This window comes from Dermacentor albipictus, chromosome 1, assembly GCF_038994185.2.
Source record: "Dermacentor albipictus isolate Rhodes 1998 colony chromosome 1, USDA_Dalb.pri_finalv2, whole genome shotgun sequence".
Classification (NCBI taxonomy): Eukaryota; Metazoa; Arthropoda; class Arachnida; order Ixodida; family Ixodidae; genus Dermacentor; species Dermacentor albipictus.
In genome coordinates this window covers 390,208,283-390,352,461 of record NC_091821.1, presented here as the reverse complement: position 1 = coordinate 390,352,461, position 144,179 = coordinate 390,208,283, and the positions used below count along the sequence as shown (strand labels likewise).

General features: G+C 45.0%; 1 protein-coding gene across 5 annotated transcripts; it reads left to right on the top strand.

The window, feature by feature from the left end:
* Positions 1 to 51,330: 51,330 nt before the first annotated feature.
* On the top strand, positions 51,331 to 138,496 carry SCAP (SREBP cleavage activating protein). Of its 5 annotated transcripts, none has more exons than XM_065446930.1 (28): positions 51,331 to 51,608; positions 57,205 to 57,355; positions 60,679 to 60,793; positions 71,048 to 71,205; positions 75,527 to 75,664; positions 84,808 to 84,884; positions 85,014 to 85,128; positions 86,582 to 86,769; positions 89,742 to 89,868; positions 90,958 to 91,106; positions 93,801 to 93,895; positions 96,775 to 96,873; positions 97,642 to 97,754; positions 99,211 to 99,364; positions 100,418 to 100,520; positions 100,739 to 100,952; positions 103,688 to 103,827; positions 104,589 to 104,830; positions 107,684 to 107,799; positions 108,799 to 109,032; positions 110,426 to 110,675; positions 112,442 to 112,527; positions 113,139 to 113,224; positions 114,373 to 114,503; positions 116,308 to 116,388; positions 119,934 to 120,146; positions 123,480 to 123,542; positions 130,071 to 138,496. In XM_065446930.1, exons 2-28 carry the CDS (start codon positions 57,207 to 57,209, stop codon positions 130,248 to 130,250), a joined length of 3,816 nt encoding a protein of 1,271 aa, XP_065303002.1. In that variant the 5' UTR covers positions 51,331 to 51,608; positions 57,205 to 57,206; the 3' UTR covers positions 130,251 to 138,496. The 5 variants fall into 5 exon arrangements, with proteins under 5 accessions (XP_065303002.1, XP_065303011.1, XP_065302999.1 ...); XM_065446939.1 differs by having other exon boundaries at positions 51,367 to 51,389; XM_065446927.1 differs by lacking the exon at positions 51,331 to 51,608 and adding an exon at positions 52,399 to 52,802.
* The last annotated feature ends 5,683 nt before the right edge of the window (positions 138,497 to 144,179 follow it).

Genomic DNA, 144,179 nt, shown 5'->3' with positions numbered 1-144,179 from the left:
GGTGATCAATGGGGAAATATCAGTTTTCCCGTTTACTAGAGTAGGCACAGATAGCAGACAAATTGTCCAGTAATGCCAATGCATTCAATAGAAATTGATTGTGTAAACCAAATTAACGACATTGGTTGAGATTCTATTCATAGCCACAGATCCCATGCAGCACTGTCTGCCACTGCAGTTAGTGCTGTAAACTCTCGTGAAGGCAACTCCTAACTACGACCGGCACAAAACCGAGGGCTCGCGTCGTTAGCCCGGTTGTATGGATGTCGGGTTCGCAACGAAGAAATTTAGTTCGCTGCAGTCTGGTGCGCCTTCTATTCAAATCGGCTAACGAGATCGTGAATGCTAGGCGATGAAGACCGCCTCGCAACGTGTGTCGGAGAAAGTGAAATCGCCGCACACGCAGTGGTCTTCTTCGCGCGGTGCTCGAGCAGCTTTGTTCGCTTCATTATTTCCAGGGACCCCTGAATGACCAGGCAATTAATCACTGCAATCTAATTGCTTTCTTACTTCCCCTATATAGAGGGTGAATGTCCGCGATTTACTTCAATTGATCGGGAGTGCTACGCGGGAGAAATGATAATACGCGCTGCAATGCCGTTTTTTTCAAGCTCAAAAGAGGACCCACATTCCCGGACTTCACATGTCGACGAAACGAAATGCGCCGTGGAGACGTCAGTTCTGCAGCTGTAAACGTTGTGACATGCGAACTCTTGAACCATTGTGCTATTGTTCTTTTCGGTGTAACCACCACACCGCCAGGAACTGGTCAGCCACAATGATCCGTAAAGTAATATGACATTATGCGCGGCGCTTACAGGGCATATGCACCTAAATCTTGGCCCGCCAGCGCTTGCTTACATGTCATGGCCGCCGAAATGCTGCCAAAGTAGTCCAGCATACATGGAGTCCACAACTTGCCCCCCGCATAGTAAACTTGCAAAGGCGCGTTACGCAGAGGACATATGCAAAGAAAGAGGCAAAACAAACACGTACGGCGTTGTGTTTGCTTTACCCGTTTCTTTGCCTACGTCCTGTCTGTATAACGCGCTTTTTCTGTAAGTTTACTGTGGATCCCCAACTCCCCAAAGTTCGCACCTTGTTGCACTCAGTATTCAAACGTCATAGCTTCTGGCAAATCGTATTGCGTGACTCTTAAATAATTGTGGAAGTGAGGGATGCAAATGTGATTCAAAATACTGTTTTTTTTTACAGTACATTACTCTGAAGTGGAATTTACAAGTCATGCACAGGCGCTCAATGCTGAGCCCACTCAGCTTTGACACCAAACGGTGATTAGTGTACGGGGATGGCACGTTAAAGAAGAGGGGGGGGGGGAGGGGGGTCAGCACACGTTGCTTCAAATGATCACACTGCTGAGTGGCTGAGCTGCATCTGTAGTGCCACATACTCACGAAAGCATAATGTGGCCAACGTAGAAAAATATATCACTTTTGAGCCTCTGGACATATTGCTTTCGCTGCTCCTCCGAAGGCGTTTTCCTGCTTTTGAGCTTAAGCCAGAACTACCCGTTCATCGAAATGCATATGACGCACGCGCTTCCCTCGTAGTGGTCGTAATTTATTCCTTCCGACTGCGCAACCCGGCTCCTGTGTGACGTAGGAGGAAGGCACCCGGACGCGCACCGGCTACTTTAATTCGTACCTATGGCGCGTCGGAACAGGAGTTTTACAGTCTGCCAAGTTAACAACGCGGCGACGCAGCTGCTGAACATGTGCGTCATCTTGCCGACCAGATCATTTGCAAGTGCCGGTTTCACACTGTTTAATGCGTAATTATGCGGACAGAAGTCCACATTCTGTGCTGCTGTGTTCGAATGCATATACACATTGTCCAAAGCCAAAGTTTTAAAAATGAAAGGCACTCCGGACGCGAGTTGAACCGAATGCATAATGTTGGAACTGCCCTAGAGTTACTCAGGTAGTTATTTTTATTTTCCCCTTAACTATAGCGGATTAGTTGCGTTTAATTAATCAACTTTTTAAGTATTGGCTGCAGACCCCAAGTGTGATACGCAAAGTTGTAGAGCACCTTGAGAAACCGCTCAATGAATTGTTTACAAGACGATATATCTCACGTGGTCCTTTTTCCCGTGTTCCAAAGAGATCCCGCTAAATATGAGAAAATACCACGTGACGGGGCGATCGCGCATGAACAAGGTCGGCTGCAGCGAGACTGGCCCGCGACAGGGCGTTATGTCTGCATGGTGTAGCTTTCTGGGCATGCGGCTCTTATCGCATGACGGCGCAAATGCGGACTGCTGGTCGAGCGGTGCCGAAGCGATAAAACGTCTAACGAGACGAAAGAGAACGAGAACATACCTTTATTTTTTTATGCTTGAAATGGACAAGAGCTGGCAGCCTGCCGACGGAGTATAATGGGGTTGCGTGAGGAGGCGGCGTTGGGGCCGAAATGATTTTCCAGTGACCTTCAATCCAAAAAGCACCCTTTGGTGCTCGAAGAGGCCACCATCTTCTGCAATGCACATTTGACATTTCATAGGCGCACTTTCCGAGGCTTCTTGATCATGGTATCAAGGATGGAGTTGCAGACTTTTCTTTCTTTTTTTCTTTTAGGCTCTCTGATGTTGTGGTTGGTGTCCGGTATACTTGATCCTTGAAGTAGCTCCAGAGAATGAAATCGAGCGGAGATAAATCTGGCGACAGTGCCGGCCAAGCAATGGGCCCATGGTCGTCGAATCCACTGTTGCGGGAATGCTTCATGCAGCCATTTGCAAGCTTTGCTGCTGCCCTGCGCGGGAGAACCACCATGCTCATACCGAATATCCTTGATCCTAGCCAATGTAAATTCGCAAAAAAAATCCTGAACCGCCCCATCAAGGATGTCGTTGACGTATCTTTCGCCTGTAAGCGTGTTATCAAAAAACACCAGGCCAATGCTAGTGCCACCCTAAATTGCACACCACACATTAACCGACCACTGATATTGTTGATGTGTCTTCAAAACCCAGTTAGGGTTTTCGTCGCTTCAATAGTGAGCGCTGTGGATGTTCACTTTGGCATTACATGAGAAAGTATCTTCATCGGTCCTCAGTATTTTGTTGACGAAGCCTGGGTCCTCTTCCCTCTTGATTGTAATCCAGTTTGCAAAGTCCTTTCGATTTTGGAAATCGCGAGGCTCCAACATCCGGTGCAGCTGCGCGCGGTACAGATGAAGTTGCCTCTTCTTAAGTACTCTCCACACTGAAGACTTTGACATTCCAGCTCCAGCACCCACCCTACGAACACTTACGTGTGGGTCTGAGGAAAACTTTGACAGAATATCTGTCTCCACGTTCAGCCCCAGGAGTGAAGACTCATGTCGTTTCTTCGTAGAAGTCCCAGTCTGTCTCAGCGTTTCATATGCACGCACAATCATCATTGAGCTCGGATGCGTACCTGGATGCAAGCGTTGAAATAGCTCAACTGCGCGCCTTCTATGTCCAGTTGACGCACCTAGAGCCAAAACCATATCCACCCTTTCCACAGTGGAGTAGGCCATATCTGCTGCTCAACGTTGGTCACAGCCAAATAGCGTTGCTGTGGAGAACACCCAGGGATACGGGCGCCTGAGGAGCACTGGATATATTGCAGTTCGCTGGGTTTGGTTCAAACGAGGTACATAAGGTATGATCTACACCCGCTAAACTGGAACAGCATGCGGGCCCACTCTCTCAGGAACTGACGCGCCGGTCACGGTGCACAAGGGTGAAGCCAAACGCGGCCACCCGATACTGCGACCACGAAGCGATGCGCACGTGCGGTGTGCGAGATCAAAAAAGACCGTCTGGCATACAGTAAGTGTGAGGAGAGCAGATGGGGCCAGTGCTAAAAGAGTCATCGTCAGAAGAAGACATGCGTAATATTCTTCGAATATAGCCAAGGTTTCCATTAGTTGATTTTGTCCCCGTGTTATTTATCCGCTGTTATTCGAGCCCTAAGGTTTAAAGTTGTAGCATCATCGTCGAGTTCAAAAACTACTACAAGCACATTTGTGTACAAAGCCAAAATTGTAGCAGCCGTCATCGCCTTCCATCGTCACCGCGCGCTTCGCCCTTTCCTTCTTTCAAGCAGAATCAAAATGCTGCTTTCGTCTTTTCTTTCTCGTGGCCTTAGACGCTTTATCGCTTCGGCAACGCTCGGCCAGCAGCATGCATTTGCGCCGTCATGCGATAAGAGCCGCATGCCCAGATACCTACACCAGGCATAACGCCCTGTCGCGGGCCAGACTCGCTGCAGCCGACCTTGTTCATCCATCGCACCCTTGAGAGGAGCACAATGACGATGCGCAAACGCCCCGTCACGTGGAACTTTTCTCATATTTCGCGGGCTTTGTTTGGAGCGCGGAAAAAAGGACCACGTGAGATATATCGTGTTGGAAACAATTTATTGAGGTCTTTCTCAAGGTGCTCTACAACTTTGCCTATCACACTTGGGGTCTGCAGCCAATACTTAAATAGTTCATTAATTAAACATAACTCATTCGTTAGCTAAGCGGAAAATAAAAAACGTAGCCCAGGTAACTGTAGGCCAGTTCGAACATTAGGCATTCGGATCAACTTGCGTCCGGAGTGCCTTTCATTTTTAAAACTTTGGCTCAAGTTATGGGGGACAACCTGTATATTTTGGGCGCGCTAATAAATGGAGACTGGTGGTGTACGCGTGGCGTTGCTTTGGGTCCATAACGTGAACTCCCGCCGCACGTAATATCGTTTCCGCATTAGTCGATAAATGCGCTTTTAGTCACCCTCCACCCTACCGTGAAATGTGCCACAACGTGACTCGGACGGACACCCTGATACAAACAACAATTCACAGACTTCGGATTGGCTCAGCTTATACCAAACGCTTCTTGTAAAAGATAGGGAAAAACCGACAGTGCTGTGTGCTCCTTTGAGGAGGCTGAAGTAGACATAGAGCATCGGCTACTGCACAGAAAAAATTAACAATTATTGCAAGAAGCATTTTTTTTTTAGCTAAGATACATGCTCCGGTTAGGAGGCCAATATCACTATAGATAGAATCCTGGCTGCACGGGCATCAGAACACATTTGCAACACAGTGCCGCACGCCCAATAATACAGTTCACTGAAGAATCCTGAATATCTAACAGATACTAAGTTGCAACTCTGATCATGCCGCTATATTCGTCGAAGTGATCCATTTTTCAACATTTTCATATAATCGGGTTTCCCGTATTCCCCCATATTATGGTGTTCCTGTGGTTCTTTTGTGTTTCCTTGTTAGCCCTTTGTTTTCAACCGTTGATTGCCGCCATGGGTGCATCAACGTGAGTGCTGGAACACTTGTGAACTGCTCGGAAACAATTGTTTTTGTTGCATTCTATTCTGTTCTCTGTATGGCACTTTCTTTCCCAAGCCCACCCATGAATTAAGAAAAGAGGAGTATCTGGCGCCGTCTAACCGGCACCAACATCTCCTTGCACACTTAATAATGAATGAATAGCAGAACATACCAGAATACGACAAAATATATAGTCTAAACATTTTAACACCCTTGTGGGTCTATACATGGTGATTTGTTATCTCCATATGCTTAACACTTTCACTCCAAAGGTGTAAGATCGAATAATTGATGAGGACAAATTAAGTAATCTTTCTTTTGCAAACTTCTTGTGGGGAATGAGCAGGATTGTAGTTGCGACAATAGACACGTATCACACCAATGTACCAAATATACTTTTCATAGTTTTCGCTGTCAAATTCTCCTGTCACTCATCTTACTGCGAATCAGGCGGTGAGTATTAAAGGGAAGCTGAAACGGTTTTCAATTTCCATGAATTGCTGGGATTGGGAAGAACAGACCTAATAATTTACGGTTCCGAAATTTTTTCTTCGTTTTGTTAATATAAGGGGCGGAAATGGCTTTCTAAATCACCCCCGCGGACACGCCCCCATCGCTTCCCGGAGCGCCGGGTGAGGTGGTTGCCAGAGGAGAGAACCGGCGAGAGTGACGTCATTCGCGGGGACCGAGCTGCCGGACCGGCGTGCGGGCATGTGCTGGCATGCGTCTTTCCGTCCTGCGCTTTACTGAACGACGCTACGAGAGATCTGCCGCCGCCGCCCCCGCTCACGTTTGTTTTCTTTTGCGATTTTCGTAAACTGTTCTTTCCTTCTGTGCTGCGTGAGTGCCTACAGCCAAGGGCGCCGAACATGCCCTCGTTCTGTGCAGAATTCGACTACGCGAACACAGGCGGGCGAGACGATGTGGTGTTTCACAGTTTCCCGAAGGACATGAAGCTTGCAGCGCAGTGGGTCCGTGCGGTGAGGAGAGATAAGTTCGTGCCGACGAAATCAGCTGTGCTGTGCTCGGACATTTCCACGATAGCCAGATAGCCTTACAACAAATGCGGAAACGCGTTGTTGCTAGCGTTGCTACACTCTGTTTCATACATCAGGTGCAACGCTGTGGAGGCTTGAGATACTTCTTGCAGTGGCCGCGTTCGCACTTAGAAAAAGTTTGGTGTTTCTTGAACCAAACTTTTTTCTACCAGATTTCTACCAGAATTTCTACCAGATCCGCTGTTAGCGGCAATTCAGCCGGAGCTAGGCCTCATATGGCTACGTCGCCTAGAACATTCGAGAACGGCAGTCGAGTCAAGAACAGGGTCGCCAGGGCATCCCGAATGCCATACTTGCCGAAAGATCACTTTAAAATCATACTCCGACCACGCGGCGGACTCAATATTAGCAAGATTGGCTCTACCAAGATAGGCAAAACCATCGTTGAAGCAGCTGGTCTAAGCTCGGACCACATTGCATCAGACATCATATGCCCGAACGTGAACCAAAACATAATTGTGGCGAGTACACCGCAACGAGAGAATGCTGAGAAATATGTGAGAATCAGGTCAATTAACCTGAATGGATGCAGCTTCGAGATCAACGCATATGAGGCTGCACCTCACAACACGTGCAAGGGAGTGATAAGTAACGTTGACTTAGCAGATGGCCCGACGGAGCTGGAGAAGAACATAGTCAACTCAAGAAACCCTTTGGCTCTCGCCGTTAAAAGAATCAAGAATACCGGTACGGTGATCATCGCCTTTGATGGACACAAGGTTCCGAATTTCGTCAGATATGGCCCGGTGCTTGTAAGGTGTTCACTATACAAGAAACAAGTCGATGTATGCTACGCTTGCGGTCGGCTCGGTCACAGAGCTGATGTGTGCCCGCCTCCGCAAGAGAGAATATGCCGAGGCTGTGGTGCAGTGAATCCGACTGACAAACATCAGTGCCAACCCAGGTGTGAACTGTGTGGTGGCCCACACCCAACTGCGGACAAAGTGTGTAAGCAGCGCTATACAACTCCATACGTGGTCAGAAAACGGAGAAACGAAAGAGCACTAGCAACCAACGTCAACAAGGACAATAACGACACGCAGCCAAGCTCAAGGTCCCGCGGCAGGTCCAGGTCCCGCAGTCGCTCACGCTCCAGGGGAAGAAGCGTGTCCAGATCCCGACCCAGATCCAGATCCCAATCCAGGACGCGATCCGGATCAAGAGATCGGAGCCAACAGGCTGCATCGAAACCCGGGGAAGGAATCAACGGATCCACATGGGCCGACAAAGTCAAGGGAACGGCCATAGCGGACAAGACGCCTCCTCACCGGGACAACAATAAAACAAGACTTATCTGGGCCGACGACGCGCGTACCGATCCGGTAAGTGCCATGCTTTGTGACCCACCCCCAGAGCAAAGTAAGGATCGTGAAATAGAAAGACTTAAGAAAGAGAATGCAGAACTAAGGGAAATGAATCAGAACATGATTAGAGAGATGACGGCAATAAGGAAACTCTTAAGCGAGGCTAAACAAGCAGAAAACAAAGATAGCACTAATACACGCAAAGAAGCCCCAGTCCCGGCGCCTGCTGGTGAAGGCCCAATGTCAGCCAAGCGTAGGGCTGTTGAAAGTAAACTCAAGAACACTGAAACACAGATGGAGGAAGTCAAACAAGCGCTGGCGTCTTTTAAAGACAACATGCAGATGCTTATGGACAGTGTCTCACAGTTGACAATGAATGTAGGCCATATACAGACGGCACTGAATGACCCTAAGGAGGGACTGAAGGCTTTTGGCGAAAGAATTAAAACCCTGGAAATGATGATTATGTCAATGGACGTAAGGGAACAATGCGGGTCGTCATTCCTCAGAGCTACACTAACTCCCCAGGCGGGGGAGATGAATATGCAATATGGCTCACAATAAGAGGGAATTTCGAATATGGCAGTGGAATTGCGGGGGGTACAATAACAAACGTTCCATCATCCAGCAATACCTTAGGTCACTTCAGTCTAAACCGGATATTATCGCACTTCAAGAGACAGGATATGGATATGTCACACTCACTGGATACAGAGCCATAGAGTGTCAAACGTTCGGTAGGGGCCTGTACGTGCTTGTAAATAAGCAGCTTACACACATCCCACATGAATTAGGCGTCATAGACAAAAACCTAGAGTACCTCATGGTTGAGGTTGTAGTACCAACTTCACACAAAAATCAAAGGAACAATAGCTTATTCGTACTCAACATTTACAGTAATCCGAAACACCAGAAACAACACTTCAAGAGATTATTCGAAAAGGCTACTAATTTAGCTGGAAGTAGACCTCTGATTATATTAGGAGACTTCAATGCAGCCCACGAGCTATGGGGCTACGTTAGGACGAATGCCAAGGGCAGGAATCTGTGGAATCACGCGGATGAGCTAGACCTTGTCTTAGTCACGGATAAGACACATCCTACAAGGCTTGGCAATTCTGTCTGCAGAGACACCACACCTGACCTTACGTTCATTAAGAACACAGAGCATGTTTCATGGACTAATACAAACATGAATTTTGGCAGCGATCATTACGTAATAGTAGTCACACTGGAAGTTGAGAAAGGCCGAACTCGAGAATTCGAGGTCGTAGATTGGGACCTTTTTCGTAAATTAAGAGCCCAAAGCGGAAAAGAAACCACCAAACTCAATCTCAGAGACTGGTGTGAGGGCATCAGAAGGGACATCAAAACAGCGTCCAAACGAATTGTTACAGATACTAATGTAGAGGCAATGGACTCGAAACTTGCCCACTTAATAGAAGCCAAGGAAGCCATAACCCGAAGGTGGCGGGCACAAAGGCTAAATCGTAGGCTCAGAAAAAGAATCGCAGAACTTAACAAACAAATCGAACAATACTGTAACACCCTCTGCCAGCAACAGTGGGACGAGTTTTGTGAGTCAATCGATGGGCAAATCAGGAACGGCAAGGCGTGGAAATTGATCAAGCATCTGCTGGATGAAAAAGGCACTAAAGCCAACCAAAGACACAGCCTTGCCCGAGCCATACACGTAGCCCTTAGGGATCAGCCCATCGAAACAGTTACCAAACAACTAATTGACAAATACCTACCAGTTAGAAATGAGCAGGACCAGCCACTTCCATCAGAATACAGGGGAGCCGCTCAACCGGAACTCGACCAACCCTTCACCATATCCGAAATCCGGAGGGTGTTAAGTGAACTAAATCGAAATTCAGCCCCCGGTCCTGATGGAGTAACAAACAGATCACTTAGAAATCTCGATGAGCCGTCCATTGAATCGCTGACAGACTTCATTAATGAAGCATGGATCTCAGGCGAAGTCCCAGAAGAATGGAAAACTTCACAGGTTATACTAATACCCAAACCGGGTAAACCTCCAAGCTTGGACAACTTAAGGCCAATATCACTTACATCATGCGTGGGGAAGGTCGCTGAACACGCAATCCTTAACAGGCTAAAAGACCACTTAGAAGACAATAATATATACACTCACAACATGCTGGGTTTTAGGTCTGCACTTTCCACGCAGGATGCCATGAAGCAAATTAAACACCACATACTCGACGGATATTCTAGAAATACTAAGGCCATATTGGGATTAGACTTGGAAAAAGCGTTCGACAGAATCAAGCATGAGTACATCCTCAGAACGATAGAAGACATTGGACTCGGGTTGAGGATGTTTAAATACATCAAATCCTTTCTCGAAGCACGCACGGCGAAGATAAAGGTCGGAGACACAAACTCGGAAGTGGTTCAGCTCGGAGATCGAGGAACCCCCCAAGGATCGGTGATCTCTCCCGTCCTTTTCAACCTGTGCATGACTGGTCTGTCCAGAAAGCTGGGCAAGATTAACGGCATTGACCATACCATATATGCTGATGATCTCACTGTATGGTGTGCTGGTGGCAGTGAAGGGCAGATACAGGACGCACTGACTGAAGCGATCAAGACGGTGGAAGAATACCTGAGGCCCACTGGACTCAGGTGCTCCCCCCACAAATCGGAGTTACTACTTTATAGACGTGAAAAAGGGGGCAGGCCTAAGGGCTGGAAACCTCTATCGGAAAGCAATATACACCTACATACAGAAAATGGTGCCAATATACCCAGAGTCAACGTGATCAGGGTACTAGGCTTTTTCATTGATGCAAACGGTGGAAACCATACCGAGGTGAAGAAAATCACCCTTAAAACGGATAACGCGTGCAGGATGATCAGGCGCCTGGCAGGAAGACACAAGGGCATGAAAGAAGATAACCTCATCAGGATAATCAACTCATTCGTACTCTGTCATATATCATACGCCGCTGCCATGTACAATTGGACGCAGTCTCAACTCAAAAAGCTTGACGCAGTGATCAAGAAGGTTGTTAAAAGCGCATTGGGGCTCCCAATTCGAACCAGCACTGCAAAACTGCTCAAATTAGGAATACACAACACGACCATGGAGATCGCGGAGGCTCAAGAAACATCACAAATAGCGAGACTATCTACAACCAGCACGGGAAGATCAATCCTGGACAAGATCATGATCAACCCCATTACGGATTCAGCACAGTACGTTAAAGTTAATCAAGAATTCGCAGACAACATAATTGTCGCACCCCTACCCAGGAATATGCACCCAAAACATAATATCAACAGGAGAGTCGCACGAGCCAGGGCGTTAATCGAGAAAATGGATAAAGGGGGCAGAGGAGCCTGCTTTGTCGATTCGGCTGCCTACAAAGATCTAACTAAGTTCGCGGCGGTGGTAGTAGATCACCAGGGCAATTGCACAAACTGCGCCACGGTCTACACTAACAAACCTGAAGACGCTGAACAAGTTGCCATTGCATTGGCACTAACAGACGATAGATTCATCGAAATATATAGCGACTCGAAAACGGCTATTAGAGCTTTCAATAGGGGAAAGATTGCCCCGCAGGCTGCGAGAATAATTAACAAAAGGCAAACAAATGTTACACGTTACATTTATTGGTTCCCGGCGCACCTTGGTTCACTTGATGGCAGTCCCGTCAATCCAAATGAATCGGCCAACAGCGTCGCCCGCGACCTTACAGACCGGGCCGCTTTTACATATGGTTTTGATTCTGCTGGATTGGAGAACTTACATAGAGATACGCTCATTACATACAATGAAATTACAAAACATTACTACATGGGAAGGAGGGAGTTTCCACCCCCTCACTATAGGCTAAACAGAGCACAAGCAGTTACACTTAGACAATTACAGACAGAGTCTTATTATTCACCTGCACAAATAAAGAAATGGTATAACATTGCAGACATGAATATTATATGCAAAGCATGCAAACAGGAGATATGCACGCTTGAACATCTGCTCTGGGAGTGTGGGTCGCTCGGCCCTGGCATTTCCCGGAATCGGTTTTTAGGAATGATCAGATCTCCTGATCATATCCCTCAAGTCCTGGCTGTCCAGTACGCCCGTGATAGGGCTAGGAGGCTTGACCTCCCGGTCCCAACATGGAACTAGCCAGGCAGGTGGCAACACCTTGTACAGGACCAGATTAAAGTTTTTCCTCCTCCCTCCTCCTCCTCCTGTTTCTTGAACCAATTTTTGAGAAAATTTTCATATATGAAATGAAAAAAAATGAAATGAATGAAAAATGAGTGAAATGAAAAATATGAATGAAATGAATATGAAATATATGAATATGAATGAAAAAAAAAGAATTTACTCATAGAAACAATCCGTGTACTTATACGGCTGCTAACGCGTTCTTTTAAATCAATTTTCTTTTCGGCATTTTTAATTGCAGCCCGTCGCGGCAGCTTCACGTGCAAGCTCGCGCGAGCAAACGCCGCTGGCACGCTGCGAAGCATAGAAGGAAACGCGGGCAGTAATAAATTTTGGTGACCGGACTTCGTGCGTAGCTTCCACAGCGTTGCACCTGAGGTATGAAATGGACTATAGGCTTGCCTAGTGACATTCGACGTACGGTTGCAGTTATCGTGTTTACCACACGGCGGTGCTAAAACTGCCTAATATCTTTATGTCAACACTAGCATGGAGCACGCATACCGATTCTTGATCGAGCCACAATCGCAATGTCGTCGAACAATAGTATGAATATTGCACATATAATACCTGTGGCCATCTCTAGATGTGTATTCCAATGCGGAAGGAGCAAGATTTGGTGAAAGCCTGTAATGCCTGCCTTTGCGAGGAGACGCTGGAACATGTTCTGTGCGACTGTCCTGACTATAACGTTCAGCGACAGTCCCTGGCATCTGTTCTAGCGCGCCTTGACAGTAGACCATTGTCGCTCGGCACGATTTTCACATGCCGCCGACAGAAGATATCGCAGGTGAAGGCGACAAAGGGACTACTTCGGTTTTTGAAAGAGACGGGATTGGACAAGCGGCTGTGAGAGTGACGTCGCGTACCATGCCAGAATGATGGACTCCAACGGACGATGTGTGTGTGCTGTGATATGTGCTCTCTCTCCCTCTCCCCCTTCCCCATCTTTAATCTCCCCCATCCCTCTCCCATGTGTAGGGTAGCAAACCGGTTAAGCCATACTGGTTAACCTCCCTACCTTTCCTTCTCCACTTTTTTCCTTCCTTCCTTCCTTCTAGATGTGTATGATAAGCAACTTCCATGACTTTACCTCGCAGCACTGCATGTGCGCGCTTTGAAACGCGGCACTTATGTTCGCGATCGTACATCAACACTCAAAAAACCACGGGACTTTAGACAAGCAGCGGCAAGGTGCTTGACATCGCGGAATTGCACCCGTGTTTACAATCTAATGAGAAGTTAGTGCTTCGGCATTCCTCCAGCAGCATGTTCCCAGTGACACTTTAGCGCATTTTTTCTCCCGTCATTGGAACGTGCAGCTACATGAAAAAAAAACAACAACATACGTACGAGTTAATATTTCCAACGCGCGAGAAGGTGCACACATTGCTCTCGCTGCTGGCACACTCAACATCGTCGTTGCCGCCGTTGCCGCCATCGTTTTCCGTATCGGCTGTCGGTTCGAACATGTACGGCAAAAATACAAGCTGTCCGAGACAGCGAGAACGTTCCATAATGCTTACAACTCAGCTATGAAGCCAGAACAGAACAGCGTGCTACGCTCTGAAACGGCGGCGCCGACCGGCGACTGCCGCGAATGACGTCACAGCGGCCCCGACCAATCACGGGCAACAGCGGCGTTCGCGCAATGCCCTGCAGCGCTGGTGCGCGTTTTCACGAAAAAACAGCCGCTTGCGTTTTTTCCGCCCTTTTTGAACCAGATATTCATGTTCAGGGGACTCAAAGCTGTAGAATGCCGCAGAGAACTCTTTTTTTTTAAGTGTTTCAGCTTCCCTTTAACACACAGTTTTCAACTATATACGGCTTCTATAATCGTAGGTGTAGTTTCAAGTAGATGTCGCGTACAATAAAATATTTTATAACCCTAAGGGTAAGAGTGCTGTCCGAGGGACAAAATAACACCCTTAAAGGTGTGAAATTGTTGCAGTGTAATACAGGATAAAAAATACAATTATCACTAAAGAAATGTGCGAAAAAAAAACGAGAACAAAATACAAGGACCCGCATTATACTCGGACGTCTGACCTTTCGTTCTTGTTTCTTTTGTTTTCGGATATCATAACAATGTTCCTGCTAAATAATAAATACGATTGTCAAAAACAAACAATTCAGACATACTAGAATGCGGGAAAAACTGTCGAACATGATGCATTAAGCGCCTCATGCCTTCACGACGTGAATACGGTAAAACAGGACCTAACCAAGTTTTTATTATAACCTTTAACAGGATAACTTTTAATATTTCAAAAGCCCGAGAAACCTACTTCTTCGAAGATGCCAGAAGGTTTTTTTTTTTTTCTCCGTCCGAGTATGACCGACTATAGTATACATCAAACGCGTTGCTCAGCAGTCGCCCTATATCCCTCCGTGCCATCCCGCACCCTGAGGACGTACATGGCTTGACTGCGAAGAAAGCTGATTTCCAGAAATCCCAAGTAAGAAAGCTTGAATACGAGAAAATCTGCGCTCCCTTCGGCAGCTGCACATCACAAAAAAAAAAGAGAACAGGTGCCAGTAACGCTTGATTTCAAAGACTTCGTTGTTTGTTTAGGCTCGTCTCGTGCAGTGAGGCGCTGCACGGCGGCAATTGATTGGCTGTTCCCTTAGTGAAATTGCGCAACTTACTCTGAAGAATCGGCCATGATTCGTGGCGAAAGAAGGCAAGGCCTATACCGCATTTCTTCTTAATTTTTATTTCATTAAACGAGCCACTCGAGCAGTGAAGGCGGGTAGTAAAAGAAGTATGCGGCAGTGCAGTACACTTCTTGTTCTTCCCTCGTGTATAATGCTTGGCTGTCGTGCCTTTCTAGAAAGCTCTCGATTCACATATACGCGAAGCGCGAAGCTGAGCGGCCGTATTCACCGGGCTCCTCTCGCTTGGCTCGCTCATAGTGCCTAGAATATACTGGCACTATAGCTCGCTGCAGGTCTGCTCGTTCCGCGGCTTTTCTTGGCTTGAAAGAGCGTAGGTTTGGGCACGTTGGTATTCCATAACTTTCACGTTTTTAGCGCACGAAAAGGGACGAGAGACAGAAGTACGACGCTTCTTGGGTTCCGGTTATCGGACGCGCGGTCACTCGAGTCCCGAGTGCGCACGTCGCTGCGGGAGAGACGTTGGCGCCTCGGCGGTCGTGACGAAAGCCATTTGGCTCTCGGTGGTAGTACACGCCCGAGGGCTTCTCCTTCACTTTCGTATTGCTCAAGAGATAACACAAAAAATTGCATTCAGGAGACCATACTGGATGAAGGCAGACGCCGCGCGTTAATGCGTTCAATTCCATCTAACGGAAGGCCCGGTTCTCGTCAGGCGTTCATATCACCTTTTAGTAGTCAGTGACATTGAAGTTGGGAAAATAGAAAATACAAGTGCAATACCGTAGCTGTCTCTCGCTTAGGAGGTCATCTCAAGAGTACTGCACGGTGATGGGGAAGAGGGAAAAAAGAGTGAAAAGAATGTATACGGAAGTAGGAAGTCGAGCGAAAAGCCGCGAAAAAGTAGAAAACGAAGCGAGAACGGTGTTTATAGCCGCGTGTAAAGGTTAGTGGATTCAAGAAACTCAATGAGAGCAGCAAAGGCTCGTTTGAGCAAACATGAAAAAACCACTTGGGAAAATAAAATCCTCAGGACGGGCTGTAGGGAGTCGTAGGCTTCGGTACGAGGCGATTAGTGTTTTTCAAGAGCTGAGCTGTAAGCAGCGCAGTCGAGCAGGATGTGAACGAGAGTTTCATCAACTACAGCACTACAATTCTGGAAGACGGAACTGACAGTGCCTGAACGGCGAGAGATCCGCTCCGCAGTTCTGACACAGCCAACGTGGAGGCGGAGCAATCTGACCGCTCTTAGACTAGGAGAGGTATTCTGTAAGAGTCTACCTAGTGGGCATGTCCATTTCGTCTGCTGTGGAAGTTCCGATTGGCTGGGCTGGGCTGCGCGTCCGCAGCAGCGAGTCGCGACAGCCAATCAGTACTTCAGGAGCAGACGAATTGGACATGTCCGCTAGGTGGACTCTTATAGAATACCTCACCTGTTCTACAAGAATGACGCGAGGGAAGACACAAAGAGAAATGCTCAACTGGAAAGCTACGTGTTGCGTATCAACATATCCGACTCGGATCAACACTTCACGAGTAAGCGCTGGTCGCAAACTGATTCGCTGTTCCCTTCGGCGTTGCTCACGAACATTATGCATAGCGCCAGTTCGCGACGCAGTTTACTGGAGTGTCAATTTACAGAGGGGGAGGTCTCAGGCACTATTCTGGTGCTTTCTTTCCTTCGAAATATTGTATTTCATTGTGACGACGTCCCGACAATATCGGGAATTTCACTTCCAGTTTGGACAGTTACAGACCAAAAAAAAAATTTATAACGTCCACGAGTGCCGCAAATTTCCACGAAAGTATCATATCCGACGCAGGCAAAAGTCAGTTTAAGTCGGAAGACGTAATTAACATTAAAACAAATTTCCGAGGGTTCCGATACCTACATGAACAGGTAAAGTTCGATCTGTCTGTATACGTGTTCACTGATGAATTGTGGGTATGGGGGAACGCGTGCCCTTGTCAGCAGGGCCCGCGGTCCTGCGTGAGTGTAGCTACGGCGTTCCCTCCGAGAGATTACTGTGGCTCGTTTTGGCTCTTCGAACGGGTCGTGTACCCCTCAGGCTAGCAGGCGCTCTGCACACGTCCCCTTAGGCAGTCCGACCTCAACACGAGCTAAATCAAATAACAGTAGCCCTCATACCCAAAAACATGCGCCCGGAACGCGATAAAGTAAGGCGTAAAGCACGCACACAACATTTTAGAACGATGTATATATGGAAGTAATCTCACGTACAACACAATATATACGGACGCGTATCCGAACGTACACACCCGAACGGCAGCTAAGCACAAAAGAACAAGAGGCACGCGGTGGCACTCGAAGACACGAAAGCCCAGCAACAATTTACGGCATCCGTCAGGGCAGGTACTCCGGCGGCTGCCGAAATTTTCGCCGTGGCAACAGCCCTCGCTCACGCGGAGCGCACGCAAAAGAGCGTCGCCATAATCGAAGACTCACAACAAGCATGTCGCATGTCTCTCAGGGGCCACGTGACCAAAGCAATTCGCTCAATGATACCGACAATTTGCTAGGGCACGTTGCCAGGCTAATTGGTTTGAGTGCGTAATAGACACGGAGAAGCGCAACCCGACGGGAACCAAGAATAAGAAGACACATAACAAACGTAACATGACACAGAAGCGCTGTGTATGCGTCTTCGTATTCTTGGTCCCTGTCGTGTTGTACTGCTCCGTCTCTGCTATGAATGCCGACAAAATACGCTCATCATCACCGGATCGTATGGTGCCCAGGCCACACAGGTCTTGAAGGGAACGAACTGGCCGATTCGATAACCCGAAGGATTATTAGCCGGGCGAGTTCGACTGGGACAGTCCCGGGAAGCCACAGCAATAACCCCAATTCAGCGAATGCCCGAGAGATTCAGCGTACAACAAGAAAAAAAAAATACCCACCGCCTCATCCACAATTCAGTGGAGAGGAAGCCGTCAGTTGGCGCAAAATTTAGACTATGGTATTCTCCTGCCCCAATTACAAAATGCCATATTCCGCACGCGCTACTGACCCCACTGTCTGTAGTGCCGCGGCATACTAACATTACAACATATTGAATGGGATTTTGAATCACACCCGTTTGATAAAACACGCCATGTAATGGAGCAATGGGAGGCACAGCTAACCAGCTCCGACCTGGCGTGACAACAATCCTTCATAAAACAGGTCAAGCGGGCGGCCGAGGCCAGTGGGGCCCTTGACTAAAGGGGCTCCGAACATTCCACGAAAAGCCTCTTAAACAGAGAAAGTTTCTCTCTCTGACATTATTATTATTATTATTATTATTATTATTATTATTATTATTATTATTATTTACAGTTTACTGCCACTTAAACAGAAGCCACCAATGGGTCCAGACTGAAATAGCTCACTGGAATAATGCCATTAAAAACAGGCTTCAATGACTCGGCCATTCCTCATCGTAATCGCCGTGCACTGTACAAATGACGTGACATACTTTAAGAGTACTTTTTTTTTTCAATGACCACCAGAACGATTCGGCGTCCGTCATAGCCACTCCGATGATGAACTTAAATTACCTTAAACGCGGAAAGTACTGCCGACCCAACGTAAATAGGCCTTGCTCAACACGACAAAAGATTTCGGAGCACGGAAATTGCAAAAAGGTTTGATTGTTCCTCCTTTTTTCTATTATTCGGCCTAGAACGTATGGGCGTAACTAGAAGATAGCATCTTCAGGCACTCGCTGCAACTTTAAATTCTACGGCGTTCGCGTTGTTTCCGACGAAATGTTATTTAACTGTTTTTGATTCCGTAGATACCGTACTCAGTTTTTTCTTTTTCTTTCTTTATTTGCTTCCTATGTTTTTTTGTGTGTGTGGCCAGCAATACGCAACACCTCCTCTTGTCAAACAGGATCGCTTTCACGAACTCGCATCTCTATTTCCCAATTGCTGACTTGCAGCTTCGTGTTCAACCTACTGATGAGCAAACGATGCCGCCGTAGTGGGTGAAACGAATTTACATACACTAAAACATGCATTTTTTTTGTCCCCGATACAGCGCACACAGGCAGAAGCGCATGCAGGCGACCGCGCTGGCGCGTTTTGACGACCGGCCGTTTTCGGAGCAGGCAGTCCTGGAACGGCGACCTATACGGTAGTCACACCACAGGACAGTGACGGCACTCTTGAAATTTTTACATTCGAGCGGCCTATTGTAGAATGTTACGATCGGCCTGCAGGGGTGCCGCAAGCCCGCTGCAGCTGCAGGGGTGGCGATCTAAGGAGAAGCCCCTTGGAACCCTACCCGATCCGCTGCGACGGCCTACTTTGTAAAGACAATGCGCCATGTCAACAGCCCGTCGGCGCCGGCATGTCTAGACGCGGTCGGCGGACCGAGCATTGTTAGTTGATTCGCCGCCGCCTTCACAGTTTGTTTGGAGCAAGAGAATTCCGGGAAAAGGATGTTTTGCGGTGCCTTCTCACGGGTCCCAGAAGTCGTCACAGTCAATGGACAGACGCGGTGGCCACTGACTGCGGTGTAAACTCTGGGATCAAGAGGTGCCTGCTCGGGACGAGACCCCTGTCTGCGAGAACCCTCTCACTTCGGCGTGTTCAGTGAAACCTGCGTGGAAGTGAGTGTGTAAATCCTACCCTTCAGAGGTGGGTCGGCTACGATGGCTTTGGACGCTCCCACTGGTCGAACGTTGAACGGCCGTTTTCCCTCACCTAGAGATCTAGGGAGGACAGAGTGTTTCTAAGCAGCCGTTGAGTGGCTGCTGAGTGTGCATTCTTTCAGTCATGCTAGATTGATGAACTGTAATGTTCTCCACCCTTCATGCAGATATTGTATATAAATCCCATATTTGTTCTCGATGAGAACAAGTCTCTCCCTTCGACAACGTCCTCAGCGTGGATGAGTTGGATTACGGCATGGGCCAGCTACCATCTATTTCATGCCCGACCCCAATCCTTACAAGAGACTGTAATTTTGGTGGACGTTCACGACCTTCCTTACATTTACTTTTCCGTTAGTTTGCTCTTTCTCTCAGCTGTTTTTCCCTCTTTCATTTCCCCCTTTCCCCAGTGCAGGGTAGCAAGCCAGAATCGCATCCGTTTAATCTCGCTGCCTTTCCCATCCCGTCTCTCTCTCTCTCTCTCTCATTTCCGATGGCGACAGCCGACAAGCCTGTCTGACACCACCAATACCACCGGTACCCCTGGTACCACTGGTAACGCAGTTACCGATGCCACGGAGAGCACCGGTGCCAGATCTATTTTCTTCATCGGCGCACATTTTTAGACCGCACTATCTCCAGGATCGGCCCATGAAACAGTCGGGGTAACTGGCCAAGAAAGAAATATATACAAGATAGGCTCATCTCAGCGTTACTAACGACGTGATCGCTGGTGTTTTCAACGCGCAGAAAGAGGCACTGCGAAAAACGAAGTGACAAACTCTTTTTTTTTTCGTTTACTACGAAATCGTTTCTATGTGCTGTATTCCTTTTGCGTTGCAATCGAACGGCAGGAATACACTGGGGACTGTCGCTACAGGTCAACGTAAGTTCTGTAGCTCACCCAGCTGTACGGACCTTGAGTGCTTGCGGATGTGTCGTTAAGTGCATGTCAATGCGTTTTGCTCCGTATAGCAGAGAAAGACGAACCATGAATTTAAAGGAAAGAAACTGATTAATGGGTCCTCTAAGGTGAGTCATATCTTTAACATATTCCAAGAAGACATTCCCGTACGTTGAATTCAAGAAAGTGATGACACCCTTGCTCCTATGATCAAGCTAATTCCTTTTGCATTTCCTCTTGCTTTTCTCGTGTGATGCTTTACGCTGTCTACTTAGTCACTGAGCCTCGTTATATTATCTGCTCTTGAATGACAATATGTCTGGACAAACGTGCGATAAGGGGCCATTAAGCACTCTAATACAATACGGAAAGAAGCAAGGTCGGGCCGGTGCAACAGGAGCTTGCTGCTTGATTAGGTCGGTCCGCGGACACAAGGCCTTTACACAACGAAGCGGCACCGTTTTCCCCGTGGATTATCCTAAATAGGTCAGAAGCTATTATCCTCACACACCCGCTTACAGACAGTGCGCTTAATCTCGACTCCACTCGCCAGATGTCTCCACAGACCGCGCACGTACAGCTACACTTGGCTGCCAACTTGATGGCGGGGCAGATATATATATATATATATATATATATATATATATATATATATATATATATATATATATATATATATATATATATATATATATATATATATATATATATATATATATATATATATATATATATGTGTGTGTGTGTGTGTGTGTGCAAATTATGGTCTATTGGTCTATTTCCTCTGAGAAATGCGCACTAGTGCCATTTACGCGCAAACCCATGACAAACTATATATAGCGTATTGATAAATGGCCAAATAATACCACATGTTCGATCGCACGAGTTTCTAGGCGTCATAATCGACAGGGACTTGTCGTGGAGCCCTCACGTATCATACGTGAAAAAGCGGTTGATAGGCATCTGCCACATGTTCAAGTTTTTCACTGGCAAGACTTCGGAAATGTCGACAAGTGCCATGTTACAACTGTACAGGATGCTTTTTCTAGGCTTTCTGCGATACAGCTTGCCAGCAATAACCAACACAGGAAAAACGAATCTACGCACAATACAAAGTGTTCAGGCACAAGCACTCCGGATCTGTCTAGGCCTGCTTCGGAGTGCATCAACAGTGGCTACGATAGCAATCGCTGGAGACCACCTTGTCAAGACTCACATTGATATTGAAGTGCTCAGCACCCATAGGCACCTAACCAGGACTCCTCGTATCCACTTAGCCTCTGTACCAGCGGACAGACCTCGCACATTTTTCAGCCAAACGATTACCGCACATGATGAATCACTGCCATCTTGTTCCACTCTCTCTGCGAGACCTTCGATTCCTCCATGGTGCCTCACTTAGCCAAAAATCAACTTCACAATACCTGGCATCACGAAAAATGCTGATCTATCATCACCAGCCTTTAAACAGCTCACACTACTATTTTTGTATGAGAGCTACCGTGACTCTGCACATATCTATACCGATGGATCTGTCTTACCAAACAGCTCCGCGGTGGCAATCGTGATAACAGCGACAGCCACAACAATCAAAGTTAACATGACTCACGCGACAACGTCGACGGCAGCACAGCTCACAGCACTCTTTACTGCCCTTCATTAGATTGGTAATGAACAGCCACACAAGTGGAGGGCATTCTGCGATTCGAAGGCGGCACTGCAGTCTCTACTGTCACCTTTACGACGCGGACCGCACGAGCAGCTAATAACTCACATTACAGAGACGTTACATCATATAAGTGATGCAGGCCATGAAATAACCTTCCAATGGCTTCCAAGTCAGTGCGGGATCATTGGCAATGAACGGGCCGATCAAGCTGCCCGCTCAGCCCATATTGAAGAGCACCACTTACCAATTCAACTTTATAGAACAGACGCAGCACGGAAGCTCCGCCTGATCGCTCGGCAGTGCACGACGTCGCAATGGAATGAGCCACGTTTAAGAAATACTCGACTGTACTCCCTTGATCCGACGTTAAGTCTCCGAGCGCCATCACAGCTTCGCCGTGGAGACGCCACGCTTTTGTATCGACTGTGGTTGAGCGTTGCCTTTACCAAAGCCTATGCATTCCGCATAGGGATGACCGACACCGCAACCTGTGAACACTGCCACCATGAAGAATCAATTGAACATATTTTGTGCGCTTGCCCGCAGTACAGTCCACAGAGGGAATGCTTTCGCCATGAACTTGACCTACTGGACGACCAACCGCTATCGCTAAAAAGAATTCTTCCCCACCGAAGGGACCTAATTTCACAGAAGAAGGCCGTGCAAGCGCTATTGCGCTTTCTGCGATCTACTTTAACTGGAACGCCTTTTGCGTGTGTGTGTGTCCACGTGTGCGTGTTTTTTTTTGCGTTTTCCTTTCTGTCATCATTCTAACCACTATCTCCCATCCCCAGTGTAGGGTAGCAAACCGGAGATTGATATCTGGTTAACCACCCTGCCTTTCCTTTTCATATCTCTCTCTCTCTCTGGTCTATAGGTGATGATGACTATGATGTGGGGTTCTTTTCACTGCGCAAGGGCCAATGATCACCAAAGAGACCCAAGCATAGGTGTAATGTACTCTATAATGCTAATAATTACAAAGGGTAACGTGATTGACAATGACAGGTCGATATGTACCTTACGCTGAAGCTTGCAATAGTTTATAGACAGACACTAAAGCTTTCTATAGCTTATAGACAGGAACTCAATTATACCGGTGTCGCACGTACACATCGGATCGCAATTTATTGATCGCTATCAACAATGGTCGCTGCTACACGGCCCAACTATCCGGATCGAGTTATTATCGTCTGCAGATCGTCGACGACTCTCGGAAGTGCACAATGCTTTGACTACATATTAGTATCTGCAAAATATGGTTAAATTTGGACAATATTTCAGTTTTACGACTTTTTATATATCCGCTAAGAATGTTTTTACACATCTTTTTTTTATTTAGGTGCACTCCCTTCTTGTTTTTAGCATTTTCAGAATTGCATTTCAGAATAGTGCGTTAGAGAGCGCAGAGGTCGGCCTGCGATCGCGATCTAGAGGCCTGATCGCGATTCACGGATGGCAATTGTCCGGATCAGGATCTCGCAAGATCGCGATCGCCAACGACCGTGTAGCAACACTCGATCAGGATCTAACTCCATCCGGATCGGCCCCGATCGTGATCGGAAGTGTACGCGTGACAACGGTATAACAAATGGACTAGCGAGGGGTGGAAGCAAAATGGCAGGGACGCGATAAGCATTCGCCGTGACACCTCCGATCGCTCGTCGCAAGGCGAGAGTGCCTGAGATTGGAAAAATGAACAAGTGTGCATGCTATGCATATGTGAATGCACGCGACTGCGATCTAGATTGAAAGCGCGAACATTCGTGAGCTTGAGCACGGCAAAGCTCAGAGCGAAGCATTCAGACGAGCGACGGGCGCGCCATTTTGAATGGCGTCTCATTTTCTTCGCTTTCCTGTATAGCGGCCACGGTGTCGGCAACGCTGCAGGGGATAAATAAAAACGCCGTAGCGCCTCCTGGCCGATGCAAAGTGTCTCAAAAACTGAAGAGGAAGGGGCGCGAAGGTCGACCTCGTAATACGCTTGACGCTAGAGGAGTAGGTAGACAACAACGACGCCATAATTCGTGATGTTTTACATCCCAGTGCTGCGTAATCGGCTACGTCACAATAAACGTGCAAGAGGCCCCAAAACTTTGTTTAAAGCAATGTGCAGGAATGCGCTTAACTTGCTAGAATTAGTAGACACATACATGACATGGAAAATACGTTCGAATCACCCGATGCTCGAACTTAAAGAATGGTTTAACATGAGAACACATACATATATATAAGGGCACCTAAGCGTGTATTAGGCGGTTCAAATTGAGCGGTGCCGACTTAGTGGAAGTCGTCTGTACTGGAAATGCATCTTCTGCATCGATTTATTACGCGTCTGGAACTGTGACAGGTGCATTTTACAAAAAAAAAAAAAATGAGAAGAAAGGAGGAATAAAAAAAGACAGACTTGCCATGTCAGATTAACGGCGTAAAGTGAAATACCAGTGAGGATGCATGTCCTAATTCCCGAAATCGTCCTCGGTGACGTCCACAACACTCGAAGATTGTGAAATCGGCATCGACCCGTTGCGCGGTTAACTTTTCTCTAACTTTACTTACCTGGCAATTAATGCCATAAACCATTTCATAGGCGTATCCAGAGATTATAGACGCAAGCATAAAGTTGAGTTTATTATGTATGCAACACCCGCATTTTGTTTGCCACTGCTATTGAGGCTTGGCTGTGTGCTTCTCGGCACAGTCGACCTTGCTGAATGAAGAGCTCTGCATGCAGCGTAATTATCGCGCCCCCTTTACGGTTCTGAGAAGGTTTGGGTGTTAATGAATGATAATGTACTCGCTACCATGATCATTCCTGCTCATTGTGGCCCGATGCGTCCTGACCGACATCATCTGCGCTTTCCACGCATCGACGGCACGATTAATTGCCATTGCATCGTCTTGCTTTGTATTAAATTAAAACTTTTCTTTCCCCCTACTTTCATGGGCTTCGTGTGGGTGATGATGTCTACGTGTCCTGTCCGTTGCTTGGCTGGTCGTGATTATATATATATATATATATATATATATATATATATATATATATATATATTGTATGAGCGCCGAATGCAAGTGCCAGCAAACGGGCGTATAGAACCATTGGATGCTGACCGACAAAGGGGTGCCAAAGCAGTGCATCTCCTGTTCTGCGTAATAACAGAACAAATTGCTGCACAGAACCTGAACATTTATTGTCGGCTCATGCGTGCCTTTGAAGCACACCGACCTCTTAATGGAATTGCCCATTGTATTCAACGACTTCTTTGATTTACTTGATTGTTCTTGATTTAGCCTTTCGGTATGTGTCTCTGGGTGTGTGTCCATTCCTTGGCCAATCCTCCAGAATGGGCGCGTGTCACTGGAGGTACGGAATCCTTAAATTTTTTGCTTTACGCGTGTCGTACTTCTGTACTTTTCATGGCCACTCTGCCCTCAACAGGAATCGTCCATCGACCTCATCCACGTCACAGCTCTGCACACGCGCGTCTCACGCTGCGCATCCGCCTGATTCGGTGCTTGCATTTCGGCATAGCTTGTCAGCGGCGAAACGCGTAAACACGAAAATTGCCTGAGAGTGACGTTTGACCTTTCGGACGAATAAACATAAGCACTACATGAAATTGCACGTAGCATAGGATCAAAGTGAACAGAATTGTACGCATCGCCGCTATAGTTGTATAGGGTTTCGTAACAGACAGCTTGCCTAAGTCTTCGCTTGACATAGATTCAACCTCGTGCTTCGGATCTGCGTCTCTCTCTCTCTCTCTCTTTTGCAAACAGGGAGATGAGTTCGTTCTTCCTTGGTCTTCACTGTCGCAATCCTCGGTCTGCAGTCGGTGCAGCTGGCACTGCAAACAGTTGCCAAATACAGACGACCCGAAGCGTAGACATGGGGCACACAAAGGAAGGAAGTGCGAGAAGATGAACCGTACTTTTGTGTTTTCTGTCTCTTTATGCGCATTTTCCGGTCTGGAGTCCGCAGCTTAAACTCGTCCCAAGTAAAATTTGTAGTTTCATGCGACCTTTCCCATGGACGGCAACTTTTCCTTTCACGTTCTGAAACTAAAACTTTGCGCCCAAAAAGGTATACATGGGTGCCGACGACGTAACGCTTAGAGTTTTCAAGGTCGTTTCTAGAATCCAAGCGGAGCCCAAGTGCCACTTCAAATGGGCCGCACGGTACCGTTCACAGCGCAGACCATTAAATGAAAAGTAGACCTTTACGTGAATAAAAAGTGTCACAAAAGCCTAATACTTATTTGTTTGGCTGACATCAGATGAATGCCGCAATGCTGGAGGTGACGTTAACGATCACCTTGCTAGGCCTCTGGCACCATAGTATACATTTATTACACAACCGCAATGCAGAAGAAACGAAAAAACAATACAAAAGGGTTTGCAAACCACTTGTAGGCGCAATTTAATGTTCTCTGGTAACATATAAATGTTAAAAAATAGGATAAAGTAAACATTATGTGCAATACAATAATAATTACACAGTAAAACACCTGCGCAAAAGAGGATGAGCAAAACGTGAACAAGGTGAATGCAAGAGCCAACGCTTCGACAAGTGGACTTGTCTTCTTCAAGGCGACGTATGCTATCCTCGCCACAGTATATATAGGTGGGGAAATGCCCACAATGTTTCGCCCACCGCCGAGTAACAGCGCCGACAACTCTGCTAAGAACACGTGATACAGTCGCTCACGATCTCCGCGCGGACACCAGTCTCGTTCACCGCAAACACGTCGTCTTTCGTCCCCTGTGGCTTTTGGCCGCACCCTTTCGGAAAACTAAAAAATGCAGCCCTCGGAGGTGGTGCTGTATTGCCTACCACTGCAGCAAATCCTATGTCTGTGCCCACAAAGAGAAGTGTAATTGACGTTAAAATAGACGGCGTACCTTTCCAAGCACTCGTCGACACTGGAGCCCACGTATCTGTGATGAGTGCTAGCCTACGTAGACGTTTAAGGAAGGGCCTCACCCCAGCAGCTGCCCGAGTGCTTCGTGTTGCCGACGGTGGAGTGCTGGTTGTTCTTGGAATGTGTACTGCGCGTTTAGGTATAGCCGGCCACCCTACTTCTGTTCTATCCTTGGATTGGACTTTTTATCCAATCATTCCGCTCTCATCGACTGCGCAGCCGGCGTTCCTCAGTTGGAACAGCCTCAAGTCGCTGATGCTCCGAGCGCTGCTCCAGGAATTTTCATTTGTTGTCAACTATAAGTCTGGACGTCTGCACAAGGACGCTGACTGCCTCTCTCGCCACCCCGTGGATCCTCCCGATCCTGCTGCGCATGATTCGGAGACCTGCGTGATGGCTTTGACTGACATGACCGACATGCGCGCTGAACAACAACGCGACGCATCCTTACCGTCCATCATCATCGGAATACAATCTGGCAGCACCGATGGCATGTGCTGCATGTTCGTGCTGCACGACGGCATCCTCTACCGCCACAATATCAACCCTGACGGCCCTGAGTTGCTCCTTGTCCTCCCTCGTCATCTGCGATCCGTCGTTCTCGGACAAATTCACGATGCACCGATGGCGGGACACCATGGAGTTTTGCGTACATACGATCGCGTACGACGCCGGTTCTTCTGGCCGAGTCTCTACCACTCTGTGCGTCGTTATGTCGCAACTTTCGAATTGTGTCAGCGCCGGAAGAAACCTCCCCTGCCACCTGTCGGCTGACTTCATCCAATTGAAGTTCCATATGAACCGTTCTTTCGCGTAGGCCTTGACCTGCTTGGCCCTTTTCCGATGACGATTAGAGGGAATAAGTGGATCGCCGTCGCTACTGATTACGTGACACGCTACGCGATAACTAAGGCGTTGCCGACTAGTTGTGCAACAGATGTCACCGATTTTTTTCCTCCATGACGTCATTCTTCACCACGATGCACCTCGGCAGTTACTCACAGACCGCAGCCGCTCGTTCTTGTCTCGAGTTGTCGATCACCTCCTCCGCTCATGTGCCACTGAGCACAAGCTGTGCCCCACCTACTAGCCACAAACGAACGGTCTTACGGAACGTTTCAACCGAACAATCACAGAGATGCTGTCGATGTACGTCTCCAACGATCACCGCGACTGGGACGCCACGCTGGCCTACGTGACGTTCGCGTATAACTCGTCCTGACATGACACCGCAGGATATTTTATATCCTTTATATAAACCCCTTTTATATATTGTATGGTCACGACCCCACATTGCCGTTTGACACCATCCTCCCTTCTGTGCCACGTGTTGCAACTGAGTACGCTCGTTAAGTCATCGATCACACTCACATGGCACTTCAAGTCGCCCGATCTCGTTTATTAGCGCCGCAGCATATACAAAAATAGCGTTATGACCGGTGCAATCGCGATGTTAAGTTCGCCCCAGTTGCTTGGGTGCTCATTTGGTCACCATGTCGTCGGGGGGCCTGTCTCAGAAGCTTCTCTCTCGCTACACAGAGCCTTATGAAGTCCTACGTCAAGATAACGACGTAAATTGCGAGATTTCGCCTCTACATTTTGATGCATCCGCAACTCCGACGCCTGCTGACGCCGTGCACGTTTCGTGGCTGAAGCCATACTTCGCTCGCGACTCTTCGTCTACCATGCGCCGAGACGGCGCTTCGCCACCCGGCGGTCCCATTACGGAGGGATGAAAGAAGAGAAAGGACGAAGCAGATCAGAGACGCTGGCTGCCTTGTGCTGTTGGTGGTCAGCCATCTTAAATACTCTGACTCACCATATATATATATATATATATATATATATATATATATATATATATATATATATATATATATATATATATATATATATATATATATATATATATATATATATATATTGTAAATACCGTCTTTCTATACTTCTAACATCCCCGTAACATATATTAAAAAGAAAGCTAAGCATAAGAAAATTCATCTTCCATTGCTTTCTAAAGCTTAAAGTGGAGGCACATCGCTTTATTAAGCTCAGTAATTTCTAATCGGTATTTAAGAGCTGCGGAATTTGCAATTTTAATAACTGCTGTCCATAGTCTGTTCTATTTTTTTGGTTTCGTAAAGATCGACTATGTGAAGTCATAATTAAGACAAACGTTGTTATATCTGGCTAGAAATAAGTGACATTCAGCGGTGTATTCAGTAAATCTAAGTTCGGAAAGACCGCTGCTATACATTTCTCGAATACTAAGGATATCTTCCGATAATGAACAGGACGAAACGTGTTCATAGTATGGTAAGTCATGAATGAAACAAACAGCTTTTTCTTTTCCTTTTTTTGCATAAGCTGGAGCTTGTTCAGATTGGTTTGGGATGTAGCTCCTCAAACAAGAACACAGTGGTGTAGTCGAGAATGCACCAACAAAAAATAAAGCTAACAATTCAGGAATTTAGGTAATAAGATCCCATATACATACTTATTGATTTCCCTGTGTTGCTTATCGAGAACTGTGCAAGCGGCGTCCATCATAGATTTTCATGAAATTGTGCTCCTGATAACTTTTATTGAGATACACGCGCTAAGGACCCGAGACCTCTATGTAAGTGAAGCGAATGAAACAACCGGCTTATTAATAGCGTGAAATATTGTGAAATTAGTTTTGTTAACGTTTAAACCTAGCTGGTTGGCCATTCAACCATTCTGATTAGCACTGTGGCCACGCGTTAGCCGTAGGTATAAGGCGAGATAAGCTATAAGAGCGTAAAAGGAAACACTTCCGTCATCTGGGTAGAGGTCTATATCAGGGGTCTGGTGAACAAAAATAAGCGATATCGTTAATATAAAGAAGAAAAAAAATTAGCCGTAACATCTATAGCAGGACGCTGTCCTTGCGGACCATACACGAAGTTATGTACTGTGATCCAGAACATAACTTAAGTCCTCGCCGCGATTTCATCATACCGGCTAGATCTAGAAACAAACATTTGGTTTCTCGCTACTGTTAATAGTAATCGTTGCTCATCGCAGCACGCTTCCTCTTCATCGCAGGATTCTTTCTCCACCTCCTGGCGAGCCGTGGGCAATTCTCGAGCAGCAATAACTTTTCTAAGCACTCACAGATGCTGATGCACCCGAGGCTTCGACAGTACACAGCTTCCGCGGCGTTATCAAGAAGTCGAGGGTTCGGTTTCTATCTGGACCGGTGGCGTAAAACTTGCTTCTCCTTGAAACTGACAAGGAACGACAAGACCGCCTTTGGCGACTTCGGTGATAACGAGAGAACTCCGAGGAAACTGCGTAAACTGCAAAGAGCTCCGACAAGATCTTGGGTGATGCAAGCTACGAGTGCCTCGTGTTCTGAGAACACCGTATTAACGACTTTCGAGACTAAAGCTAAAGAAGTGCTGTTCGTTTTATACGTTCCTGTACTTTAATGTCCGCGGCCGCTTCGCTTTATAGAATCAGAATGATGTTAGGTAATAACAACGTATATGAAGCTTTGCGAAAGTGCACGAGGCTTATGGCAACCGCGAGAAGCACTGGAAGCTGGCGAAAGCAAAAATGAAATAAAGGAGGGGGGGGGGGGTAGTTTTGAATACGAATATGATTAGGCAGTGAGCACTATTTTATTCGTACACGAAAAATGCAATATTCGGTATTTTCTAGTATTCATAACTAACCAAATATTTCGCAACAATCGACTTTTTAGGTCTGGCAAATATTCTCAGTCTGCTAAACAAAGCATCGCTAATTATCAAAAGACTTACAAGGACTAAAGCTTTCGAAACATTGCCGAAACAAAGCGAATATTGCAAGCTTTGTTTTCGGTTTCGCGGCAATAGCCTACATGGCAGCCTGTGATTTTCTGTTGTAATCTGTCACACGTGGTTTAGGCAGTGTAGCTCTGTCATGGTTTTATCGTTTACGCTACAACAATGGGATGTTTTCCTTACAACTAACCATTTTGCATCTCCTTGTTGTTGTTGTAGCCTCAGTGTCCATAGGGTACCTAAGTCACTCAGCAATTTTTCTCTTCTTCTTCTTTTATCTAATTCTGGTCTTTTCGCCAGCCATTTATTTAGTGCTCCTGGAAACCTAGTCACACATCAGCCATTCATTCTTGGAGAGCTCCTTTTCAGCCAGGCTCTAATGTTCCTGAGACGCTATTCAAGCAGTTTTTCTAAAGAAAATTGGGGATCTTGTCTTTAAAACTCATCAACTGTCGCCGACGCTGGCTTTCTTGCGCTACGCTAGGAAAAATTGCAATGGAGAAATTTTAATGGCTTCATCTTATTGGATCACGAAACAATAGACCTGATACACTGGTGTAACTGATAGCCCGTGTTGGCCTGTTCGATTATAAGTAGGACTGATACACCGATAAACTAGATAGCCGGTATTCGTCTATGAAACAATACAACTGATAAACGGATAGCCTACATCGCTCTATTAAGTGTATTGGTGTAGATAGGAGGAACGAGTACCAAAGCGGTCCGTTCTACAACGATGCATAAATTATTCATCTTTAAGCGAAGCTTTCTTTGCAAGCCCTCCAGGCCATTGCTGACCGTGGCGGCTGCTGCTGCTATCTCACCAAATAGCACCCACACAGGATGGCATACATATGACGTGTCATGGCCTCTATATATACTATAGGGTTTTTGTTAGCAGCATCAAATTAATAAATATCGCTTGTGGCAGGAAACGCGTCCAACTTTTGTTCAATGACTAAATTAGCTGAATTACTCGATGAGGCGGCAGTTACTTCCGCGAAAAATCGATATGCCTAATCGAATATTTCACATAATTACGCTAGTTATATCTTTAATTAATTACGTTACGGCCCATATTTCAATCCAAGAATTGTAGCTAGTGAGTTTGATAGGCGCATCCCCTTGTAACGAATATTAAGGATGGCAGCGGTATCAATATGCGCGCCCACCAAACTTGCGGTAAAAAATGCACAGTTGCTCCAATTACGTTAAGAAAACGCCGTTTCGTGCATTGAAGCACGCATGTAACTGGAACGCCAGTGCATTTCATCGGACACTCTGAAAGTTAGCGTCTCGAAACCGATACCGTCCTGAGAATTCGTTCCAAGTGGATACGCCTTGCGAACTCACTTGTTGAACTTCGTACCTTGCAATATTTGCCGTTAATTATTTAGCTAAAAATTCAATTAGTGTAATTGTGTTATATTCAATTAGGCATTGTGATTTATCGCAGCAGTAATAGCCTCCTCATCGAGTAATTTATCTCGAGGGCTAGAATAGTGCGATCTTCCAGAGGAAATTTGTTTAAAATTTTATTTCAGCTAAAACAAGACACCGGATATGGTCGCGTATTCACTGCCCTTACAGATGTGGTAGCAGCCCGCTCTGTTCTCTACGAAATTACGCAGTGCAACAAAATACTGTACATAAATATCCTCAGTGCAACAAATGTACAGCTTGGAACGCATAATTCCTCTATTAAAGCAAAGCCTTCTGTCTCTTCATTCTGGAGGTTCGGTGTGTTTACTCAGTCGGCTTCTGGCCGAACAGTACTACCAATACAAGTTTATATCATGATCACTACTTCTATTGCATCTATTGGTACTTATAAAGCACTTTATTTTTCCAGAACAAGTTTCTATTGCTTCAATTGGAACTCATAAACCATTTTATCTCTTATATAAAATTGTATTGCCATGATAAAAGAAGCTACAGGACTAACCGAAGTAACCATGGGACCTGTACGTTTCGCTGTCGGACCTATAATTCTTCTATAGCACCAATATAAACCTTTATTGGAATTTTTCCTAGGGTAATCAGTATAGGCGTGAGGCCAAATTGACGAAATAGATATTCCTGCCGTAAAATATATGCGTCTTCGTTTGACTATTCGATATTCGATTCTATATTCAATACTTACTCTTCGTATTCGATTCGTATTCAATTTGTATCGAAAAAGTTGGTATTCGCCCACCTCTAAAAATAATACGTAGCAGGCACTGAATCACAGCATCCAGATGCATTGAAACGTAACGTCTCACATATCAGCTATCAGCTCACGGTACTCTTGCTGGATCGACGTAAGATTGGAAAAATATTTTTTTTTGGTATTGTCATTTCTCATTGGGGAACGAGTGCCCAAGGATAAGTGAACGCGCGCTTTGATTACACCTGATAAAGCAGTCAGTTTTTTTTCTTTCGTGCCTAGTGGACATTTGCTATGACAAAAATGCATGACCTAGCAAGCAACCCACTTCGATAAATGATACGGACTGATCGATCGGAGACGGAGGAAACGCCGATACCACACATTCAGAAAGATATGATCTTGTAGTCAATATAAATGACTGAATTGTGGAGTTTTACGTGCCAAAACCCCGACTTGATTATGAGGCACGCCGTAGTGAGGGACTCCGGATTGATTATGACCACTAGGGGATCTTTAACGTGCCCCCAATGCGCGGGACATCGGCGTTCTTGTATTTTGCCCCCCATCGAAATGCGGCCGCCGCGACCGCGATTTGCTCCCGCGACCACATGCTCAGCAGCGCAACACCATAGCTCCTAAGTCACCACAGCGGGTTCGATATAAATACAGGGAGTAACTTTTAAACTCAGCTTACCAATACGCTAAAACTTACAGATACTGGGAAGCTCTACGCCACCTCACATCGTCACAATACGGTACTCTCAGTTATGTGTGCACAGAGATAAATACGATTAGAACTGTATCGTAACTGATTTCTCCAGGATACTGGAAAAAAAACAGCAAAATAAATAGTTTGCTTTTGTTTGCTTTTTGTGGCATCGCATCCGAAAGGGTCAGTTTCCTGTTGTTTCGACCTTTTGCCTCTGCGCGCTTTGCTTTGTCGGGAAACAAGACAGACGATAATGTCGACAAGAAGAGTGATAAGACATGCACGACGTCGCGCAAGCGACTAGCTTTGATAAGAGTGTCGTTCTATCACTTGTTGGTGCCAGCTTAACAAACAAACAACTTCTTTCTCGAGCTTCACTCTATCGCGCCTACAGTGAACACCCCTCGGAAAAAAACTGAGCTTTCGCGTGTCAAGCTCACGGGATTCAGCCATGAATGCGGTCACTCAACGCTACCACAAGTTAAAATTTCGCAATGAAATACCAGAAAGAACTTACCTTCCGCTTTTCGAAATGCTAATAAATTACGGAGTTTCTGCTGCTGTTCTTGTCACTTTTTAATCGTCTATCAAAACTTATTCCATGACAAGTTGTTGGCTCGTGCCATGCCAAAGGACTCGTTTCTTTGTGCGTGCGTGTGTATGTGTGTGCGTGTTCGACCGTCGCAGGTTTCACTGGAAAAAATTAATATGTTTTGGCAGCTGCGCAGAAAGATATTTCTCACTTTATTTTGTCCATAAAAAATTACTGCTTTGAGCGGCGAGGCACATTTACCGTAAAAACGCATCTAAGGTGTACCGTCAGAAATGTTCTCTTAAAAGAATGTCAGATGCCTGATTTGGCCTATAGTGCTAGTTTTAAGAAGTAAATAAGTTGACCTGTTTATTGAAATGAAGTGCAGTTAAACATGTAAATATTCGAAGCCATTCTGGTGCGTCAAATTGGTACATGAGTCAGAAAGTTCGGGCTTATTTACTATCATTGTGTTAAGGCTAGCAGATCCAAATTGAATTAGGAAGGAACAGCGCCAACTAAGACGATCACAAGTGGGGAGAACGACACAGGACAAGCGCCAACTTCATCTATCTTTATTCACCGAAAAATCAGCTTCATTTGCGCTAGATGGTGCATACTTAGTGCATACCATAGATGGGCTAGGCTAGATGGTGCATACGAAAACACAGGGCCCTTTTTTATGTGACAGCCGAACCTGAACTAAGATCCAAATTAAGTGAGCCGGTAGACACCTAAGTGAAGTATATGTCAGACTTATTTAACCCACAAACGCAGAAAAGTCGCTGCGGGAGAAAAAATCATAAATGGGGAAACTTTTGCAATAACACCAGTTTTAAAGACCAAGGATATTCCCTTGGTCCAAGGAGATGGACATTAAAGAGAAAAAATAAATCAGTTCAGACTGACAAGGTATTTTTTTCAAGACTCTGCCTTTACTCTGCTGTAATAAGGCGATTATTAGAAGAGAGAATGAAGGTAAAAGTATCTTTACATTTGTTCTTGCTTTTTTTAAATTTCGTGTTGAAACTTTAGCGCCGGTCGGTACGCCAAAGTGGTGTCAAGGATTTCGGAGTAGTCTCTCATATTTGGGCTTTTGGTGTATTAGTAAAAGTTCTTGAAACAAGTCAAGTTCAGTCTTTGGCTCCTTGAGAAGAAAAAGCAGTCCATCATCGCTACCGATGAAACGTTAACAGGCTCGAGCAGACGCTGTCAAAATGCGTGACGTCACGACGAACTGGCGCGGGAATTTAAAGGCGGCGGTGCGCCATGCGTCTTTCGTTTATGCGTGTTCTCTAAACTACTATAAATGCTGAAATAAGGTTTAGTTTTCGCATAAAATTAACCAGGGGATATAGTCTCACGCGACCGCCAACACATAATGGCTTTCTTACTTTCTTTCTCTTTTCTTTTTTTTTTATCCGAAAGCGCTGGAGCCTTCACCATATTTATAAAAAGAGCCTTCTTGGGAACTTTCTCGATGTGCCTAAGGACACTATTATTAGAGCGAAAAATTAAATTTATATTTGGCTTCATAGCAAAACTATGTTAATTAAGCTTTAACTACTTGTTATGTTAATTCAGCTTTAGCGTAATATAGCCGGTGTCTCGCAAGGCGCATCCCCTTGGAACGAATTTTCAGGATGACATCAGTTTCGAGATATATACGAAAGTGTGTGATAAAAATACACTAGCGTTCCAGTTACGTACATTTTTCAATGCACAAAAACGGTTGTTTTCTTTTAAAAATAAATTTAAGGAACAGTAGAACAACAGTGCATTCTTGCAGCAGGTTTGACGGCACTATTATCCACCGAGTATGGTCCAAGTGTATGTGCCTTGCAAACTCGCCTGCTACAATTCGTAAATATGCCCCTCAAAGTAGTTAGTTAAAAGTTTAATGAGTGAAAATTGGCTATTGCTAAATAAATGCATTTTGATTTATTGTGCAAGTATACTGTCCACGTCTTCAAGCAATCTAGTTCGATGATTACAATTGCGAGATCTGCGACGAGAAATTTTTTTTTATTCTGTAATGTCTGAAACAAGAAAAACACGTCATGTAATGCCTAAGTTACACTTCTGGTACCTAAATAAATATTTCTGGGACACCAAGGAGGAACTTTGAGCTGTACGAGGTTGTTTCAATTATATGTGAAACACGTGACTGAAGACGCCGCCAAGACAGCAATGCAGCATTATCTTATTTTCGTGTGTGTGTGTGTGTGTGTGTGTGTGTGTGAGTGTGTGTGTGCGTGTGTGTGTGTGTGTGTGTGTGTGTGTGTGTGTGTGTGTGTGTGTGTGTGTGTGTGTGTGTGTGTGTGTGTGTGTGTGTGTGTGTGTGTGTGTGTGTGTGTGTGTGTGTGTGTGTGTTGTTTCATTCTTCCTGCACTTTAATCTTAATGCCATCGACTCTTCTGACGCCCTCGAGAGTTATACTTGTGTGCGTTTCCTCAACCATGGTTGGTACTCGCGATTACAGGCTCTGGGTTCTATAATGGAGCAGCATGTCGACGTCTGTCTCGTCCTTCCTAAAGAGGTCACGAACTCTCCATTTGATTTCGGCTCTGCTATCTGCGTCGCCCCTCATGTCTTATTTCAGATATCCTTTTCTCTCTTCCCTGTGTCTATGATAATGTTACTGGACGACCGCCCCAGTATAGCTCGGTGCTCGGTTAGCTGCCGAGCAGGAGGTTGTGAGTTTGAATACCGGTCGCGGCGGCCACGTTTCGATGCGGTCAGAACTCAAAGACGCTCGTCATGTGGTGCTCCCAGCACGCGCCGTAATTGGCAACAGTGAGCCTGCGACCCCAGGAAATTTCCAGCCTCGTGTCCCATCAGCTTATTATGCGTGCCGAAAATAAAAACGTGTATTAAGTTTAGTTCAATGTGCGAGGCACTATTTCTGTTTTCAAATAAAGCAAATACGGGACATGCCTTAGGCACATATATCTATATTTTACCGTGTAATATGTGGCGAAATCTATTTGTAAACTCGTGATTAGCTGCAAAGAAAAGAAATACACATTGAGAATCTGCATGCTTGTTTTGCGCAGAGCAGCGACCTTCTCCCCTCATACATACATACATACATACATACATACATACATACATACATACATACATACATACATACATACATACATACATACATACATACATACATACATACATACATACATACATACATACATACATACATACATACATACATACATACATACATACATACATACATACATACATACATACATACATACATACATACATACATACATACATACATACATACATACATACATACATACATACATACATACATACATACATATGCGGCGAGCTCTAAAGGTGGGAGCATTTTGGCCTACGAACATATAGCATCCGGAGCAAAATTTTGGAAACCACGAACGGAGCACACAAAGCTAATAGTTTCCTGTAGATGCGGCCATGGGTTCTACAATTTGGACATGTACCGCACTGGTCCAACATGCACGTGCGCGTTTGTGCGACTGGATTTGAGGTTGCATGTATAGAGTTTTAAATAATGAGGTTTTTTCCCGCTGTACCCATGTTCTAGAAACTTTTGCTCGCGATTCTATACACTTTGGGACTGGTGTATCGAATCTATTCCTACGCGCTTTCGACCTCAGAGAATGCGACCACCCGCCGCGGTTGCTTAGTGGCTATGGTGTTGGGCTGCTAAGCACGAGGTCACGGGATCGAATCCCGGCTACGGCGGCCGCATTTCGATGGGGGCGTAATGCGAGGACACCTATGTACTTAGAATTAGGTAAACGATAAACAACCCCAAGTGGTGCAAATGTCCGGAGTCCCCCACTGCGGCGTGCTTCGTATTCAGATCGTATAGTTGTGGTACGTAAAATGAGATCGTAGTTTTCTCACATAAAACCCCACAATTAAGTTTTTTAAATATGACCATTTTCTTTATTCAACCGCGTTTTGCGGTAATCGGAAGAATAGAATAAAGTTTCACGTCCTTCCGTAGGCCATCCTCCTTCTTATTGCCGCCCTTTTACTTCCTTCTTTCGTTGCACAACTCGTCTTTGTTTAACAAAACTTGCTGCAGATGCTAGTTGGCTCATGACTTAAAAACAAAGGTTACGGCGCTACGCAGATGAGGACCAAGCGAGACACATGGCGCCAGTTTGCGTCGTTTGTGTCTCGCTTTGTCCTCGTCGGTTTAGCGCTGTAACCTTTGTCTTCTTTTTTTTCTTCTGCTTTTTTTACTAAATTGCATGCCTTATCCTCCATTCATATACGATTGTTAAAGGGCGCACGTGATGACTACTCCACCAGATAACAACCTTACGTTTGACATAAACGTCTGCAATTTCTTATCTCCTTATTCTCAGGCTCGCACATGCATTCTCTGCCTCGAGGGTGGGTAAGTTATTGTCATGAGCCTGACAGTTAGGAGACTCAAAGTAGCGGTCTTTCACATCTCGTGGCTGCCGCAACTCCGCCCTAATTCTTGTAAATTTCCTGTCACCGAACTGCGAGTTCCTCCGACCTTTCCAAAGCTTTTGTTCTAACCTAACACCCTGAAACATGGGGGTCGCCAACTGTGAAATGCTAACGTGGCGTAGTAAGTTCTCAGTTTTCTTATTACACACAAATCTTATGCAGAAGGCACGCACATTCTGCATGGCCCCATAGCCAGAGGCTAGCACTGCAATCATTTTAAAAAATGTGAGCAACTGGCGATATTTAATACAACGAATATAGAAATTGCAATTAAATGCGAAGAGATACAAAAAGATGTCGCACAATATCAACAGCAAACAATATAGAAAAAGAAACGTTACAGACGTCAGAATGAGGCTCGTCAACGGACAAAATTAGTTGGACAATAACGAAATACAACACTTGACAAGAGCACTGTCTACAAGAACAAACATAATTACACAGGTACTAACAAAAATATAGATACAAAGACCCATCGATTGAGGAAGCAGAGAGCAAAAGTTCAAAATGATATTTTTTCTCGATTCTCCTAATGAGATTTGTGAGTTAAAAATTGAAGCGCTATGCTATCCCATACTTTTGTTCCAGCGAACTCTAGCAGTCGTTTTCCATAGACATTTTCTTTTATTGGCGGTAGATATAACTTAGCAAAAGTTCTGTTCCTAGTTAGACGTTGCGGAGTGTAGACGGTTATGACGTGATATCACTGCTAGGTGGGAGGTTTGAAAATAAAGGAATAAAGTTCGAACACGTGCAAACTTTCGGTAGTTTAGATTGTAGGTTCCAGGGAAATAAAAGAAATTCGCGCAGCACCCGATTCCCTCCTTTCACACGTTGTTGAATTCGCGTGACACATCATCCCCTCCCCCGCGCCTTCTCTTCTATTTCTTTTTTCAATTTGCTTTCATCATTATGTATTGTGGCACCTGGCATTGACGATCGCTCGTCACCGAATGCTGAGACATTGATCATATAAACGTGTCTAATTGTGGAGTATGGTTCCGAGTATTTCACGTGGCATTGTTTTTCTCCAGAACGCCCTAGACCCGCGTTGTCGTGAAAGACGAGGCTGGTTCAGCAGTTCGAGCATGAAAACAAATGATTATTATTGCTGCCTTATAACGGGGCAGGTTGACCGGGCAGAGCTTCTGTGTTTGGAGATAGAGGCTGGTACATGGAAAGACGCGGTCGATCTGTAAGGTGTTCTTAGTTCCCGCCTCGAGATATCATGGTAGACATTACATCCAAAGCCAGTTGCGTTAAGCGAATACTCTTATTTCACCACGCTCAGAGGGCACGCCAGCGCCACAATGGCAGTATGGTGTCATAGTCATCGCAGCTTTTCTTTTGTTTAATTATGGGGTTTTACTTGCCAAACCTCTTTATGATTATGAGGCACGCGGTAGTGAAGGACTCCGGAAATTTCGACCACCTGAGGTTCTGTAACGTGCACCTAAATCTAAGTACACGGGTGTTTTCGCATTTCGCCCCCATCGAATTGCGGCCGCCGTGGCCGGGATTCGATCCCGCTACCTCGTGCTCAGCAGCCCAACACCATAGCCGCTGAGCAACCACGGCGGGTACCCTCGCAGCCATTCCGCTCTATTTGGGTTTGAGGCAACATCGATGGGAATGCCGAGGAGTGCAGTTGTAGATAATTCCAAGGAATTTCAAGGATGAAGCGAGGGAATGCGTCTCCTCAACCCCACTTATACTGCAGAATCTTTTTTTTTTATTCTCAATCGCTTTCATGCCTCTGTATCTCGAGGGCTAAACATGTTCGCCACTGTACGAACGCGACAGGCCTTACCGTAGTTGCCCTGATGATCATTGAAATAACGGCATCCCACTTGAAACGGGGAGGCGACATATAGTCACCTACCTTGCGTGTGGTAATCAGGTTTTACCACATCTATTTCAGTCTAACGTTATGCTTATTTCTAGCAAATCTTTTCACTATTCGTTAACATCTTTATGCAGTTACTTATGTTACCTATACAATTACCCTATATGTTACCGAAACACTTACCTATGCCTGCAATGGCTCCGGTTTTATCAATCGCTTCCCTGTTTTTTGTTTGTTTGTTTGTTTGTTTGTTTACCAATACTCTAAATGTCTCTCGCTCATCTTGACCGCTGACCAGTGAATGCACCCATCAGCATTGATCCCCGAGACGTTCCCTGGTCCTGGCTGATTGAATATATTTGCGTTCTATTGCTACAGCCAGGCCGCTGAGGACCACCCCTACGGACATGATTTGCGGTAACCGCGACGTAGTAAAACCCGCCGTGAAATAGCTGTGTTACTTGAGTCTTATCGACTCAACCCTGCATTAAAGATCGGGACGCTGTATCGTTCTGCCGTATATTTTTCTACCATTTCTCTCTAACTTGTAGAAAATGACGTCATTCATGATGGTGTTTGCCAAACAGGTTGCGATGGCTGTTGCGCTCACCGACGACAATCTTCCCCATATCTACAGCGACTCCATAGCCGCTATCAGAGCTTCCCAAGAGGGCACGGTCTGCGCACAGGCTCTCAGAATTGTTTCAAAGAAAGAGATTAAGAACCACTTCATATACTGGTTCCCGGCACACTTAGGACCAAAGATCGGCGACGTCCCCAACCTTAACGAGGCGGCACACGAGGCTGCGCGCGCGCTTACAGACCGCGCGGCTTCACCCAACCACTCGGAGAATAAGGACGCGCCCACTACGTACAATGAAATCACTAAACACTACTACCTACAACGCAGACAGAATAGCACGCCACACCGCACGCTCACTCGAGCTCAAGCGGTTACACTCAGAATGCTATACAAACAGACACACACCCCACGCAAAACAGATTACACCATTACATGCCTGAGCTCTACGACAAGTCTTACTGCACCAATTGCAATACATCCCTTAACGTATATCATTTACTCTGGCCGTGCTCGCAAGCTCACATAAACTCCGAAACGGACAAGCGCAAGTTTGAAAAAGCAATCCGGAGCGAAGAACTCGCTCCCCAACTCTGGGCCGTCCAGCAGATCCACGACACCGCCAGGAAACTCAACCTCCCGGTTCCGTCGTGGGAGACGCCCACTCCATGAGAGCCCAAAGCTCTCGTGGCCTGCAGGACCTGAATAAAGTGGATTTGCTCCCTTCCTTTGTCACCTTTTCTCTGGCCGATGTCGTGCCTTCTCCCGTTCGTCCATTCAAGTCCACATGACGTCACGGATGATGTTTTGTTGTCCTAGTCACAGCTTTCACCACGCCGCTGGAGATAAGCGGATCGAGATAAAGCGCATTTTCCCACCGCGCTGACTGTACAACATGCCGGCCTCGATGATGCCAGTGGATATCCTTGTATACCTTGGGGCCTCCACACCAATGCTCTGACTGTGACAGCTGTTGAGGGTTTGGCGAAAAAGGAAGTGAATGCACTGTATACACTGAATTCTGCGCTGAATACTCTGAATTCTTCACAACCCTCGATTAGGCGAATCATCCACAAGCAATCGCGATTTCAGGAACAGAAGATGGTCTTTTTTTTTTGTTAGCAAAACGGACAGTTCTCTTAGCTGACCTTTCCAAAAGTCAGCAAATTTAGCCTCCTTAGCTCTCCGTAGCATTCAAGGGTATTATTATTATTATTAGTAGTAGTAGTAGTAGCAGCAGCAGTAGTAGTAGTAGTAGTAGTAGTAGTAGTAGTAGTAGTAGTAGTAGTAGTAGTAGTAGTAGTAGTAGTTTAGTACCCACCATGGTTGCTTAGGGGCTATGGTGTTGGGTTGCTAAGCACATTAGAGGTTGGATTGCGCAACGTTTTGACGAGACACACGGAAGAGGAACACACACCACATAGCGCTAATTGCAACTATCGTTTTATGCAGCAAAAATGATTACGTGACAAAGCCGGCTTGGCATTGGTGAATTGCCCTGTTTGTAAAGTTCTTTTTGTCGCTCTCCCCCCTTTGAATATCTTCCTGCATTTATTCCACTGACAAGGGAATAAAACGATAGTTGCAAGTAGCGCTCTGTGGTGTGGGTTTCTCTTCTGTGTGTTTAGTCAAAATGCTGCGCAATCCAACCTGTAATGTGCTATACCAACACGCCCAGTCTTCAACCCTGCTAAGCACGACGTCGCGGGATCGAATCCCGGCCACGGCGGCCGCATTTCGATGGCGGCGAAATGCGAAAACACCCGTGTTCTTATATTTAGGTGCACGTTAAAGATCCTCAGGTGGTCCAAATTATTTCGAAGCCCCCCAATAAAGCGTGCCTCATAATCAAAGCGCAGTTTTGGCAAGTGAAAACCCATAATCGAGTAGTAGCATTCAATACATGTTGGAGACGAAGGTGGGGTCATCGGGGACGCTAACTACTTTTTTCGCTATGAGTTTTCTTTTGGGTAGGCACCCACAATTTGTTTCTCTTTTTCCCTTCACTGCGTCATTCGACTACTCGGATTTGTTGCGCATATAACAATGAAAGTATATCAAATGGGCCAAAGAAAGTGTTGCTGAAGTACGCTATACTTAAGCGATCGTGTTTGTAAACGCTTTGATTAAGAAACCAGCCTGGATAGCGAAACACACATCCTTCCAGCCGTCCTTCTAACTCGTTCACGTATACGGGCTCCACGTCAGCCCAAACTGACTCGCGAGCCGCATGCCACGAAGCTTTAGAGGTGATAACGTCTTATCTCCCAGCCGGCCTAAATGAAACGAAGAGATATGACATGCTCAGCTGGCTCGCACGTGCTTCGACTTCGAGGAGAGACCACAGTTCAGACAGCTTGGCGCGCTCAACATGGCGTGATGACTGACAGCTTGAATAAAAGACAGTGTTTTACGTCCAGAAACTGAACAATGGACAATGAGGACGTCGCAGTGAAGGAATCCGGTTTATAGATGTGATGGCGCGGGAGATATTTTTTCACAAGAAAAAAAAAGGAAATAAAAGAATTTTAACGCCAGCGTTCCGCCACGATCAGCAGCCAAACCCGTGATCTCGTGCACAGCAACGTAAGCTGACAATATTGAATATGAGCTTATCAGATTACATCTATCTTTCTAATCTTGTTCAGTTTTTTTTTACTTTTTACGCGAGGAACCGGGTGCACCTCGGAGAACAATGGAGGCAGGGCTTATTCCGAAGCATTTATTCGCTCTTCCGTAGTGCAGTTTGGCTATACGTACAACGGAGCAACGCGCGTTGTCGTCAGCACTACTGTAGTACCTAGTGTAGGGGTTGAAGGACGGACTTCGGGATGAAAACAAAACTTGGGAGTATTTATTTTACATTATATACAGAGAGGTGAGAGACAAGTAACAGTCGTACAGTCATTACGGGCCGGCAGCAACTCGGACGCTGCGGCCCGCGGCAAGAAGTTCGAGAGAGGTCAATCAGGGAATCAGGGAATGCTCTGGTCTCTCTGGAATGCTTCTTTTAAACCCTTCGAGGACTGGAAGTCGCGTCATGTTCGGCCAATGAGAGATTCCGCTCAGATGACGCCATTTTCCGCCAATGGTTGGCGCCCGTATCACGTTGTCACACCCGGCGGCTCTCTGCGGTCTTGCCTCGCAGACTTGCAATGCGCTTCTTCTAAGGCGGAGAAGGGGGGGCGCTCATGCTCCATTGTCCGAGGGCCCACCTGCTCCCGGTGTTACGGCCCCGCAGCGGTAGCAAATGCCTTCTTCAAAGGCGAAGAAGGGTGACGATTGGGCTCCATTGTCCGAGGGCCCCTTCTAATCCCGGCGGCGTACGAACTTGTTGGCTCGTGCGCTCCTCTGGAATGTGCTGCGATTCGATGTGGTCCTGGGGAACTCGAAGTAGGCGCAGGAAACAGCTCCATATCTAACAGCTCGTCCTCGCCCCGGTTGTTCTGAATGGCCGGTGAACTCAATTCGCTGACCATGAGGAACGCTGAAAGAAGCTGCACGGTACTGGGGTCGAGCCTCGTTTGACGAACTTCGGGATCCTAGGCCCTGGAGAACATACGTCAAACAAACAAAACAACACAGCGCTGCACCACGTGTAAGCACAGGCTCTTCACCCCTGACTCGCCAGGCAATTACTGAGTCAAAATGAACCGTGATCTTTTATTTCCCAAATTTTGACAAAGCAGTTCCAACCACCCTTCCAAACAGCCATCCATTTCTCTTCGAATGCCGACAAGACCAGAGTACCATTGTTGTTGCAAAACAAAGTGTCGTTGACGATGCAAACAACAAATGAAAACAGCCGAACATAACTTAAGTGGCCTAACTACACGAACAGCATGTTTCCAATCTATCGCAGTGGCGTACTTATCGCACGTATTGGTGCCACTGAACAATCTGGTCAGCATCACAAGTACGTAATCACAAGCGCACTAGCCTTGTGGTCACTAAACAAAACGCGTACTTGCGTTGTAGGCAAACTTTTCATTTACGCTTACTCACGTTTCTTCCCTGAAAGCCCTACAGGACACGTGACATAAACGAACAATTAAACTTGCGGGACTTACACACTCCGCAGAAGCCTTACAATAATGCGTCTTTTAATAACTCGTTCCACGCATACTTATCAGAGAAGTCAGAATACGGCTGCCCTCAACACACACGAGCAACCTAGTCATATATCTGCTTCCTTCCGTCCACACAGGACATGCGCTAATGGAACTAAGATCGCTTCTCAGTGCAAATCATGCACTCACTGAAAATCTACGTGCTTAACCTTAGAAAATTCAAAAACACTTAAAAAGAAAGAAGGTTAAATAACACACACGCGCGTTATGATAGGCCTCTCAACGATAACCTTGACCTTCAGGTTACTCACACACACAAAAGAGCCTATATACTCATTAACTAACACTCGCGAGACTACATGATTACCTAAAACGCATCTTTCAAATCTCGAGCTTCTCGAACGAAAACACAAACAAAGCTCATACGTTTACATATTGAAAGAAATCCTAGTCTCAAATCGCGAAAACTTTCCGATGCTCAAAATAAAAAACAACACACTTCGTTTCTACGGAAGGGCTCTTGGCCTCCCTTTCCAAACGTTTTCGACTGACTCATACTTTCAGTCGGATTCGAGGTGGGCGCGGTTTGAAAGCTACTCTGGCTGCCGAGGAACTGCAAAAGGGCTGACTCACTATCAGCTCCCCCAAGACGTTACGGTCTCCTGCCAATTTGCGTCCTGGCGCCCCACTTTCCTCACAAACTCGATTGACCGCGTCGCTACTCCCCACCTGGTCTCGTCCTGCCACCTTGCGCTTCTTCGAACTGCACGCTGAGCTGTGAATAGAACTACGGAACGACGAGGAGTTTAACTGCCTCGTGCCCTTTGTCCGCGTCCGTGCAGAACATGCTTCGCGGTCCCCCTTTGACCGGTGGCTCGAACGTTCTGGATGCGTCAACATCGTCCTTGACGAGCGCACCTTTTTCCTCGCGCCCTGCCCTTTTGGGTTTCTCGCCATCTTTGGCGGCGCTACATTAGTTACCGTCTTTCGGTCTTTACCGCGCTTCTTTTTACTGCACTTTCTCTTTGCACTCGCTTTCATGTCACCTTCTCGTGCCTCGTGCTGGCCGGTACACATTTCGTCGGCCCGGATCGGTCTCTTTCCCGCACAGTCTGAGTGATTTACATTTAAATCTACTCTCACTTTGCCTCGACTGGCGGACAGCCCAACCGACTCTTGAACAATGCAGCAGGCTTTACTCGAGTTAGACAACTCGCACTCTTGCGAACTGCCCTCTACTACATTGCCCAGCTAACGCTGTGCATCGGCACACAGCCCGTCGGTATCGATCGCTGTCTCACGCGCACAGTCCGAATGATTAACAACGGAACCATCCCTATCTAGTAGGCTATTTAGACTGGCGGAGAGCCGCACCGATCCCTGAATGCAGTTGTTCCCTCGTGGACTACGGAGCTCGCCATCCCGAGAACTACTCTCAACTGCGTCGTCCAGTTCGCACTTCACTTCTGCACGCAGATCCGACCTGACATGGGTGCTCGCGTCTGTCGCGTCAACAGTACCCTTTTCTTCGCTAGCAACCTCGCTAACATTACCAGCGACGCACACGCGCGGTAACTGTGCCAATTTGTTCGCAGCTGGCCTAGCTGTCTCTACAGTCATCTGCTGGCACAGCACCTCGTCGCTCTCCTTGCGGCCTTTAACGGCCTCTGTTGCCACTAAGGCATCGTTAGCAGCTAGCCTTTTCCCTTCACTTATGAATCGGCAGCCAATCTCACAGGCACTACTCTGCTCGTCGGCTTTTGGCGAAAATCCGCTCGATGCTGCCTCATTCTTTCGCTCTGTACTACCTACAGAATTCTCAGACGGCCGTTGTCTCTGTGCCATTAACTGATCACAATACTGTATCTCTTTGATCAGTGCTGCCTTCTCTCTCTCATACTTTTGCTCACGCTTTCGTTCCTGATACTCACGTTCGTGACTCTCGCACCTAAGAGTAAGTTCTTGAAGCTCATGCTTCCGTTCATTCTCGCGTTCTTCACGCTTACTCTCACTCTTAAGTTCACGAAGCTCTCGCACACGTACACGACGCTCACGCTCTCGTGGTTCCTGTATCACCTCCCAAGCAAGCTCAATGCTTTTGCCATCATTGCCACTATCGTTAATCGCCTTTATGATAGCTGGCGTTTTCATCCGTTCGTCCGCCTCAACTCCCAAATCGTCGCACACCAACAAGTCCAGCCTCGTCAACCTTCTAAGATCCATGGCAGCTGCCCCGACAGGTGGTTAGAACTGTTTTCCTTAATTTGTGCAAACACACAATGCATCAAACTCCCGATTCCCAGAACTATCAAAATGAACACACAACATTTGAGTCTAGCGAATCAAAAGGAAAAAAACCACGCGCTCACTTACGGTTGCAGCACCCTGCCATCCGGTTCATTTGTCCGCTGTTCCCGGTTCCTCCGGACTCCCTGGGTCGAAGGCTCGCTCTTCTTCGCTACTCCCAGTTTCTTCGGACCTCTTTCGACGAAGGCTCTCTCTTCTTCGCTCTTCCCGGTTCCTTAGGGTCTCTCTCGACGAAGGTTTATCCATAGCGCTGCCACCCGCTGTTGCATTCGGAGGCGATCTCACCGCTGCCAACCAGATGTAGGGGTTGAAGGACGGACTTCGGGATGAAAACGAAACTTGGGAGTATTTATTTTACATTATATACAGAGAGGTGAGAGACAAGTAACAGTCGTACAGTCATTACGGGCCGGCAGCAACTCGGACGCTGCGGCCCGCGGCAAGAAGTTCGAGAGAGGTCAATCAGGGAATCAGGGAATGCTCTGGCCTCTCTGGAATGCTTCTTTTAAACCCTTCGAGGACTGGAAGTCGCGTCATGTTCGGCCAATGAGAGAGTCCGCTCAGATGACGCCATTTTCAGCCAATGGTTGGCGCCCGTATCGCGTTGTCACACCCGGCGGCTCTCTGCGGTCTTGCCTCGCAGACTTGCAATGCGCTTCTTCTAAGGCGGAGAAGGGGGGCGCTCATGCTCCATTGTCCGAGGGCCCACCTGCTCCCGGTGCTACGGCCCCGCAGCGGTAGCAAATGCCTTCTTCAAAGGCGAAGAAGGGTGACGATTGGGCTCCATTGTCCGAGGGCCCCTTCTAATCCCGGCGGCGTACGAACTTGTTGGCTCGTGCGCTCCTCTGGAATGTGCTGCGATTCGATGTGGTGCTGGGGAACTCGAAGTAGGCGCAGGAAACAGCTCCATATCTAACACTAGACAAAAGTGCATTTAGAAGCAAGATTCCCCAACAAAAGGCCCCGTGATTTCGCCGGCTGCGCGAAACTTCCTGCTAAGAACCGTTTCTCTTTTCAAGCGTTGCAATGTCCACGTCACTGCGCCAAGTGCGATTCTCATAAGCTTTTCTGTTGTGTTGCTTTTACTTTCCCAAGTTATCGATCGCTGGCGGCAGACATTTAGTAATCCAGTAGTTCGCTCTTTTTTGTGTAACAAATATGTAACGTCTAATTCCACTGGTCGGCACTGGATAACCTTTAGATCGCTCTCTGCAGCCCTTTTACCCGAACATCATAATGAGCCATCCCTATCCGAATAAACATATATTTGCTACATAGATAGGAAGTTCGACAAAATGTGGTACGCTGACTGGTTAATCAAGAGCGCCGTGCTCCATCTCAAAGAGCTCGGAGGTGTTCTCACCTTCAAGCTACAGAGCGCGATCGGGAACCTACAGAATATCGATCGTGCGGCTACTCCGATTGCTACTCCGAGTGATTGCCGAACTTCCTGCAGCTGAACGTTCGGCTGGGGGCAGGCTTTCTCGGCCTCCAAACTCAAGAGGACTCCGCATCGCTGCAAATAATACTGCAAACCGACTTGTAGAGCGGTAGGAGCCTGTCGAATGTACCAAAAGATTAGTGGCATAGGTAGATTAGTAGCAGATTGGTAGATTCAAGGAGCCAAGGATTTTGAACAAAACTGACGATTCAGAGACGCATTTTATCTGTGGATCAGAAAAAGGTTTCTTGTAATCCACTTGAAATCGACTAGTGCATAACAGCCAACAAACGCACCCGCAAAAGGCAATGTTAATTTACCGCTAATAACCTTTTCGTTTCAGTGCGATATGGACGCGTTGTTAAAACTTTTCTTTTACTAAAGATCGTTTTCAAGACCGCCTAGTTCTGCGCCAACACACTTGTTCTTAACAAATTACATGTGATTAATTACTTGCAATATATCACATTTTAATTTTGCAATTTAACGATTACATTTTCTGGTCGTTAACGCTCACTGCAATTCAGTTGCTTTCTTCAGGAATCAATTACATGTAATTTGTTGCTTTATTGGTGAGACAAGCTTTAACAGGTGAGTCAATTTTGGCAACAAGAATGTGACGGGAGCTACAGTGGAGCTACAGCAGTTAGTTCAGGCAGGCAAACTCTGGATACAATGTACTAGAATATATTTTAGTACACTATACCCTGGAGCTGAATATTTGTTCAGCTCCAGGGCATGAACTGTCCGCGCCAGCCAATATATCGCGAAATGAAAGCACGTATAGAGCTGCTCTCAAATTTCGCTTTAGGGAGTACCCGCCGTTGTCGCTTAGTGGCTTCATTTTGCACTAGGTAGCGGTGCCAAATCCCGGCCGCGACGGCCGCATTTCGATGGGGGTGAAATGTGAAAACGCCCATGTCATCCCGTGTTCCTAGCATTCGGGGTACGTTAAAGATTAATCCCGAGCCCCACACTACGGCGTGCCTCATTATGAAATTCTGGGTTTGGAACGTGAAACCACAGAATTAATTCGCATTAGGGAGTGTCGTCGGTGAATTTCTTTAAAAAGTAATTGTTAATGCAAATAAGCAATGCGTGAGGTGCTGCTGAAGTGCGCACTGAGTGTGCCAGGCCAGCTCTTTGCGTTTGCGGCATATCTGTGAAAGAACGCAAAAGCAATCGATTACGTTTGAATAATTTCTCAAATGCTTTCGTTGGGCAGTAATTGGTAACTGTAATCAAATAAGTAATAATAACCGGTACCTTTATTTTGTAATGTATACAAGTCTGTGCGCCGGCAATTTATGTAAAAACTTATGTAAATATTCTCGTGTTTTTATGGATGGATGGATGGATATTATGAGCGACCCCTTTGGAACGGGGCGGTGGGTTTCGCCGCCAAGCTCTTGCTACTATACTGCCTAATATCCTACCTAGGTTAAACAGTGGAAAAAGACAAAAAACACTATGAACTACCAAGCCCAAATTTTCTGATCCCCTATTGCGAACTGTGCTTTTGTACGTCTCCGTCTTTTGTCGTTTCCCTACTTTTCTTCCACCAATCCTCCAGTCGCCTCTTCATTGCGGACATGTTTGCTTTACCACTGCTCCCTCTGAACCCAAGGGCTTCAAGGAAGCCAGTGGTGCCTAAATCGACCGCTGTGTAGACGTCTTCACAATCTAATAAAACATGCTCCGTAGTTTCCCTAGCTTTACCACAGCAAGCACATGCTTCTCCTTCCTTCTTATATCTCGCTTTATAGGTGCGTGTCCTAAGGCATCCCGATCTCGCTTCGAAAAGTAATGAGTTTCCCTTTGAGTTATCATAAATGGTTTCTCTCCTGATTTCGTTTTTTCCTCTTAAGTAGTTACTCATGGCAGGTTTCTTTTCCATTGCCGCCACCCATAAGATTAATTCAGCCTCTCTGACTTTCCGCTTGACATTCTTTGTTGCTGTGTTGTCCACCCTACAGGCCGCATACTTGCTGGTAAGCTTCCTAGTTCTTTTCCTCCACTGCGAATCAATGTTTTTCCTGTACAGATACCTGAACACTCTCCCAGCCCATTTACTTTCTTCCATATTCCTCAGCCGTTCTTCATACTCAATTTTGCTGCGAGCTTCCCTCACTTCAAAACTAGTCCAGCCCATATCACACTGCACCGCTTCATTTGTAGTCTTCCCGTGAGCGCCCAATGCGAGGCGACTCACTGACCTTTGGTTCCCGTCGATTCCTGATTGTACCCCTGATTTATAGCAAGCAACTGCATTTCCAAAAGTAAGTCCTGGAACCATTACACCTTTCCACATACCTCGGAGCATAGAGTTTCTAAAAATACCCTGGTATACTAATAGAGTTTCTAATATCGCTGGTATACTAATATGAAACTCTATGCCTCGGAGGACCTCGTACCTATTGTATCCCCATAGCGCTCTGTGCTTCATTATGGCTGCATTTCTCTTCACCTTTACTGTTATGGTTTTTTCCTGTGTTTCCATATATCCGTTGCCTTCGTTTATCCATATACCAAGGTATTAATATTCTGTTACTCGAGGTATTTCTTGGCCCTGTATCTCCACTGTCTGTTCACTGTTTTCATTGAATACCATGAACTGTTTTCATTGAATGTCGCGAACGATTGCAGCGCTACAATACGCGTGACGGTAAACTTACACAACAATTTTCTCAGACGTTGCCCAAGGAAGAACGAACCACTATGTAATAATATTTCTAACTTTTGGCTTCTCTCGCCAGGAGGCGATTCTGAAAAAGCCGTGTGCGTTTCTGCGTGTCCGTCATGTTGTTGGTGTGTTGCTTTCTGCTAATATCGCTGGTAAATCGTTTCGACTTGTTTAGTCACACTAACGTGAACAGACACTGAAGAAGTGTTGACTCGCACTGTTGATTTGATGTGTGTTTCTAAACGGCGGCGTCCTGTGACTTCGAGTGTTGTGCCTTGCGGCGTACATACTCTTGGCGAAGTGAAGCCACGAGCGTCGAGGGAAATCCACACATCGTGAGCGAGGTAGTATGTGTGAAAGATCTTGACGGTGGTTTAGGTGAAGTCAACGTTTTCGCTACTTACGGCATCTGCTTTTTTGACGAGGCTTCACCTTCACCTTGGTCAATGCGCTTTATTATCAGTGGATCGCTTTACGTTTACGAGAACTCAGAACCCGAGGTTATCGCGAAGCTGCGCCCCGCGGCAACTAGTTACATCATTCAGCATAATATCATTATCCTGCGTGTGTTCATAGTATAACGCCTGGCGCCGTTGTCATTCTCGATATTCTCACTTGACTGCGGTAAACGGCCGCACTACGGTACGGACGCACACTCAGCGTGGCGTCTGATACGGAAATGACCTGGCTTTAGCGTGTTACTCGTGTCGTAATTTACATTAAATGTGTATGGTTGGAAAACGTTTAGCGAATGCGGCAAACACTGGTTCAAACAGCAGGGATCTGTGCACTAGTCTGCGCTGCATGAGTAGCTTGTCAGTAAACTGCGGCGGTCACAATTATATTTGGAAATTACCCCAGTGCCTTTGCTCCGGCATGCATATCGGTACAAAAGTCCACATGTGGTACTTTTTGCAGCGATTGAAAGTTGCGCTCATTGCACGGAAGTTTAAATTTAGCTTTAATTTTTTATGGGTGAATTGCTTATGATTTTGTGCGCCTTGTGCGGTTAATAGAGTTGGAGGCGGTAGCACAGTCCATCGGTATACCACGGTCGTTTCTACACGCGCGAAAAATGTTACGAGTGGAAATAATCCTAGCCTTGGTGAGTTACCGGTAGGTGCGACAAACCCTCAGAATCAAGTTGCACGGTTGCCTGGACGACAAGATCACCGCTCGCACTGTCGTTTTCGGCGGCGTTCACTTCAGCTTCTTTTTTTTTATTGTGCGAGCTACCGTGCAGACGACGCCGTTCCGTACTTTCGCGCGAGCCGGCAAGGATGTGCTGGTAACGCCGAGCCGTTGGACCATACCCTTTGTTCCCGCGCCAGCAAAACCGACAACCTTCTCAAATCTCACGACGCGATGCGAGACCTGTGTCGGCGCTGGCAGGACGCCTCTGCCGCCGGTCTAGCATCGTCGCACTGTCGGGTCTGCCTGTGCTGTCACCGTCGCCGTCGAGGTTTCGTTCACAGACAGCATGGGGAGAGACTTATTCCTGCACCTGAAGCCAAGATTACAACAGCAAGTCGGAAGCGGTATTTTTACTATTGGTGCGAACAAAGTGCCGCACTCAGTATTTTATGTACCTTTGCCTATTCGTTAAGTAATTAGCCTTTTGCCTGCTTGTGAGGACGTATTAGTTATAAGGAATTGCATGGATGCAGTCACATTATAATGCGCTTGTAGTTAACTCGAAATGTCTAATGCATGCCATGGATCAGCCCAATTTCTCCCGATGTACGTCTACAGGGGTCATGGCCTATTGCAGTGCAGAGGGTGATACAGTAGACAGAAGGAAGCCTGTGAGCACGGAAAATGATGTTTAATAGGTATATTGTCGAGTTGTAGATTCACAACTCAAGACTATGTTGAAAACTGCCGTAAGAATTTAATGGCTTAAACACTTTAGAAATGACTGCGACAAAGGTGCGCGCCAAGCAAATTAAGCACCTGGTTACATTTGCTGAACTTCTCTAAGTGGCACTATTACCTTCATTCCTCTCTCTTCATGAGCGACACTTTTGTGTCATTGCTGTCGCTTGTGATTGCTCGTGACTTCAGGGGCATCTGATTTGCTTATATACTCGCCTACCTCATTGTATGTTTCATGTCAATGACATGATATCTGGGACAGTTGCTTGCTTGTCAGCAGTAAGTACAGCTGCCATTCATTGCATGGCAGGCTGACTGCAGAGCTGCAAGCTGTGCCCCTTTTTAAAAGCTCGACTGTGGTCAAGGGCTATTTCACATCTGTTTTTTTCACTCGATTGTCTTCCGTAACCTCATTCAGCGTTGTACTCTGACATCAGAGGCAGACCATTTTGCCATTAGCTTTTCAAGGATATTACTGTCTGAGCATGCTCATTGCCAGTAGCAGTAGAAGTAAACACAAATTGTTGGTAGGTGGATCTACTATTAGTGTTAGTGGTCAGATCGCATACTTGTAAACTGCATTGACAAAATAGACATTAGCTTTCCATTATAATTATTGCGAACCACTGCAGTACATGTAGTGTTGCAAGAAGGGAAAAGTTACTCTAAGTTATTGGTTAGTAATATGACTTTGCAGCTCTAGATCTAGTGAACAAATACCTAAGAATGTGGACAAGAGGACAGGCGCCTTAGATCATGTCGAGCATTGTGTGCATTATGTGCAAGATGTGCGTTCTGCTCTCACCTGTGGCACGTTATCTATTCTTCCACTTTTTCCCTTTTCCTTACTATTTCTACTCTTCAACTGAAATCACACTTAATTTCCCCTGTACTTCTCTTGGCTTTGTTATTTGCTTCATGTGCTTGTCACTAACAAAACTCAGCCCCTTGGTTCCCCTTCTTGTTCGTTGGTCCTAAATGTGTTTTGAGAGACTTCAGTGCTGGTGAAATAGGTTTCCTTTATATTTTCCATAGCTTAGATTGGTGTGACTAGCATCTATTGTTGATAGTAATAGTAATATTCGAGGAGCAGGACTCTGCTTTTTTTTTCTTTTTTTGAAGTTCAATGTAGAAAAAGAAACTTGGTACCATGGTTGGGTTTTAGGAAATAGTAGTCCTTTACTCATGGATGAAGCTCTGCAAGCATTATCTCCTGAGGCACCATAACACGTTCATCTTTGGTTGTTTAATTGGCAAAGTAAATTACAGCAGAGATTATCTGTAGCCTTTGCAAAGTAGTAAATTGGAAGGCTGACTTGCAGCTTACTTTCATGGCACATTTCCAACCTCCTACTTTTTTAGGTAGGCAGCCCTGTATACATGTCTCACCAACATGAGACTAGCAGTAATGTATACATGAGTATTTTTGTTAGTACAGTGTTGGTGCTTGCATTAATTCATATGTCAGTTTAGATTTTTCACTAAGACCCTAACTGAAACTTTCACCCACACTTGTACCTTTTTAGTGTTTCCATATGGAAATGGCTTTGCTCTTCTGCACAGGTAATTCTGATAGCTTACAGAAAATTTGGTCCATGTGGCTTTCCAAATCATGTGCACTGTCAAATTAATTCTGGCCTGATAATCTTTTTTTTGCTGTTTGAGTGTCAGTTTATGCTGTGCAATATTTTTATTTCTCTTTGTCGCTTCTCTGTGCAACTTCCTCTGAAACAAGATGCTGACGTGGTGTGCGTACAGTGTTTGCCAAAGCTGATTTTCTTCGCCATGTTTATGAGCCTCTTCCATTCTCATTTGTTGAATTTCTGTCTCACCAATAACTTGCACTTCAAGTAATCTGGATACAGCTCTTGCACATACATGCTTGCATCTTGCATTGCTTGTATACTGTATAAGCTTTAAGAGTAGTGGTGGCTACAGTTATCAGGCATCCTACTGAGATTTTCACGCAAAGATCACGATTGTGTACGACATTAATCTCATAGATATCTAAAGGGCTTGCAGGTTTGAAATTTTCTTCAGTTATGTGAAAAAAATTTGCCGCTAACTGGCAAAAGACCAGCAAGGTATCTGCTCCTTGTACACTTCTGAAGTTCTTTTTTTTTGTTTTTAATAGGATACAGTAACTCTGCTCACAAGTGATATAGCTTTAAGATAGCTCATCCTTTTGTACTTCCTTGTTGTTCCCCTTTTCCCTATGAAATTTAACAGACCTCTTTATATTATATATTCTAGAGGAAACTATTTATGGGCATCTTAATGCACTACATAAATGTTGCTGCAACACCTTGTAGAAAACTTAATTTCTTGTCACTTCATGGCTACTGATGGTTGTGCAGCACAGGGAATGTGCATGCTGGCAAATTGTGTTGAAATTGGTTCAAACATCTGACGTGATGCAAAGATGTAAACGGAGAAAAAGAAAACTGCTACGCTTGCTACCTCCATCATTTCGTGAACTGTTGGCAATATATATATATATATATATATATATATATATATATATATATATATTTCATTTTTGTGTTACGTAGTGCATGGCTCATCTTCCATCTCAAATGCTCTGGAAGCTTACATCCAAATTGCCGTGCGTGAGCTTGAGCCTGTTAGTGCCATTGTGTCACCATTTTACCATGGCTTGGTCAATTTGTCATGAAAAGGTCGATTTTTTTGTTATCAGCGCTTTTTTGCTGCGAGGTGGCATCTGGTCATAGTAATTAATGCACTACAAAAAAAAAAAAAGAAGGAAACTGGCATATTCGTTTGCGCATGTCATACTGGCAGCCGTGCTCAGTTATTGGAACAGTCAAGTAGCTGCAATAATAAATAACACTATGTGTTCTGGAACGACAGAAAGCTGAGCTAGTTGGTAAGGATTCATCATGCTAAAAAGAGGTGAGGCGTGCAGACTATACTCTTGTGTCCTGTCTGCACGCCTCACCTCTTTTTTGCTCTATGTGTTCTGTTTTGTTTAGAGTCTGTTGCAGTATAACAGCAGTTTCATTTCTTTTCTGCTAGCATGTGCTCGCTAGATAAAACACAATGACGAGTTCACTTATTAAGCATGCACAGACGTTTATGCGATGACATGTTGGTGGAAATATTGGGGATCGAACTTATGCTTGGCTGAGTGCTGGATTATTGCAAGTTGAAAAATTAGTTGAAAATGTAAAATTGCAGTTTGATGCTCTTCTCCGCTTGCAGAATTCCTGAAATATGCGCGAGGGGTCTTGGGGACGAAAAGCTTACATATTGTGCTTACTTCAACCTTGTGATACTCAGGTGCAACAAGTGTTGTGGTATATGCTATGTTTATGCAAGCTGGCTGGAAGCTTAGTTTCGTACGATAGTTTGCTAGAGGAAACTCTGGCTCTCTAGTGTCTGTAGGAGCTGCAAGCAGAGCAGTTCAGCCAGCATGGGAGTGATGGTTAGTCTGGTTGATCTTTTTTTGCCCCTTTATTTATCTTTTTGTGTTAGTATAGACACTTTTATCCAGGACGACAAGAAAGAGACAGTGTGTTTCACAATCTGACAGATCCTCCTCCCATGCCCCCACCCCATCTTCAGCAGCCAAGCCTTGGCACTGACAGCAGTCAGCTCCTGTCAAGTGGTCACACTGGCTTTCTCGAGTCTCCTCTCCGTGTGACCCTGGAAGTCGCCTAGTATCAGCAGTAGCAGTAGTCTGCCGTCCCGCCTTCTGTTTCTGCTCTTTTAGACTTTGCTATCCTAAGAAAAGTAATGCAAAGCTTTGGATTACACCAGAGCATAAGTAACAATGTGATAAGGCAGATGCACGGTGGAGAGAAAGATTAGATTTACTACAATGGGTGGCCGGGCAGTTGAGCAGTGAGGGTTGGGGAGAGATTGGGGGAAGCCTGATGCTGCTGTGCCCTAAGTTTAGAAGACGCGGTGGCAGCCGCAAAAGGCGGACTGCGTGTGGGCAGTGCGCGTGGTGTGTAGGCAGCATGGCTCCCCTATCCTGTTTCTATGCTGTGAGAAATGGCCGGATCGGTCTTGTGACATGCCAACGGCGCATCTCCTTCCCAGCCATGCAGGGTGTCCAGGTGACATCGTCACCGGCCAAGTCGTACACCATCAAGGACAGGATTGCCCAGATCTACTATAAGCATGGCCTTTACTGCTCCAGCCACCCACTCACACTCATCATATTTGCGATCTTCACCTTCATGCTGGCCTGGTAAGGCTGAATTTCTTCCTCTTTTTTGTTTTCAAGCAGTGCTGCTGTAAATTGCATGTACATATTAAAGGAGAAAAAAAGCATTTTGTACATGGAGGTAAACCTTATTAAACTGTAATTTCAGCTGTTGACAAATGGTTGTGGCTGTTTCCTGCTGGTACATTCTGCAGTTGTCAGAGTGTTTTTGTTTGCTTCGATGCGGAGGCCTTCAATGTATGTGTACAACTCGTAAAAAAATCAGTGTAACTGAAAGTTTTGGTGGTTGAAGTGGCTTCTGAATGAGACCATTTGTCAATGAAGCCTCAGAAAGCCAATTCATCTGTGCTTTCCTAGACTTCATTAACTGTGCTTATTTGCTAGTTACAAGTGTAGCATACAAATGCACAGTTATTCATTCTGCCAGTAAGGATGAGGATGACAGGGATGGTGGTCCTTGTCATGTTGCCCTTGCAGGAAGGCTTACGGTCATTCTAAATTACAAGCTGCCTACAATAATTCCAGTTCCTATTGAAAGCATGTTTCATAATTTATCAGATGTTTGTATCACAGGAAACTAAATATGACTTGGGGCAAAAGTTTGATTTATTATGAGAGGTATCATGTAAAACTTCTTTTCTATGCCTCCCCCAACAGAACATATTAACTACAATTGGTTTCTGAGGCATCAGGGACCCTGGTTGATGTCAATTGGTAATTTAGGGCTCCCTTTGTTTGTTTGTTTTCTCTCAATTCGTGTCAACGACATGCCAATATCAATGTTGGGAAAGTGTATGGCACTGTAGCCAATTTGTCAGCCATGTTGCTGAACATTCTTTTGTTTCTAAAATGCCTGAAAAATCATTATACCCACAGCTGATATAGGTCTATATTTCTTATTGGTAAAGAATAGTAAGGTTGACAATGTGTAATACATTTAAAGAAATATTGCTTTAATTCTGCTGTTATGATTTAAGGAAACTCGCACTTAATTTTTGTGATGCTGGCAGCACACTGTGTCTTTTATAATGGAGGTCTAGCTGTGTGCTGTATGCTTTTCTGAAGTTATATTTGTTGTTTTCTGCATATAGAAAGAAGCTAGCAGTAATACGTCTCACAGCTCTTGCTAGTCACAACTCTGGGTTTGTATGGGGCACATGGTGGCACTTCTGCATGTTAACACTTATAATCTTAGTAAATGTTATAAGTGAGCTAATTTTACTTTGAAACAGAACTTTCTTGCCTCTTCAATAATGCTTATTCATGCACTAAGGGTGTAAACCACCTGCTGCAGGCATATTGAGGTCTCTGCATGCTTTATATGCAACCAAATTGCCTAAATTGCCATGCATCAAACAACATTTTTAACCCTTTAACCCCCTAAGTAATTCCTGAGAATTGTGCCAAATTTCCAATTTTTTTTTTATGTAACCATGAATTTTTCTATGCCATTCTGATTCTGAAAATATATTTCTTGATTCTTGATTATGTTTTTTCCGGACTTCTACTGCCCTCTAATGCTAAAAATATAACCCAAAGCCAATTACTGACCGTAACTAGTCTTTGGCAGTGGGAGCGACACAGCATCGGGATGAACAAATGTGACTTGTCATTGGCGATATTAGCACAAATTCACATGACAAGTACAGCTCGGGATCCAGTGGTGCAGGCAGAAATTTATTTCTGGGGGTCTCCTCCGCCAACATATTCCCCTCCTTCATCTCTCTCTCTCTCTCTCTCTCTCTCTCTCTCTCTCTATATATATATATATATATATATATATATATATATATGTGTGTGTGTGTGTGTGTGTGTGTGTGTGTGTGTGTGTGTGTGTACACACACACACACACACAAAAGAAAAACTGTTGTAAGAAAGGGCAAAACCATTCCAAGATTACAATTGGCTTTAGGTTCTGTGTGGGAGTTACTAAAAAATATTTTTCTAAAAATTCTAGGTACTTTGTTGAATGAACACAGCAGTTAAAGTTTCTCTTTATTCGTGCTCATTTCATTTTAATTCCTGGTTTTCTAAATATAGTTATATACTTCTTTAGCTATTTGTGCCTACTAGTGCCTGTTAAATTAAGAAAACTCAAGTGATGCCTACTCTAGGGATCAGCTGCTGTTGCACGTGCAATATTTTAAGTGCTTCTCTTAAGCTCCTCATAAGTCAATGGGATTTTCAGTGCCGTCTCATGCTTCTCTTGAATGACATTTGTTGTAACATATGCCTCAGTCGGAAAATTTCATGCATTGTGCTTTGAATTTGAAGTGCACGTGAAAAGAAAGAAAACGTTGATGATAGTGTTTATTATGTGATAGGAGGGTGACCACAATCATTGAAAACGTTTAATTTTCAGGGAATTTCTCAGTGCTTCAGGGAAAAAACACAGAAATTCAGTGGAAGAAAACATAGATTTCACCCTTGATGCTATGAATCAGAGAAACAAGGGCCTAAAGTGTTCATGGTGAAGGTAGTGGTATACCAAGAAAGGAAGCAAAGTTTTCAACTAAACCTAGGCGTTTCACAAATAGTTGTCTTTTCTGATTTTGTGAGTGTGAGAGTGGCCAAATGGTTAGAATATACTGAAACGCAGGACCCAGTCAAATCTGATATATTGCATTCTACCTGATTGATAGGGTAGTGGTAGTAGTAGCTTTTGAGAATTATGGACTGGCACAGCAACTTGGAAAGGTATAAACCAAATTTCTTTTTTCCTTGCACCTCCAGTATCATAGAGTGCCTGGGAATTTTCATTGAACAATCTAAACAGCTGGGGAAAAACATGGAAAAAGTTGGGGAACATGAAAGTGTCAATAAAGGGAACACCCTGGATTAATGCACAGTAATCAAAAGTAAGCAGGAACTTCACTTTTCGTTCTTTTCAGAATAAAGTGCCTTCTACAACCTTAAAATTTGTGCACATGGAACGCTTATACCCTCGGCCTACCTACGCATATTAGCACAGAACAAGTTGAAATCTGATGTCTCCTTTAATTCATTGTGCTTTTGGCAGTAAATGAATTTGTAGTTTTTTTTTTTCTAAACCAACATAACGGTTCAAAGTTAACTTTCTTAGCATACATTCGCACAGTTGGGAGGTTGAGTAATCATACCATGAATTAAAGCTCTGTGCATGGTGTGTTGTGTTTCATGCTAGAGAATGATAGCAGTTGTGGCAATAAAAGAGCCTATCTTCTTGCTGTCTTTTTCACTGCTCACGAACTCTGAGCATTGTGCAAAACCTTGCTCAACAGAGAGCCTCCTGTCCTTTTGCTTTGTGCCTGTGACACAACGCTCTTGCTTTCTTAGCTTGTCTTCTTTTTCTCTCTCTGTCTTTCAGCTACCCGTTGTTGCACATCCCGCTACTGGGCAGCTCTTCACAGCAGTTTGCCACTCCGATCTCAGTCTACAGCGCCGAGCTCGATGCTGATTCTCAGAGAATTGGCCCTCGTTGGGTGAGTCGATACAGGGGCAACCTGTCCCTTTGTGTGTCTGTGTGCATCTCTCTTTTCAAAAAGGATTAGCCATGGGAAAATGAAAGCAGCCGGACAAGGGCGATGACAGCGTCTTTGTGCGTAGCTGTATTGCAGCTGTATTTCATTTTAATACGTTTCTCTGACAGGCTTCTCTTCTTCGGAGTTTTTGATTGTGAATGGGCCATTCCTCTACGCTTTAGTGATTGCTGACAGCTTGAAGCTGTTATTGGAAGTTAAAAGGTCAAAGTCAAGTACAGAAGAGCTTCCGGCGTCAAGTGGCGGACATTTCATTTGTGTAACATACTGATTATTACAAAAGGCAGGTGAAAAGTTCTGTGCATTCTGGCTTTTGCTCATATATGTCAAGTTCTACATATTTGTTACAAGATAGCAGTGGAGAAGCATAATCACATCACATGCACAGGATTGATGCTAGGCTGTGACCTTGGATTGCACCTCTGGTTTGTGATATGTGAGCATGTAAAAGTATTGCAGGCTTATCTAATTTATTCACAAAGGTCAGCTATTTCATGTCACAGCCTGTAGTTGCATTTGAGTGAGATTACCGGTTTCTGAATATGGGCGAGTATTCAGAGTTCTGAAATGCAGTTGTGCCTCATTATATCTAATATTCGTTACACGCTAGTATCGGGGAGGCACACTTCATTATAAGCAACAAATTCTTACGTCCGGGTTTGTCATGTTGAGGTTCAACTCTAGTGAATCAGGCGACTGTGGTTTGATTGGGTCCTTTAATTGAATGGCTGCTATTTTAAATTATGAACACTTTCTCAGATTGTCTTTGACTAATCTGCAATGATGTGGAAGTGAATGATGTCAGCAGAAATTGAAAATAGAAGGGTGACCTCCATGGCTGAATTGTGCATTGCCATGCCAAAAATGTAAAGCCAGTCGGCTTAATTATTTAGTTGTCTGAAAGATCTGCATAATACTTTGGAACTATTTGATTCATATATAATTTAACACCATCACTTTTTGATTTGTATTCAATATTGTTTCATCATTTTCTTACTGTACATCCATTTTGGTTTCGAAAATGACTCACAGTTTCCTGTTTATTTAGGTGTCGTTTTAGCAGCCTGTGCCTGCTTGTGTGAAGCATTGGCTGACCGATTGGTACCTTCCAGGACTGCAAAATTAATTATTATAGTGGCTATGTTGCTCAGGTAATTGATCTTGAGTCTTAACAAAATTGAAAATGGTTATGTCACACAAGGTGCCAGTATATGCTGAATCTCCATTCATGGTCATTCTTGGGAGAACTATTTCACTGTTTCAGCCACAGTAACTTCAGAGGAACTCCTTTACTAAATTGTTATTAAGCTTATGTGAGCGTTTTAAGTTTACTCTTTTACCTGTCACATTAATATTGTTGTTGGCATTAAAAGGAGAATGCTGTGTTTTGGCTGTAACAATTTAAATGATATCTTGAAGAGATGTTCCTTGAACTATCTGCTGAATAATTCATAATGTAACGACATAACCATTAAATTATGAGCTGCAAGAAAACTATTTGCTTAAAATTTTTGGCTTGTGCTTGGTGTGAAATAGCATGGCTGTCAGTTACAGTGTTCTCTCTCCCTGCCGAGGGGTATCTTCATTTTTAACATTTTTATAGTTCTTTACTACTACTTCTGGTGTGTGTGTGTGTGTGTGTGCGTGTGTGTGTGTGTGTGTGTTATTACATACCATTGACAGATGCTGAAGCGACAGGCCTCCATGAGAAAAATGATGAAGCGTCTGGGCTGTTGGCATGAGCAAGTGTCTTGCTTGCAGTCAGCCTGCAGTGTAAATACCGTGTAAATAGTCTCTTTTGTCTGTGTTTTTCCACATGTAACATTTTGGTGGAGGTTCGTCCTCGCCACGGAGCTTAGCAGCAGTCGGTACATAGAGCTGGTCAAGCTGGTGAAGAGACCGCATCAGCAACGGCTGTGGTTCATGAGACTGCTTAAGTCATCACGGTTGTCCACCGTCATGATGCTGGTGTGTTCTCCGGCCTGGAGGGACAGAATGTTGACGAATGGATCAAGTTGTATGAATGTGTCAGTGCTAATAACAGGTGGGAACCAATGATTATGCTTGCTAATGTCATCTTTTATCTCAGTGGCACCCTACACATATAGCTTCAAACGTATGAAGACAAAGAAAAGCTACGTGAGCTGCTTGGCGATCCCTTTGGATGCAATGTTGCCGCAAGAAAAACTCTTGTGACTTGTGTTCAGACATCTACAGAGCTGTATGTTTCATACATCCAAGACGTCTTGGCTCTTTGCCGCAAAGCTGATGACAAGATGTCTGAAACAGATGAATTGGCTAACATACTAAAAGGAATCATGGATGACACTTTCAACTTGCTTGTTTTTGGCAACGTCTCGACAATCGATGCCATCATAAAGGAATGCTGTTGCCTCTAACAAGCTAAGACTTGCCGTATCACGCACCACATCACGTGGCTGCCCAATACTGCTCTTACTGTGAGGATCGACCACATCAGTCCAGCACCTCTGATGATGTAACTTGCATTTTTCGCCACAAGCGTGAGGCCGCATATTTGCCAGCCTTTTCCCTGATGCTGCCTGATCTGCCAGCAACCACGATTGCTATGGTTCAGGTTAGTCTCAGACAGGAATTTTAAAACATGAGTCTCAATGCCGTGTGTTCGTTGACACAGGCCAATGTTCCCCAGTTCTCTAGTGGCCCTCCTCGTCTCCGGCAGTCCTTTTGCACCACATATCACAACCCATTCTAATGGTGTACACCTGATGACAAGCCTATCTGCTTTCACTACTATTGCATCGTCCACATTGTTCATCACTGCCGAAACTGATTTATTGAGTGTCATTGTAGTTCACTACTTTCTACGAGGGTCATTCATGAAGCCTGTACTGCAAGGGACACGTGATAGGTTGTGACACAAATACAGAAACTTCTGGTTCCTGCGCAATAGAAGCATTGCATGCTGTACATAGAACCTTTCAGTCTAGTGCCATTGTCTCTTCCGCTGAGCAGCACTGACCCTTCATGTGCATTACTGTTCCTTGAACAGTAATGCGCATGAATACACATGACGGTGGCTTGGTAGTTAAGGTGATCAACTGCTGATTGCAAGGTCATGGGTTTGATTCCCATCTGCTGTGGCTGCATTTTGGTGGCGGTGAAGGGCAAAAATGCTCGTGTACTTCGATTTAGATGCATACTAGGGAACTCCATGGAGAGAGAGAGAGAGAATAAACATTTTTATTAGGTAACTGCAGCTTTGGAGAGGCGTCCTCATTCCGAATGCCTTGAACTCGGGCTGTGTCCTGGGCCCTCGCAATCAACTGTTGCTGATCCTCGAGGTCGGAGCTGGCCAAGGCTCTCTCCCAAAGCTCATTGGTGTGGTAAGGGTTCGGAGGATTTAATGGTGCCTCTCTGCAACCCCCTACTATGTGCCTGAGGGACCCGGGCTTTGTGCAGAAGCGGTATTGTGGAGATAATTGTGTAGGGGCTACGAGATGATTTTTGGTTGGGTGGGGGAATCTATTAACCTGTAGAGCTCGGAGGAATCGCTTTTGCTCTCTAGGTATGGACTTGTGTGGGGGTGCATATGTTTGGCGAGTTAGCTAGTGTTGTTTGATGTCTTGGTACGTGACTAAAGGGTGCATGCGCTCGGGTTCAGATTCCTCGGCGTCGGCTCGGTGGGTCATATCTCGTGCCACGTGGTTGGTGATCTCGTTGCCAGGAATTCCGTGATGTGCTGGCACCCAGATGATCATGTCTGATCTCGTTGGTGGCCTTTGATTAATGATCTTGAGCCTAGTGGTATGAATTCTGCTGCTAGCAAAGTTATGGCACGCCTGTTGGGAGTCGGTCACCGTGACTTCAACCTCTCTTTGGGAAAGCGCGAGGGCTATGGCCACTTCCTTGGCTTGGAGGGGTTTGTTTCGGGTGAGCGAAATGCTGCTCCAATGTTCTTTTTTGACGACTACGGTGGCTGCTGTGGCTGCATGTCTGGGGTAAGTCCCCGCATCCGTGTAGGCTGTAGAGGGTATTGTGGAGTATTGCTTGTGTATGGCCAGGGCCCGGGCCTTCCTCCTCTGTGCCTGGTGCACTGGGTGCATGTTGCGAGGTAGAGGACGTACGGTGATGTTGCTCCGGATGGCATGGGGTAAGCTCACAGCCTGAGGCAGTGGATGGCTGAGAGGGGCAGAGAGCCCCAGGCATAAGGGGATGGACCTCCCCGTTTCCGTAACCGCCAACGTTGTTTGCTGACTGGGTAAATGTGCCTTGATCAGCTCCCCGGCCGTGTTGTGCACTCCTAATCGTAGTAGGCGTTCTGTGGACGTACTGATCGGCAGGCCCATTGCCTACTTATGTGCCTTTCCAATCATTGCGTTGATTTTCTTGAATTCTGTCGTGTTGAGTAGTGCGTATAGAATAGTGTAAGTTATTCAAGACACGACGAAGGCTTGGACATGTTGAAGCATGTCCGCCTCCCCCATGCCTGTCGCCTTGGTTGTTATTCGCAGGATCATGTGGGTAGCTTGGACTGTGGTATTCTTAAGCTTGTGAATTAATATTGTGTTGGTGCAATTCGACTGGAGAACTATTCCCAATATCTTTATGCTCTGAGACGGAACGGTGGTGTGTCCCTCCAGTTGTATCTCGATAGTGGGCAAGTCGGATGCGTGCTTCTTTCGCAGTGCGACCAGGAGTAGCTCCGACTTTTGGGGGGGCGCAGCTGAGGCCGCATGACTTAGCATAGCTAACCACATCTGCTGCTTCCTGCAAGCGGCTCTACATTGCCCCGATGGACTTTGTGGATGACTAGATGGTAATGTTGTCGGCATATAGGCCATGTCGGATCCCCGGAATGTTATCGAGAAGTGGCGCAAAGCCTATTAGGGCGATATTGAAAAGGAAAGGGGATAACACTGCAGCCTGTGGTGTGCCGTGCTCGCCCAGTAGGAAGGGGTTTGTGACTTGGTCCCTGACCTGTGGGATGGCTTTTCTATCTGAGAGGAGATCTCTGATATAGGAATGCGTCCTGGCCCCACAGCCCAGCATGTTTAGCCTCTGTAAGATTGCTGTATGCTTGACGTTATCGAATGCCCCTTTAAGATTTAAGGCGAGGATAGCCGTGGGGGAGTTGCGTGTCGTTGGTACAATCACCTCCTCTTTCTGCTGAAGTAGGATGTCTTGAGTTGAGAGGTGTGGACGGAATCCTACCATCATTGTTGGAAGTTTCCCCGAGTTCTCCAGGAATGGTTGTAGCCGGTTGAGAACGATGTGCTGTAGGAGCTTTCCTACACACGAAGCGAGAGAGGTCGGTCATAGGTTCTCAATGGCTGGTGGTTTGCCTGGCTTCGGTATCAGATGAACCTCGGCCATTTTCCAGTTCTCGGGAAGGTTTCCTTCCCTACATACTTCGTTAAGATGAGCGGTAAGCTTTAGTAGCGAGGGGTTTTCAAAGATTGACAAGTGCTTTATGGGTGATTTGGTCCATTCCCGGGACTGTGTGGTGTCTCAAGCCCATTATCGCCGCTATTACTTCATTTAAATGAATGTCCTCATCTAGGAGATCGTTTGGGGTGCTGGTGTAAAGTGACAGAGGCTCCGATGGCTGTGTGGGGAAGTACTGGGCTTTGGGAGTCAAAAGGAGGTCCGCCTGGTTTCGTGGAAATCGGTGTATTACTTGGGGCGTATTGTGGTGGGATTCCATTTTGCTGCTGGCCGGGTTGATTAAATACCTCAATTACTTCCACGTCTTCGAAGTACTCAGTCTTCCTCTCAAGCTGTTGCAGAGGGATAGCCAATTTTCTCAACGTAGTGTGGTGGGATGTGTATTCTGCACCCTCTTGTGTGAGTAGTGCGATTCGCCTCTTGAGCTTGCGATTTAATCTTTGCCTTTTACAACGCTTCAGCAGGCTACACTTGGCTTCCCACATGTGGAAACCACATGGATTCTTTGCCATTACTTTTTGTTGCATGCTGGAGGAGCGCTTTTGTGATGTTTCTCATGGGATCAAGGGCTTAGTGTAGTAGCTACAAAAATATGTTATCTGACTGTGCTCAATGTATTGTTGCTTCTATGGAAACTAGTCTTAAGCGACCTTGTTGAGTTGGAAAATGTATTAACGAGGAAAACATAGGAGAAGCACTGTGTTCTCGTTGTATCCATGGTAGTGCTCCATATTTATTTGTCTAACCACGTCTATACAAGCAGTTTGCAACTATGTAGAAGGAACAAAGGCAAAATAAAATACTGTGGTCTCTTTTAATCAAGTTGTTCTAGTGTACTGAATTAGCACCTTACAATATATGACACTGCACTTATTACTCCTTGGTCTTTCCTGCTTTTTGACAGCCTTGCAAGTACTTTGTGGCGCATTTAATTCTGTGGCAGCTACTGCCAAGTTGAATTCTTTAAACCTTGCATTAAACATGCTGCAAAAGCTAGCACTTCATACATCTGCACCGGCATGTGTGAAAGCTTTCGCATTGGCCCAATCTGTCTCCATGGACAGGGAATGTGTAGTCAGCACCGTTTCTTTTTTTTCTTTTGTTTATTAAGTTCTTATCCATGAGCTGAAGTGGAAAGATTAGTGCTTAGTTTACCTTGTATTGCCTGTTCATTGTGTGCTGATAAGACATTTGTCTGACTTCTCCTGCCGTCTCTTCTGAGAAACGCCTGCTCTTCCCCCTGTTTGTGTCCCTGATAGTCAAGTGCTCGCTGTGGTACAATCACCTCTTGGGAATTTGAGCCCAATGCTTGTCATTCTCTTTGGTTTCGTTGCTCTTTGTACTTTTTTCCCCAGATGTCTTCATTATTCTGTATGCTGTTCCCTTGAAGTGCTTTGATTTCTTTGGTTTCTGTTTCTGTCTAGTTCAGTTCGGCTCTGTTTCAGTCCCATTGTCACAGCGAATTTTGTTTATTGTCAAAGAAACAAAAGCTGAGTCATATAACATGAATACAGGACCTACTTCAAGTCTGTAGCTTTAGTGTCATTTGATTAGCATTCTCTTTCTGTACCACTATGTCTGTGCTAGCTGTTACTGGAACAGATGACATGCTGGAGCAAGGAATTTCTTTTTTGTTCTGATTCCTATTGCCTAGGCCCATCTCTTACTCCTTTGTTTGCAATATGTTGCAATAGCACTGTCTGTGCACGCTGTGTTCGGAATAAAGATTTACAATCATGTCACAGGCAAGGGATACTGTGTGTCTGCTTGCAAGACCGCTGGATACAAAGAAAGGTGCGGCCAGCTGCATGCATTGAAAACTCTGTAATCTGTCACGGCGCCACCAGTCGGGGACCATTGTGCAATATCAGCATAGAAAATGCACAAGGAATGCGCTTGGAACGCCGTCGCCCATGGAATCCGATGCATCGAATCCCTGACAGCTAGTGCCGTTGAGACCAGCCATGTGGCCAAGAATGCAACTACGGCTGTCACATTTGCTCCCATTGCAGCCGGCCTGACTCTGCAGGCCACGCCTTTCTTTTTCATCCAGCAGCTGTGCCACTTGTAAACGAGGAATGGCGATAATGTGAATGGCCTGTATTGAACAGGGCTTTGCTCAATTTGGCGAGTGCCTTTAACCTTTCAAAAACGAGACATAAATAGCTGAAAAAAAAAATATTTTTATCCAAATGTACAAGAAACACCAAGAATAAGCATAACCAATCCAAAAAAATATATATCTTTCAGAAACATTTTCAGTCTTATAGGGGAAACGCCAGGCAGAAAACTGGAAATGGACTTTACCGCAAACCATCAATAGCTTCATTTGGTACCTACAGTTGTCATCATATGGGAACCATAGGTGTATATTTCATTTGCTTTACATGTGTGTGATGCCACTGCAGCCGGAGATCTTTTATCGGTCTATCCTCCCTGATCATGCTTTCAAAAGAATTTGAGTCGCATATCAAACATCTTCCTCATCCTGTGTTCCAATTCTAAACCAACGACTGATGCTTGCTGCCTGACATTTATCCAGAAACTTCTTATCAATATTGAAACTCGGCAAGAAAACAATTATTTTTCTGGTATGTTGCCTGTAGGCAATACTTGTCTTTAAAAGGGTTAAGCACTTGTTACACTTCAGTTTTATTGATCTGTTGTCTTCCCATTTCTGTCTGAAAAATTTTGTTTTGTTATTCCACCTATTGGTACATTTGAGTATCATTTACTTGTGTACGTGCCCAAAGTGTAATTTGGGCGGCTGTAGTATAGACGAAAGCACTTTCGTTTGGCCCAGTGAATGCCTTGGAAAGAGTCGTTGCGCAGCTGCTTTTGAGCTGGGGAGGAGGCTCACGGACCATGTAGTGGTTTTATGCCGGGTGTGTCTGTGCTGATGATTGGCACAGGTGGACGCAGATGATGTGGGACGAGTGACGCAATGGTTCAAATGGTGAGAGCTGTTGTGACTGAGTGCTTGAGGTGATGTGGTGAGCAAGGATGGCTGCTCACAAGTCCTTGTTGAAATCGGAGCCTGGAGCATTGTTGATATGCAAGTGGCTGTCCAGCTGGATGAACCAGATGTCCGGCATGTTAATATAGAATTTCCGGACCACCTACAACCGCGAAACATCTGCCTGACTGCATGAGGCCATGTCACTTTTGCCTTGGTAGAGTCTGTGCATTGACGCTGGCACGGCTGGGCTCAGTTGTCTGAATCACCAGTTTGTGGGAGGCTGTGCAAAGAGTTAGCCAATGTGCCACTGTTTATTTAGATTGGCCAGCCATGGTGCCGCGAGATCTCTGAAGCAGTCGATACCACAGCCACTCATGTTGAGCCCGCGAGTCTGTTCTATTCTTGCATTAAAGGCACATGAGCTGTCTTCTTCTTCACGGGCTCTTGAGGCAATAATCACACCACCACAGTGCTGATTACTAGATTGTCCGCACATGGTACCTAGTCCAAAGAAAGGAAATCTAATCTACTAAGTGGAAACTCTCCTGATATCAGCTGAGCTGTCAGAGCTGTAAGGTTCCATCATTACTGCATACCAAAAAGCTCTTCATTATCTTGCAACTTGCAACTTGGTTGTGCAAATATTAATTTTGAGACTAAATTAAGTAGTGCCAGAAGTGAATCAAATCAGAAAATTTGGAAAAGATGAACAGCCTTTTTAACCATTAATATAAAACGATGTTCACATCCTAGCATTCACAATGTTACCAAGTTTTTGTCATTACATTGGACACCATGAATCATGGTTTAGTAGATGCACAATTTCAGCATTAAGGAAAAATAAGCTCTTTGTTTGTGTAGTTGGGACTCTTCAGAGCATATGTGGGCATTCATTATGAAAATGAAGCTTTAAAAAGGTAGTTTGGGGTCTAGTTAGCACCTGCATGTACAGTGGCAACTATATCAGTAGTGGCTGTCATCTCTGGCACTGGTAGAGCGATAAAAGTTGACTTTACTTAGTTTTAAGAGTCATAGGCGATGGTGCTACTATTATAATAATGTTACAAAGAATCATATTCAGACAAAGAGAACACATAGGGGTAGTAGCAATCATTTGATAATACCAAACAGTACCAACTGGAAAAACAGAGTTCCATCTATGCTTTGCACCTCATTCCATTGAAAAGTCATGTTCACTTGCATGGTGCACTTTGGCCAGACCTAGCCCTTGTGCCATTAAACACCACATATTATCATGAACCCACTGGAAATTGCAATGTCCGAGTGTTTAAAAAAGAAGTGTGGCTGTACTACATAACTTCTTGTGTATACTACATCCACTATGTCCACCTTGACAAATTTTATTGCATTTTTGCTTTGGTTTTAGTTTGATTGGGTCTAGTTGACAATGTGAAGCATTCAAACAATATTCAAATTTGTGAATTGTGTGATTTTATTTGAGGATTGAATTAAATAGGACAGTATTTTATATGCTGTTTGAAAGTTTTGAATGTTCACACAATCCTGATTAGCAGCAGTTCACAGCCCAGCAAAGTTGCAAAAAATGCTACAGAACGGAAGATTCTGTGACAGTATGAATTTGCACTGGCTGTTACAGGATAATTGAGCTATTTAAAAGAAACAAAAGTTTTGTATAGTTGACACCTGCAGGTAGTCTACTGGGCATACAAGTTTCACATATAAACATGCATAGTCGAGGGACTGCAGTATAGAATGTGGGGTGGATTTGTCATGGGAAATCCGGCGTGGAATTGCCAATCGCTTGTTTGCTGAAATGCCCATGTTTACAGTTCCAGGGTCCACCCGTGGCATATGTGCAGCAGATAGTGGTGAAAGCAGCTGTGTCACCATGGCAACCAGATCTCCTGCTTATGGATGCCTTCCGCTCCCCACTCGCCGAATCTTTCCGCATCACGGAGATTGTGGGGAATCACCAGTTCATGGACAGGCAAGCAATTTTAAAGCAGAGACTCGTTGCAATAGCACAGTAGCTATGGCGTTCTGCTGCTGAGCTTGAGGTTGCGGGTCTGACTCCCGGCTGCGGCTGCTGCATTTCAGTGAACATGAAATGCAAAAATGCTCGTGTACTGGTGGATTTAGGCAGACGTGAAAGAGCCCCAGGTGGTCCAGAGACGGCTTCTCTCAAAGCCAATGAGTTGCTTTGGGACATTGAATCAAATCAAATCAATCAATCAATTGGTCAATTAATAAATCAACTTTAGCAGAGCACTGTTGAGTATCTATATAATTAGTCCTTTGTAATTCAGGGTGGTTGCATTGTCTTATGGCAACCCGATGGTGTAAAAGCTGCTTTTTAATTTTTCAACACTGTAATGAAATTTGGCAAATGTTTTTTTATCTTCACTTGAACAGTACAGTTAGCTTCATATTAGTAAGGTGGTTCTGAAAATAGTTAAAATTTAACACTTTTTTTGTTGATACAATCAACTCAAGCATTGTTATGCATGTGTGATAAGCTGGTACAATTGTGAAGGCCCATTTTCATGAAATGTGTTTCTCATAAATGCAATTCATGATTGGCCAAATCTGTGGCCATTGTCTCGCTATCATGTTATTCACGATTACGAGTGGCAGGCACCCGAATGTGACTGATCATCATCATCATTATCATCCTGTTTTATGTCCACTGCAGGACGAAGGCCTCTCCCTGCAATCTCCATTTACCCCTGTCCTGCGCCAACTGATTCCAACTAGTGCCCGCGAGTTTCCTAATTTCATTGCTCTACCTAGTCTTCTGTCGTCCTCGATTACGTTTCCCTTCTCTTGGTACCCATTCTGTAACCCTAATGGTCCAATAGTTATCGAACCTGTGCATTACATGACCTGCACAGCTCCACTTTTTTCTCTTGATATCAATTAGAATATCGTCTATACCTGTTTGCTCTCTTATCCAAACCTCTCTCTTTCGGTCTCTTAATGTTATGCCTCACAATCTTTGTTAGTTGCTCTTTGCACGGTCCTTGACTTGTTCTCAAGCTTCTTTGTCAGCCTCCAAGTCTCTGCCCCATATGTCAGCACTGATAAAATGCTTGTACACTTTCCTTTTCAATGATAATGGTAAGCTTCCAATCAGGAGCTGACAAAGTCTGCTGTATGCAATCCAACCCATTTTTATTCTTCTATGAATTTCCTTCTCATGATAAGGGTTCCTTGTGATTAATTGACCTAGGTAGACACACTCGTTCATAGACTCTAGAGGCTGACTGGCGATCATGAACTCTTGTTCCCTTGCCTGGCTATTCATCATTATCTTTGTCTTCTGCATATTAATCTTCAACCCCACTCTTACACTCTCTCTGTTAAAGTTATCGGTCATTTGTTATAACTCGTCAAACATGCAGAGAATAGCATTGGAAAGATTGTGTCTCCCTGTCTGACCCCTTTCTTTATAGGTATCTTCCTGCTTTTCTTGTGTAGAATTAAGGTGGCTGTGGAATCTCTGTAGATATTTTCCAGGATACTTATGTAAGCGGTCTGTACTTCTTGATTACATAATGCCTCTATGACTGCTGGTACATGTATCTCTACTGAATCAAATGCCTTTTCGTAATTTATGGAAGCCATATATGGAGGCTGATTGTACTTTGCGGATTTCTCGATTACCTGATTGATGACATGGATGTGATCCGTTGTAGAGTATCTCTTTCTGGAGCCTGCCTGTTCCCTTGGTTGACTAAAGTCCAGTGTTGCCCTTATTCTAGTGGAGATTATTTTGGTAAATATTAATATTAATATAAATATTAAGCTAATGGGCCTATAATTTTTCTATGCTTTAACGTTTCCCTCCTTGTGGATTAGTATATAGTTTGCATTCTTCCAGTTTTCTGGGACCCTTGCAGTCGATAGACACTTCGTATAAAGAGCCGACAGTTTCCCAAGCATTATGTCTCCTCCATCAATGATTAAATCGACTGTTATTCCATCTTCTTCTGCCGCTCTTCCTCATTTCATATCTTGCAAGGCCCTTCTAACCTCATCGCTAGTTATAGGAGGAGTTTCTGCATCCTGTTCATTACTGTTTCTAATGGAGGTATCCTGACTCCTCTGGGTACTGTACAGGTCAGTATAGAATTCTTTCGCTTCTTTTACTACATCTTCAAGATTGCTGATGATATTACCCTGCTTATCTTTGAGTGCATACATCTTGGTTTGTCCTATGCCAAGTTTGTTTCGCACTGACTTCAGGCTTCATCCATTTTTTACATCTTCTTCAGTCTTTCTCATGTTATAGTTTTGAATATTGCTTATTTTTGTCTTATTGATCAGTTTTGACAGTTCTGCAAATTCTACCTTATCTCTTTAGTTGGACAGTTTCATTCTTTGTTGTTTCTTTATTAGGTCCGTTGTGTACTTGAAAGAGCTTTCTTACTGGTTGCCTTGGTGCCTTGCCTCCTACTTAAATTGCTGCCTCTGAAGCCATCTTAGTTACGGTTTCATTCATTATCTCTATGTCATCTTCATCTCTCTTTTCTAAGGCTGCATATTTGTTTGCAAGTACCAGCCTGAATTTGTCTGCTTTTACCCTTACTGCCTCTAGGTTGACCTGTTTCTTCTTGACCAATTTTACTCTTTCTCTTTTCAAATTGAGGTGAATCCTAGCCCTCACTAATCTATGATCATTGCACTTTACCCTACCTATCACTTCTACATCCTGCACTATACTGGGATGAGCAGAGAATATGAAATCATTTTCATTTCTTGTTTCACCATTAAAGCTTTACCAGGTCCACTTTCTGTTGCTATGCTTCCTGAAAAAGGTGTTCATTATTCGAAGCTTATTCCTTTCTGAGGATTCTACCAGCATCTCTCCTCTAGCATTCCTAGAATTGACGCTGTAGTTGCCAATTGCTTGCTCACCAGCCTGCTTTTTCCTACTTTTGCATTGAAGTCGCCCATTACTACAGTATATGGAGTTTGTACTTTTCTCATCGCTAATTCAACATCTTCATAAAACTGTTCTACTTCATTATCATCGTGACTGGATGTTGGAGCGTAGGCTTGTGCTACCTTTAATATGCACCTCATATTAAGTTTGATTACGAACCTGAACAGGAATTGGCCTCCCTGGTGCAGTATTTGGCCACTACCTCCCAAATGATTCCTACAATTAACCCATGGCCCTCAGTCCCCAGCAGCTGCGGAGCACCTGACCAAGGCGACTCATCAGGAAAACACTCTTATTCAAGAAACATTTTTATACAGGCTGGGTCATTTATCTTTAGTTTTAATGCATGAAAGAGTTGAGAACTCCAACAATAACTGCTAAACGGTTACAAAAGTACCCTTTCAAACAAAGGTGAGGAGATGTTCAAGATCTAGAATATAAACTGAATAGTTCTTGCCAATTGATTTGTATTTGATTACATAGTTTGCTATTTAATGTTTGGGAACACTTTATTTAGTTCCTAGCGACACATTGCTTCAGGGGCATGAGTTAAATCACCACTGGCTATCATAGTTTATTCTTTCGTCGCCACATGGTGAAGGTGTAACTGAGGATGTGGAGGTGGCCTAACTATGCTGACACAGTAACAATGACAGCACAATGGTAGCGGCATGGTGAGGGCATCATAGCAGAAAGGAGAGATGGACATGGCAAGCCCAGTTTTGAGCTGTCAACTGCTGACACAATAATACAAGTTTGTACGGAAGCTAAAATGGCACGCAGTGTTGTGCACCTCATATCTAGGTCAAATGAATAATTATTGCTCCGTATAATGTGTGTTGAAATATCGCTGCCACTAATCTTTCTTTAGATCTGTTATGCTTGCTTCGGAAACCTAAAAAAAATGAGTAGGTGTGAAGTATATCCATAGAAACAAATTTTTGCGGTGTTTCAAATTTATGTTATATTTAATGAGAAACTGAAAGATCGGGATAGGGTTGATGAAGGTGTCGCGGGTAATGCTTTTAGAATCGCAGTTTCTTAAATATGTTTTGCGACTTGCCGTGGTGCCATAGGGGCTTTGGCATCGCGCTGCCAAGCCTGAAGACGAGGGATCAAATCCCGGCCACGGCAGCCACATTTCAATGGGCGGTGAAATGCAAAAACACCTGTGTAATACTGTGCGTTGTGTGCACGTAAAGAACCCAAGGTGGTCAAAATTAATCCAGAGTCCCCCACTATGGCGTATCTCATAATCATATCACGGTTTTGGTACTTAAGACCCCAGTATTGAATTTTAAGTGTTAATTATTATTATTAACAGTCTCGTGTTGCTCTTAATGCTCTTTTTGTTACTGTGCAGCAATGGAACAAAGCATGCCCTTCAGGACGTGTGCCTTCAGGTGTCCGAGTCTACGGACAAAGTGGCTGCAGCCTCGCTCCCTCAGTATGGCTGCCTTGTCCTGTCCCCTACGTATGTCTGGAAGCAGGACTTCAATATGTGAGTAGACTCGAAGGAAATTATTACAGTTGTAACAAACCTTTGGGAGTTGTGCCCATCCACTGTGCTTGTCAATAGATACGGCTGACTGCCATGGTCTTTAGGCAATGCTATGGTGGCACAGCAGTCTTTTCTGTTGGTTGATTGCTAGTTTGCTGAAAGCAGTGAGTGTAAAGATGCCTGCCATTGGTGATACGATAGTACCGGTCCAATATTTTTGTTGGCAAATATGGGAAGGGATCTGATAGTGTTTTGTTGGAGTCCACATCCTGACCAAACAGCTGTATGGTAGGTAACTAAGGCCACTTTACATTTTTTTCTCTGTTTTTCTTTTTTGCATGGCACCAGCTTACAGTTAAAGGGGCCCGAAACACTTTTTGAACATAGTAAGAAAACGTTGCTGATTTGTTGTAGAGGCTGCTATGAAAATGTGCACATGTGAACAGTGAAGATTACTGCGCTGTATGCAGCATGGAAATTACAATATCATGTCAAAAATAGCAGAAAATTGCCTGTTCTTGCTTTTGCAATGCTGTCATGCAGCATCATCAAAAGCAGCTGGCCCACCTGTGCTATTGGCTGATTTCGTGATTGCGAGAGCATTCTCAGTAATACATAATTGCTAATTTTGAGTTAGACAAATGAGAAATATGTACACCTATGATCTCAAAAAGACGCAAGAAATATTTCATCCTTGCTGTTGCATCTGTTGCATGTGTTCTCTGAGATGGCAGCGGTGTGCTGTGTAGCATTGTCTACCGCAGTCGGCGCAGGGTGCCGCGACGAGCTTTTTTGCTGCCACAACACTTTTTTGACAGGGGGTTTGCCCGCTTGGCTTCTCTGCTGTGTACCTTCCAGCGCACTAGCAGAGGCAAAAAGAGAAAGGCGGGCATCGGTGCGAAAACGCCACTTATAGTTCAAGGATTAGCAAAAGTTTTGCGGCATAATATTTGTGAGACGATGTCCTTCCTTTAATAGTGAGGCCATTCTATGATTAGTTAGAAAAGTGTTTCAGGGCCCTTTTAAGGTGTTCAGAAAAGCACTGTGTCTTTGTGCTGCCCACACCAAAACTATATTGGGTGCAGGTTCCGCAAAAAGGCTGGATGCTTGTGCCGTTTGTGCATTGGGACTGTTAGTATTACGCGTGTTTGAATGTGCATGTAATATGTACATGTTTGTAGATGTGCTCATCTGCAGGGAACCACATATATACAAGTTATATCTGATGTGTTTATTTGTAGTACTAAATGAAGCCAGCATTTCTCTGCACTTAGAGTTCTGCATTATACTCACTACTGTTGCCCGGTGGTGGCCCCCTGGCCTCACAACTTTCTTGCCAGGGTGGCCTTCAGCACTGTACTCTGTAGATGTTTCAAACAAACTTGACCTAATGAATAGTGTACTACTATATTGGTTGCATGTTCTAACGCTTTCTGCAACCCTGAATTCCAGGCGACATGCCTGATTTTCATTGAAATTCAGCTCTTATGAGGATCTCTCGCGGCCCAAATAGCTTAATTTGGTGCCGAGTGAATAGGTACCCTTTCTTTCTATCCTCTTCTTTGTCGTGCACCACTCTTTTTTTCACTCAGTGCATGTGAGGCAGAGCATGATAAAAATCATGCACGTCAGACGTGTCACTGCGTGCAACAAGTAAAAATGCTCAATGTGCAACACATTTCAGTCTTATCTCTGACTGTATCAGTCACTTCCATCTATCTGCCAGCAAAGAGAAGGATAACCTTCTCCACTCACTGCTCCATCTCCACTCAGTGATGTGCCTATGTAGCAGGATATGAGGGGAAAATTGTGCGCCCCAGGTTTGTTGTTGCATGCAATGAGTGGCAGTGCCGAATGTGTCAAAAATTTATGTCGTATATCTTAGTCTGTTAGTCACTTCTGTCTATCAGCCAATGAAGAGTAAACTTCTGCCTATCTTGTCTACCTATCTCCATATCTTCCCTTGTGCTCAGCAAAAACACAGCCTAACAAAGTCAGCATGAACACTGATAGGAAGTCCTTTATGGCACATGCCAGCACCATCTGCTGTTCCATTTCCTAGTGCTAGTACTACAGTAGAATATCTTGTTAAACGGAACAAGGAACCAGAGAAATATGTTACAATCAACAGGAGTTCCGTTTACTCAGAAAGATGTACAGAGGTGCAGCAGTATGTGTCATGCAGCCTCTTAACACTCTTACATATGTTAACCATAAAAAAGTGAATGTAGCAGCCAGTTGTTCACGTGGCTTAGTTGCAGTTGACGGCGATTGGCAAGGCGTAGATTATTTTAGTTTCAAGGATGCAACAGCGGCTCCCGTCGGTGGCAGAATAACACACGGTCACACAGGGGGAGTCCAAATTATCGAGCTGGGCACTGTCCAAAATATTGGTTCTCCTAAAGTGACACTAAAGGCAAACATTAAGTCAAGCTAAAGTGATAGAGATTAGTGCTTGGGAATCTCTAAGGCATCAATATTATCGCGAACAGGGCCTTCGTAATTGGGAAACTAAGGTAAATGCAGGGCATGATTAGAAACTCCTCTGAGACATTCAAGCACTTACATGATGACGAAAGCACTCCTCAGTTAAATTCTGTCACTAGGACTCAACCACTCGTTGCACAAAACATTCCTTGTATTGTATTATAAAACGAAATAAAATGCTACTTATCCAATTCTATTTCATCCTTAGAAAAGAGAGCTAATTGAAATTACCCTTGACAATGATGTGGGCGGTCAAAATGTTTTGTTTTCGCTCGACTCTGCGCCGCCCACACTTTCACGTTTCATTACTTTCCTGATTGCGTAGTGCTGTGCTGGTTTTGCTGGCTCGTAAAACTCGCACAAACTGCAAATAGCAGAGAATTCAACTCCTATATTATGCCGCGGGATGACCGAATGGTCTACGTCACTTGACCAAAAAGCAGCTGCAGCGGCGAATCCACCGCTTTGTCTTGGCTCGGTGCCGCCGTCTGTCGGGCGGCATTTTACTCACCGATGGCAGCAAAAGGCAGTGGAGGTATATGCAATGTCACCACTCCTCTGGTTGGGTGGCGGGAGATTTGAATTTCAAAAAAGGTACTCATACCCTTCAGATTTTCTCGTAAACTAACTCCTTTCTTGGCCCGAAACAAACATTGTGTGGCGATGAGCGACCACGTAGACCGGTAAAGTCGGGCTCTCGCAGGAGAGGAAAAACCAACACTCCGTCGCTTAGCGTAGCATTCTTTTTAATGATCTTCGGAACGCTAGCCCGCGCCGGAACGCGCCAGCCGCTCGAGCCTCGTGTAGACGCGAGCGTCTGCGTCAACTCTCGTGCGACGCCGATGCTGCTGCCGCTACAGAGGGCTCCCCCCCTAGAGAGGAGGAAAGTTCGACGAACGATGGAAAGTCCACGTGACGCGGCGTGTCTTCGCGGTGGTCTTGGGTGTCACGTGCGCAGGCGGCGACGAAGGATGCAGCAGGGTCGCGTCGCATACAGGTGGAGCTGATGGCGCGGGTGCTTCGATGTAGGCGGGTTTGAGACGTTCCAGGGCAATTGTGTCTGATCTTCGAGCGTTGACACGACAAACAGGAGCGAACCCAATCGCGAACTTGCGCGTTTAGCCGAGGCCAAACGAAACGACTGGAAAGAAGCTTCTGTGTCGCGCGTATGCCAGGGTGCGACAGGTTGTGCACGATTTCGAATAGGCGTCTGCGAAGGGATGCCGGAATGTATGGTCTAGGTGTGTCGTTAGAAGTGTCGCAGACGATGGACGTACCATCTGGGGTCACAACGACGTCTTCCAATTTCAGGGACGTTGACGAATTCCGGAGTGTGCGAAGTTCAGTGTCGTCACGCTGTTGACTGGCGAGTAAGTCGGCCTCGATGATGAAAGGTTCCGATGTCAACGTGGAAACGACATTGACACGACTCAGAACGTCAGCTGGAATGTTGTCGGCGCCCTTGATGTGGCGGAACGTTGTTGTAAACTCGGAGATGTAGGAAAGGTGTCGAATCTCGCGGGGCGAGTAACAGGACGCCGAACGATTCGTTGCGTGCACAAGGGGCTTGTGGTCAGTCAAGACAGTGAATGCACGGCCTTCGAGGAAATGGCGAAAATGCTTGATAGCCAGGTAAACAGCGAGTAATTCACGGCCGAAAACGCTGTAGTGGGACTGCGCAGGCTTCAGTTTCTTGGAGAAAAAAGCGAGTGGATGCCACTCATTGTCGATGAATTTCTGCAGAACGGCACCAACGGCGGTATTTGAAGCGTCGGTCATGATGGCAGTGGGTGCGTCTGGCTTTGGGTGTCTAAGCAGCGTGGCGTCGGCGAGGGCAGACTTGACTTTTGCGAAAGCGTCTGCGGCCTCTTCAGTCCACTGAAGCACTTGTTTGCGCTTGTTTACCAGGAGAGCGTCTAGCGGAGCCATAAGTCGTGCGCACTCGGGAATGAATCGGCGGTAGAAATTGACAAATCCGAGAAATTGGCGAAGCTTGGTGAGTGTGGTCGGTCGGGGAAAGTTTTCGATGACGCGAATCTTGGACGGCAGAGGTCGAATGCCGTTAGCGTCGACGATATGACCGAGGAACTCGAGTTCGGTTTGACCGAATTCACTCTTGGCGGCGTTGATGACAATTCCTTTACTGGCAAGGCGTGAAAACAACAACCGCAAGTGGTGAAGATGTTCTTCGGCCGAAGAGCTTGCCACGAGGAGGTCGTCAATGTATGCAAAAACGAAAGGCAGACCTCGGGTGACGGAATCGATGAAACGCTGAAAGGATTGGCCCGCGTTCCGTAAACCGAAAGGCATGCGGAGAAATTCGAAAAGACCGAAGGGCGTGGTGATGGCGGTCTTGGGAATGTCTTCTTCAGCGACCGGTAGTTGATGGTAGGCGCGAACGAGATCGATCTTAGAAAAGATCGTCGCACCGTGCAACGCTACCGTGAAGTCCTGAACGTTCGGTAGAGGGTAGCGATCAGGAACTGTGACGTTGTTTAGTGCCCGGTAATCGCCGCAGGGGCGCCAGTCACCCGTCTTCTTAGGCACCATGTGAAGTGGTGATGCCCAGTTACTGGAAGAAGGGCGGATGATGCCAAGTTGCAGCATGTGTTCGAACTCCGCGCGAGCGATCTTGAGTTTCTCCGGGGACAAACGCCGGGGTCGGAAGTAGACCGGTGGGCCGGAGGTGACGATGTGATGGCACACGTCATGTTGTACCGGTTGCGTCCAGTCCGGCAGGCGTGTCAAAGTGGGAAACTCGCGTAGGAGCGCGGCGAAAGGTTCCTCCAACATGGCAGAAATAGGCGCTATGGGCGAAGTGCCTGATGATGGGACGCCGGAAACGGATAGCTGGGTTACGGAGTCGATGAGACGGCGTCGTTGGATGTCGACAAGGAGTCCGTAGTTATGCAAGAAGTCTGCTCCAATGACTGCATGACGGACGTCTGCAACCAGGAAAATCCAGCGGAACGCTCGTCGAAGGCCAAGGTTTAGCATGACGGAGCGTGACGAGAAAACTGGAATCCTGGTGCCGTTGACGGCTTGCAAAAACGACACAGGAGTCGCTTTTCGGTCGGAGCGCTGGGCGGGTAGAATGCTGACGTCAGCACCTGTGTCGACCAAGAATCGTTGTCCCGTAACTCTGTCCGTCACGTAGAAAAGGCGACTTGTGTGCTGGGCCGGACCACTCGTCGCCGTTAGAGGTCGGCCGGCCTGTTTCCCTGCCAAGTGCAGGGACGCCGACAGTGACGAGCGTCGTTTCCAAAACGGCGGTGGTAGTAGCAAACGCCAGGCGTTGTAGTTGAGGCTTCATTGCGAGTGCCCGTGCGTCTTGATCTGCTGGAACTACGGCTGCGTGGGCGACGAGACGCGCGGCGATGTTCCACTCCACAGATGATGCGTTCCAGGCGCTCACACAAGGAGTCGAGCGGAGATTGCACTGCAGAAGAGCAGGGAAGAGTTTGCAGAGCGGTTGTATTGTCACCCGGAGACGGTGACGTGGCTGCGATGGTTGGGGTGGCTACTTCCATGACTTTGTCGGCCAAAGCGGCAAGTCCGGTAAGGTCCATGGTAGAGGCTGTCGCCAGGACCATCTGCACGTTAGCCGGGAGTCGTTGCAAAAACAGTTCGCGCAACAGCGTGTCGTCGATGGATCTCGCGTTGTTTCCGAGCAGCTGGCTCATTCGGCGAAGAAGTTGACTAGGGCGTCGGTCGCCGAGTTCTTCAGCGGACAGAAGCTGCTGGATGCGAGAACGCTGTGAAGCTGCTGTGCGCTGTAGCAGTGCTGCCTTGAGATCGTCATAGGCGGTGGCAGACAATGGGGAGTTCAACAAATCTGCTACCTCGTCAATGGCGGCGGGCGAGAGCGCTGCGACGGCGTAATGGAACTTCGAGGCTTGAGAGCGGATACCAGCGACTTGAAATTGCGCTTCGGCCTGAAGAAACCACGCCGAAGGATGCTGGTCCCAGTACTGTGGGAGGCGAACAGCGATGGCGGAACAGGAGGGCTCACCACGTTCCTCGGAAGGGTTCTGGCCTTGAGCTCTCGTAGCGTTGGTCTGGTCCATGGTCGTCTCTACCACAGGAGCGTATGGCAATATCACGTCCGGGTCACCAAACTGTGGCGACGAGCGACCACGTAGACCGGTAAAGTCGGGCTCTCGCAGGAGAGGAAAAACCAACACTCCGTCGCTTAGCGTAGCATTCTTTTTAATGATCTTCGGAACGCTAGCCCGCGCCGGAACGCGCCAGCCGCTCGAGCCTCGTGTAGACGCGAGCGTCTGCGTCAACTCTCGTGCGACGCCGATGCTGCTGCCGCTACAATTGCGAGGTTTCTGGAGTGGTATTCAAACAGCCCACGTCGACTTCTTATTTGCCTCTAGTGTCCCTTTAACTTATTTATCTATGGGAAGAGTGGCAACGTCACGAAGCTGCTCAGCTTTATACATACTGTGAATTAAAAATGTATTTGTATGTATTAAATGTATAATGTATTAAAAAGTGTTGCAAAAAAATGTTTTCGAGATCCTGCCACTTTCTGAAAAACTTTTGCATCTAGCTTGCTTGCTTCTGATGGTTGTTTACAGAAAGTGTCGAAAAAATTTTGCTCCAATTTCCGAAAGTTTTTTTTTCACTACTGAAATAATAAACCAACAAACTTACAGGCTGTTGTTCCATTCAAGCGGCTAATCTGTTTAAGCAATTTTCGTTTACCGAGATTCTGCTGTGTATGTGTGTGTGTGTATATATATATATATATATATATATATATATATATATATATATATATATATATATATATATATATATACACACACATACATACATATATAAAGTTTAACCTCACAGTAACAAAATCGAGGGGGAATGCGAAAAAATTCGCTTTTGCAAAAATTTCATTGTTGCGAAATGAGACAGCACAGATAGGTAATGCGTTTCAAAATGAAACTTTTCTGTCAAAATTCCGTTAGCCTACTTTGGCAAGCTCTGCTCAATGATAAATAGTAGTAGAACTGCATTGCCGACAGTACAAAGTGTGCCTCATGCGTCGATCAGCAGTGGCAGCACTGCCGCGGAGCATTACCTTCAGTCAATTGCTTCCGGAGATACAATGATTTTTGCGAGATTTTGCGTAACTCAGCACCGGACGCAGAGCAGCAGCGCTCCACGCATGCAGCAGCATTTCACCAGTGCACACTGTTGCCCATAACTGCTGACACATAGGTGCCGAGTGCGAAAGTGATCGTATCGTATTCCCGAAGGCAATCAAACAAGATTATGGCCCCTACGCGCAAATTTACGTCTGGTGCCAAATCCGCACGCAATGCCTGTCGGGTAGCACCAAGACCAGCATTCTTTAACCAAGGGATGTGTATTCCCGGACGATCGCTCAATCACGGCTCAATGTGTGGCACTCTATGCTGTGACTGCCATCTCAAGCGCCATGAGTAATTCCATGTCAGTGGGACATGGATCACCTTGTTTTTGCTGCATTTTTCACACCAAGGTGCACATTATGCACTGCACTAGGTGTGCAAAAACCGTCGTCACATGTTGGTAGCAACATGTGTGCCGCTTCAAATGGGCGATCAACAAACAAGATGGCGGTCACGATGTGTTTGTAGCGCACGCGATCGCTTCTGGTGCTTGGTTATTTTTGTAAACAAGAATGGTGGTGCCCATGCAAGTGTAATGTGGTGATAGTTAATGCAATTATAGTGCAAAGCAATATCATTTGAGCACATTTTGGAGTCTACAAGGCTTGCATGAGTGGGTAATATGCGGGGTTACCTTCCGGAAAATTTCGTTGAGGCAGGATTGTAGTACAGTGACATTTCGTTGTCGACAGGTACAAAATGCATTGAATGCTATGGGCATACCATGAATACGAAAATATTTCCTTGCCACGAGAATTTCATTGCTGTGGAATATTTCGTTATCACGGGTTTAGACTATTTCGGGTATCCTTTTTCAGCACTTTCCTATAACTGCAGCAAGCAGGTGCGTGATGTTCTTAACCACAGAGTGCTGCTACCATGAAACAATAAGGCTGAAGCATAGTGCATTTTGTACACATTCATTTGCCAATGGTCACTTTAAGTTAGACTGACGTTGACAGCGTTCAGCTGAATTTCATGGCCTTTCTTGGTTGATAGTGTCGGGAGGTGCCCTTAGAAATTGGAAGATTTGCCATACGAAAGGACACTGTTCAGATTTTCATTTACCTTGATCATTTACCAAAATAAAGGGTTGATGCACGCTAGTAAATGACCTGTGTAATCAATAGCGTCTCCTAATGTACAGGCTACTGTAGTGTGAATTCATGCAAGAGCCTGCACTGGGCTTTGTGTATGTGATATGTACGCATGCACATACACAATATGAATGTATACACGTGCATTGCAATAGGTGTTGTACTCTGTATGCAAGGTTCAGCTCCCACCAACAGAAAGCCGACTTTCATTTTCATTTATTTCTACATTTCATTTAAATGCAGAGTTAATTTCCCCAATGCTTTCCTTGGTTTCATTGTTTGCTGGCTTCATTGGTTAATGCACATTATGCAGTCATTTTGACCATCCTCGTTTCTCATTATTTGTTTTTTCTGATAGCTTGATTTAGAGAAATTCGTGCTTAAGTAGGAAATCTCTTTACAGCTTCCGGCACGACAGCCAACCTCTCATGAGCATCTTCAATCAGAAAGATGAGACTTCAAATTCATACTACTTGAGAGGTAAGGACTTTTCTCGGTTTCTTTTTGTTTATGTTTTAAGGAATTGTATTGCTGCTCTTAGCTTTAGTTGTTCATTGAATGTGCCAGAGGGGCTCCATTTGACCCTGTGATCTCTCTTGCTGCTTGTAGAGATCCTCTTTGGTGTCCCCTGGAAAGAAACTGGCATAAAGAAGTTCTGTGTGCGGAACAGGCAAAGGGTCATTACTTTTGCTGTCACCATTGTCCTGAAGAAGTGGGAGCCCAGGTAATTAGCACTAACCTATTCCTTTTCTTACGCCATTGATATTTCAGCGTTTCCTTTCAGCATTGCCACGGTGATCATCGCTCCAGTGTAGGCGTGCATGTGGATGGCACATGATTTCGAGATAGCGAGACTTTAGGCCTGTTCAGCTTCAGTAGCTTTGGCAAGTGTCTGGCGGGCAGCATGTGCACAGATGCTGTGCACACATGCTGTGCACAGATGCTGTGCACACACGTGCGCAGCATCTGCGGGTGGTTCAGTTGGGCATTTTATGGTTTCCCGCGCAGATTACAGCTTCACTGAGGTCGTCTTGCAAGTGTCTGACTCTCGAGCAGTTCTGCTTGATTCGTGAAGGGGAAAATGGCAGCTGAATGAAGTTGCAAATTGGAAAACATTTTGGGGGAAACTGAGAATAGTGCAGATGCAGGAGTTCCTGTATCTGCTTTACAACAGGATTGAATGCAGCAGTAGTGGCTATAGATTTGCACAATGATTAGATAAGGTGAAGTGCAGCTGCTTGCATCTGGAAGAAACTTGCAGCAGACTAAACTGAACTCTCTTTTGTATTCAGCATAATAACGAGACAGTTACGGCCTTCACTGAGATGGGAATGCTTGGCAATTTTTGTTATTTTTGTTTTATTTCTGTGCCGTTGCCAAACAGCTGGAGCACTGTTGTCACAGCTTTCATGGCACATCCACTTTTATCAAATTACTGCTTCTATCAAAGCTATTTTGCTGTCCCGTTCACTTCATTATAATGAGGCTTTACTGTAGCTGGCTTGCGTTACTCGGCTGACAAGGCCTTTGCTCCACTGTGAGGAGTTAATAAGACAGAGTATAGAATTGATGCATATAATTTCAATGCATGGTGCATGTAAGGTTGGCAGTACGGCTGCGTAAACAATAATTTCCAGAACAGGAGAGGCATGCGTACTGATTTCGGCACTTGCAGGACCCACGAAGGTTTCAAGTGTAAACAAGAACTATGATCAGGAGCCTTAGAGATCATTCACACCAGCAATGGGCATTAGTCATGCAACCAAGTTTCTTGCAAAGTGGCTGGTCGCTAATGGTTGCTTTGGTCGAAAATCAACCGTTTTGGGTCAGTTGCTTGCCGCTAGATTTTTCAGTCACATGACTGCAGTTGCAAAGGTGCTGAAGCAATCAATGGTGCAGGAGCAGGATGTTTGTATATGCTACCGCTTATTTTACAGGGCAGTGGTGGTGCGGGGAGACGGGAACGACACCACTCGAGAGACATTGCATTGTGGCGATGGGCAGGACGTGTTAACCGTTATGAATGTTGATCGCCGTGAGTCGCTCCTTGGTCACCAGTTGTGGTCGGTTGTGTTACTTCTATGAATCGCGGGTGTGGATGCGCCTTTAGGCATCTTTAGTTGCTTTGGAACATAGCATGGGGTTAAGTTGTACCACGTCTTGTTCTTTTGGTCCAGTGTGGTGCACACCCTTGAGGACAAGCTGCACCAGGCGTATCCGGGGCACTCTCACAACTCGTCGTCCAAGGACCGAGAGCAGGAAGAAATTGTACACGTCCATTTCCAGTACCAGCACACGCTGGCCGAATTCGTGCCCCTGGGCACAATTTATGTCATCTTGTTTCTCTACATCTACTACTCCGTCCGTAAGTGCACGCCACAGTCATATTTTACTTGTATAGTGTGCACAGTCAGGTTAGCTAAGACTGATTTCTTTTTCCTCCTTTTTCTCTTTTGCACAGTTCCTTCATTATTTTGCAGTGTGGCTCTTAATGTTTTTTGCATCTAGATAGGGCTGGCTGGTCTGCTTTCAACAAATATAGTATATAGTTTCCTTTATACAGTGCCACATTTACTCAAATGTAGGCCGATACTTTTTTCGAGAAAGTAATGTGCGAAATTGGGGGTCAGCTTAGATTTGAGGCTGCGGGTTGGCCGCAACTGCCAGGTACATTAAGAGACTATATACCGCATGGAACATGTCCTTAATGTCTTTGGATTCGGGTGGGAATGAAAAGATTGTGTAATATTAATGTAAATGAGCATACTTCTATACCATAAACAAGGAAATACTATATATTTTTAATTTGGTTTTGGAAGTGGATGCAAAAATGACTTGGGCACTGCTCAATGGTGAAACAGTGCAACCAATCCCTATCCGCACGTAACCAAAATGCTGTGCAGGGAGAGTTATCTTGCTTGTATACAGTATTCTATAGCCTGAACTTGTATTTTATGGCTCTTCTGCTAACTTTTCTTTGCATGGGAGAGTAATTTCGTTCATTTTCAGCAAGTGCATGTTGAGAAGTGGCGTTGCCTTGTGCAAACAAACGGAGCCACAGTGAACAGAGTGGTACATTGATGCATGGCCTCTGAGATTGCCATCACATCCAGTAATCAGTGTTGCCGGTGTCCGTACACAGTTGTAAGAAGAGACAAAGCGTATAGAAAAATTCTGTTCTAAAAATTTCTACTCGCTTTTTAGAGAAACCACTGCACGTTTAGACTTTTCAAATGGTAAGCTTTCTATTGTGCTACAAAATAGAAGGTCCTTGAAAAATTGTAGGCAGTCTTTTTAATAGCACCTTGAGGCCACAGACTTACAGTAAACAAATTCGAATCCACCATTTTGTTTTCTGAAAGTGCCTCGCTCTGAGCGTTTGTGCTTGCAGTCGATTGTGTCGCCCTGGGACCTCGTTCTAGCCACCATAACCTTGTGAAGAGCCCATGCTCAAGGCACAATGGTACCCACCAAGCGATGCCACTATACTGTGGCCTTTAAGTGAATGCTCTTGCAAGCAGACAGAATGTTGAACCTCCAAGCCCAGCACGAGTTCAGCGTAAATGAAAAGAATGTGCACCAATGGCAGAAACAACAGAACAAGCTCTTCAACTCTGCTTTGAAGTGGATGGCGTTCACCGGACCACATAAAGGTAGACATCACAGGTAGAAAAAGATGTTGCCGACTTCATCAGGGCACAAAGACAAGTGGGAATGCCCATAACAACGTAGATAATGTGGACGAAGGCGAGGGAGGTCATGAACTTCGAGGTTTCACATGAACCTAGTTCAAGGCCAGCAGAGGCTGGGTCATGCAAAATGAAATGTTTCAAATTCAGCCTCCGGCGACGTACTTCAGTATGCTAGAATCTCTCTAGCGACTTGAAGGAGAAGCTCTTTACATTCCAACGCTACCTAATAAAAAAATGGCAGGAGAAATGCTTCCAAGTGGATCTAATTGAGAATGCTCACCAGACACGAGTCTACTTCGATATTCCCTTGGTGTTCTCCATTGTGTAAAGAGTGTAAGGAGCAGGCACATGACCAATGTCATGACGACCATGCTTTCGCAAGGTCGTCAAAGGGTGCCAAAGAATTCAAGGTCAACACTATAAGTACGAAAAGGAATGAGCGATGGTCTAGCATTGCACAGCCGATAGGTGGAAGCTGCTACATTACATTGTTTTCAGGCGCAGGACTCTTCCAGTCAGAGGAGTGTTTGGGAAAACTATTTTTGTGCATATTCACGAGAATGGGTGGATGAGTAGCGCCATGGTGGAGGACTAGGTCAAGACGATATAGCAATGCGGGGGTGGGGGGGGTGGGGTGGGGGGCATTGTGTAAATAGTGTAAGGAGCAGGCATTCGACCAACATTGTGAGGACCACGCTTTGACAAGGTCGTATGGACATCACAATACTACTCAGAGGCATGAGGAGCCAACTGCCACCGTTTGACATCGCTACCACCAATCCGTTCAAAGATTGGCTTCATAAACATTATACTGACTGGCTGACATAACAAGAGCGTCATCTTACTCCTACCAGATGCATCAAACGGGCTTTGCTTGATCAGTTAGCAAACTGGATTGTGGTGGTATGAGACAAAATTCCGGCTGAACTGATTGTGTGCGTGTTCCAAAAGCGCAGTATATTGAATGTGTTGGATGGAAGCAAGGATCCATTGTGGAAAGAAGTGAGCGACAAAGAGGATGGTGATGTTGCACAAAACGATGACGACAATGAGTGAAAGTTGGGCATGCTTACGACACGTGTGCTTGCATAATAAAATGTACACTCTCTTCTATATGTTCAATCAAATGTCTTTCTTTTGCTTGGCTTACATTCGAGGTGTGTTCTTTATTTCCTGGCCTTGCGAAGTTTTGGGGGTCTCCCTGGATTCGAATAAATATGGTATTTAACTTATTTATTGGGTTCCCAAACCCTGGGCTTTTGGAAATTATGCTGGCTTTTGAGAAGAAAATGTACTCGCCTCCGAGCTACTTGTGAAACGGTAAATAAATAGCCCCTTAACACAATTTGGCACACAGTTCAACAGTTTTTGTATATCAATTACTGATGACAGTTGTTCAAGGTGCTGCAAAGAAAACAAGATGCCACTCGCTTTCAAAGTACAGCTTGGAGCCTAAACTTTTGGTGGTGTACCTCCAAATTCATAATTGCCTCTTAAGACATCTGTGTGCAGGGCCCTCATTGCACGAGGGGAGGCCAAGTAACAGAATGCTGCATTGCTTCACATGTGCCTAGCTTATCTACTGCAGTTTGCTTGACGCCTATTTCCTTCCCTCTTATCTCTTTCCTTTTTTTTTGTCATGCAGGCAAAATAGAGCTGGTAAAGTCCAAGTGGGCAATATCAGTGAGTGCAGTTCTCACTGTGGTCATGTCACTCTTCATGTCTGTTGGTCTCTGCCTTTGGTTTGGCCTGAACCCTACTTTGAATGGAAGGTACGTCGATCTCGCCATGTTGTCACATTCTTGCATTGTCATTGCGAAAATCTCGTGTGGAAGTTGCCAATCCTGCCAAAGTGGAACTTCACGGAGTTATGTGGCCTAGATCAAGTGGTGCAGTGTCCCCAGAAGTAGCCTAACATAAGCGGAATATTTCATCAATGTAATTTAAAAACTTGGTTTAACTTCAAGTAAACTTTGCAAGTCACGTTTTCCTTCATATTTTCCTTCCTGTTTAAGGCATTAAAGAAATCAGTGAAAAACCAGCCATCATCGTAGATTACAACATGCTCCCTTGGACTGTACTATGATGGTGGTAGCTTTTAAGTTGCTTTTCTTACAAGTTTACAGGGACGTTATACTTAAGTTCATTTGGAAGTTTGACCCTCTGAAAGGACTTGTGAATGCAAGTTTATGTATTACATTACCATTTTTTGATGAAAAAGTTTGAGTGGCAGCAAGCCCTCCCCCCCCCCCCCCCCCCAAAAGAATCAAGTGATTATAATGTTGCTCACAATTTTCAGTGTACCAAATTAGTCCGCATACTTGCTGAAAAGCTAGTAGCTTGTTGATTCCTCTTGTTTCTGGTGCAGTATTTTTTCTATTGGATTAGATTTTATGACTTCATTACAAGTTTTACACAACTTTGCCTATGTCTAATTTTTATTCTTTTAATGCTGCATTCTCTTTGCAGCAGTGCCTCGAAGACCCTCTCTTCATGCTTGTGCTTCATTATAAATGTTGGTTGCCTTTTCTTATGTTTCTGTGGCCAGCAGCTGCAGATATAAATGAACGAATAAAAGCTTCCTCTTAGTTTCTTTTAGTTGTCTTAAGTCGTATTGTGGTATTTAATGTCCTAAAACTGCACGGTGGGCTATGAGGGATGCTGCACTGGAGGGCTCCAGATTAATTTCGACCACGTGGGGTTCTTTAACGTGCAACCAGTGCACAGCTCACTATAGTGTTTTCGCATTCTGCCACCATCAGAATGCAGCCGCTGTAGCCGAGATTGGACCTGCAATCAATTTGTTGCGTGCCACATGCTTTAAACTGATAGTGCACAACTGTTATCTCTGGCCCTGACAGCCCTCTGGTGTCACCACGGTCGTCCTGCCTCCCCAGTGAGATCCTGCCATATCTAGTTGTTGTCATTGGCCTGGAGAATATGTTGGTACTAACCAAGTCAGTGGTTTCAACTCCAGTGCATGTTGGTGCCAAGGTTCGCCTTGCTCAGGGTGAGTTGACAACACTTAGCGGATAGTGACCGGGTTGAAGAATTTACCTCGCCTTAGTCGACGGGAAGAAACTTTGCTGTGTTGCCTGCGAATACAGATGCTTATTCATTTTTAATTGATATGGTGGACAGTGCTAATTATGAAACGGGTTACAGAAGAAACCTCAAGAAAGCACCCTTCATACCATGACTTGCACTTCGCATTGCTTTGAGGCAATTATACAAGTATCTTACAGAAATGAAAATTCTGGGACCCTGGCCTCATGCATCAACGGTGCGCCAAAGTGCTCTCTCTCTTCACTCCTGAACAGTCATTATTATGTGCAACTTTCATACACTCACCACCATGTTGTCGTGAGAAATGCTCACAGATTACAGAAATGTGAAAGGAACTGATTGGCCCTATCTAAAATGGGGGAGAGAAACACTGAAGCTTCTATTTGAGCAGGCATTCTACTCAGTACCGGGACTACATATTCAGAGAAGCCTGGTGGTAGTGTTTAAAAGATGGGCTGCTTGTTGAAAGATATTGATGTGTGTTTGCTAAATTCATCAGCAATAAATTGTGCAGCACATTTTGCAGCTTGTTCATGTTCATGCAAAGCCCAGCTTATGGCAAGAGTATAGCAAGCTTCATTTGAAAGCAGGCTCTAAAGAAGATTAAGAGAGCAGTGGCGTCACGTGGCATGTCGACACCCATTGCAACTGCTCGGTATGTCACCCCCCCAGACACACACACCTCTCCCTTCTCTTTCTCTTGCCACTCCCTCCTATTTCTTAACACACATTTTGTATAGAGAATGTGAAATAATTTTTCAAATGCGACGCTCCTACTTTTGCATGTAATCCGGCATTTATTTCTGTAAAAATAAATAAAAGCAGTGTGGTGCAGCTTGACATGTCGCATTTTGTAAGTGTTCTAGAAATTGTGCCGCTAGACACTGCAAACTTGGAGTCCACAGCCCATTTTCTTCATTGGCCCATTCAGCTGCCTCAGTCGCAGATGTTTACTGCATTCAGCTACGAGCCACAGAGAAAGCAAAGGCTCAAGTGGTGACTGCAGCACAGCTGCTTCTCGGCAGGCTGAACCCAGGGCGGTCTGCCAGCCTTTGAACCCCCCCAAATGACACCACTCATTAATAGGAAGCTTTAGCTTGGGACCGACTCACTGCACCCATTCAAATACACATAAAATAGAAAAGTGCTTTTATGGTGCAGTCAATTGGCTGATTTGAATGAAATTCGTTACAGTTCAGATAGAAAGTTAAAACTTAGTGATGGTAAGAAGCAGTTTTTTTTTTATTTGGTTCCTGAATTTTTTCTAAAGGTGATCAAAAATTGTTGTATTCCACACCTCAGCACCGAAAACAGATATATTGCCAGTTCTATAAACTATCTATAAGAGTATCTGAAACAGACAAATTTTATATATGAATTTACAGCTTACGTGAATTTGTTACAATGTTTACAAGGGTCTTGTAAAAGCCCTAGTCACAAATTAGTGGTATATTTCAGAGCGGTGTATGATATATCAGTGTTGTCCACTTTAGATTTATTATTAGGTAAAGTTTACGAAATTGTAGGGGTGTGGGAATATTCCAAAATTTTGAATATTATCGAATATTACATATTTAATACTCGTACGCTATGCTTAAACTAGGTACTTGAAATTTTTTGAGTATTTGGTCGGATATGAATATTCAAAACAAATCATATAAATTGTTGGATGTACAGGAGCAAACACAGTTCTTAGCGTTTGTTTCTATTTCATCTAAGAATATGCGTGCTTTCGAGCTGAATTTTGTCATAATCTTGGGCTGCTGTCGAAATTTTGCTTGTAAAGCACACCTAGCCACTGGATGACTAAGCTCTGCGGGAAAGCCAGCCTGTCAGTAGGAAGGGGCCACAGGTTTGCAGACAGTGAGGGTGTAGTCTTTTGCATCGCCACCGCCAACCCTGAGCTTATTCCTTGACAGCAAATGCGATGAGTGACAGCTGGCACCAGGTCAAATGTCGCAGAGTTTATGGGCATTTTATGCTGTATAAGAAGGCACAGGTTTGCAAGAACGGACAGCTAGTAGGAATTACTCAATTTTCCAAGTTAACATGAGCAAAATACATAATCATTTAGTGTGACGGCTTACTATTCCCATTTTTTACCTTTCACAATGTAATTGTGGTGCTCCAACAGGTTAAAATAGCCCAACTTGCTAATTAGTTAATGTGCATTTCATTATTTTGATAAGTATTCGTGTTTGATCCTTGTTTGAAATTTTTGATATTCGCACACCCTCCAAAATTGGGATATCGTATTTCATTGCCGAGTTAGAGTTGCAAACTTGATAGTTTTATTTCTTGAAATGTTGTCATTTTCAAAAATTTTTGTTTGAAGATTGACGGCCTTCTTAAGAAAGGTAGAAAGTCTGGCGAGTTGGTACGAATTCATAATATTACTGTGCGACGAAAAATGGGGACAAGGAGGAGGTGTCCTTGCTTTAGTCCTAACTGTTTTACCTAGCATTAGTTCAGCAGCCTTTAAACATGTTTAAACATGTTTAAATATGTTTAAACATGTTTAACACAGCATTATTTTAAGATCCCATGTGATAGATCATATGCTTCAGATAGTATGATCCTTTTTCTGACGAATTCTTTATGCTACTTTGCCTTTGCAAATTCTTCATTATAATTTCAGGTCTTAGCAAGGAAGGCTGGTCCATAACCAAGAACTTACTTACGGAATTGCTTCTGCTGACCTTTGCTTTCCTGACCTTTGTTCCAGCAATTCAGGTATGCCCTCTTCTTGCTTTCTTTTTTTCTTCTAGTTCTTATTGAAGAGGTTTGTTTCGGAAAGAATGCATTCTTTTGGATATAATGTGCTCGGCCTTAAACAGGCTTGGGCAGCATGCAGTCTACAAGTACTTGAAGTGTCAGTGTTGTTCCATATGCTACCAAGGAACTACCTCACTCAAGTTTAAAGTGCCCCAGTTTCAGTCTCCTCTTGCGAATCTCCTGACAAGTGCACCGCTCTGCTCTGAAAATATTTGTTGTGGGCAGTACACTGAAATAGACGCCAAGCAGTTTTGTGTGTTAATGACATAAACAGCTAAACCTTGACATAACGAACTTCAATACACTTAAACCTCGGTATAATGAAGTAGGTAAAATTGGCAATTTGTTACATTATATCAAAATTTTGTTGTAATGAAGTTCGACCTTTTGTGCAACTAAGTATAGTTGCCGATCGATTTTTCTTACACAGAAAGGCGCTGCAGAATTTTCTGGATTATCAGGCAATTAAAAAAAGCTAATTTGAATGAGAAAAAAATTCACTTTGATGAATCTGGGAGACGGCGACGAAGGGTAGGGCTTCATTCCATGTCGACGATATCTTCACATAGGCGGTGCGAATTAAGTGAAGCCCGCCACACTTTCGCGTGCACTCCGCCCCCGTGACTGAAAACATCGCGTGCACTGGGAGACGCTATCATGAAAAGCTCTGGCAGCGGGGAGGAAGTGAGTGCTTCCTCTTCCTCTCGCTTAAAAAGCTAATCAAAACTTGAGATTATGCAACCTTAAATACTAAGCGCACAGGGAGACAGCTTACACGATGCTACACTCTCTTTGCACATGTGGCAGATTACCTCTAAAGCAGGGTGTGCGGCTGCATATGCACTCAGCCGCGATTACAGCCGTCGACAGCCACGGCCAAGATGCGCAGCAGAAATCACCATGCACGCCAACTTAACCCCCCCCCCGCCCTTGCTCTCTCATGTGCGCTTGATCGCGTTACCGCAAGCTCGCTCCCATTCCTCTCTTTCCCTTTGCTTGCGCAGGAAGGTGGCACTCTATAAGCCACAATCTTTCTTTCTCACCCTTGCACACCTTCACTCGCCCTTAAAGCACGAATAAGACGGGGACAGAGGGAGAAAAAACACATAAACAGCACGTCTTATTTGCGGTCAATATGATATGCAGTAAATACCAACTAGGCCAAAGTGAAGTTCTTCTTAAAGCACGAAGTGTGCGGGGTGCAATAGGATCTTGTCACACTCGGACTTTATACGGAACACGGTGCGGCTTGACTTCAGCTTCCCTCTTGTCGCCCCTGCACGATTTGAGAGGTGTGTTTGCAAGCAGCCGCTTGTAATTCATTCATTTGATCATCTGCTTCCGCAGGAGTTTCCATTTATTGTCTCAGCTTTCCTTTGCTGCAGAAGGAAAATTTTATTATATTGAAATCACATACACACTTCATTATATTGAGGTTCTGATTACATGGTGTTCTAAGGACAAGAGGTCATGAAAAGTTAAATACTTCGTTATATTGAGAATTTCGTTATATTGAAGTTCGTTCTATCGAGGTTTAACTGTAAGATTAAATTCACAATATAACCTCAATAACCTCAATATAACAAAGTGTGTTTGTATGCCATTCCAATATAACAATGTTTCATTGCCGCTGAAAAGGAATGCCAAGACAATAAACAGAAGCTTTCGTGTATGCAGATGGTCAAATGATTGAATTACAAGCAGCTGTTTTGCAAATGCACTTCTCAAATCGTGCACCGTGCAACAAGAGTGACCGCCGAAGTAGAGCCACATCATGTTCTGTATAAAATCCAAGTGCGATAAGATCCTGTCGCTCGCACCTAAAGCACAGTCGCTCGCACCTAAAGCACTGTATGCTTTAGGTGCGAGCGAAAGTGTGGTAGGATGAGAGAAGAAAGATGGTGGCTTCATGAGTGCTGCCTTCCCGCGCGAGCAAAGGAAAGGAGGGCGAGGGGAGTGAGCACACGGTGATCACTCCCCTCGTGATCGAATGTGATCGAGAGTGCATGAGGGGATGAGGGGTGCGGAGTGGGTTGGGGGTAAGTTGGCCACATCTTGGCCATGGCTGCGCATGGCTGTAAGCACGGCTGAGCACATACGCAGCCGCGCACCCTGCTTTACAGGTAATCTGCGGCGTGTGGGTGACGCTATCAGCCGTGAAAACCTGGCTGGCTTCGCTTAATTTGTACTGCTGAGAAGGTATAGTCGACGTTACGTGGCCGGAAACCGTATTATTCGTCGCCGACTCCCAAATTTATCAAAATGAATTGTTTTCTCATTCAAATTTGCCTTCTTTGATTGCCCAATAATTTGGAAAATTCTGCAGCCCCTTTCCATGCAAGAGAAATAAATAGGCGACTGTGCTTATTTGCGTAAAAGGTCGAATTTCAATGGAACGAAATTTCAGTATAACGAAGCAAATTGTCCATTTTACAGACTTCGTTATATCGAGGTTTTATTGTATTTAACTTTGATATCTTAACCACACGTGAGAAATTGCAATGTGATCAACCATGCTACAATGGGAAGCAGTGAAGAGAGAATTTGCGTAAGCCAATGAAGGTTGCTCTTCTTGCGCAAGTTCGTTGATAGACAAGACAACTTTTGCAATGACATTTCTCCTTTTTCATGCAATTTTGGGATATAGAACTTAGAAGAAAACCACTGCAACAACCAACATCATGCTTCCACTTGATTCAGTACACTTGCAAGATAGCATGGTTAATATGTCTGAAATGTGCTGTGAGATTGTGTTGAATAGAGTAAGCTTGTATGAATGATAGCATACTGAGTGTTATGTTTGGGAAACTTTATACTGGCGTCCTTGTTGTTTTCAGGAATTCTGCATGTTTGCAGTCGTTGGTCTACTGTCAGACTTCTTTCTTCAAATGGTCTTTTTTGCTACTGTGCTCTCCATTGACATCCAGCGTAAAGAGGTAAGACCTCATCTAAATTTATCTGCAGCAAATAAATCTTTGTTCTTTATCACTTCATTTCTACCGCATATTTTAAATGTGTTTTACATTATGCCAGCCCGTTCTGAAAGCAAAACCATAAGAGATAACAAGATACAGTGGGACCCCGGTTATATGTCCCCCGATTTTAACAAGTCCCAGGTTTTACAACAGGTTAGTGCAGTCCCTGCGAACTTCCCATTGAGGTAATGCATTAAATAGCTCAAATATACAGTAATCCCTCATTATAACGACGTCAGCGAGACAGCAAAAAAGTTTCTTATAAGCGGTAATCGATATAAGTGACCCCTCAAGAAAAGCTAAAGCAGTTGAGCTTTAATTGTGCCACAACTGCGAGGAAGTCAAGATACGTACAATGTATTCAGTGAAGCAAAACTTTATTCAGGTGCAGAAAAGGCCAGTGAGCTGTAGCTGATAGTCTGTTGTAGCGCGGTCCTTTAAAAGTGAACTTTGTTGCATTAATAAAATAGGTAGAACAAACTAAGATTGACATGTGATCCGTTATATCCGAAAGTCCATTGCACGTGGGTCCATTGTAACAAGCGTAGACTGTATAGACGTAATTCTTTGTTGGTTCGCTTATATGACGCCTGGATTATACACTGTTCTCGCGTGGTCTCGTGAAAGTCATATAATTGGGGTTTCACTGTACATGGATCTAATTATAGTGCATGGGCAAGGGAACAAAAATATTTCAAATATTCTGAAACTCCTCTTTTCCCCTTGTAGAAATCTGACTTGAAGAAGGGAAAGTCGGAAGCAGCAAATTCATGGACAGATGACGAGAAAAACATAACGAATGCTGAAAACAGGAGCTCTGTTGGTGTATTGTACAGATCTCGGTGAGTTCGAACTTCGTACTTGTTACCACAGATGCTGCTACCCCATATGTGAAAGCAAAGCTTTCTTTGTGAACCCTCCGTGACCACCGTGGCCCATCCAGCAATGTATTGAAAGCAATCTGTAATACATCCTGCTCATTCACACTGAAATCTGCACCGCCACCAATAATTCAAACTCCATGCCGGCGTGAATGAGGAGAGCGCCAGCGCATGGGAGCATGTTGGCGTCACCGTGTGGACCGTGCAGCTTTGCTCTTTCCATCTGCAGCCCTTTGTTTAGGCCTGACTAGAGAGAGAAATTTGCGCCTGGCCAGGCATCGCCAATGCCTCTGTTGCTGGTCGTTCCCCCCCCTCTCTCAAGACTTTCAAGATAAAAATGCAGCCGTAGCGCTGTGTATTTTTTTCTTTTCTTTTATTTCTTTTTCATGTTACATCTTAGAGGCTATGCTCTCTTTCTATCAAGTGTTCGGCTGAGAAGCGGCACCAGGTAATGTCTAAAACATGGTGGCCATCACGTTTATCGGCACTCGCAGTATCAAAAAGTAGTACCAAAAAGCATAGCCTTTGAGATTAGTAGCTATTACTCAAAGGAAAGCTTTGCTGGGAACGTGTTTGGAGGACACCTGTACGTATAGTGGAGCTCTGTGGCCAGTGCAGCTGCGAAAGTACAACAGAAACCAGCATAGCAGCAGGTTGTCGTGCATTTTGTGAGTGCATTTTAGAGCGCAGCTCTTGTTCCTGTGGTTAGTGTCGGCGGTGCAAAGGCATGTTTATAGTCCGACGTTTTAGGCACACATCGCTTACAGCCAGTCATGCTACGCCGCTCCTGCTGCTGCAGCCTAAATATCGTCCCCTATAAACTTCGACGTGCGCCCTGTCGGCTGCTTTCTGCGCAGCATGTGAAGAACGGCCCCCAACCAGCACGCCGTTTTGAATGGCTGTCTGCAGTCGTTGGTGAAGCGGCGTGGGCACCTTCTTTCCGCGCCATGCATTGTGGGTCGGCGCAGTCGACCCACGATGGACCCACGTTGGACTGCGTTGACTGCGTCCGGTTACGTTGACTGCGCCAGTGTTTTGAACTATAGACATTCTCACCAACATACAGTAGCATGGGCGTGCGCTCACACTATGTCTGATTATATACGCACATTAACCTAGCGTTTTTTTTTCTCTGACTTTCATTCGTTTGAATTTTGTATAATTTGAATTTTCGTAGCATCCCGATGGAATTCGAATTAACGAGTTTTTACTGTATCACAAGAAACCAAAAAACAAAGGTGCCAAGGATAGGGGAAATTACATGTAATTGCATGAATAAGTTAATGTAATTTCCCCTATGCTGTCCTTGGTGTCTTTGTTGACTTGTTACGATTTGTTTGTCTGTTTTGAGAAACCGTGTTTTTTCAAGCACAGTGTGTTCATTCTTGTTTTCACTTGATGTCGTTCCTTGTCGCAGGCGTTCCGATGGCATTCCTGTGATGACGTATGGTGCTGGCCGAACCATGTCTAGGGTTTTTGCTACGCCCACTTCCCCAATCTTGAAGCTGCCGAAACGACTTCGTTTGGTCTACTTCTGGGCTCGCATGCGCCTTATTCAGAGAGGACTCATGGCAAGTTAATACCGTTTGTGGTCACTTATCAGCCATGCTTGACTTGGACTTTGTACAGTTTTACGCCACCATATTTGGCAACACACTAGTGAGCGAATGCAAGACGTAACAGTGCACAGCAGTTAGGCAAACCATGTGCATACAATATTTGATGCAACAGGCCAATCCTGTCGAATCACTGTGAGGGGCCACCATACGCATACAACATGACAAAAAGATGTTGCAGGCCAATTGTCATTGTCCAGTTTAATGCAGTCATGTGTCCGTAAAAAAATGCAAATGTGGCACGAGATCAATATTTTGACTAGTATATACTAGATATAGTTTTAATATTACAGTGAAAGGCGTTCTGCATTGCCAACATTAAATGCTGCTGCTCCATTTGGCAGGTAAGAATCAAAAGACTTTTGTGGCTCGATGACATTTTAGGCCTAACAGCTTCAAAAACAGACAACTAATCTTAATATTAACAACAAAACAACACCAGTACTTTGTCGCCAGCGTGATATGAGACTAAGCAGTGGCTGGTTTTGCCATGTATATTTTTTGCTGTCACAACTGAGAACAGGTAGCAAGGGTAAATTCGCATCAAAGTAAATAACCTTGGTGTTGCCACGTTGCTATGCGATCACTGTAACTGGTTGACCTTGGCGTAGCCATGCTGCTATGCAATCACAGTAACTGACTGAAGCCCCCACATGGACTTCTGAGGAGTATGTGAATTTTTTGTGCTGGAAAAAAAGAATGGTGATTTAACAAGTGATGGCAAAAAATCGCCCTGCATGACGCCTAAATTTCCCACTCAGTGCTGTTGCTTGTCGCCTAAATATTGCATGCATGCGGTTGCGCTTAAAACAAAGCGCTTTCAGTGTCCTTTTATTTCCTCATAAATTACAGATTGTATATGGTCTGTCAGAGACTGATTGATGTAACTGCTTTTCAATATGTTGTCTTAGCTCGCCTTGCGTGTATTGAAATCCACATAACTCGGTCCCTTGTTTTTCTGCTTTTTTTAATCTGTTACTTTATTTAATTTGTCTGTTTTTCATACAGCTTGGCCTTGTTGTCTGGGTTGTGGTGCTCATCCAGAGCATGGGAATTGTCACGAAGCTTACTGACAACACCACCAATTTGGGCCCCAACATTGCCGAGTCAGGTTTGTCTCTATTTTGGGAAACTGTTCCAGTGAAAAGGCTCATGTGCCAAGCACTACACTAGGTGGAGCATGATAAGAAACAATACGTCGTCGAAATTAATTTGGAGCCTTCCATGGCAGTAGCTCCTCGCAGCTTCTGCTGTGTTGCTTTGAATTAGTAAGCTGAATGAATAAACGAATCACTGAATGAATGAATCAATCAATCCATTGTGGTGCAGTGCACCCATTCTTACAGATGCTCACTGGCCACAATGGCTCCGAGGAAGCCTTGGAGGAAGCCCTGTCATCCCAGTCATCCTCTTCGAAAGAGACCCTGCCCACTCACCACGAGAATGCCAACCTGCACCACACTAATGCCCGTCTCTGGGAGGAACTGCCAACAAAGCACTGGACCACCCTGTTTGGCTACTACAACATCTCTGTAGCTGGCAGGTAGGGGATGGCAGAGTGAGCCACAGAAAGATGCTTGTGAACGAGTGGCCGAAATTGGCCCCTTTAGAACAATGCATTTGTTAGCATTTACAGTGTTATCACTCAATCACAGTGTCGTGCAGAAGCAACAGGCGGAGGTAGGCAATGACATCAGAATTTAAAGATGGAAGCTTTGCAATTGGGCAAAATTGCACCTGCAAACAGAAAAATACAACTTGATGGCAAATGCAGTGTTATTTCTGGACCAGATGGTGCGACTAACAGTGTGCCCACAATTTGCAGGCCACCATCGTGCACTTTGGTTTAACCGTTGGCAGTCGTGAAAATTTAAGGGTGTGCCCACATGCATTGCGCACGCCTGATGTAACTACAGCCCGGATGTGTTATCAGCTGTGACACTTGTGACGCAATAACAATTGCACACCATGAGTGCGGCTTGTGCAAGAGCTGAAACAGGCCATTTACAACAAAAAGAAAGCAAATTTAGCTTGTATTGCATTAATAAAGCAAAAGAAGCATGATAATTAAAATATGTACACACATGGTATCAGTAAAAAGCAGCCTTGTTCGTAGAGTAGTAATGGACCATTCGTTTTCTACCCTGCTGACTAGTATTTGATTTACAGCTGAACATACTTTTTTTTTTGCCTTTTCAAGGCATTCTAATTTTTTTCTCTGCTCTGTACTTCTTCTTTTAGATTATGAAAAGGAATCATAGTTGTGTGCATATATCAAAATGAGGAAAGTTTGAATATGCGATGAACAGTGTGTGCAGGCAGACAAATTCTTGTGGCATCACACGGCACAACCAAATTGTGACCGCTTAGCTTAGCAAACATAAAAAAAATTGCTTATATGAAGTTTACTTTTGCAGTCCACTTAGGCAGTATCGAATAAAAGAGAAAGGTACATTGGAATCTGTATGAAAGGCTAATATTATATCCAGGTAATCTTAAAGCTGCAATAAAACAAGCTGCAACCATTCTTGGGTTTGCAACCGAAGAGTGATTATGCACTGAGGCGAGACAGAGGAAGTAACGAAAGCGCACATTTTAGAACAGCTCAAGTTTGTAGCCAGCTGTAAAAAACTGTTTTAAGTGTTTCTAAATCCCACTGAATATGTGCTTGACTCTGTACCAGAGGTAGCTTGACTGCCTGGGTTTCTATAGTGTCCACTTTAAGGCAGCTGCTTGGGGCATGTAAATTTTCCACAAAATTGTGCAGCACATTAAAAAGCTTGCATACAGTAATCCCAACGGATATCAGCAGTGCACATTTAGATTGCCTTCTTGCATTTTTGATGAACATGCTTCTAAGAAAATAACTCCTCTAAAACTAGAGAAGTAATCTCGCTCAATCACTTGTAGGAGGAATTGAACTCTTGCCTTACAGCATTCAGCACAGTGTCTCAGTGAAGTGATAGGCATCCCAACACTCCTACGAATGGGCACTGAAAGTGATATCCTGAGAAGTGGTTGACTGACCATTCGGCTATAGTCGGTGAATCTTCCAACATGCAGTAATAGATCAATTGCATTACTATTTATGGTCTATGTTTTTAGTGTTGCTACATGTGCATTGTCGTCTGCTATCACCATTGCAATTGCCTGCCACGGTGGATGAGTGGCTGTGTCATTCTGCTGCTGAGCCCAAGGTTATGGGTTCGATTTCTGACTATGGTAAGTGCATTCTGATTGGCACAGAGTGGAAAAAATGCTTGTGTACTTAGATTTAGGTGCAGGCTAAAGAACCCCAGATGATTAGAATTGCAGTCCACAAGCGATTTTCCGGTGGCCTGATCTTTCAAGCATGCCCAATAATTCAGATGTATTCGCGGCACTGCCACGTACCCCATAGAGTCAATGTATAAGGACGTCTGAAATTTCAGACGCGAAAATAAAAACATTCGCCAACCAATTTTCCGGACTTTTTGCCATGACTTCAAGTCCAAAACGGCATTAACCGAAGCCACCACCGCCGCCATTTTTATTATCTCGCCACCTAGAACCAACGCTCTTGCACGTAGATATGCTGGCAGCCATCACTACCACCGCGGCAACGTCAGGCCTAGCTACTTCGACCTTTGCTACCAAGCTTGCTGTTTGGTCAGTGTCTACGACTCGTTGCTGTTAGCAATGGTGCTGACTCCGCCTTTGTAATCCTCGCCAATGGCTTCAAAGCTCAGAAAGCACGATGCGATGCGTAAGCTGGTTCCCAAATGCCTGCTTTGCCAGAATACAGCAGTGTTACACAGTGGAGCATGCCAAGAGTGGGAACGAGCAATTGTCACGGGAATGGTACGTATTCCTTGGTTATACACGTGCGTGCCTGCCGTCTCCTATCACAGTACAAGCACCTATACGCCTAGTAAGTGTACTGGCAGGCCCTCAGAAATGTTTCGGACGTGCCTGTGGCGATTTGAGCCCTTGGGGGCAGTAAAACACATGCATTACTTATTTTTTCTGACTGCCCGATTTTGCGGACATTAATCGGACATTGACTGTAATCCACAGACCCCCTCATTTTGGCATCCCTCATCATAGCCTGTGCATTATTTCGGTATGTTAAATCGCATAATTTTTTTTTTATTACTGTTGCAAGTAGATATGTAGCTGAAACCTGTTTCACATTACTGTGTTAAGTTGCATTTTATGTTAATTTTTAGTACTTTGATGCTTTCTCAACATTTAGGTGACAGAGGCACCTGACCTTTATGCTGAATGTCTTCTGTCCAGGTACATAAGCATCTTGCCACCCATCTTTCTGTCCGTGCCGGTACCGGCCAGCAGGGCGGTTGAATTGCGACATGCGGACGATCACAAGACTGTCTTCCATACTAATTGGCGCATCATCCCCAACATCGACGCAGAGCAAGGTTGGAATTTCTATCTTGATTATAATTGCTTTGTCAAGCCCAAATCTGGCAATGTAAACTAGCACTGAGAATTCTTGAAGTTAGCAACTTCGTTAAATTGTAAAGAATTTTAAGGACTCGCAATAGTAAAAGGTTGATCCATCAGCAGAAAATGCTTTAATTTTTACCTGTGCAGTCTTTGCAGCAAATTGTATATGCACTAACCATAGTCTGTGACCTTACTTATAGCACATCCTGTGCTTGTGAGCCACATCATATCACTTCATTAGACTGATTGTGTTCATAGTGTGGCTAGATGTCATCGGAGCATGGCTTGCAGGAACTACATCATTTTTTTTTTTTTCAGTCGGGTCACATTTCTTGTGTTTGCCCTTTAGGGCACAAATTATCTCTGTTCTGTGTTCAAAAAGTTATATTAAGCTTAAGGAGGACAACCTTGAATAAAATCTCGATTTCATATCAAGATTTGTCTATGAGATTAAAGAAATAGTAAAATCAGGCTCCAATGTTGGTGCTCTTTTAAGTGTTAGTGTAGGTACTTCCTATGCTTATGAACACACACCAAGTCACATTATGCACTGCCACACCTTAGTCAACTGAGACAGTCTACTTTAACCTGAGCGGCCGTCATTAAAGCTACAGTATCAACATACATTTCAGTCATATTGATGCTGGTATTGGTGTTGAAGTATTTCGTATGATTTTGCAGTAATGCTGTTCCTCCACTCCCTTTCGCCTCCTCCTCCCCCATTTCTTGCCAGCAGAAAATACGGTCAATGGTCTGATGCATCCGGCAAGCAGTGCTGAGGCTACACTGGTGCTGGCTCTGTCCATTCCAACTGTTCTCTTCATCGTGTACCTGTTTGTGACCCTTTACCGGTGCATGTGCTCACGCAACTATGCTGAATGGAGGTCCAGTTGGTCCAACTTGTACCAGTCCCGAGACCCTGACACCTTTCTCGTCATGGATACCTACCCCATCGAACTGCAAGGACACAGCCAGGTAACATTATGCTGTCATTCCATGATACACCAAAGCTTGAAAGCTGTCCCAAGCAAGAGCAACCTGCATGGTCAAGCTTGTTCAATATGCTTCCTAAAAAAATTGCAATGAAGACAATGGAAGAATGCAAATGCACACTTTGTAAGCATGTTTTACCCTTGTACTTGTAGGGTATTCTTATCTTGAGCCATATTAAGACTGTGTGCTGTCATTTCTGGGCTTATTTATACTACAGTTAAACCTCGATACAGTGAAACCTCGTTAAACCGTAGTTGGCCAGAGCTTGGAAAAAGTACGTACCTAAACTGTGGTATTGTTTAACCGAAATAGCACAAGATTGCCCACTTACCTGTCAAAAACGGAACACGGAACTCAGAGAGGATGGGATTAAAGGGTAAAAAAACAATGCAGTATTTATTCACTTCGCGCGACAAAAGTTTTATTGTCGTTCGATGCCGCAGCGGCCTAGCAGCGACGACAGCGGCCTCAAACTTCCTGAAGCTGCATGCCAGCTTTTCAACCAGCCCCCTCTTCTTGGCAAACACTCGCATGGCAGATTCCTCATTCGCGTTACGTATTCTCTGTGCACGCGCACGATAGTACTGCAGAAGTCACGGGGCGCCTTTTTCATTGTAGGGTGCTGTTCTCGTCGGGACTATTGCATTCATGAGGCTCACGTAACGTGCAGCTTCTGCCACTGTCGGGCCTAAATCGCCCGTGCTGTCGCTTTCCGTGTCGTCTTCATCACTGTCGCTGGTCCACACTTCGGCAACAACAGAGGCAACGAAGTCGAACCTCGTAGCTGACATCTCTTTGTGGTCGCAACAGCGCTGCCGAGCAACTTCTTCGCATTCCAAATACCACACACCGTAATCAACAGCAGAACCCTGTCGCGGGCCAGCGCCGACTTCTTCGTGTCATGTTCGACAGCACAAACAATGTCTAATTTTTCTTCTGTGCTGAGCACAGGGTGTCTTTTTTATCCGAGCTTCGGCGTGACGCGAGTCCTCGCTTGCACGACGCCACAACCAAAGCCACAACGCTCCGTGGCACGGCGCCGAAATGATGTTGATGTTGATGTGGCTTCATGCGTAAACGCACAGGATGCTTGGAGGCCGTCGTTCCGATCTCTGAGGCTTGTTCTGCAAGGCGGCCCGATGGAGATGACGCACCGCCGATCCCCGACCGACGAGGTCGCGGGATCGAATCTCGGCCACGGCGGCCGCATTTCGATGGGGGCAAAATGTGAAAACACCTGTGTGCTTAGATTTAGGTGCACGTTAAAGAACCCCAGGTGGTCGAAATTTCCGCAGTCCTCCACTACGGCGTGCCTCATAATCAGAAAGTGGTTTTGGCACGTAAAACCCCATAATTTAATTTTTTAATGAAGGAATACTGAGAAAATAAATGGAAACTTCTGTGGACGCAGATGGTTTAACAGTTGAAAAACATGCGGCTGCTTGCAAACACACCTTTCAAATTGCGCGCCGCATGACTGAGAGTGACCATGAACGTAGAGCAGCATCATATTTCGTGTAATGTTTGAGTGCGTTAAGGTCATATTGCACCCCATGCACTGTATGTTGTTTTAAGTGCAAGGGAAAGCTTGCGAGGGCAAGATGAGAAGGATGCTGACTTGATGTGTGCCATGTTCCTGTGCAAGCAGGGCGAAAGAGGAGGAGGGGAGCAAGCTCGTGATAATTCGATCAAGCATGCGTGAAAGTGGAGGGGTGGGGAGAGGTAGGGGGAACATTGGTGCTCATCTACTTTTCCAGCATTGCCGTGACTGGGCATGACTATCATTGTGGCCGAGTGCATACGCAGCATGAATGCCCTATTTTAGAACTAATCTGCCACGTGTGCTGTGCGAAGACTGGGTAAGATGAAGTGGCATGGCATCGTGTGCTGTCTTCCCATGTGTTTAGTGGTGGAGGTTGCGTAATCACAAGTTTCGGAGACACATTGAAGTAAGAGGTAGGCAAAGCCATTTGTTCCCCATTCAGCTGCTTTAATGATAGCGTCATCCCACTGTGGATGACAGTATCAGCCGCAAGGGCAGAGTGGATTATTAAAGCGTGGCTGGCTTCACTGCTTACCAGTGATGTGAAGATATCGACAGGGCACAAAACCATATTTTTCATTGCTGACTCTCTAATTTGACAAAATGATAATGTTTTTTCATTCAAGTTTGCTTTTTCCGACTGCCCGATAATTTGGAAAATCTTGTGGTCCCTTCCATCTAAGAAAAATCCATCGGTGACTGTACTTATGTACATAAAAGATCAAATTTCAATACTATAACGAAGCAAACTACCAATTCTACCGACTTCGTTATATAGAGGTTTAACTGTACATGACTTTGACTGGGAGGAGAGGATATTCCACTAATTTAAAGCTGGTGCAAAAGCTTCCCATGTTTCCTTGTTGGTTCATTGAGTTTGGGTTAGAGCTTTGTTGACGTGAAGCTGACACGGTACAAATGTGGACAGGACGGTAATGTATGGACCGAACCATGTAGGTGAAAATGCACAAATTGCAGCACCTGTGGAACATACAAGGTCTGTTACCGTATTTACTTGCATAATGAACGCACTCATGCAGTGGACACACACACACATTTTTCCAATCAAAAGTGCATTTCTTCTTTTCATTGCATAATTATTGAACCCGAACCTGAAGTCGAGTAGGAGACACACGGTTGTCCCGTGTCGCCTTCCTTCGTCCGTTGTTTTATTTGGCGACTTCGTTGTAATCATGTATAACAAACTCTCCCACCAGCATGTGCTCAATGTCTCTCAGTTGCCCTAGTAAGTTCTCAGGTTCAAATTCAAATGTGAAGGCCACGTTTTCCAGGAAATTGAATACATGATTACCGAGGACAACACGATAGTCAGCTCTGACCTTGGTGGTGACGTCAGGATTTGGGACTCCAATACAGGAGAGTGCATCAACATCCTCAATAGAAGAAGGTGGGTTGGTGAAACTGTCCTCTTCTGTTGTGCTACCTTGTTCGACGGATATTTGAGCAATGTCACAAGTTGTCAGATCATAACCAAAATTGCTGTTCATCATCGGAGCACAGCTGCGTAGCTATGGAAAAGAGTTGCATGGCTTTCTTATGGGGCCCTGAAACACTTGTTGAACATAGTAAGAAATTGTTGCTGATCTGTAAATGAGGCACCAGTGAACGTGTGAGCCAAACTATAATTGCACTGCATCAATTGCAAAGAATTGTTTCATTTTTACTCGATGCGAAGCTGTTGAGGATGAAGAGCACGGGCTACATGGTGATGGACAGCCAATCTGTTGGCGACCAGCTCACTGGCGAGAAAATAATTGTGATGTGCGCATGATAGTGAAAAATGTCTCAGATGAAGGCGCACTCCATGGCCGTGCTACAAACTTCGCCGCTGTGGGAGCCAATCAGTCAAGATGAGGAGAATTGCAACTTCCACACTGCTTTTGTGTAAACTAGTAATGGGATTTGCTCATTCATTCAGTAAATAAAAGCGTGTCGACGTAGTAGGCATTTGTTTATTGTTTTCTTGATACCCTCTATAATTCGACATTCAGTTAATTTGCTCATTCTTATTGGTCCTATGAAATCCAAATTAATGAGGTTTTACTGTAATACTGATACCAGTCTGTAATTAGTTAGACAAGTGTTTTCAGGGCCCCTTTAAGTCCCCATAGGTGAAGAAGTGTTGCATGCTGTAGGGATGATATAGTGGCACTCTTCGTATTGGCGAGCCGTCACACCTAGTAGTTGCTGCAAGCTTTTAATAATTTCTTAGTGCTGTTGCACACACCTATTGAACATTGCTAGCAAGGTTCAGAAACCTTTTCTGTAAGCTGCATGTGTTTTTTTTCTGTCTGGCAACAAGAACTTGTAGGTGACTATGCTATAAGGAAAAGTTGAAATTTCATTTAGATGTTCTTATGTGCTCTTCATTCTCTGTGCTTTGCAGAAGCAGACTGAGAAGACCAAAACAAGAGAACTATACCCTGCTGCGTGCTAGTGGCAGCTTCTCTTCAGATTCTACTTACGGTTCGTCACCTACAGATTCCTGCGATTTCGGCCTCAGCAGCCAGATTGGCAAGGACCATCCACCTGAATTTTTCGTGGGACAGAGCAGCCCAGCTGGCCTCTCCCCTGGTGTTGCACCCGAGGATATTCGCAGCAAGGGATACGACTTCTCGAGGCAAGTGACGGCAGGGCATGCGTGTGCTGCACGTACTGCCAATTACACCGTCCCTATTTTTGCAACGTTCCTGGCCTGGTGCAAAATCCACCTGAAATATGAGATTATTTACCCATCGAACTGGCTCCCATCGTCTCCTGGGACTGTATTAATAGCTGCTGATTCAACTCAAGTGTGGGATAATCACTAAACTGCAAGTCTGCAATACTAACAGTAAAAAAATAGATAGCTGCACTGGAACCCTTAGAGTGATCTTATATGGAGCAACAAAGGGCCAACACTGTCTCCGAATAGTGTGTTACTGTCAGTTCTGTCTTGCTTAACCCTTTCAGGGCCGAATTATTTTGAAAAAAACTTTCCCAGGTGGTCAAATTACTTTATTGCGGATCTTGAATGTACAAAATGTATGAAGTTGGGAATAAATACTAAAAAATAATTAGGAACAGTATTTTGGTGTCGGCATCACTCAGAACTGCAAAATGTTCAATAGTATTTCTGAGCGTGGTACTCCTTGAAACACGGGTCTACACACAGCGCCTTATTGCAGTCTGCACACCTAAAATGCGTGTCTGTTCTCTTGAAGCGAGGAGTTGTGTTGGCACACACATGACATCTCTGCCTGCGGCTGCCTTGGGCAGAGGACTGATGCACCCTCTTACGTAAGCGCATTGCCGCAGAGAGCGAGAATACCTCGTGAGCGGTGGTGATAAACAAGCTAAGAGCAGTGCCAATCAAGATGGAAATCAACTTCCGCCGCCCCTGCGAGAGCGTGCCGACAAAGAGAAAAACCACGTTTTGTGCGCCGCCGTTGCGATCACGCGGCGGAACCGAAACCGCGAAAGCGCGTTGCCACTGAGAGTGAGAATACCTCGCGAACGGCGCTGATAAGCAAGCTAAGAGCAGCACCAATCAAGATAGAAATCAACTTTCACCGCCCTGCAAGAGAGTGCCGACAAAGAAAATGACGTTTCGCGCGCCTCCGTTGCGATCACGCGGCAAAGGGGCGTTGCCGCCGTCTGAGCGACGCGCTGAAGGTAGCAATCAGTTCTGTTTATCTCCCCAAGAAGGTAGCACTAATTTCAAACGCTTCTTGTAAGTGCTAAGAGGTGGCAGCACCTCTCGGTGAGCACGCATCGTCATTATGGTGTGAAATTTCAAACGGAGGGTCGGAACCGTACCCATACGGCAAAAACCTTGCGGGACAAAACCGCCGCCGTACATGTACGGCAAAAACCTTCAAAGGGTTAACCAACAAAAGTTGTTGAGGTGCACATTTGTGTTATGTAGCTATCACTTATTGTTGGTTCAGTATGCAAGACTGCTACAGCGTGGATGTCATATGTAGGAATTAGTAGCTGACAATAAACTCTTTTCACTGTGCCTGTGGTTGCAGGTTTGTTACACCATACTTGCAAATGCCTTCATCACCCCGAGAAGCTGAGGACCGGGAGTTAGCCATGCATCAAGTAAAGGAGTCGCTGGGTGCCGGTGAAGAACCATCTCTGGTGACGTCAGCTGGTTGTGATGTGCCAGGCATTGGGTCCAACTACACAGCAGCAGCCAATGTGGAGTTCCAGCCCATCTGGTGCATGGGCTGCTACAGCCACTGGCTTGTCGTCGGGTGCCAGAATGGCCGCATTGAGGTCAGAGCATTGGTTATGCATGCCCCTTTGCTAGTTTCAAACATTTGGGTTGAGTTCACATTATTATTTGACATAATATGGCTGGTATCTCGAAGTGTGGATTTAAACCTATGGTTGTGCTGGTTGCAAAGTAAAGTAGAAACCTTATAACGATCCCAGATATAATGAATTATTGGTTACAGTAACCACATTTTACTGCATTTACAATTTTTCGACCCTGCTTAGCGTCCAGATATAACGACGATCTTCAAAAGTGCCGTACTGTTACAACGAACATGTCAAACCCAGTCACGGTAAATGGAGGACCCTAGTGAAGTTCCTAAGTACGGAAGCACAGCCAAACTCGGCGCATGTCAGCGCACATCCCGCTCCAGTCCAACTGCAATAAATATATGACCACTGAGATGAACGAGTTCCGTGCGTGAATTTCTAAAGCTGTGAAGAAAGTCAGTTACTTTCAAGCATGCTATTGTCACCATGCTTTCAGGGCATGTCTCCAGCTTGCTTCAGGATGAGGCAGTACAGCTACGGCGACCTCCAAAATAGCACTGGCATGTGGACTAATGCTCTTTCAGAGGACGTGGCAGCGGTACACTCTCCACAGTTCTCTGTACGCCACCACGTGCAATCTCAGAGGCCATGGTGGCAGTACTCTTGTTTTCACGCAGTTCCTCTTGCGACATCATGTGCAAGCACTACGCCTATTTGGACAAACAGCTGCTCAAGTGTAGCTATCTTATCGCTGCTGTCGATATTCGTGCGGCCCGAGTCGATGTGAATGCTTCACGACACACCGCTGCCACATAAAGTTGCTAGGAGTCTGTGGTTACTGCACTGTTATTGGGAGATCGCTACTTGTTGTTGCTTTGTTTATGTAGTTGTTGATGAAGGTTCGGGACGGCACTATACCTTTAGAACTTCGTATCCTTTCTGCTGAAGCGACATAGAAATCGTAACTTCACTGCTCTCAGTGCGCGTGTGGCTGATATGCTGCAGCTGCAGTGGCAAGTCTTTTGCAAAGTGGTGGCATGCCTCAATAGTTTCCACTTCCATCCAACTAGTACGCTTCGCTATCGTATGCAGAATCCACTCATGTGCAATCGATATAGTAAAATATACCACAAGCTCTTGAAAAAAAAGAAATGCCGGCAGCTATGCTCGTAGTTTCAAAATGCCAGGTGATAGGAACAGGTCTGATGTCATACCGAAAGGGCTATGACGCTGCGTTTCGCTCTTTAGATGTCGTTTTTAATGGAAACTTTCAGCTAGATGTGGGAAAGTGCTGGGAACAAAAGGGAAGACACTGAAAATGTTATTTTTGAACTAAAGTTCAAGAATAACATTTTCGTAACTGCCGACGCCACCTTCAGTGTGCATCAGTCGTTCCTTCAGAGGAACGACTGATACTGCGACCACTTTTGGTGGAACTATAGATTTCATTATAAACAGGTTCAACTGTAGTGGTACTTTCACACATATTATTTGCATAGCAACGTCACGAGCCTCACCTTCCTTTTTTTTTTCATTTTTGTTGCACGGCACACTTCCGTTGATGATCTCGCGTGTGAGCGGTGATGTTTTTCTCATTTTGCGCAGCACCCAATTTTTTGTGCTGTGCACGAGAACACTTGACTGGGGGTATGATAAGTTAGTGCCGCACAAAAGCACTTCAAAGGGCACTCAAGCCTTGCTAAAGGCTAGAGTTACAGTTTCTGTGCTTTCACATCATGTAGGCTTATTTTGTTGTCTCTTTTTCTTTTCAATAGCTCTGGCACATGCCCACAGGTCGCCTGTGTGGCGTGTACACAGACAACACTGATGGAGTAACTGCGGTTACAGTCTCTGGTCACAGGCAAGATGGCTTTTACTTTCTCATATCTTTCCTTTATGCTCACAATTTGTAAGGTTAAGTTTTATGCAAGAATGTTGCCTAAAGATGATAACAGCTTGGTCACTAACCTATTCCTTAAATTTTTTAGTGAGAAAGTGCCACTATTGTCATTAAGCGCATGTTGTTTATTAGCCAGTATGAAATATGTAATTTTTGTGAGGGCACTGGCTCAGCACACAAGAGAACTTGTTGTCTTTACTTTTTGCTTAGGGCATCTGAAGTTTTTCATGTTTATATGTAGCCTAGCATGACCGTAATGTGGAATTGTTTGTTGAAATCTTTCGTTGGCAATAGTGTGAATAGGACCGCTCCACTCTACTGAGAAGCATTATGCTCGGAAGTTTGCATTCAAATTTGGTAGGTGAGGCTTCAGATTTATAGGTTGCATTTGATAGGCCTCATGAAACCCTGAAAGCTGTTGGAAGTGTACAAGGCTTTCATGAAACCTAGTCTGGAAGCCACTGGGCTGTGTCATCATAAAAAGCAGTTTGTTTCTGTAGGAAATGTGTTTGCTAACCATATGTCCTCCATTCCTTGGTTCTGACCAAGCAAATTGTGGTTTACATTTGCAGAATCATTACGTCAAGAATAAGTGGCATTTTGGAGTGCTGGCACCTTGAAATGCATTGTGACCGGCGATCATCTGATGTGGGAGGGGGTAAGAATTGTTTTATTTTAATTGCCTTGTAAAATGTGATACACCAATTCAAAAGCAGTTTTGTAGCATGCCTTACTGAAGTTGGTAGTTATGGGTTGTTTGAATTGACTCATGTGCATCACTAGTCTGGCAAACACCAGACATGCCAGTGTGGTATTAGAAATTTCGCATACTGTTTCAATTGTACAGCTTTAAATCAACGTATATTCATTTAAAGAATTTGATATTCAATTTCGTCAAACTTGTGGGATTTCTATGTTTATTATTGTTTGCCTGCTACAGAAAAAGATTTGATGTAAATGGCTCGAATGCTGTTCAAAGTGCCTACCGTAAGACAGCCAAGAACTGTGGCGACTATATTCACTTTTGCTTAACTAACACAGCAAACTGGACGAGTTGGTGACTGAACGTATTCCTAGGGGTGGGAAGCGTAATCCGGACGGAAGACAAGAGTGCAAGATACGAGCACACACTAACTGGCTTATTTTTTCAAACAAACGATTCCTTTTTCAAACATGCGCTCGTATTGTAGACTTCCTTTTGTCTTTCATTCAGGTTGCGCTGCCCACCCCTAGGAATAAGTTCACTGTTGCTTGTTTACAAACTGCCAATTTGCACAAACTTGCACATATTCAATTTATTGTACATTTATTGAGCAGCTTTCTATGCATTGAATAAAATAAATAAGAGTTTCTATTTCTACACTCTCTGTGTTACTTTTTCAACATTTGGAAGATGCAGGAAAGCGTTAAAATTTGGTCTGGTGTTCGTAGCTAGTATTTCTTCTAACACCACTACAACAGATGAGTGAAAATTGGCACCATCTTTTGGAATTGAGGGCACTTGTGTGGAAGCATCTGGGTAATCTCTCTCTTCACTTGTCACAAAAGCATGCAAGATGTCACATTTCTTTAGAGGCTCCTCTCTGTCAGCACAGGTTCCAGAAAGCTGGTTCCAGAAACAGTTCCAGAAAACTAAACAAATTTAGTGTTTTATGCAGATGGTTAATTTTACACATAGGGAGTGTTCTCAACACAAATGGGGAAATTAGATTGTGGGACCAACTTAGCTTTGGAATTCTGCATCATGACTCTTTAAGGACAACTCATAGAATTCTGTGTCAGTGAACACATTTGTTTTCCTTGCAGTTTGGGAGAGTGGAGAGGTGCAAGCTAAGCTGGTGTGGGTGAACAGCGTGCGTGCCCACACTCAACCCATTTCAGTTGTCTGTGTTGAAGGGGGACAGATAGTCACCGGCAGCCTGGATCGCCTGCTTAAGGTGGGCAGTTTTTGAGCATCTCTTTTATCTTTACAGCATGCCTAGTCGTGTGTGTATACGTTGTTTTTTATCCTTTGAGGATGGAATGTTTATTTCCAGCATCTGTTAGAGCAAAGCTCTCTTTGGCTTTTCTCCCCACTTTTCGGGTGCTGGCTGCCGCTGTCGTGCCAGTTATACAATGTGAGCCACTGGTTGTATGCCACTGGCTGTGTGTTGGGTACTGGCTGTTTCCAGCTGTTGCCATGCACAATTGCCGTCCCAGGTTTAGTGCAGACCAGCATGGACATGGTGCAGAGCAGTTCAGCCAGGGCCAGCAGATGATTATGCAAATGCCGACATGATCTCCTACACAAACAAGCTTTTGTCTCACGTTGTCACCGTCATTCATTCGGCGTCCGGGTATAGTGCAGACCAGACACTGCATATAGTCTGTCGTCGTCACTCTGTCATCATTTCTTTGTCGGCTTTCGTTCGTTACATGCCGTCTTCGTCCCTTTGTCGTCGTCATGCCATTTTCATTTTGCCATCTTCACATCGTCGTGCAGTCGCCCCCTTGTAAGCATGCAGTCAACACGGCGTCAATGTTGTGCTCCTGTCATAATTCTATCGTGTTTATGCCGTAGTTCTCAGGCCTTTGTGGTTACATTGACATTGTTCCACCACCATCACTGTTGTCGTCACTCTAGCCTCATCACTCCCATCATGGTTCCGTCATCATCGTTCTGTCATCGTCAATTTATCATCATCACTCACTCTGTTGTTGTCATTCAAAGATCATTGTTCCGTTGGCTCGTCACTCCTTCATCATCATTTCTTCTTCTTATGCAGTCGTGGCACCTTTGTAATCATGTAGTCATCAGCATGCCGTCATTATCATGCAGCTGTGGTCACTTCATTGTCTCTTGCTGAGTTTTTCAGGCTGTTGTGGTTCCATTAGGATCATACCATATTCATTACAGTATTGCTATTCCGTTGCTGTCATTACCCACTACCCATTATCCAAGGCACGAAGTTAAGAAGTTGGCAACAGAGACAGACACGAGAAGTTGCCAACCCTGTGGTGGGTGGGTTCACTTAAAGTGTTTATCTGTCACCTTTAGAGGCCACGTCTGCATTTAACCATCTGCATCGTTATGTTACACTTGCCTGACCGCATTATGTTTGATTAAGCATTGCATTACCTTTGCGACATTACCATTTTATTTGCATAAGTTAACCCTCCATCTACATCATTTTGTGTGAGAATTCCAGTCATTAGCATTACTTTTGCATAACATTTGCTTTACCATTCATGTAAACATCACAAAAACTTCACTTAACATAGATTCCCACTTAAGCGTGGGATCTGCCAATTTCTTATATTTTTTAAATTTGTTGGCCTTAATTATGTGAAACAGCCTACAGACCAAAATTTCTAGCACTTCTTGGGGGCAGCCACTTTTTGCCGGAGACTGTGGGAACTGACAGGAAGAAGCAAAGAATGGCTGCAGTTCGTTCTTATCGCATTCTCGCCATGGCTTCGTCGTTAGCTACCTCACCAAATTGGCAGTCCAGTGCGGGCTGTGCTGACAGCTGGCAACTGCGGTCAAGATCGCTAGCTCGAAAGTGGTGTGTGAGAGTAACAGAATATGATCTATAGAAAACATTCCAGCAAACATTTTGGCTTTTGGTATGCATGCAAATTGAAGTTAAATGTCGTCTCTAAAGACGTTCATTTTATTTTTGCCTTCATATATATTGATAGCAATGACAATGTTGATTTGTCTATATTTATGAGTCTGCTTTTTGTGCATGTTTCGTGCAGGTGTTTCGCTGTGACACAGCCATGTGTGTGTACACACTCCATGGTCATTCTGGAGGCATTTCGGCCATCCACGTCGAAAAGGTGAAGTTTTCTTCATACAAAGTTTAGTCTTTCCTTTGTGCTTCCACATCGCCAAATGAACTGAAATACAGCAGTTCATTTTTTAAATGTTTGCAATGCTACGTGTCACAAAATTAATAACCATCCAATAGTACATGCATGAGTGCTACGATGTGGAGACCAGCAATGCTTTGACACTTTCCATGTCGATGATAACCCTAGCTTATCAATTCATTTTTTGCCAAAATATGTGTGCAAGCAGAGTTTATAAAAAAAACTTTTTTTTCCCTGTTTTTATTTTGTCTAGATGTTGACTGCACATATCTGGCTCTAGATTTGTTGAAACAGGCATTATGTAATATTATGCATAACATGCAACATTATATAACATGCAACCAAGTTTGTAATTGGCATTTGAGCAGTAAACATAAGCTTTTTAGCATGATTGTTGTGTGCCCTGCTGATTTTCAGCTGGTGGTGGTGGTGGTGATAAACTTTATTGAAAGGGGGAAGGGTAAAGAGGGACGTGGCTGAGCGTTAGGGCTCAAGTAAGGCCCTGGGCCTGCTTGGCCTTTTTCGCCCAGTCCACCAGTTCCAATTGTCGGTCGACGTCCCCGGAACTGAGCCAGGCTGTCCAGTCAGTCTCGCTGCTGACGGGGGGATGAGAGAACGGGAGCGAGGTGCATTCCCACATTATGTGTGTGAGTGTTCCTGTTTCTGAACAGAGCCTACATTTGTCGCTTTCCCTGCCCCCTGTGATTTTGTTAATGTATTTTGGGTGTGGGTATGTATTTGTCTGAAGTCGCCGAAACGCGACCGCTCGCGTTTTGTCGAGTTGCTTGGCCGGTGGTGGGAGCGCGCGACGCCTCAAGCGATACCGATGGGCTATTTCATAATAAGTCTCGCAGGGTTCCTCGTGTGTCTCCTCCTCATTCACGCCGTTTGCATCCGCGGACGAGGCTCGGCGCGCGAGATCTTGAGCCAAACTGTGAGCCGACGCATTGCCGGGCACAGCCGCGTGAGCGGGGGTCCACACGAGGGTTTTCAAGCCGCTTAGGGGGCGTCGTGTGAGGACATGGTACGCCTGTTTGCAAATTCTACCACGGACGAAATTGCCGATGGCCTGCTTGCTGTCGCTGATGACGATATTTGCGTCCGCATGCATGGCCATGGCAATCGCGGTTTCCTCCGCTTCCACCACTCGGCCAGCCGTGATTGTTGTATGTTCTAGCAGTCCTCCGTTGTGATCAGCTACCACCGCAGTCATGAGGTCGCCGCGAGGGTGTCTGGCTGCGTCTGTGTAGACCACTCCATCTTGCGAGCCATAGCGTCGCCAAATGGCTTCACTACGGGCCTGCCGACGGCCCTGATGGAACTCGGGGTCCATGTTGCGGGGTAGAGGTGGGGCATAAATATGCCCCCTGACCTTTCGCGGAATCGTAACGTACTCTGTAATTTCGGGGATAGCCTCGAGACTGAGCTTCCGGAGGACTGTGCGGCCAGCCGGGGTTAGCGAGAGACTTAGGCTGTGTGGTGAGCGTCCAAGAGCTCCTCGATCGTGTTATGCATGCCTAAGGCCTCTAGCCTTGCGGTGGCCGCGTGGTCCGGAGGGCCCAAGGCTGCCTTTGTGCTTTGTCGGATCATGGTGTTTAATTTGGCTAAATCTGTGACTGCGAGTTTGACATATGGTGTCGAGTACATGGTTCTGCTGGTTATGTATGCCTGCACAAGTCGAAGCAGATCGCCCTCGCCCATGCCGTGGTGCCGATTAGCCACCTGGCGAATGAGCTTTAGTGTGTAGTTGGTCGCCCTCTGGAGTTTCTTTAACATGAGCCCGCAGCGCAGCGTGTTCTGAAAGTCTAGCCCCAATATTTTGATACTGGGGTGCTCCGGGATGGTAAGTTCTCCTACTTTAAGCTCAAGGAAGCGCCTTCTCCATGGTAATCCCCTGACACAGATAGAGAATGATCATGATTTTCTTTTTTTGCAACATTTTCACAGGGCTGAATAACATAAGCAAGCCCCGGTGTGATAATCAGTGCATGTGCCTGTTGTTGTTGAACCTGTGACAGCCTGCTTTGCCTGCCTTACTTAATTGTTATTGGTGTGTGTTGGTGTTATGCTGCTAAAGAGCATTACATGTATAATGTGAATCTGGAAATTCAATGCACACTACACAATGAAAGATAGAACTTGAAACGAATGTGTTCATGGCCTATGGGAGCAAGAAACATTTTCCACTTCAACATAGCACTTTGAATGCAGCCAACCCTTGCAGCGTAATCGCTGCAGTGTTGGTGGAACTTCGGCCAGACTCGCTCGAGTGCAACACGTGACTGCTTTGTGCACTGCAATGAAACTGAACCTGTTAGCTTTGTAGAGTAAATGTGTTAGTCCAAATGAGCTGAAGTGGTAAGGTGCGGTCTTGTGCTGCCATCACCTGCCATAGTCGCCGACAAGCAGAGGCATTCTGCTGTCAACCACTAGGTCGCCGAGTTGATTTGTTGCCCTGGTGGCCTTATTTCACTGGAAGTGGCACGCTAAAATGCTCATGTACTGTACTTGAATAGTGGCTATATGCTAGGTGCTAGGATGCATACCATGCCACTGGACGAGTTCTTAGACCCACATTTAGGTGCTCATTTTTTTTCAGGTGCTTCGTATCTGTGTTATTCTGTACAGTACTGCGCGTTGATTTCATGTGTGTACAAGTGCGACAATTCTTTATCTTTTTCTGTACATGCGTTCCACTTTGGCTATAGCTTCAAATGGGGCTGCATTATGTGTGAATAAAAATAATAATAAAATAAAACTTGAGTGGTGAAAAACAAACCTACAGCACTCTACTGTAACATTCATCGCCGTGCAGAGCACAACTGTGTCATGTCAATCTATCGGAACATTAAAGGGACACTGAATAGAAGAATAACCTCGTCTTTATTATTAAATTACCATTCTACAATATAAAAAAAGGCCAGTCCTGCAGAAGAAGAGCCTTGGTAAGACAGAATGATGCAGAGGATGAGTGGCGGCACCACCTTGAAGTTGCCTCACCAGCTTGCCATAATGTCACCGGTTTTTACGGCACCTGCTCGATCCTAGTTAACGTTTCATTGATATAGATGGGCTACTACATTGCAATAAAGCCAACTGAACTCGGAAAGTTCTTAGAACATTTACCGACCCATGACAGTCCAATTGCAAGAAAATACTTTGAAATTGTAACATCACACTGATGTACTCGTTCTAGGGTTCTGGCACAAAATTTTAGAAAATTTAACTTTTACCTTGATTTTTTCTTATAACAATGAACTTATTACCGCAGAATTAACAATTATTTCGTTTTGAAAGAATACTTTATCTGCCTGAACTGATTGAGTGTTTCCCTTTAGTGTCTGTAAGAAATTAAGTTAGTCCTATGAAGAAACATTGGGTCCTGCGACACTCCTTGTTCGACCAGTGTTTATTGCTTCAAACCTCCATCTTCCTGTGAACTTCTGTTTGAATCTTTAGAATAGCAGGTTGTTTCATGTTGCATGGAATTTCTTGCATTGTTTCGTATGCAGCCAGGTGCTTCAACAGCAGTGAGTGGCTGCCAGGACGGCCTGGTGTGCGTGTGGGACCTGATGACTGGCACGTGTGCCTACAGCCTGACAGCACACCGAGGGGCCGTCCTGTCGCTGCGCACCACTGGTCTCTACCTGCTCAGCCTGGGAGTGGACTCGCGCCTCCGCATCTGGGACAAGAGCCAGGGACACCTGCTGCATACCCTCTACCAGGTGAGATACACTGTCTTTGATCAGCCGAGAAGCCCGAGAGGGTTTTTTTTTTTTCTCTTTTCTTTTCTTTAGTGCTGAAACTGTTTGAAACTGAGCATGTCTTAAGACGGTGGAGGACATGTACAGACAAAACCTCTCTTTAACTAACCCCATTTGAAGAAATAACATTTACATAATCAAGTAGGGACACTCAAGAAAAGGAAACAACATTGCATGAAAAAGGAAAAGAGTGTGTGTCTGTGTAGTCCTCAAGTTTCTACTTTTATAGCTCTTGTAATACACTCGCAGGGAATCAGTGTTGAAAGAATGCCCATTAAAGGAGCCCTGCAACACTGTCTAAACATGATTAATATGTGTGCCTGTTTGTTAGACAATGCTGTCATGAACACCTGAACCAAATAATATGCTTGTGTATGCAGCAGAAAGTTCAAAGGACTGCCTGCCCATTCTTTCAGTTTCTCGAAGACTTACCATTTGTCGTGCCTATTGTGACATGCTGATATTTCCAGATCTGGCAACAAAGGAGTGCATCCAGCAGTACCAAAATTGTGAAATCTCGTAAATAATAATGTATGTAAGGGCCCACCATAAGTTGGAGCTAGTTTAGGAAGGACACGGTATCATCGTGGTAAACGAAGAAAGACTAGAGAGAGTCCAGCTGTGGCTTTGCTTGTTTGATCTGGTATTCGCACAGGCGGTTGTGCCATCCAGTGGCAGGAAACATCACTGTGCTGATGTTGTGGCCTCCAAGATACGTGGTGCAGCGAACCCATTTTGGAGCACATACCAATGCCTAAGCTCATCATAACGATGGGTGGAACAACACCTGCCGTGGCGGCATAGTGGCTTTGGCGTTATACTGTTAAGCCCAAGGGTGCAGGATCAAATCCCAGCCACAGTGGCCATATTTTGATGGAGGCGAAATGCGAAAATGCCTATGTACCATGCATTGGGTACATGTTAAAGAATCCCAGCTGGTCAGAATAAATTCGGAATCCCCCACTATGGCGTGCCTCATAACCATATCGTGGTTTTGACACGTAAGACCCTGGAATTAAGTTTTTTTTTTTTATTTGGAAGTGCGTAAGCATCGTTACACATCAGAACAAAAACTGAACTATCTGCACAGTGGGGATGAGTAGAAAGAGAGGAATGCTACAAAAGCTTGATTTCATCCATATGAGGTGCATTCAAAAACTCTTAGTTGGAAAAGATTTGTGAGGTGATTTAGTAGGCTTTTTAGTACAGGCACATTTTACATCATAAAGGAACCCTGCAATACACTTATGAAGGGTGCAGAATATGTTTAGTATCATAGGGCATTTTCTCACTAATCTTATCCAACAGTAAGTTTGGGTGTTCCTTGTACTAAGTAGTTTCAGCAATCAAACACTACAGCTGCAATGTCCTCATGGCCTTGGTTACAGTATAAGCGCCATGCTGCTCGTGCTGCAACATGCTGGCGGACAGTCGGCACAAGCGGCGACCTTAACGAAGACTTTTATCTGAAGAGTACCTACGTTGAATGAAATGGCCAGATCTTCATTCAGAAGAAGGGGACCTCGATGACGAAAGCACTCTTCACCTAGTTGTTATCGAGTCGTCTGTCGCTTCTCACGCACACACAAGCGAACATGAGCACGTCTCACGCGATGGCCGCAGAAACTCATCAAAGCACGTACTAGGTACACTTTTAGTTAGCCAGAACCGAATTTGGTCCTGCCGTGGGCGCTACTACTACTTGATGCAAAACCGGTTCTCACTCGTCACACCTGCCACACTTGCGCTTCGGAGGCGCAAGTGTGGCAGATTGAGGCGCGCATTGAGGCAGATTGAGGCAGAGGCGCATTGTGGCATGATAAATGAGGCTAAAAAACCTTGGGTCACCCGTGAGCATCTGAAAACGATAAAAGGTAATGGGAATTTTGGAGAATTTCGTGCATGGGAGGCATTGTAGCAGAAATTTGAAAGGATAATGTTTCAAAAAAGAAACGTGTATCCTTGGCCGAATGTTACTTCAAGGCTGCTTCTAATTTACGGCATTGGAATTCGCCGCAAGCTGGCGAATCTGTCATCAGCATAGCGACAGTTTGGCAGCGGTGACAGCCAATGCGCACATCGCTTCCTGCAGCACTCAGTGCTGTGTACTGCACCCCCACAAAACAAGGCCGACTATGCTGTGCCCATTTTCATGCCTAGCTTTTATGCGAAGCATATTACGAGGGCTCAACCCAGCTCCTCAGGCGCGGCGGTGACCATGAAATCACGTGACACCGTGACGTCACGACAGAGGAGAAGTGGCTTTGGCTCAACTCTTGCAAGACGGGCTGGGTGGGAATCGAACCAGGGTCTCCGGAGTGTGGGACGGAGACGCTACCACTGAGCCACGAGTACAACGCTTCAAAGCGGTACAAAAGCGCCTCTAGTGAATGCGGTGTTGCCTTAGAAACGCGCTGTTTCTAAGGCGTGCGTCTCTTGCTCAGGCGCACATTTCGTTGCCGCGCCGAACGCTGCTTTGCTCGACGCTCACCGCGTCCAATGCGGGGCGCGTAGTCGCTGCCCTGTAGCCCATTGTCTTACACCCCTTGGCGGGTCGACGGGAACGCTGTCGCGTTCCACTCTTGAAGGCGAAGAAGTAATGCATGAGTTGTTTCTTCGTCTAGCCGAACCAAATATAGCCAAGCAACAGCAGTTCACCAGGCTAAACAGTGGTTCAACAACTAAAATAAAGGCTAGTATGCTTCGCATCCTGGGCTTAACCTTACCTAAGCCACAGCCATTTTTTATGTTAACAAGACCTCAAGATTGCAGCATCAAGTTGCACATCTTGGAAGCCATAGTATCAGTGTGGTGGTATCTTTTTCTTCCGCCAGATGATGCTACTGTCCCATCAGTGATTAGATTCATCAGCTTTGTCTTTGGAACATCAGCCTGCTAGCTCAAGGTGGCCTTTTCCCAGATCCTCAAAAAAATATGGAAACAACAAAAATTTTAACACTAAAGCTACGTGTGGGCGAGCAAAGCAAAGATGGGACACAGCAAGATCGACATGACAACACGCTGTCCTGTTGCTTCTTGCTTTGTCTTGCCTTTTTGCTGTTCACCCACTCATAATTATGCATGAACTAGCCTGAATGTGTACCATTCTAACAGGAAAACATTCGTCATGTCATGTTTCCATATAAGGTTCGAGGCCGTCGCACATATAACTTTGCCACTAACGTGTTGCTTGATGAGTTTGCATCTGTAAGAAAACCAGAGATGCAGCTTACAGTGATTGTATATAGCACTACACATGAACTAATAGGTTTCTTTCTTTTTCTCCTATCACAGGCAAACACACTGTGCAACACAATGGCATTGCTGTCAGAGACCATTGTCATCACAGCTAAAGAAGTAAGTGCAAAAATACAATGCTTGCAGAAACTGGGCTGTACTACAGGCATAAATATATTCTGTCAGCTTGACTCATATTGCCTAAAAAAGCACTAAAGACTCTTCTTACGGTGTTAAAAAAGTGTTTCAGAGCCCCTTTGGGATAATAAATATATAGTGGAGGCTCCTCTAGAGGAGGCGTGGCGACGTGAGCCATCTCGAGGGGCTCAGCACCCACAGTGTGCTGAAAGTGGCTGAAAAATTTCAGACTTGCCATGCGACATCACCAGGTACACGTAGCATCTGCTTAGGTGCTCTTTAAAGGCTACTAACAAAAAAAAAAAAAACTGCAATTACAGTAGAATCTCGTTAACTCTTAAGGGGGGACGCGGCACTTGAAAGACGAAAATCGGCCCGAAAATCGCATTTTCAATCTCTTCATTTTCGCGTTCCCGAGACCTTTCTGCACCGACCTGCAACTTTTGGTTTTAATATTACGCTTATTTTATGAGTTATAAGAGATCAACACTGCGAATGCGCGCACGCGGACCTTTAAATTGAAGTCTAAACTCGCCTATTTCAAGCATCCGTAGCCCGCGAACTACGCGCTCCACCGCCGCTATTTTGGTCTTGTTTGAAAGCTCCTGTTTCTAGCGTTTCATTTTTTTTCTGTAAGCAACCCTGCTCATCACGCGAGAGCGAAAAAACCAACGACAAAATAATGCGCAGCGTGTGCGTCTATTGGTTGGTTGGCGCACGTGACCAAAATGGCAGTCTGTGATTGGCTAGGGAAGCTTGTGTTGCCAACGCTGCCTCTAGTTTTACATACATGCCGCCATTTTGAAAAGTTTTTTCGCTTGCGAACGTGTGTTCTGCCTAACGTGATCGTGCGGTTGACTATGCCAGGCGGTGCGAAGAAGTTCCGATCTCTGCATGCTTTCGGCCGTACACGAAAGAAAGGCAGGGGCAGAAAGGGTGTTGGAGCTGATACTGCGCCGCAGGAGCATGTGAGGAACAATCGGGCCCTGACATCGCCTGACAACGCCGTCGTGACCGAGGACGCTTCCTCCCAAAACGTGCACTGTGTGGACTCCGTCCGTGTAAGCGTGAACGTCGATGTTATCGGTGACAGCGGTGTTCGTGGGATTGCTTCCCCTGACAGCGTGGACTCTGGCCGCGTTATGATAACCACCGATGCTATCGGCAATTGCGCGGTGCGCGAGGACGCTTGCCGTGACAACGAGCCTGATGTCGACTCCAGCCGCGTGAGAGTAGACTCCGATGTTATCAGTGTCGGAGAAGTGCGCGAAGCACGTGCTCGTGAAAAGGCCGCACTTGAGGGGCTTTCGTCGGTACCGGCAACAGCACGGAAGGTTGAGCCTTTCGCAGAGGCGAGCGGTGCAGTGATGGCGTCAGCGTCAGATCAGCCTACCGTTCCTTACATTATAGTGAACCTGAACTCCCTCAACTTGCTCCTTCAAGTTCTACGATGTGAAACGTGCAACGAACCAGCGCAAGTAGTGAGGGGTGATCGCGACTACGGCCTCGCAGTGAAGCTGACTGTTGTGTGCAATAATTGTGGAGACGTCGCGGCCGGATGGAGCTCGCCCCGAGTTGATGGCAAGAAGACGTGCAACCCATTCGACATCAACCTCTTGGCTACGCGGGCGATGATGTCTACTGGAAATGGCCAGACAGCCATGAATGATGTATTTGCGGCAATGGGATTGTCGCACCGTGGGATTCATCACCGGACTTATCAGCACCACTTGAAGAAAACGTTGAAACCTGCTGCCACGCAAGCGGCCGAGGTCGCTATGAGCCAGTGTGCACAGAAAGTGGCCACACTGTATGAGGACCTATGTTTTGGTCATAGAGGTAACATAGCAGTGTGCTATGACGGCACTTGGATGACTCGCGGTCACTCCTCTCACATAGGCGTCGGTGCTGTCGTAGAGCTCTTCACAGGGTACGTACTCGACTATGTTGTGCTATCAAACTTTTGTTTAGGGTGCGAACTTGGACCGAAGCCTGATTCTGACGGCTATGCAAAATGGAAAGACGCACACCAGTGCCAAAAAAATACTGACAGCAAAGCTAGTCATATGGAAGTTGAAGCTGGCCTCACACTGTTTCGAAGATCTTTAGAACGCCATGGATTGAGATACACGACCATCTTGTGTGATGGTGACAGCCGCACATTCACTGCTATCCAAGAAGAAAAAGTTTATGGATTTGTTGATGTCCAAAAGGAGGACTGTGTCAATCACGTCCAAAAGCGCATGGGGACGGCACTGCGTAATTTAGTGCAGAAACAGAAAGGTGAGGGGAAGAAATGCCTTGGCGGGAGAGGCCGGCTGACAAATGAGCTCATCACCAGGCTCAGCATGTATTATGGCTGGGCTCTAAAATCCAATGACGGTGATGTGGACGCCATGCAGAAGGCTGTGATGGCGACGTACAGGCATGTCACGTCGACTGACGAACGTTCGGATCACAGCCTGTGTCCAAATGGCGAAAATTCATGGTGTCGTCACAATGCTGCAAAAGCAAAAGGAGAGCCTGAACCCAGGCACCACTATAACTTGCCAGAACATGTGGCAGAAGCAATGCTGCCTGTATATACGCGGCTATCCGAAAAATCTCTGCTCCAGAGATGCCAGCGAGGCAAGACTCAGAATTCAAATGAGAGCCTTCACTCAGTGATTTGGAGTTTAGTCTCAAAAGAACAGCATGCTTCTCTCTTTGCCGTGCAAGCTGCTGTAGCGGAAGCTGTCCTACGCTTCAACACTGGGAACCTGCTCGCGTCCACTGCAATCCTACAGCAGCTGCATATGAATATTCCTGGCACTGCATCTCAGCGAGCTAAGGAGAAAGACTGCCATCGAAGTGCCAACTCGAGCAAGAAGCGAGAAGCCTCTTTGAGTGCAAGGAAGCTGGCTAAGAAGCGGCATAAAGATGGGATGCATCCAGATTATGCCCCTGGTGCATTTCCATGAGATTTTATTGGCATGTTGTCAATAAAAATGTTGCAGAATGTTTTTCCTTGATTTCTCAAAACAACAATTCTGACAGACTTCCGATTTTGGAGGTGAAATAGCTTCTGTCCTATTTCAGCTATCGGAATAATTTTTTTTTGCCAGAAAGAGAAATGTATGCAGTAAGCAATATGCCCCTTTTCAAAGCAGTACTCTTCTCAAAAAGTTTTTGAAATGGGTCACATGTTTGACATGTCAAGATGGCATTTTTTTCTCACAACTTTGATGAGCTCTAACTCTTGCTCAGATTAGCCTAGAACATTGATTAATACCTTATGGCACTCCCTGAACATTCTAGATAGTTTTCATACTAAAATTACTGTGTTAGGGTTTTCTGTTTAGATGCTAATTTTCCTCCAAACAAAGGACCCAGCTTATACAATGCTTTTAGAGTATATCGGAAACTACTTATCCTATGGCAAAATTAATTACATTTTTAGAATCTGCACATTAAAATACACAAAGTGTGAAAATTTCATTCAGATCTGTCCACAAATAAAAAAGTAGTCTTTCAAGTGTAGCCTCCCCCCTTAACTCCAAGGCGGACTGGAAATTTATTCAAATAAAATGAAGTTCGAACTAAGGAGAGCCCCTTTAGATATACAGTGCCCAATCAGCCAATTGTGCAGTGCACCAGGTGAAGCCAACTATGATTGAGCACGCACTAGGAGGGGGATTTAGATGAGCATGCAGCAATTCAATCAAGCGTGCGCTGGGAGGGATGGGAGAGGGGGCGGTATGTAAGCGAGCTTGCGGTAACGTGATCAAGCAAGCAGCTGGGGACTTGGTAGCTGGAGACTGAGGACCTTTTAAGCCGCTGGATGGAAAAGGAGGACGTCTGCTTGCTCCGATTCGGTTTTGGCTCCCCGTTTTTGTTCCTTGTTATTTTCGTGGCACGTAACGGTAGCTAGCGACGCATCGAACCTTTGGCTTTGACTCGGGTTTGTACCAAAAGCGGTGCATGGGAGTGAGAAATTTTGTTCAAAGTAACCATTGCGTGGTTTTTATAGTTTGAATTCGCTGGAATTTTTCTCTGTTCAAATACATTGGATTTTCCGGGACCAACAGGGCAGTGTGAATGATCTGTCAATTCAAATGGAGAGATTTTGAAATTACATTGGGATTTCACTGTACCACTTTTGTGGCTTTGCCAAGATTGGTTGGTTATATGCTACTCAGGACAAATTTAGCCAGGGTAAAATTTCATTGCAATCGACCAGTGATTGTTATCATTACCCACTGGAGTGGCTTAGTGGCTATGGTGGTCTGCTGCCGAGCGCAAGGCTGCAGTTTTGATTTGAAGCTGTGCCAGCATTTTGATGGGAGTGAAATGCAAATATTTTCGGGCACTTGGATTTAGGTGCACTCTAAGGGACCCCGAATAGTCAAAGACTAATCTAGAGCCCATCACTGTGGCATGCCTTGTAATCCATTAGGCAGTTTTGGGACATTAAACTCCACAATTTAAAGGCCAATTACGATGAAATATTTAACCCGGTGAAAGGCCCTATTTCAGCTAGTCTAGGTATAGGGGAACTTTCATGCAAAATTTTAGATTTGAAATGCGAGTAAATGCCTCTCAAATAGCTTGCAAGAATAGCTTGCAAGAATAGCTGTTTTTGATATTGAAACTGAAAGAAACACCTGACTCATGACCTAGAACACACAGCTTCTCCGCATGACCTTGGAGATTATTCAGTGCCCAAGGTGTGCTGAGAAAATCTTGGAGGTGATGTGTTAGGACTTATGTCATAGGCATTCATCACTAGGGCCACGTGTTGTCTTTTTAGGTGCTATATTAATAGGTTCTTATAAGAAAATTAGACAATTACCAGCACTGCAGCTTTGCCATGATTGCTTCTTAGTATGAAAAACCCGTTTACAGTGAACTCTCACTTGAGTGAACTTCAAGGGACCAAAGGAAATAGTTCACTTAACTGAAAGTTCACTAAACTAAATATTCACTAGACCAACATAAGGCATGGCATACAGAGTCAAAAGTTTGAAGTGCAATTCATGGAGGAAAAGACATGGCATCCATAGTGTTAGAAATGTGTGAAATAGAATTTGTACATATCAACAAGTACAAGGTTCATAACAGTTATAATTCTGCCTTTATCACTTAGAAAAAAAATCTGTAATCTTCTCCTGCACTTGTACTTTTAATGCACAGGAAGTAGCAAAACTGTCCGAAGAGTCAATGTTTTTGTACGCTTCTTCTGGCACAGCTTGCTGTTGAGACACAAAGTCTCTCAACTTTCCAATGTACCCTACAACCTCGGCTAGAGTTATAGGGCTTGAAACTGGCTCGGCAGCTTCGTCTTTGTCTTCTTCGCCTCTTCTTCAAAAGAAGGAGACGACGACCATACACATAGAAACACACACCATGTGGTTCATGGTGTGACAGATTGCAGTTTTGCTCTGGCGGCGTGAAAAGCGCCAGTGATGTTACTTTGTTCATGGCCTCTGAGATTACATGTTTGCTCGTCTTGTGCGGATGATCTCGGAGGCCATGCCTCGTTGCCGTTCGTTTTCCACGCCGCCGCTTTGCCCCAGGGGCGCTGTAGCGCCAGCGACGTTACATTGCTGCTGGAGCGGCAGTTTGATGAGAGCGGGCATCGGTTCTGATCATAAAAATAAGCCCTGGTCCTCTGAGCGAGTTCGTTAAACTGAAATATTGACTGTTCCAAAATTTGTTTAAGTGAAACATTTTGGCATAGAATCTATAAGAAAACTGCCGGGGATATTTCAAAATTTCGTTATTCTGAAATATTCGATAAACCTATGTTAGTACAACTGAGAGTTTACTGTATAGCCAATTTAGCCTATGTTTTTTTAGGTTGTCATCATTGCTATCACAACATGGCTATAAAATTCATTTCTGCGTACAGTGCTCTGCTTTCATTGTGTAAACTCATTCAAATTAGCAGTTATTTTACATGCTAAAGCTTGTGGAAACAGAGCCATGTCACATGCATTTGACATTTCGGAGATTTGCATGCAATTCAATGATGCTCCATTTACTCAATCACAGAATACAGACCACAGTTCTGTTCACTATGTTTACGAAGTCTTTCAGCAAATAAGGAATAGTATCACAAACAATACTAAACAGCTTGAAGGACGACAGGCTGTTGTCTGTTGACAGCAACAAAGAGCTGTCCAACAGTGATGATGCTGTGGTGACAGTGCATTTAAAGGGTGAATATTATGTCAAGGTAAATTTTGCACATTTGATGTTCTTTCTCATCACAAGAATTAGGTACATGCTAATGTGTTCATCTTATAAGAATCAGGCTTGCATTTGATATGAATGTGCAATATTTCCTCGCATTCTGCAAAAACAATTTTCTAATTCATCACACCCACTTATCTGATGTCTTCCAATAGAGTGACACTGCATGCAAATAAATCAAGTAAAAATGAAGCCACCCTTTTATTTTTTGTTGCTCTCATCATAGGCTTACTTCCCTTGTTCCTCTTTTCCTGTTCCTACGCCACTCAACTGCAGGACCACTTGGTTCTGTGGGACTTAAACCAGGGTGAGGCAGTGCAAGTGGTCATGCTGGGACCGGGCGACTCGGGTGTGGCTGTTCACCAGGTGCATTGCACTTCGGACGCAGTGGTGTGCGACTATGGCCACAGCCTGTGTGTGGTCTACTTTCCAGCACTGAGCACCAAGTTTGACTGATAGACCGGGACTGGGAGAACTCTCCGGTGCCCTTTGCCAAAGATCTCGTCACGAGGCTGGAGACAGCCGATAGTGGCCACAAACGCAGACTAATGTTGACAGGCTGCGCTGTCAGCATGAAAAACCAGATTCCGAGCTTGCATCATGAGAATTACCTCACGGTCGATACTACGTTTGCTTTTTGTTTCACCTGCATTGAGCCCAAGGAAACAGAAGTCACGTTCGCCAACTTGCCATGATGACAGCCAAGTGTGCAGGTTAACACTCCAGCTCCAAGAAAATGGCATCGACACCGCTGTGGCCACCGTTGTCATGTGCCCCTCAGATGACTGCATAGCACATGTTTTCATCTCATTATTTAATTTTCATGCTGGCATTGCAGATTCTGTCTTCCTCGTTTATTCCGGTCTCACCTCGTGCCCATTAAGGTGCAGACAGCGCCATACTCATAACTTCTGCAGTCATTTGTGAGTGTGCCCAGAGTGTGGTCGATGTCTCCAGAAGACCTACAGAGTCACCGATGGGAAAGCACATGACACTTTGCCAAGCACTTTCGACCACTCCACGCATTGGATACCACTGCAGGCATCACCATCATCTTCATATGTGTGGCCCCATGCGGCCCTGCGTCATTGTCGTGTTGGTGTTCATTCATCTCCACCTTTGTGCATCTATAAGCAGCAATGGGACACAACTGCGCCCAATGAGCTTCAAGTGCATTTGAAAGCACTTCTGAAGCAATGTTTTTGGGCCCATTTTTTTTTAACAGCTGATGCATCGCAAGAAAGCAGTGAGAGAGAGACATTTGTTTTTATGAGTGCTGATAGTTTTTGAAGGCTCTCAGACAGGTAAAGGTTTGTTGAAATGTTGCCTAATGTAGGACAGCAGCTTATTGTGTTAGATGCCATTGCTGCCGTGTCAAGCCTCGCTGACAGTTGTGCAATTCGTCACTTGCGTGAAGTAAGAAGCATGTGATTGTGAAGTTCAGATAACTCATCTACTGCAGAAGGAGCGGAGATACCACTGCGGGCATTCTACAGCTCCTTAAATTCATGAATACTTAATTATTTTTATTGTAGCTTGTTCTCTCGTGGTGGTTCAATTCCTTCGCTGACACTGTATACTGAGTGATTCGAATGGGAAGACATGCATGCACTAGAATACACAAGTTTCATTTGCATGCTGCAGCTACCATTTACAAGGGACCTTGTTTTTAATGCATTTGTGGACTTGTTTAAAATTAAGTCTGCAGGTATGACCAACTTATTTATTGCTCTTCTCTTAGTAGCTTTTCACTTTCATTCTGTCTGTTCTTAGAATGAGTCGAAGTTGTTTTTGTTCTATTGTATGAGTGTAGCTACTGTGTACATTTTGCAACCAGCATTTGTCAAGTGTACATGTATTGTAGCATACCTTATTGTGTTACATTGTTATTCCTACTGTGATTAAGATCTATAACTAAAGCTATTGCTGCACTTATTGATATATGTGCGTGGCTTTCAACTCACTGGGACTTTAAGTCCTTTGAAGCTGTATCATGCTTTTGTGGACCTTGTAATGTGTCTTGTCATGCCATTCAATGTATATCTGTATTATGCCTCTTGTTTACTTTCACTCGTGATTGCAGTGTCTTCTATTCAAATGATTTTACGAAACAGCCAGCCACTTTGCAAAAGATCCTGTAGTTTGCTTTAACTGTCCTGCAAAGTTTGGGTGTTTGTCATGGCATTGGAATTGCATATTGGACTTTTTTTTTACAACCAAAACAATATTAAAAGAAATATTTAATCTCTGTAAGGATGCTTTCTTTACTACTGGTCCCTTCCATGCAGAATACACTAGGAAGATGAGTAGTGGCCACCTTCTGTTTGCTACAAAGGCCCATGTAGCAATGGCAGGATTGCAGAGGAGCAGCGGAGAAGACTGACTCATAATTTAAAAGTGCTATTCATTTTTTAAGATATTCTAGACAGAATTTCACTTTTTCTCAGTCCGATTATGCAACAGTGCACAAAGAGTGCTGGGCTCGACTCTATCATGATGCTTGATGCTGTCATGACGCAAAGCAGCTCACACTGCAATGGGTTGTTGAGACATCTAATCCATCATTATGGGCCTGTATCGCAAGTGATGGTTCGTCATCAACAGATGAGCTTCATGAGCTAAGAGACAAATACAGGCGGTAGAACCAGTTTTTTCAAAAAAGATCAAACAAGGCTGCAATCATCACGTGGGAAGCACTTCCAGCGCCCTTCGTATGTGATTTTAGAATAAGAATGGAAAAAAGATAAATTTTCATTGATAAATATTTCAACAATGAATGATGTTTTTTAAAGTTGCATAATTGCTCTCGCATCCCATGGTGCCCCCTGTATTACTGCCATTCTAATATGACCTTTAAAGCTAGTAACTAGAAATGTTAATCAGTCCTACTTAATGAACAGAATGTGACAGCTACTTGTTCATCTGTTGTCCACCATACTGAAAAGACTAGTAGTGAAGAAAGAATCCTCGTAGTGGTTGAATTTCTTCTTAAACGATTTTGAAGATTAACTGAAAGGAATATGTGGTCATATCCCACAATGGAAATAGAATTACATGGTTCAGAACGCTGTGCCTGACTTACACTGAAATTATAATAGAGATATGGGCATGCAAAGAGCAAATATAATTCCACATGTCCCAATTCAAGCTGACACTGAGATTCTATAAAAGTCCTAGGTCGGCAGATTTCTTTCTTTCTTTCTTTCTTTCTTTCTTTTTTTTTTTGCTGCAAACAAATTGCAAGCTGCTTTATTGTCCCTTGATTCCTTACTGGAATAGAGTGCTCCTCATCAGAGCAGTTTGACAGAAGGAAAGAGGTAATACTTAAAAAACACGCAGGACATAATGTAATGCAGTGCAGTTCACTTATAACAATAGAGTAGAAGCTCATTGATATGTTCCCGTTACGTATGTTTTCCCAGTTCCAACATTCACAATTGAGAACAAAAAAAAAGAAGACCCAATAGGGCTAAGCTCATTTTTTTACTGGTTCATATGTTCCAAGAAAACACAAATTTTCGGCACCAACGTTCAGTATGTCGCCAAACTGCGATCGTATGATAAGTTTTCTGGTTGCTGGGTCTCATATAAACAAGATATTTGTGAGGCTTGCGGTCGAGAACACTATATAGCTGCCTGCCGTGGCAGCTTCACCACAATACTTGACCGCCCATCTCACGTGAAAACGCCGGCGCACACTCAGTTTCTCATTTTGATACCAGCAAATCATTGCCGGGGTCGTTGCATGCGGCAGTCACAGCTATTACTGTCAATCCTATTGCGATAAGCATATACACCTATCTGTTTCACAGCGTGCGGTGCTGTCGGTAGCGTAGCACACGCTTTTAATAGAGGATAACTGAAACATGCCGCCATTCCCTGTGGCAGGCGGTGCGATGTGGGCATGACATTTCGCTTCAGCGGCGTTCGGCGTCGCCCACCAGCTCGATTTCCTTTCGGTTTCTTGTCGCCCTCTTAAAACACGACACAACGGGAAAACAAAACATGTCTCGAGCAGTCGGAGCGCACCACCAGCTCCACTGGCGTCGGCGCCTCGTGCTGCAGTGATCCGTGTGACGCTTTGCATTACTTAGATGTCAGCAGGTAATTGAGTCTGTCAAATATTTTCCGATACTTCACATCAGACATTTTCCCGGATAGTATGTTTTTTCTTGCGTCTTTTTTCCAAGACGTATGAATGAGGTTCTACGTATTCACAAAACTTGACAATCAAATAGTTGTAAGCAATCATCATTGTATCTAGACTAGTCTTAGAACTCTGTGTAAGGGCATTAAAAAAATTTTGAAGTCAAAACTCAACATGTTTAGTGCCAGCAACATTGCAGCCCGCAAATTTGTGGCTGTGCCACACAGTACGTGGGCAAATGAAGTCCAAAATGTGTGCTTGCTTGTCCAGCAGGCAGCGCTTGACGCTATCGTAAATATCCGTTCACGTAAGTTCTCTGGACTGCATGAAATTATCTGCCATATTGCGGATTTAACATAGGGAACTCGTCTGCCATGGTAATACTCTATATATTATGTCAGGATCATTTAGTTAATTGAACTTGTTTATTTAATTTCTTGTGACACCTTGAACACCTTTTCCCTATCTACCATTTCATCATTGCATCCACTATTTAGCACTAGCCACATCAGTTTATCCACTCAAAGCAAAGTTAATCTTGCTTGAATGGATAATTACAAGCTGTATATTGTCTTATATGGTATTAACATAAGTGAATTGCACTGTAGGGGAAAAGATCACCCATCAGTTATCATCATCTATTGTTTTTTCACTGGTGAAACTGTGCTTCCTTTGGTCAGAATGTTGGATGCTGCTGGACTTGAAGCACCTGGCTTAGGTTCATGTAGATCACCTGTTAAAAAGAACATAGCTCCTATTGACTGAGATTGTGTGTGTTTGTTTACCAGATTTTCATTTGAAGAGAAATTTGGATTAATGGGATTACGATGTACAAGCTTTAGAGTGTGCAGGTACTGTTTTCAGGTTTGCCTGCATGCATGAACTGCGGCAATTCAAGTGTGTGAATAGGCAGCAGTTCAGTGTCTCTCAGCTGTGCAAAAATTTTTTTGCACTCTTCTTGTCACATTCTCAGTACACATTTGGCTTTGTGAGCTCATTGTGCTTCACTGCTTATCCTGGTCTGTGATGTGTACATGATAAGTGCAGCATATTGTGCATTCCTGTGTCTGGTGTAATGTGCATGTTCCTGAATAAGGGTTGAGTGCTGAGGTATTTCTGCTACACTGATGTTTGGCAAAGCTAGTGTCCACGTGATAAAGGTTAAAAAAGAAGTATAATTTCAGAAAAATAAGCCGTACACCTGCTCAAATCCTCCAATTTTCATTGTTTTGTTACTTGGCTAGTTATGTCTTTGTCTGTTGAATGTCTGCACCTATTAAAGGGGCCCTGAACAACTTTTTATCAGTCACGAAATACGTTTGAAGTTAAAAGAGGCTATTTCATAAATACTTTGTCACAAAAACTACTTCAGTGCGTTCAGCAGAGTTATTGGCAATCAAAGGCTGCGTATGATCCCCATCACGGTGCTCCCATGCCTTTTTTTCAATTCCTTGCACTGCGAAGGCTATGGTGGAGCGTGGCACGTCTACAATGCTCCGCCTACTGAATGTCACCGTGGAGCACAGTTCGAACTTGATTTTAGATGTTCACGTAGACTCCACTATTTCTGATTTTGGTGCCTACGACGCGCCAAATGCAGTTTTCAGTGAGCCTCAATGCGCTCAGCGAGCAGACTTGTCACGGCAACTGTGGTGTCTATGCTGCACAGCAGACCACAGCTTCATGCAATTGTAGTGCATATACACAGCATTTGCTCTGTGCACGACAAGGCTTGAGTGCGCGCTCCCACTCATGTACTCCAGTCTGGCCATGCTGTTTGGCGCAGGCTAGCTTTGTCCTGCACCAGCTTGGCCGATAGATAGCAGCGACATCCAACTTGAGCATTTTGAAGTGCTGTCAATAGCTCAGTGCAAAGCAAAGTGTGCCATAGCATCTAGCCAGAAGCAGTTGGGAGTGAGTGTGCACTCACAAGCCTGTGTGTGGTCTGACCTTAAGTTTTGCGTGGTTTGAGGACAGTTGAGCGTTCAAAACTAGTCGAATTAGCAAGACCCAACGACTACGACACTGATAAGCAGGGTGTCCAAAAATAAAATTTTGTGCCGGTGGCTACGGCTGAGCGTGAGCTGACAACGGTCGACTTCTTCCGGAAGTACGTAATTCTTATCGAAATTTGAAAGCAGATTTCTGGATTATTAAACTGCATCAATAAATATACGCAGTAACTAGGAAGAAGTGCAACCCGCTGTGGTTGTTTGTGGCTATGGTGTTGGGCTGCTAAGCACAAGGTCGTAGGATTAAATCTCAGCCACGACAACGAGGTTTTGATGGGGGCGAAATGCAAACACCTTTGTGCTTGGATTTAGGTGCATGTTAAAGAACTCCAGGTGCTCAAAATTTTTGGAGCCCCCCGCTATGACGTGCCTCATAATCAGATTGTGGTTTTGGCACATAAAACCCTATAATTTAATTTTAATTGAGAAGTGCACTGATCCAAACACCCTTCTTGATTGATGTCAGCTGTTGGCCAATAGCAGCCATGAATTTGAATCTGCGATATGATGAAATATAGCTACCCGAAAAGAGCAAGAAGAATTCAGTTGAAAAGAGAGTTTGAGAAAAAGGTGTCTTCGCACTCCGCTTGCAAAGTTACGCTCCGTGCACGACTGCAAAATTTGTGGGATATGTTCACAGCAGCATATGCTATCAGCAGATTGTGTTTTTCCACCAAGCCCAAGGGGTGGTTCAGAACCCCTTTAATTGCCCTAGTAAAGTTAAACCTCAATGTAATACACACTGATGTAATGAATTATCAGATATAATGAATTGTTGGATATAACAAAGTAAATGTAAAATTTCGTTTGCCTTGCTTTATTTGTGTAGGTTCATGTTCTGCTGCTTTTTTTTTCTTTTTGTGTGCAGCTCTTTAAATGTATTAGGCTAGTAGCAAAAAATTCAAAATTCTGAAAAGCAAATCGTATAAGCATGGGTGAGTCACTCAACACAGAATAGGTGTTCTGGATGCTCGCACTTTACACACAAACATCTTACTGGACTTACCTCGAGCAAAGGCTCAGGACGTGGTCCTTTGTGACACAGGAGGTGCTACTTGTGGGTGGAAACAATTGCCAGCACCAATATTTGTGAGCGTTTTCCTAACAGATACATTGCATAGAATGGGCAAAATCTCGCTTTTATTGCAACATCATTGCATTGAGGTTAGACTGTACTATATTCTAGAACACCATAGTACTTTGAATCTGCAGCTGTTACTCATATTGTCATGTTCTACATGAATGCATGCTGTGACTGAGTGCCTTCTCATGGCAGCCACAATCTACAAGTTAGAAGAAGAAAACAGTTTTGTTCAATTACCATTTTGATGATAGTATTTCACATAAATAGATTTCTGTATAATGGATTTATAATGACAAATTATTTTCTTGCATAATACCATATGTATATAAGATCTGGCACCAGATTTGCACCATTTTCAGAAAGTAGCACTTTTTAAAGGCTGGCTGTAGAAAGTATTGAGCTATGCAGGTGTTCACTGCTTGTTTTAAGACACACCTTTGGCATGTTTGTTTTGTGTGCGTGTGTGTGGGTGTGCGCGTGCCTGCGCGCGCGCACGCACGACTACAGAGCATGGGTGAAAAACGTATTCACGTTTTTGCATGCTGCTAAATGGGCATTAGTAACAAAACTATCAACCCAGGCTCGGCACTTAGAATTGTACCATAATGACAGGTTCGGAATAATGACAAAATACAGGTTTAGGGCTTCTTCTTTAATTGTGTTGTAGAAGAATTACAGTGGGCTACTGCATAAAGAATTGGAGCTAAACCTGAGGGAAGCTAAGACTATGGAGGAAAATACGAGCTCAAAGGACTTCGAGTCCTGCTTGTCCTGATTTTGCATCTTATTTGTAGCATGGGCTTCGTTTATCTTTTTTGTCATGCGCATGCCAAACAGTGTTCATGTTGTGAGCATGTGCTTTTTCCGGTGTACTGAGAAATAACTTAGAAGCTTTAATCTTCTATGCAATGCCTTCAGGCACCTGAGGTTAGTAACTTTACGGAGTCCCTCTGGTGTTATGGTGTACCTGGTACAGCTTGGCGCTGACCATGGGAGGAAGTGTTTCAGTAGCAGTGAAGTACAGAGGTGGCCACGTGCCAAGACCCCTGTGCATGGAAATTCAGTAGGTCATGTAAATTTATTGCGAGGAACCTTTCACTGTTGATTCTTGTTTTCAACCTCTCTGTCAATTTCACTCCCAAAGCCCTGCACATGGTTTAATTTAGCGAGATGGTTTTTCTGTTTCTTTCTTTGTTATTTCTGCTTTTATTAGTTCACCGAGCACATCCTTCTAGCAAACGTGTTAGCCACCGACGACCTGTAACATTGCCTTTGCCTTGCATGATTCAACATGTTGAAGTTGAATTAAATTTGCGCAGACACATTGGTTGCATTGTTGGAAAAACAGAGCTATTTTGCTGCAGTGTATTTTCTGTGTCTCATCATGGCAGGACATCAAATTGCATTTGTGCAGACTGGTTTTTTACTCATAATAAATTATATATATTGTATGCTTCAATGTTTCTGTGATTTTATTGTATCAGTATTGTACTGCAGGACATATAGCCCCTTGGAGCTAGTTTTAAAGAGCTAGTCTGATGCTCACCCAGCACTGTAGAGCAGTGTGTAGAGGGGAGGCAGTTGCGCGCATCTTCAATTCTTGCCCGGTCGTTGCTGCGTGTGGCGCGACTGAGTGCGGCTGCACACGTGCCCTAGCCTGGAGGTAATCTGCAGTGGGTTGCAGTGGTAGTTGAGCTGAAGTCGCTTAGTGGCGCTGGTGGTCAGGTGTGCTCTGTATCCTCGAGTGCCCAGTCATACGACCTACTGTTAAAGAATGTTGGGAGTACAAAAGAACCCAAATGGAGTATGGTTTGTGGTTATGAAAGCCACATCGATGCACTATTGGCGAGCACGCTATGCCGCACCCACCGCTGCCGTGCTTTTTTTTTAATGCGAACATTCTTTGCGAGTTTCAGGCACTTTGAATCTGTCTGTCTGTCTGTCCGTCTGTCCGTCCATCTGTCTGTCTGTCTAGTTCTCTATGTCGTGATGTAATCATGGTCGTTTATTCAACTGGGTTTTTATCAGAATAGGCATGGGGGCATAACATGCCTGCATACATAACATTAATGTCATGACATCAATGGCATGACATATTTGTCATGGCATGTATGTCACGGCATCAACGGTATGTATTAAATGGTGCCGTTGTGATTGTTTCTTTAAATATATATACAGGATATGAACGATGCATGCATAGCTTGACATGTATGATATGACATAAATATAAAAGGATGGATAGGTGGGCTAGTTGGTAATGCATATGAATAAAAGCTTAGAGCGCTGAAAACACGAAAGACGTAGAAAAAGAAACACCATACGTGCTGTGGTGTGTGTTTATTTTTCTACGTCTTTCATGTTTTTAGCGCTCCGAGTTCTTATTAAGACATAAATGTAATGATATGTGTGTCATCACAAGAATGGCATGGATGGCAAAACATTTCATGTGCCTTATATCATGACATCAATAACATCACATGCTTGTCATGTGGTATGTGTCATGACAAATGGTATTAATGACATGATACCGTCGTGGTCATTTCTTTAACTCGATAAATATCTAGATATGAACGGCATGACATGACAAACATAATGACATGAATGTGTATCAGGACGTGATTACCATGAATTGCATGATGTGCATGTCATGCACGTCATTATTATTGTCATGTAATATTCCTCCACATATATGCTGATACATATGCAGTTAAATGACCAGCCAGACCGTTATCCGAGCATTGAAAAGAGAACATCCGGGCAAGTTGCGACAACAAAACGAGATGACCCCACCCTTTGTAGAGGACTGCATTACATATGCTAGTTTCTCCCAACCAAGTTACAAAAAATATTGCTTCCGAGTTCTTCCTACCTAGGAAGCACAAGTTGACTACTAGCTAGTTTGATACAGCTTGGGCAGGCTAGAAACAGCTAGCTATGTCAAGCTTGAGTTTAGATATCTTCAAGATAGCTAGCACTTGACGTCTCTTAGCTATACTCACTAGCCATTGTGAAGACGTTAGAAAAAAAACATCTCAAAAGATTTGAACGCTCTGGCTAGCACTTGACGTCGCCAAGCCATACGCTTCTAGCCATTGTGAACACAATTAAAAAAAAAGTTCAAATTTCGAAGGCATTGCGAGGGAGGATCCAGGGCAGCCATAACGAATTGGAGGAAGAAGGGGCCAGCTCGCCAATACATAGAGTGAATGGGTGGGTGGGGCGACATGGTCAGTTTTGTAAGCGCGGAAGTTGCCGGCATGCTTCGGAAAAGGTGAGGGGATAGCTGCGTTGATGGGGCACATGAAACCTCTTGTAGCGTAATCAGTGCCACAAATAGAGCACGCGGGAACCGATGGGTCATAGACTTCCTACGCACGCTTTGAAGCGCGCAAGTTCACCGATTCAAATCTGGCGCCACATTGATAGCATGCTGCGACGTGCAGCCCACTAAGGGGGCGCGCAAATTAAAGTAAAAAAATTATATGCTGTTCAAAAAGACATAGCTGGGCATGAAATTGTTTAAAGTGAAAATATGCAAGCATGAGAAAAGATTAGACAGCTTTATTCAAGCACAGCGCAGGTTGCGCCACATGCAACAGTGCCGCTTCGCGCTTTTTTTTTTCTTTTGCCAATTTTGCAACTTTCGGCAGCGATAGCGGCTGTTCGTTTCTCCTGTTTTCTTGCTTAAAGTGGTAGAAGTTTTCGAGTGGAGAACTTGGGATCATGTTTACAAGAACGGCATAACAATGGTATAACAATGCTGTGATGGTGACTGCACGACGACCATGAGATGACGACGATGGTATGACCACGATGTCGTGGCGACAGCAGCGTGACGAAAACCCCTTAAACTTCGTAAAGTATTGGCCTCGAGCTCCACCACTGGAAAAGCTGGCGCCACCGTCGGCGTGACGTGCTAGGAGGGATCACGTGGACATAGCGGCCGCGTCGGCTGCTTCGGGCGCGCCGAAGCGAGCTGAAAACGAGCTTAAATTCCCTCGTACGCTGCGGTTTTCATTTAGTGGCGAAATTTTCACGCTTCGAGTGTCTCATTTACAACTATTGAAAGCACTACAATAGGTAGTGGCTGCCTTTGAAGGCGCGCAATATGGTAGGCTACTGCTCGGTGCCGCAGGGCCGGACGCACGTAACGGAGGCCGGTGTCAGCCTTTTCGCACGTAGCCGCAGGACAAGAAGCTGCGTGAAGCTTGGCTCGCGAAACATAAAACCGGCAAACAGTCATCGGCTACAACTCGGGTATGCAGCAAGCACAGACGCAAGGAAGATTTCTGCTACGGCGCCCGGTCTGCGATGTTCTGGAAACGCGCACTGAGACGCTCGCCCGAGTCCGCTGCCCGACTAATGTCATGACGGTTTAGTCTATGAACTTGTCGATACTATAGATACTGGCAAGTTCAGTGGAGTGGAAAGGCAGCGGTAAGAAGCACATTTAAAGAAAGCATGGCATATGGTCATGTTTGTGTTATGAATTAATGCACTGGATTACAAAAAAGGAGCAGCGGGAAATTGCACGCTGAAAACGCCGATAAACATACAGTGCGACGCAACTCGAGAAATAGTATTGAAAGGTCAAAGAATTTAGAAGAAAAAAAGGTTAAATCGTCGCGACGGCACATCACAGACCCGTAGGCGTCGAATTCTCTACAATGAAATTATTTTTGAACAGCTGTGATAGCCCCCACGCAACAATGGTTGCTTGTATACTGTCAAATGCTCATATTCTGCGGCCTTAAGCTCATGGCACGGTGCGAAAACGCGCGCGCGCAGAAGGCGAAACAGTGCGCGGACAAGCATGCAGACGCGCAGTCGGTCGCTCTGAATCTGCGCGATCGCTGCATTGAGGCTTCAGTCTATTACGCTCCATTTAGTTATACAAACACTATAAGAACATATTTCACATAGTTTGCTCTCAGCGTTTACCTACCTTTCACGCAAGAAGCCGGTTCGGGAGACTCCATCACGGCAATCGCGCGCAGTGGCGTTCACTGTACGTATTCGGTAAAGAGATAGCGGCTGTAAACGATTGTGTGCTTTCAGTTTGCCCAAGATTATAATTTAGACAGTAAGAAACTTCTCTCGTTTCGAAAGTACTTACAGAAATGTCCGGGAGACCTCGCGCGTGGTGTTTTCAGTGAGCGCTGACAGCAAAACCTATGAGAAGCGCGCCACGTGATCCCTCATACTACGCCAGTGAGGCGCTTCCGATAGAGGGCGACTCCGTAACTCCTCGCCGCCAATAGTGCCACGCTTTGAAAAATGCCGCCTCCTCCTCGCGCGCTCCGGCCGAGGCCGACGCCGCGTTGCTATTGGCCTAATAGCATCACGTGGGCCCAGCGCCATTTTTGCTCGAGAAGCGTCTACGGAGTGGCGAGGAGCGCATGTTGGCGCCGTTGCTACGCTCAAGCAGTGTAGGCGGCGCCACGGTCGAGGAGGGAGCGTGAAAGAGAGGAGAAAGGAGGAGGAGTGAATGCGGAGGAGAGTGTCGCTACTTTACGAAGTTTAAGGGGTTTTAAGCGTGACGGCAACGTGATGCCGATGTTGGAGTGATGTCGATGGATCGACGATGTTGTTATATGATATGACTACGACTGTCGGATGACAGCAGCGTGCCGGCGATCGCATGACGACAAACTAATGATGAAGGTGGAATCACGATGAGGGCCTGACGAAGGTATGGCGACAGTGGCTTGACGGCAGTGCAATCGTTACGACAAATGACGGTGATTAAATGACCGCGGCGGTATGATGACAGCGTAATGACGATGATATGACAACGTAGTGACGTCAACTGAGGAAAACCGGCGGAAAGATGAGAACGACATGGCAACAAAATAATGATCACAATCTCATGAAGGCGATGAAATGACGACGGAAGGAAGACAGCATGACAACGACAGCATGTTGGTGTTCGAGCTTACGTCTGCGCTCACGTCCACATAATCTGCTGCCACAGGCCACCTTAATTCGCATTATATCTAGGATTTGCTTGCACTATGTCCGATACTAGCCAATCGGGCCTAATAATTCGTAGTATATCCGGTGCTTCTTGCGCGTTTTCCTGCGGCTTCTCGCCCGATCTCCGGTATCGGCCCACATTTTTCGGAATGGAATGGAATGGAATGGAAAACTTTATTCACTCTTTAAAGGTTTTAGCGGGTCGAGGCCGAAGTCTTCATTCTTGAAGCTTGAGTCCTCTTCAGCCATGGATGGGCCCCTAGTCCAGGGCTCCACTGAGCCGGGCCGCCTCGCACGCGTGCGCTATTAGAGCTCTTTGAGTCTCTAGCTCGCGGCTGGTGAGCCAGCTCTCCCATTGCTCCGCACTTGGTGTTTTGTGTTTGTGGAATGCCTGGTTTCTTGTACACTCCCATGTAATGTGATATAATGTTGGCTTAGCTCCACACCACGGACAGGTTGCGCTATACTGCGTGGGGAACATCCTACTTAGTAGGTGTAAGTTTGGAAAGGTGCCCGTTTGCAGTCTCCGCCATCCTGCGGCCTCCTCCTTTGTTAATGATTTATGTGGTGGCGGATATTGATATCTTAGACCCTTATAGAGGTTTAATAGCTCTGAATAGCTGTTCCCGCAGTTGATCTGTGGCCCCTCTGGGGCGGTTGACGTTCCTGCTCGGCTGGTCATCCCTCGAGCTAGGCAGTCCGCCCCTTCGTTACCCCTGATCCCTGCGTGGCTTGGTATCCAGATAATGTTATGTGTGGGTTGTCCCTCAGCGATTGGAACTCTGCTGAGGATCTTGAGCGCCGTGTTACTTATTCTGCCTCTTATATAGCTCCAGCACGCCTCTTGTGAATCTGTTAGAATATTGAGCGATATTCCTGTTCTATAACCTTCTTCCGCTGCCAGTGCGACAGCAATTTCCTCTGCCTCGGTTATGTTAGCCACCTCGGCCGTGAGTCCTGTGATTAATTCTCCTTGATTATTTACTACTACCGCTGCCGCGTTGTTTTTGTGTGCGTGTGAGTATAGGGACGCATCGGTATAGACTGTATTGTCCCGATGTCCCATCGTCTTTTCGTAAAACTCTGCCCTAGCCTGTCTCCATTTTTCGGAGAAAAATTGGCGCATCCTTGCTCGTGACCTTGCACTGACCTTTGCTCCGATTAGG

What these genes read in the sequence shown, in the direction of transcription:
- SCAP (XM_065446915.1), top strand. Translation starts at nt 52,745, where the DNA reads ATGGGGAGAGACTTATTCCTGCACCTGAAGCCAAGATTACAACAGCAA. An exon ending in CTGAAGAAGTGGGAGCCCAG is followed by an intron (nt 85,129 to 86,581) that starts GTAATTAGCACT and finishes CTTTTGGTCCAG; the next exon opens with TGTGGTGCACACCCTTGAGG. An exon ending in CAAGGTTCGCCTTGCTCAGG is followed by an intron (nt 91,107 to 93,800) that starts GTGAGTTGACAA and finishes TTATAATTTCAG; the next exon opens with GTCTTAGCAAGGAAGGCTGG.